We start from the raw sequence: 103,848 nt of genomic DNA on the forward strand, positions 1-103,848 counted from the left end.
CCTGGGGGCCTCTTCTGTGACCCCTCCCACCACAGGCCTTTCCTAGAAATGTGGTAACAGGGGGTGTGGTCATGGTTGCTATGGCAACTTTGGATTATCACAGTGCTGACCCTTGGAGTTGGGGAGTGAGGGGATTCCTGTTAATGAACGGGAGATTGGAAGTTACACAGTCTGAGCATGAGGGGCTGCAAGAGAGGGTGGGGCAGCCACAGAGACTTCAGAGACAGACACACATGGATGTGGAGTTAAGGGATGGACAAAAGGACAAGAGGCCTTGATGCGCAAGAGAGGGAGAGACCATAGGGGCAGATCCAGAGACCCAGGGCAGAGAGAAGGGCAGACACATGAGAGCACCCAAGTGGGCTAAGACACCCAATATGGGTGGGGGAACAAGGCACCTGGCAGAAGCTGGGGACAGGGGAGCATGGCAGGACTTTCCAAGAGTCAGTGTGGGACCTGGGCGTTAAAAAAGAACCTTGGGTTTCACACTCAGGCCTATTTTGGGGCTTGTTCCCACACATTCTCTGTCAGCAGTAGCAGCAGCAGCAGCAGCAGTAGTTCCTGTGAGGTCCAGTCTGGCTCTCCCTGCTGCAGCTGCTACTAGAGCTACAGGGGAGGTTGCTGAGCTAGGGGGAAGAGGCACGCCGTTGCTCAGCAACCAGAGGCTGTGTACCTGGAGGGCATAGGAGGGGTCTCTGGCACTGATTACACCAAGGGGGTGCAGGGAGACAGTGAAGGAGCGGGGTGGACAAAGCTCAAGGCTCCCTCTCCCATCCTCCTCATGACTGTTACAGAGGAGGGATGTACTCCTCACCCAGTCAGCGTGTTAATGAGTGTGTAAGTATGTGATCCTTCTCCAGGATGCTGTGATTGTGTGTGGGTGGGCACCTGTGCCACACTCAGACTATCTCTGAGGGCATGTGGCGGTGGGGCAGGGGCTAGGGGATGAAAGACCAGGTTAAGCATCTTTCACTGGGTGATGGGAGGGGTCGAGGACTTTCCCTGTCTGATGGGAGGGGTCGAGGACTTTCCCTGTCTGCTAAAAGGTAGGAGCCTCTGTGGAAATGCAAAGGCCCAAGGGAGGAAGCTTGGCTGGGGGGGGGGGGGGCATGGAATGGGAGGAGAAGCTGGTTGGAACTTGCGCCCGCCTCCCAGTCAGACAGAGGCCACACAGAGAGGAGGCAGCCTGTCAGCAGGGGTCCCTTACCCATCCTGGAAGTCTCAGTGTTCTTAAAGCTGAAGTTCCCACTGTCTTTTCTTATTTCTATTCTGTTATTTTAAATTTATTTTTAGGTTGACTGGAGTTTGACCGAGGTAACCATCAATAGGAAAGACTCTATTCTTTCTCCTTTGAGCCCTGTCACCCACCCAACCGCATCTCTAACAGGTCTGAGGACTTGTAACTTAAGGAAGCAGCACAGGCTGTCACTCAGTGTTGACACAGGGCCGTCACCACTCTTCCCTCATTGGCTCAGCTCCTATTCAGAAGGAGCGCCTTTGTTCAACAAGTATTTATTGATCACCTATGACAGGTGCTGGGGAAGTGACAAGGGATGGGCACTGGGGTGGAGAAGGAGTTCCTCCTCCAGGGAGCTTAGTGAGGAGAGGCACTGTGCAGGGCCCGGCGGCTTCTTTCACTTGTCTTACATAGTGGGCGTCCAAGTAAGCTTTCCTCTGAAGAGCTGAGCCACAGCTAAAAGATGTTTGAAAGTCCTCTGTGCTCTGTTATGGACTATCTACGCTGGGGATGCCCCACAGCCTTACAAAGCAGGGAGTGGATCTGGGCCCACTGACACACAGCGGTCTCAGAGCCAAATTGTTCAGTGCAGAAAGGAAGTCTCAGAGCAATCTATACAATAGCAGGCCATTTATGCAAATAAGCATGTATGGGTATATGTGTATTAATCAACGATCTAAGCTTAGTGGCTTAAAACAACAAATCATTATATTATTATTGCTGATGGTTTTGGGGAGGGACTGGGTTCAGCTGGGTGGTTTTCACTGAGAGTCTCACGCTGTTGCATTCTGACAGAGTTTGGGGCGAAGTCTGCCTCATATGTCTGGCACCTGGGCTGGGAACACTCAAGCAGGTGGGGTCCGGAAAAGCTATAATCCTTTCTCTCTCTAGGCTCTTTGTGGTCTCTCCAGCATGGGGCTTCAGGGTAGCCAGACTTCTTACAAGGTGGCTTAGGGCCCAGTAGTATGTGTCCTAAGATAGAGATCCAGGGGGAATCCATATTGCTTCTTATGCCCTCGCCTTGGGAGTCACCTAACATCATTCTGTCATACATTAGCGAGGCAGTCACAGAGGCTGCCCGGGTTGTGGGGTAGAGGACAAAGCCTCCATCTCACGGGGCATGGAAAGGTTTTGGAAGAGCATGTGGGATGGGAAATGTCGTGGCCATTTTTGGAAAATACATTCTGCCACAGTATGTTCATATACATGAATGCAAATGTACAGAAAGAAGGCCTGGATCTATACCCACAAGGCTTGCCTCTGGGGAAAATGGGGTGCAGATATGTTTTACCTTACCTTCCTGTGTATTACTTGAATCTTTTACATTGAGGTGGTATATACTTATTTTATTTGTTTAATGAAAAGGAAACAAAAGAGAAGAAAAAGGAAGAGAAAACAAGTAAAACATTGCTGTAAGCCTTTTATGATAAAAGGGTTTACTAGATTAGTATTTCTGGGGAATGTTGCATAATGTATCTGAATTTCATGAAAGCATTTAATTAGGTTGATTATATTTTAAATAAGATGCAGAATTGTGGACAGCATTATTATTATTATTCCAGCTTTATTGAGATATAATTGACATATAACATTGTATAAGTTTAAGGTGTATAATGTGATGATTTGATACATGTATCTGCTGTGAAATTATCATTACACTAGGGTTAGTTTAACCTCCATCGCCTCACAGAATTGCCTTTATGTGTGTGTGTGTGTATGTGGTGGGAACATTTAAGATCTACTGTCTTAGCAACTTTCAAGTATATAATACAGTATTCTTTTTTTTTGGTGAGGAAGATCAGCCCTGAGCTAACATCTATGCCAGTCCTCCTCTTTTTGCTGAGGAAGACTGGCACTGAGGTAACATCCATGCCTATCTTCCTCCACTTTATATGGGACGCCACCACAGCAGGGCCTGACAAGCAGTGCATCGGTGTGCACCCGGGATCCGAACCCGGGCTGCCAGCAGCAGAGCGTGTGCACTTAACCACTACGCCACGCGGCCGGCCCTTACAATACAGTATTCTTAACTATAGTCACCATGAGGCAATAGATGCCCAGAACTTATTCCTGTTATAACTGGAAGTTTGTACCCTTTGACTAACTTCTTCCCATACCCCCCATCCCCACCCCTGCCCCGCTATGGACAGCATTATTCATTCATTTAACAGATAGTTATTTTTTGTGTGTGTGTGAGGAAGATTGGCCCTCAGCTATCATCTGCCAATCCTCCTCTTTTTGCTGAGGAAGACTGGCCCTGGGCTAACATCCATGCCCATCTTCCTCTACTTTATATGGGATGCCGCCACAGCATTGCTTGACAAGCGGTGTGTCGGTGCGTGCCTGGGATCCGAACTGGCAAACCCCAGGCCGCCGATGCGGAGCGCACGCACCTAACCGCTTGCGCCACCGGGCTGGCCCCTAACAGATAGTTATTGAATACCTACAGTGTGTTATTTGAACAGCTATGCTCAGAACATCTTCTTAATGAGCTGAGTCAGCTTTGAGGGGCCTCTCTGGTAGTTTCACCCACTGCCTCATCCTGTTTAGCACTTTTTCTGGAAAGAGAAAAAGCAGGCTTGTCAATCAAGGAGGTGGCATCTTGGTGTAAAAACTCATCAATATATTAGATAAAAACAGTGAAAATGTTCAGCTTCACTCTTCCAGTTGTCTATTGCTATGTAACAAACCCCCTTCACACCTAGTGGCTTAAAACAACATTATTATTATTATTATGGTTCTGTGCTGACTGAGCTTGGCTAGGCGGTTCTCTCCTAGGGTCTCTTGCGTGCTTGTGGGTAGACAGTGGCCAGAGTCATCTCAAAGGCTTCCCTCACGTGTCTGGTTGTCAGCTAGGACCTCAGCTGGGAAGGTCACCTGGAACACCTACACCTGACTTCTCCATGTGACCTCAGCATCCTCATAGCATGGCAATAGGCTTCCAAGAGCAAATGTCCCAACAGGACCAGATGGAAGCCATGTCATTTTTTATGACCTAGCTTCAGAAGTCACATAACCTCACTTTCACTGTAGTTACAGGCCCACCCAGATTCAAGGGGAGGGAACATAGATGCCACCTCTCAATGGGAGGAGTACCAATGCCACGATAAGAAGAGCATGGGGCAGGGGGGATTTTGTTATGACCATTTTAGAAAATACAATCTGCTACATCTACTAATTATCAGAGAAATTAAAACTAAGCAATGATGCTTGCATTTTTCTAAGGAACAACAGTCGACTCAGTTAACACAGTAGAAGCCAAGTCCTTCTGTATCAGGCTAGATGGGCTAAGCTGTGCTGCGTGATAACCACCCCCAAATCTCAGTACCTTAACATAATAAGAGTCTCAGTGCCAGACAGTGGCCATCTCTCCAGGTGCTACCAGTTGGCGACTCAGCAGACACATATCACATACAGGTTAGCAGGGGAGGTTCTGCTCCACATAGTCACTCAGGGACCCAGGCTGATGGAGGCTCTACCATCTTGGAAGCTGTACCATCTGGAACACAGATACCACATCAGGGAAAGAAAGGCCAGAGAATCACATATGGGATTTTGACTGCCTGAACCCAGAAATGACGCGCTACACTTCCACTCGTATTTCAGTGGCCCAAACTTGTCGTGCAGTCCTGCCTAACTGCAAGGGGCTGGGAAATGTAGCAGAGTAAACGGGGATTTTGGTGAGTGATTGCTGGTCTCTGCCACACCTTGTATGGCACCTACAGGGCCATACATGATCTGTCTTCCACCTTACCTCTCAAACCTTTTCTCTGGTTAACCACATGGCTTACCTCTTCACTTCCTTTAGGTCATCACTGAGATGTCTCCTCCTCAATGAAGGTTCTCCTGATCACCCTATTTAAAATTGCAGCCCACCCTTCATTCTTTTCCTTCACCCATGTTGTCTCTTATTCTGTTCTTTCCTTTTTCCACAGCACTTATTACTTCTAACATACTAAAATATCTGTCTCTCCCTGCCGCAGTGTCAGCTCCATGAGGGCGTTGATCTATGTCTGCTTTGTTTAATGATGGCTCCCGAGTACCTAGGATAGTGCCTGGCACACAAAGGGCGCTTAATAAATATTTGTTGAAGGACTGAATTTTTAAAAATACTTGCTGCTGGCAAGGTTGTGGTAAGACTAACACTTCTGTGCCCTCTTAGTGGGACTATAAATTGGTGCAGTACAGTTTTAAATAAACTTTTAATTTTGGAATAGTTTTAAATTTACAGAAAAGTTACAAAAACAGTACAGAGTTCCTGTATACCCCTCACCCAGTTTCCATAAGGTTAACATCTTACATTACCATGGTACATTTGTCAAAACTAAGAAACCAATATTAACATATTACTGTTAACTAAACTCCAGACTTTGATTTCACCAGTTTTCCCGTTAGTGTCCTTTTTTTCTGTCCCAGGATCCAGTCCAGGGTACCACATTGCATTTGGCAATCGTGTTTTTTAAATGTGCGTGTTCCTTGCGGATAAAGGGGCCTTCTTACGCTACACTGGTGGGAAGGCAACTGAGAGGTCTTGCAGGCCTCAGCAAGGGCAGGTTTGTGTTGATTTGCAAGAGTCAGGCTGGGCTTCATTCTGGACCCTGGACCACTGGCCCTTGTAGGGTGTACCAGTTTTCTTTCACCTTCTGTGCCCTCTGTTAATAGATACGGATTTTCTGGAGAACATTAGGACTCATGTAAAAAGGTCCTTTACAAAAATACCCTTTGACACAGCAACTTCCCTTCTAGAAATATAATCCAGGGAAATAAACACAGGCACAAAGGTTTAGGTACAAGGATGAATCAGGAAGGAATCTTTGTAAACAAAACATGTTGCTGAAGCACTTCGGCAATTGGGGAATTTGTTGGGAGATGCTGAGGAGCACTCAGGGTTGTAAGGAGTGAGATGACTTGACCTGGGAAAGATGCCATGCTGACCCCTCTGGGGATCTCAGTGCCAGAAACTGGTGGCTGTCTCTCCAGGGTGCTACCAGCTGGTGACTCAGCTCCAACTGGCTTCCCTTCCTGGGTGGCTCCCTCGGGATTCAGATTCCCACGGCAGAGGGGAAGGGAGTCTGAGTGTCTGCTCCAGAATCCTGAGCCCCAGGTCCTAGTCAGTGGGAGGCAGATTCTGCTAACTGTTAACCCCACCAGACACGTGGAGGGAGGGAGGATTGGCTCCCTAAAGGAACGGACCCAGAGAGAACAATCCCAACAGATGACCACCACAAAGGACTTGCAACACGGCATTCTTTCATATAGCAAAACTTAAACCATCTTGATGGTTATTTTATAGTGGATGGATTAAGTAAATTATAGCCTATCCCATTTGACATGGGGAAATGTTTACAATATAGGCCGAAAAAGTAGGTTACAAAATAAGATGCATAGTGTGTTTCTAATTACAAATATGATTGGAAGAAAATACATCAAAATGTTACAAGTGGTTATCACTTTATGATAGTATCATGAATTATTTTCACTTTTTAAAATTTTTAAATATTTTCTAAGTTTTCTATAATGAATATGTATTATAATCAGGAAAAAAATTTTAAAGTTCATGCTCTTTGATCTAGTAATTTCTGTTCTAGCATTCTGTTCTAAAGAGATCATTAGAAATGTAAATAAAGATCTCATACACAAAGATATCCATTACAGAATTATATACAATAGTGAAAATGGAGAACACCTACTCAATATTGTAGGAATGTTAAATACATTAGACATAGGGGCTATGTTATAAAAATTAATAATGTTTTTGAAGAAATTTTAAAGAAAGGGAAAAATGTTTTCCATGGCTAAATGAATAAAGCAGAATCTAAAAGTATCACACAGTATGATCTCAGCTACTTAGTGTCTGTAGTTTAATTCAACAGTGCTAATGCATTCTTATGTCACATTCCTAAAAGTATGCCCTCATACTCCTGTAGTGAAGAATGACTTTTTAAAATTTCCAACCTGTTATGGACTGATGTTTTTGTGAAATACAATAAAAACTAGTTACTAGAAAAATGAAATAAAAAAGACCTATAAAATACAAACTCAATTTTTTATTATTAGGGTCAGGAGTAAAATGACTGGGCCTGGCTGTAAGTTTCTCAATGCTGGCTCTCCATTTCTACTTGTATCTGGTAGTGGACCAGGAACAGCTGTGGAGCCTACTCCGAGCTGCACTGCTCTAGAACACAGGACACGCCACCCCTCCATGTTGCGCACACCTCAGTTCTAGAGCTAAAGTGCATGTTGGCTTTCCTTTTCGTAAGAGTAATATAAGCTCATTGTAATAACAGCAGAGAAAGATACTTCCCCTCATTCCTATTCCCCAAAGGTGATCACTGCCAAGTTTCTTGTGTATCATTTCAAACAACACATACTATTGACAGCCCTTCACATAAATACACTCAGGTCTAGCTCATCATTTCTCTTGGCTGCATAATGTTCCATTGTGTGGGTGCCCTACTAAGATCACTGCCATTACATTCAATACTGCAACAAATACTCCAGAGCTCTTTACCTCCTATCCAGCTACATCCATAGGAAAAATTCCTTGCAGGGTATGTGCACTTACATTTTTAAAAAATATCAGCTTTATTGAAATATGATTCACATACCATAAAATTCATGGTTTTAAAGCATACAATTGAGTGGTTTTTACTATATTTATGGAGTTGTGCAGCCATCACCACTATTTAATTACATAACATCTTCATCGCCCCTCAAGGAAACCCCATACCCATTAGCAATTAGGCCCTGGTAACCACTAATCTATGTTCTGTTCCTATGGATTTGCCTATTCTGGACATTTCATATAAATGGAGTCATAGCTTATATGACCTTTTGTGTCTGGCTTTCGCTTAGCATATTTTCAGGGTTCTTCCATGTTGTAGCACGTATCAGTGCTTCACTCCTTTTGATGGCTGAATAGTATTCCATTGTATGGATGTTCCACCTTTTGTTTATCCATTCATCAGTTGATGGACATTTGGATTATTTCTACTTTTTGGCTATTATTAATAATGATGCTATGAACACTCGTGTACAGATTTGTGTGGGACTTATGCTTTCAATTTTGTTGGGTTTATGCCTAGGAGTGGAATTACTGAATCATATGGTAATTTCATGTTCAACATTTTGAGGAACTGCCAAATTGTTTTCCAAAGCAGCTCCACCATTTTACAACCTTCCTAGCAATATATGAGACTTGTAATTTCTCCACATCCTCACCAACACTTGTTATTACCTGTTTTACTTTAGCCATCCTAGTAGGGGTGAAGTGGTATCTTCTTATTTTTATTTGCATTTGCTAATGGCTAATGATATTGAGCATCTTTTCATGTGCTTATTGTAGCCATTCATATATCTTCTTTGGAGAAGTGGCTATTCAAATTCTTTGCCCATTTAATTGGGTTCTTTTTATTTTTGAGTTGCCAGTGTTCTTTATACATTCTAGATATAAGTCCTTTATCAGATATATTATTTGCAAATATCTTCTCCCATTCTGTGTATTGTCCTTTTATTTTCTTGAAGGTGTCCTTTGAAGTATAAGTTTTTAACTTTGATGAAGTCCAATTGATCTATTTTTTCTTTTGTCACTTGTGCTTTTGGTGTCCTAAGAAACCATTGCCTAGGGCCGGCCCCGTGGCTTAGCGGTTAAGTGGGCACACCCTGCTGCTGGCGGCCCGGGTTCGGATCCCGGGCGTGCACCGACGCACTGCTTCTCCGGCCATGCTGAGGCCGCGTCCCACATACAGCAACTAGAAGGATGTGCAACTATGACATACAACTATCTACTGGGGCTTTGGCGAAAAAAAAAGGAGGAGGATTGGCAATAAATGTTAGCTCAGAGCTGGTCTTCCTCAGCAAAAAGAGGATTAGCATGGATGTTAGCTCAGGGCTGATCTTCCTCACAAAAAAAAAAAAAAAGAAACCATTGCCTAATCCAAAATCATGCAAATTTATATCTGTTTTCTTCTAAGAGTTTTATAGTTTTAGCTCTTACATTTAGGTCTATGATCCATTTTAATTTTTGTATATGGTATGAGGTAGGGGTCCAACATTCTTTTGTATGTGGATATCCAGTTGTGCCAGCACCATTTGGTGTAAAGACTACTCTTTCCCCACTGAATTGTCCTGGCACCCTGAACTTACACTTTTGATGTTGCCAAATTGTCCTCTAGAGAGGTTGCACTGGTGTATACTCCCACCCATAGGAGTTAAGTGCCTGTATCTCAGTTTGAGCATCGAAGGTTAGGAAAAGACATCGATGAACTGAAGCTCATCAGAGACCATCACTAGGGTGGAGGAGAGAGGTAGACTTGAGAGAGTGGCATGAGGGTGGGTTGAAGGAGGTGGAAATGTTTCTCTCAGAGAATGCAGGGGAATATAAATTCTGAGTTGGTGGGCCTGAGTTTAAAGCCCTGTTCTACCCCTTACCAGCTGTGTAGCCTTGGGCAATTATCCGACCCTACTTACCTCAGTTCCATCATCAGTTAAACAAAGACGGTGACCCCTTACCTTTGTAGAGTTGGTGTGAGGAGTAAATGTATCTAAATATCCTAGCCCATGACAGGCCCTCAATAACAGTAGCTATTGTAATATATCTATATGTGGTATATGCAGCTGAGATCATGTGATTGTGGGGGAGCCTCACAGTGGGACAGTTTTGGAGCCACTGGTGAGTGTGAGATTTTTAATGATGACTGATCATGTGTAGAAACTTGGATCCACTGGTATGTGTCACTGTCACCCAGAGCAAGGCAGTACTTGAAGTCTTTGCTGTGACATGTTAAGAGGGGAAGAGGATGTGACTGAGATTGAATGTGACAGCAAGATAGATCCTGAGTGACAGAATGGAACAGAGTGTGGGGAGGCAGGCTGCACCAGGTGAACTTGTGGGTGCCCAACAGGGGCTGCTTGGGAGTTCAGATGTCAGGGCAGGTATCTGTACTGTCCCCTCCTCCACAGACCTCCCTCCCTGCTTCCTGAAAGCAGGGAGGAAGGGAGGGGGGCTTGCCTCGTGGAAGGGGGATTTTGATCAGAGCGCAGAACCTGCAATACCTACTGAACTGTGGCTCCAGCACCTTTGGAGTTGTCACCCAAGACCCGGAACAGAACCCTGCTGGAAATGTGTGCAAAATGGGTGGAGTAGAACTCGGACTGGTTTCTCCTCCTCTTGGCTTTAGTCTTCAGAGTGGCCGATAAAAGCAGAATCGAAACCTAAGTATTCCTTCCTCCTCTCTGTCCCCTGGGGGCGGGAAGAGAGGAATAAACGCCACATCTCATTAAGCTTTTACAAGGCTGGCAGAGTGGGCCCACATCGGAGGCAGGCAGGGGGCTGGAGAGGTTGCAGGAAGCACTCCCCAGATCTCTCAGGGAAGATCTGTCCCAGAACTTGGAGGCCTGCTCTGCAGGAAATGAAATAAGGGGTTAACAACAGATGTGGGGGTAACAGCCACTTTTATTAAAATGAAATCAGAAGGACAACAGGGACGGGAAGTTGGGTAGATGTGGGGACAAGAGAGAGACCGTGGCAGAGACAAGAGTGCAGATCTATAGGAATTGCCTGGAAGAGTCAGCTCTAAGGTGCGAGAGTCCTGAGGGTGAAGGAGAAAAGGGAAAGACTGCTTTTTGTACCGTATGAAGCTGAAATAATGAGATCTTAAACATGAGTGGAATCTTATTGCCCCTGACCCAAGGTGACTTTATATACAAGGTATAAAAGATCGGCATGAATATCAGTTTAAACAGGGGAAATGAGAACTCTTTCTCTGAGCTCAAAAAGATGAAAAGAATTAAAACCATGACTGAGGATGCACAGTGATCCCGAGTGTAGGGGTGGGAGGGAGAGAGAATAAATACCGTAGTGACCCACATATAAAACACACCATAGACAAGGGAGTGAGATTTGAGGTTAATGAAGGGGCTTCCTGCCTATGTCGCCACAGAGGACAATGGTGCCACAATGCCACGTGGGCATTAACCACACTGCCTGGGTGTGAGGCATCACCGTGGCAGAGCGGTCTGGGCTCCAACAGGGCAGAACATGCACTGCTGAGGAAGTGGGAGTGGGATAGGGAGCCTGGCCCTGGCTTTGGTGTCTGCAGAGAGAAGGAAGGTAGAGAGAAATCAGGCCGCCAGGGCAGTGCTTGTAATACTGGAGTGACCACGGGAAAGCAGCAGCAGACACAAGAGCAATAGCCTTCCCAGGCCAAAGGGCAGGCCCTGGGTTCATACCCTACCAGCTGGCTGGAAAACCATGGGGTTTTGGGCCTTAAAGGCCACATGGCCATACTCCGAGGCAAGGCTCACTTTAGCCAATTAGAGACCCTGCCTGTGGCCAGAAAGACAGACTCCTTCTAGCTGGGGAAGAGGTGAGACTCCTTGAGCCTTGCCCAGTCCTGAGCTCTGGGTGTCTGCAGGGAAGCGGAGAAGTGAGTTAGTCTTAAGAAGAGCATCCAGCGAGGTAAGAAGGGCCTAGGTAGCACCCATTGCCTGTCACTTCCGTAAGAATTTCTTGTTGAGGAGGAAGATGAGAAGGTTGACATTGACCTTGGCCTTGTTGAAGAGTTTCATGACAGCCACACCCTCGTACTGGAGCTGCAGGAGGTCCTAGGAAGGAGGGAAGGGACAGGGAGGGGAGTCTGAGGGTTCCTCACTGCAGCCCAGCCAGCCTATAAAATGCTAACATCTTGGAGGCTTTCACGGTCATCCATGGCACTGGCCACTGAAGTGGGGCACTGAAACCCCACTTCACAGATGAGGAAACCAAGGCCAAGAGAGAGGTACAGTGACTGGACCAAATGTCAATTCAGGCAGAACCAGGGCTTGAAATCAGTTTTCTCATTCGAAAGGCAAAACAGCAGAGCAAAAAGATTTGGATTTAAAATCACTGCTTCCCTGAATACTGGCGTATGACTTAGGCTGGCTTCTTAACCTGTTAGCCTCAAAGCCTGTAAAACAGGGATAATGCCTCAGAGCAGTGGAGAGGATTAAATGAGGCAATGTGTAAAGTCCCTGACATGCGATGGGGCTTCAAATATTAATCCTGCTCCCAACCTCACCAGCCCACTCCACTCTCCTGGTGCTTGGCAGTGGGGCCTGTGTCAGGGCACAGGGACAGAGGGGCTTGGGCTGCACAGACCCTCACCGTTCTCTTCAGGAACAGCTGACACTGACTGGGTAAGGAACAGAGCTGATGTCATTGGAGGCCTTGGGAAGCTAGCCCAGCCTCCCTTCTTCCCGCTAGCACCTAAAGCCCAGCAGGTGTCTTGAGGGCTTGCGGGAGTGTCCCCTCACCTGATAGTGAAGCTGAAATCGCTCCATGTCCACTCCCAGGAACTTGGCATTTACTTCGAACTTTCCCGCCTCATCTCCAGGGGTGATGTCAAAGATCACATTTCTGAAGCTATCAGGAACAGGATTCAAAATGGGGACCCACTGCCTCTGTCAGGGCCTCAGCCCCACTCTGCCACCCACTGCTCTCATCCTGGGCAGTGGTGTGTGTCACCCAGAGCCCAGACTTTCCCTCCATCACTCCTGGGGGCACAGCCCTCTGTCTTCTCCCAGTTTTACTTCTGCTCACCTCCCACATCTCTTTTATCTGCCCGGCCCTAATCAGCTGTTCTCTTCTCCGGGAAGCTTTCCCGGCCTCTTCTGCCTCGGGGTGTGAACTGTGGGAGCATACCCACTGCCCTTAACTTTCTGACTGCAGATGTCCTGTCTTGCCATCATTCTGACAGCTCCTTCAGGCAGGGACCATGCTTCTCCTTCCCTCCCACCGGGTGCACAGCCCAGAGCTCCACCCCCAGGTTAGCGCACAGGAAGGGTCTGACATTCTGCCCTCCAGAGACACATACTGAGAGATGGGAAGATCTTCAATTTCCACCAGGACACCCTTCTCCAGGAGCTGGGCAGCAGTGTAATGCAGAGATGGCTGCTTCCTCCCTTTGCCAGAACTCCTGATTAAAACAAGGCCCCAGAGAATTCATGCAACAAACTGTAACACCAAAGACACTAGTTCTCTCTGTGGCTGGTAGGAAGGAAATTTGACCCCAAGGAAGACTTCTTGCTGGTAGAAGACACAGGAGGGGGGCTGTACTTGAGCCCGAGACTTTGTGAGCGAGCCCCAAAGACCCAAGTCAGGAAGGGACCGTGCCGTGCTGGGGTGAGATGCCCCTTTCAAAGCTGGCAGGGAGTGGGGCAAAGGTTGACATGGGCAGGGGTGAGAGGTCACAGGTCACCTTCAGAGCATGGGAAGGCAGCACCTACTTGGAGCTGGGGGCCAAGTGGCCCAGGCAGGCCCGGATGTACTGGCTGTAGTAGTCGCCCTGTTCCTCATAGAAGGTGGTCTTAGTGCTCAGGCCCTGGAATGTGGCCTGAAGCTTCAGCAGCTCTGCCTTCCGCCGCTGCCGGTGCCTGCGCTGGTTGCGGATGTCCTGGGGTTGGGGGGACCAAGGGAGGGGTGAGTTGGCCCTTCCTGGCAGGAGAACCTCAGGGCCCGACTCAGGCCCAAGAACCACCCACTGTGAGGATCTTCAGCAAAAGCAGGAAGAGGAAGACGTCAAGGCTATTTTTCCTGGGAGGAGGACAATCTCAAGGGTTCCATCCCAAACCCTCAAAGGATGTTTTCGGAGCCTCTCCCCCACTGAGGAGAAACTGTTTCAAGGCTCCTTGTTTTTTAAGAAAAAGAGTTGAAAGAACACCCCCTTCCCTGACTAATTTGAAGAACTTTCCTTCAAAAAGGACCCTCTGGAGGTCTCTTGGCCTTCCCTTGGCTGGTGACAATTTTGGGTGGGCACTTACACAGGGAGAGGCCTGCTCTTGAGGTACCAACAGTATGCACGTGAGTTCACTTACACACACAGTTACACACCCCACCCCAGATCCCAGGCCCAGGGCATTACCTTGGCCAGTTCGTCCACCAGCCCCTGGTAGCTGTCACTGGCACTGACCAACCCCAGGCTCTCGAGTCGGCGCAGGTTCCGCAAGACCCGCCGTTGCTTCTCGGCCAGCGGCAGGAGGGAGTGGGCCGTCAGCGAGCGGTGTCGTCGCAGGGGCGCTGGGGTCTGGGCCTCACAGGCCTGGCGTCGGCACATCAGCCGCTTGTGGGCCGCTTCCTGGGGGACAGAGATGCTGGAGGGATCTACCAGGCTCTACCATTCTGCCCCAAGCCAGGGTAGGCCGCAGGGGCACCAGCAACAAAGGGAAACGTGGGCACTTCAGGTATCATCAGGAGAGTGCCCCCAGAGCCCAGTTTCTGGGGGGCAGGGACGGGGGGTGGGGTGGCCCGTGAGGAACATCAAAGTAGAACATCATAGACATGGCAGGGCCTGATGGATCATCACAGGGGAGGGGTGGCCCAAGGGAGACCCAGCAGAAGCTACAGCATGAAGAATTCCAGACAGACACTGGCTGTAACTTCCCAACAGTGGAGCTTTGTGATGGCTTGAGGGTATTTGGGGGCATTTTCCTCCATGTGTCCTCTGTTTGGGGACATGTCTCTACTGGCCGTCCCCACCTCTTCTCTGGGAAGCCCCTGGCTTAGTCTTCACTCCAGGTGGCCCAAGTTGCCTCTGGCCCCCACCCACTTACCACCTTCTCCTGCCTCCAGGCCTTCAAGTGGCCCACTCCCTCTGCTGAGTGCCCCCTTCGGTGCTCCTCAGGGTAGCTGCCCAGACTGCCTCTTGGCACCCCCCTCAGCGCCCCGGAAACCTGGCACTGACATCAGGTGGTGGCGTCCCTGCAGAGCTCACTCTGTTTCAGTGGGGAGTAGGGAGAGAGGTGTAGTCCCAGGACTCTGCAGCCTGAGGCTCTCCAAGGCTAGGGCTGCTCTCCTCAGCCTGTAGGTCTCTGGGGCTCAAGGGCAGAGGCCTTGGCCCCCTAGAGCTCTCATTACTGGTGAGCACAGGTGGCAGACTGTGGGTGGGGTCCAGGGGAAGGAATCAGCAATACCGGTGAGGTGAGGGAGGGGGTGAATGAGACAGTACCTGTGGGCTAGCCTGGCCACTCACCTGCTCTCTGGGTGCCGAGAGGGACAGGATGTCCTTGAGGGAGTGCCCAGGGTGGAACTGCATGATGTCAGCCAGCATCTGCTTGGTGCTGCAGGAGAAGGGGAGTGATGGGGGACAGGTGAGGGACAGGGGAAGGGTCTGGACATGGGGCTGGCCAGACAGCTGAGGAGAAGTGGACCCTGCCCCGAATCATGGCTGCCAGGGATGCTTGGGAAGTGAGGAGAGAGAGCGAGGATGGAGGAAGTGTTGTGAGGAGAATGCAACCCAAGAGGGAGACCCAGAAGGTGGGCTGATGGGCCTGATGATACAGACCTATCATAGTTCTGAACACACTGTGCTCTCTCACATCTCTGTGTCCTCTGCCCTCCCAGAAATTGTTTTCCTTTGAGTCCTTGGGCTGAACTATGCACTTCATCCTCTGTGAGACCTTTCCCTACCCAGGTGTCCCTTCTCCTGAGCTCTCCTGAGCTAACATCTGTTGCCAATCTTCATTTTTTTGCTGAGGAAGATTTGCCCTGAGCTAACATCTGTGCCAATCTTCCTCTATTTTGTATGTGGGTCGCTGCCACAGCATGGCTACAAACAAGTCATGTAGGTCTGCACTCGGGAACTGAGCCGGGCCTCTGAGTTGGAGTGCGCTGAACTTAAGCACTAGGCCATGGGGCCGGCCCCTCCTTAGCTCTCAATGCACCTGACACCCACCTCTCTCTTGGTGGCTCTCTGGCTGTGTGTTCACCCCTAGCCCCACCCTGCTATAAGGCCTTTGATTGCAGGACCAAGCTGAACACCCAGCTCACTTGCTTGTGGGGTAAATGGATGAGCGGAGGGGGCTGCCTTGTTGGGAGGAAGACCGAGGTGGTGACTCAGCTCCTCTTCTGCGCATATGACCAGCGCAGCACTCTGGGGGTCCTTCCTCACTTTTGCAGAACTGGGGAAGCAAAGCTCATGCCCGTCTCCTGACTATCACTCTACAAGAACGGGGACTTAGAACATGAGCTCACCACCGACCAGCTGTGGGACTCTGAGTAAGTCATTCAGCCTGAGTTTCTCTCCTCAACGGTAAAGCGGGGAAACCATCTGCTACCTCGTAGTTTGTTTCTAAGATTAAATGATAACATATAATATGCAATATGCAAATATCCTTTGTTGCCAATATCCTATCTGTTCCTTTGCCTTCAGCTACAACACAGCAAAAAGCTGAGGTTGCCAGAAGGAAAACAGCTGGGACTGCAGCAAGGGTAATGTCAGTTAGGCTTCAGGGGAACTTTCTGAAGGATAAGAGACCCAGAAAGTAGGTGGAATGGCCACTTCAGAGTAGGGCCATTTTCCCAGCCTGGGCGGGGCTCAAGTCGGCAGGGGGCCGAGCTGCTCTCACCCACCTCAGAAGCAGGCTCCGGGCATCTGCGTCATCAGCATCTGTCTCTAGCCCTTCAAACTTGTTGGTGAGTGTCAGGGACATTTCCAACTTGCTCAGATCTGTGTTCCCATCTGCAGCTATGTTTTCCCCTGCGGTGAGGTGAGGAATGAGAGACAAGCATATACACACGCTCAGATGGGGTCATGGTAAATACGCTGCTCCACACGCCCCTCTTCTGGAAGCTTTCCCACACTGTCCCGTGGCACCACCCTGTGCCCTCAACCCTGAGCAGTGAAGGGCTGTTACCCACAGGGCTTACCCTTGCATTACGGGGGATGTGCCTCCCCGACACCCTTGGCCCAGGTGCTCTGAGGGCAGGGTCTGTGCCTCCCTGAGCCTGGAACTCCTGGCTCTCAATTATCTGTCACCACCTTCATCCTGCCCTTCCACCCCTGTAAGCCAGTTTCCTCCCATTGCATAGCTCCTGAAATCCCTCATCAGAGAAACCTTGTGAGACCCCAAACAGGCCCTAAGCCCTCCACATCTATCTCACATGATTTAACTGGCCATTTATATGATGGTACTGGGTCCCTCTACTGTTTGTCCACTCTCTCCATATCAGTCTGTGTCCCTCTCAGGACCAGAGGGAGGGAGGGAGGGTGTGTAACTAGCTGCCTGGCACACATCCCAGACTAAACAAAACCTCAAGAGAGGGCATGCTCACATGTCCTTCTCACCTGCCTGTCCGCCCCGCCCTGCAGAGCCCCCAGCCCACCCCAGCTGCTAAGGATGGCACGCACCGATGAGGTCAGGGATGGCAGGCAGCTCTCCAAGGTCCTCCAGGAGCTCATGCAGGGGGTCGTGGTGGTCGGGGGCGATCCAGTCCTGGTGCTCCAGCAACAGCTGCAGGATGGAGGGAGAAAATGAGATGCAGGGTCCAGGCCGGGCCTTCCTTCAAAGGCCAGCCCACCACCCCATCAGAGACTTCCACAGCCCTGCCCTCCTACCCAGCGCCCTCTAGGTTGCGGCCCCTTACCCTGTGTGTATTGACAAGCTCCCCCACGGTGATGTACACCATGGGTTTGGCCACAGCCACCATGTCCGAGTATTCGTCCACTGAGAAACGCTCTTCTGGCTCTGGCACCTGGCATGCTCGGCAGATGAACCTCCTATCTCCAGAGGGAGGGCATGTGAGGGGTGGGGCCGGCCAGCACCCCCACACATATTCTGTTCCCATCAGCCCAAGCCAACTCTGGCTTGGGCTGATGGGACTCTCCGGTCTAGGCTCCTGCCCCTCTGTCCAGGCCTACCTCTCTCCCAGTGTCCCCTCAAGCCAACTTCCATCAATAGTCCTCTTTTCTCTCCACTGGGGATCCCTCTGACAATCTATCCTCTAGCTTGCTAACTATACTCTTCACCTCTATGCCTCTCTTCCTCATGGATTCCAGAGAGGGGAAGTGGGACATGAAAGAGAATGAAGAGGGGAGAAAAGGGGAGGAATAGGATGCCAGGACCCAAGACCTGAACTTGAGGTGCGTCTCCTCCAGATAGTCATTCAAGACCCGCAGGTGCTGGCTCTCCCCAGAGAAGGCCTTGCCAGCTGCAGCATGCTGCAGGAGCTGAGCCACAGCCCCCAGGGCGTGGCGTTGGGGAGTGGCCAGGGCGCCGCCTGCTGCCATGGGCACAATGTCGAAGGCGTCTGGGGCCACTACAGCTGGGTTCAGGAAGCGGTAGTACAGGAGGTTCCCTACCACCTGAGGGCAGAGGAGACTGTCTCAGAAGCGGCCTGGGGTCCGCCTTGACAGCCCCAGCCCCTCTCCCAGCTCACTTGGCTGGAACGACCATCTGGGCCAACCCCGTCATTTTCCAGAAAACAGACCCAGAGCTGGCAGGCAACTTGCTCAAGGTCACACAGCAAACTTGAGCAAGAGCTAGGACCAGAACCCAGAACTCCCGACAAGTCCAGGGTTGTCCACTCTGTTAGCTCAGGTCCCAGGTGCCTTCCCATCTGCCACCCTGCTGGTGAGCCAGGGTCAATTTACAGGGTGGGGAATAATATCCTTCTTGGATTTTCATAGCATAGGGTTTTCTGTCCTTTGGTCCCAGTCTGGGGGTTCACAGGCACCAGCAGGGTGAGCTCGGGAGGCTGAGAAGGGGAGACAAAACTTGCCTTATAGACCTCATTCTCCATGGCATCGGGGAACTTCTCTGCCAGAGTTGTCTTCAGGACCTTGGCCACATATCGCATCCCGTAGCTGGGGACAAAGCAACAGGTGCCCTCTGATTCTGCCCATCTCTACCAGAGTTCAGGGCCCGAGTGCCTGCCCATCCCTCCTTCCCCGGGCTCAGCCGACCAGAGCTGAGCTCAAGCACTGGCCCTGCACTATCCAGCAGCTCCCTGCTGCCTTTCTCCAAACATCGCTGGACCTTGTCCCTCCCTCCTGCCCTCGTGTCAGTACCCAGGACCAGGGCCCTGTCATCCACTAAGCCCTCACACAGTCTCCAACCTGGCCCCCTTCAGTGTCCCCTGGGGGACACCCCAGATCCCAGTATCCATCCTGCCTTCCCCCACAGAGGCACCTTTAGCCTGTACCTTGGGTGTCTGACACTCATAGCCAGAACCCTGTCCCAGGACAGCCTGGGAGGATCTGAGGCAGCCAACCTTGTCTGTCATCACGGAGCACGTGTGCGGTGCCTGGTCGGGGCTAGAGGCAGGGCCCGAGGAGAATAGTGAGCTGGAGAAGAAGCCCTAGTCCTGACTCCACCACTAACAAGAGACGTCAGCTGAGGCTGTTTCCTTCCCCTTGTAAGTTTGTTCCCTGGTCTGGAAAATGGGAATGATCATTCCTGCCCTCTCTATCTCATAGGGTTTTTCTGAGGATCAGGTGAAAATATGTCTGTGAAAGTAATTTATAACAGTAGAGTGCTATTCAAATGTGCTAGACTTCATTATTATTATTATTATTCCTATTATGGATGTGCCACCTACAAATTTAATTAAATTCATTTAAAAGCTATTTCCACCTCCTAGGGTACCAAAGACAGAATTTTACAGCTCATTGTGTACTTTCCTTTATTAGCCCTAGGACAATCTTTTCTTTTTTCTTTTTTTTTTTTGTGAGGAAGATCGGCCCTGAGCTAACATCTGCCAATCCTCCTCTTTTTTTGCTGAGGAAGATCCATGCCCATCTTCCTCTACTTTATATGGGACGCTGCCACAGCATGGCTTGCCAAGCAGTGTGTCGGTGCATGCCCAGGATCCGAACCTGCGAACCCCGGGCTGCCGCAGCGGAGCGCATGCACTTAACCTCTTGCGCCACTGGGCCTGCCCCTCGGACAATCTTTTCTGAGTCCTAATTGTACACCCTTAATCCCGTTCTCCAGGTTTGGGGAGCAGGGGCATGAACTCTGTGGGCTCCCCTCTCCAGCACCCCCACCTTGCCAGCACTGAGACCAGGAAGGCTGGCTGGCTGAGTGATGATCTAGATGAGACCCACTTTGTCAACGTTTTCAGTCATTAGCTTTTTTATTATTTTATTTTATTATTTTAATTTTATTTATTTATTTTTGTGTGTGTGAGGAAGATCAGCCCTGAGCTAACATCCATGCCAATCCTCCTCTTTTTGCTGAGGAAGACTGGCCCTGGGCTAACATCCATGCCCATCTTCCTCTACTTTATATGGGACGCCACCACAGCATGGCCTGACAAACGGTGCATCGGTGCACACCCGGGATCCGAACCCGGGCGCCAGCAGCAGAGCGCGTGCACTTAACTGCTATGCCATGGGGCCAGGCCCATTCAGTCATTTGCTTTTTAAAAAACACTTATTGACCAAATTTTAAGAAAGGAGAGAACTATAAAGTGCTTTACTGGTTTGAAGTATTTCTTATTTTTGACTTTGGACTGAAGAGTCCCATTTTTTCCCCATTTGCTCTCAGATAATATGTCCCCACACTCACGTGAAGTTCCCTTCTCTGGCTCCAGTGGTGTCCTGACAGGCCGCACACAGACCTGAATGCTGTATTTCAGCTCAAGTTTCTAGCAGGGGCTCCAAGCACTCTCCACCCACCTCCTGGAAGCCCTTGAGCACCCCGAGCCCCGTTTCTCTTCCTGCCTTCCTCCCGTCAGGACTGCTCTGCTCTCCCACTGTGGCCTGGCCCTCCTGAGACTCCGCACCCAGGCTGGAGTGGGCTTGCACATACGGAATCTGGTCCACAGATGAGATGATGGCCACCAGGAATTTATCAGTCATGGCAAGGAGGTTGCGGAGGGAGATGTCCAGTCGTCTCTGGACCTCAGGGTGGCTCAAGGCTTGCTCTGGGGTGACGTCATAGGGGAGGTGGCTGTGGGCAGAGAGAGACAAGGTATCAGCCAGAGTCCCCTCCCATCGCCTCCCATCCCCGGACCCTACCCCTTAAACTCTTCATCTAACAACAGGATCTCATACACACATGCTAAGGGTAGCCCAGCACGCTTAAGGGGATCAGGCCAGAAGAGGAAAAAGGACTCAAAGAGGACTGGAGCGATGTGGTGGAAGGTGAAGCAGAGTGGGAGTACCCAGAGAGAGGGGGAAGAGTATAGGAGGGAAACCTGGAGTCTGTGGAAAGACTAAGGGGAACTGGAGGAGACCAGGGCTGCCCTGCATCTAGTCTTTGGCAGTTGGGGCAACGGGAAAGACTGGGCCAGGGCCTTGTGGTCTTCCCACCTACAAGCCTGTGTGCCACCTAGAGAAGCCACAAGCACTGCCTGCTCTCCTCAGCAGCTCCATTTCCCTAGTACCTATGCACCTGAGTAATGCCTCCAATCTATAAGGCCAACCTATTTCTCTCACTATCTCATTTGCCTATTCATCTGTAAATCTGAATATTCATCTATACCCCTATCAATAACGAGTCCATGAGTCCATATCCCAACTCCCAGCAAAGCTGACGTATCATTTGCAAGCACTGACACAGCAATTAAACATATTTGCATATTCATCTGTGCTCATTCTATGTTAAGCACACCAGGTCCAGTATCATTTACATGAGTTCCGTGTTAATTACCAGAGGAGGTCTAAAAGGCTACCTTATTTCATCCTAAAGGGCTGGTGTCATATTTGCATAAATCAGCATGCTCATTTATATGCCACCTTCAAAGCACACCAAAGCTTCCCCAGTGAGCAAGACAAAGCAGATCAAAGACAGCTCTCCCTCTACCTGTCTGCTCACCTGCGCTGCCCTGTCTGGGCCTCAGTCTGGTTGATCCAGCTCTTGTAGATGTGGACAGGGTCTGTGTGGACACTGAGCATCTTGTCCTCCAGCACATCCTGGATAACCCTGCCCAGGATCTCCTGCAGGGCACTCTGTCCCCGCCCATTACGGTAGAATCTCACCACCAGCCTCACCACTGTTGGGTTGCCTGTCACCATGTCCTGGGGCTGCTCCACCTTTGACCTGTGGTTGAAGAGGTCATTGAAGCTGGTCTCTGTGTAGGACAAATAGCTGCTTTTCCTTTTTGTGATTTTGGCTCTTCAAAGCCTGCTCTGGTCCCTCCTCTTAAGGAGTGTCCTGATATCTCTGTCTCACCCTTTGTACCAACATGTCAGCCCATGTCCTCAACTGTGCTGTCCTAGGAAATGTCTTATAGTCACCCCATGAGGCAGAGAAAAGAGGTTTTTTTGTGTGTGAGGAAGATTGCCCCTGAGCTAACACCTGTTGCCAATCTTCCACTTTTTGCTGAGGAAGGTTGGCTCTGAGCTAACATCTGTGCCCATCTTCCTCTATTTTTTTTGTATGTGGGACACTGCCACAGCATGGCTTGATGAGCAGTGTGTACGTCTGCGCCCAGGATTCGAACCTGTGAAGCCTGGCCCACTGAAGTGGAGTGTGCAAACTTAACCACTATGCCACCAGGCTGGCCCCAGGAAAGAGGTTTTCTGATTCCATTTCTACCCACAGACCTCAACAAATTGTCACCTTGTGAAGGAGCCAACAGTGGCATCTCTTAACCCATTCTCTTCCCATTCCTTTGCATCTGAAAAACCTACTTGATTTCCTCCTGGAGCGCTGTCTTGAACAGTTGGAGCAGGAGATAGGCCTCGCGGTGGTTGGAGGCATAGTTGTACAGACTGAAAATCACTGATTCCATGAACTTGGTGGTTTTGTTCTGTGGCATCTGAAAGATGAGCTTGGCCAGGTAGATGGGTTGAGTCTGCAAGCAATAGGGAGACAGGAATGGCTGATAATGCACCTTGAGGACTAGTGACTAGGTAAAGAAAGGCTTTCCTGATGGGAACTTGGAATGGAGAAAGCACTGCCACACTTTCCTGGGGGTACTAGAAACATTCCAGACAAACAGGAGGAGGCAGTCTCTTTCTCTGGGGTCAAGGCATTAGGATTATGGGAAAGGACACCTTACACGGAGGCAAAGGCACAGACATGAAGGCCTCAAGGTCTCAGACCCTCAGGGGATGGTGGAGTCATCTCCTTCCAAAGTCCTCTGCTCACCTGGAGCAGGTAGAAGAGGTGCTGGTAAGCTTCTAGTTTCTGCCGTTTCTCTTTGCTCAGCGACTTTAATCCCTTCTGCTTGTCCAGAACCATCATATCTGACAGCTGTTCCTTATTCTTCTTGGTCAGCTTCTTGCAGTGGGAGACCACCTCCTGCAGGGGCGGGGGAGCAGGTGATACAACCAGCCCAGGCCAGCACACAGCACAGAACATATGGTCTAGAATCAGCACCTTGAAAAGCCAGGGCTTTCTGCTGTTCAAGGTATTCAAGGCAGAACCAAGAGAGATAAACGGTCTAAGGTGAGAAAGGGCCCCTCCTACTGCCCAGAGACTCCATCTGGCACCTCTTCTCTCGCAGGGTGAGTTCCCATAGAGCACTGGGTTTCCAGGCTGAGGCATTGTGTCTTGGTTTTGCTATTATTTCTTATTAGGCTGTGGTACAAATTGGAGGTGGAGATATCACTGTATCACTTCTACCCCGTCTCTGCATTTTTGTATGGTCATTTACAGTTTAAGGAGCTTTCATATCTATCTCTACATTTGGCCTGCTAAGGTGGACAATCTCATTATTCCTACTTGATTAATGAGGAAACAGACTTAGAGGTTAAATGAGCAGCCCACAGTCCCATCACCAGGACTCAGCAGAGCCAGGCATCCCAATTCCATGTCTAGGGCTCTTTCTACTAGATTGCGTGCCCCCAACAAATTACTAGGAGGGCAGAGGACCAGGGGAACAAGGACCTGAGCCAGGTGATCAAAACCAGACATTTAGAAAATATTTGATTAGCAACCAGAGAATGACCAGCGTCACCTCTCCAGAAGCAGCTGGATTTGGGGGAGAGGATGGGCCAGGGGGCCCCTCACCTGCAGGGTAATCCGGTTCTTTACCAGCAGGCCGATCTTGATGTCCATGAGGTTGAGGTCCTGCTCCAGCTGCTGATTGGACCGGATCTTCCTGACCACCTCTTCCTGGAGCTTCAGCAGCTCTGCCTCAGCCAAGAAGTCCTGCTGGCTTTGATTCAAGAGGTGGGCAAATCTGCGTACCACGCTGAGAGGGGGATGGGGCGCATGGACTGGCAGGAAGGGAAGAGGCGTCGGGATTAGACAAGCCCTCACCAGAGGCTTCCTCGCCAGCCCCCTGCCCCAGCTACCCCACCGTCAGTCCCCACTGTGCTTGGGCCAGCAGGTCTCCAACCCCTAGTCCTTTTCTAACTGGTTCTGCTTGCAGTTGGAGGGCAGTGGCAGCCTCCCAGCCAGTCCTGGCCCCAGGCTCCTTATCTTATACCCAGGTACGATGTAAGAGCTGTCCTTCCCGCCTCTGGATTCACCCCCAACCTGGGGCTATCCCAGGGACCTCCCACAACAAAGTCGGAGCCCTAGCTCCTTCTGATGACCTGGGCCCCCCATTCCAATTTACTCCTCAGTCTTGCTGGGCCAACTTACTCTCATCCTTCATCCTGAGTTCACTTCCATCTATCAGCCTCCACTCAGCCATGCCTGCCCCTCACACAACCCTCCTCTGTCGAGAGGGTCTGCACAGCGGGGACCACAGGTAGAAGGAATGTTCAGTGGATTTTATAATACAGGGAGGTCAGAGCTAGGTGGTGATTCTCCTTGAATCTCTTTTGGAATGGGTATTTGAGCAAAGAGAAGTCCCTGAGCTAAGCTACAGGGAATAACAACAAAACAACAACTAAGACATATAAAGTTTACTATGGGACAGAAACTGTTCTAAGTGCTTTTGTGTGTGTGTGTGTGTGTGAGGAAGATTGGCCCTGAGCTAACATCTGCCAATCCTCCTCTTTTTGCTGAGGAAGACTGGCTCTGGGCTAACATCCATGCCCATCTTCCTCCACTTTTTTATATGGGACGCCACCATAGCATGGCTTGACAAGCGGTGCATCGGTGTGCGCCCGGGATCTGAACCAGCGAACCCCGGGGCCACCGCAGCAGAGCGCGCGGACTTAACCGCCTGCGCCACCAGGCCGGCCCCTGTTCTTAAGTGCTTTACACACTTAAAACAACCCTGTGAGGTCATGACACTGGAACTTACTGATGAGATCACTGAGGCACAGAGAGGGTAAGCAACTTGCCCTAGGTTACACAGCTAGTAATAAATGAAGGAGTCGGATTTGAGGATGAATAAAACTAGGCCCTGCCCTTAAAGGTAGTCCATAAGGGAACTAGACAAATCAACCACAGTTCACTATAGTGTGGTTTTAGTGCTTTGAGAGGGGCGAGCATGGGGACCTTTGGGAGAACAAAAGTGGGCCACCCAAGCCCACCTGGGGAGTGAAGAAAGGCTTCCCGGAGGAGGTGTGGCCTAACCTATTGTCTGTGTAAAGGAGGTGAGAGTGAGTGAACACAGCTGTTTGCAGAAGTGTTGGAAGTCAGTGGTGTCTGGAGCACAGCGCAGAAGGCGCAGGATGGGAGGGACAGGGCCGGGGGTCAGTAAGGCCAGAGCTGCAGGGAGAGGCTGGATCACAGGGATCCTTGGAATCCGGGGTTAGGAGACTGGACTTATCCCCGGGACAATGGGGAGTCACTGACAGGGATTTTTTTTTTTTGCTGAGGAAGATTTGCCCTGCACTAACATCCATGCCAATCTGCCTCTATTTTTTAGTATGTGGGCCGCCAGCACAGCATGGCGGCTAACAGAGCAGTGTAGGTCTGCCATGGGCCACTGAAGCAGAGCGAGCCAAAGTTAACCACTAGGCCGCCAGGGTTGCCCCCCCCCCTTTTTTTTCCACTGACAAGGCTTAACCAGGAGAGTGACAAGTGCCCAGGGACAGGATTAACAGATGAATCTGGCTACTGTGTGGAGGATGGGTCTTCGAGGAGTGAAGAATGGTGGAATCTAAGACAACTGATGGCATCTTGGATTCGATGAAAACTGAGGTGATGAAGAATTTAAGTAACTTGGCTAGACCCACACGGCTAATAAGTGGCAGTGTCCTGAGAGGAGCTCGGGCTAATGAAATTGGGAGACAGACCTGGGAAAAACAAGTCCTTCCAGAAAAACTATAAACTAAAGAGAAGAAAAAGAAGACAAAGGATGGCCTGGACAGTGGTATTAGCACAATAGCAAGAGAAAAAATAGAAGGGGCGAGGCTGGGGAGAGGTAACGAGGGGAAGCAGCTAGCTGCTCGGAAGCAGATGGGCCAAGTGTCCGAGGCCAGAGAGGGGCAGGCGGCGCCCCTGCAGGCAGGACAGTGGGAAGAGGGACTGAGGAGGTGAAGGAGATGAGTCCTGAACAGTGTATCCAACCTGAAGCCCAGGAGTGTGGCCTCAGGCCCAGAAAGGAAAGGCGCCCACCTCTCTAGGAACCGAAGGGCTGGAGATGACCTCCAGTCCTCTTCAGAAAAAGGAGCGGGACCTCCAAGGCTGGGCTTCTGCACTTTAAGGACAGGAGCCAAGAGCAGCCTAGAGGGACCTCTTTAAGGCTTTAAACGCACTCCCAACTACGGGGAACTACAGGAAGAAGATGGAGCTCCCTCAAGGGCTTCTCCTCAAGTTCCCCAGCACTGCAGAAAGAACTCCACATGCCCCACCTGGCTTCGTGTGTGCTGGGCCACGGAGGGTGGGAGGTAGGAGAGTCATGGGCCAGGGAAGAGGGGAAAGTGGGAGATGGCTGGAACTCTGGTGAGCAGGGAAAGATCCTTTGTTTTTTTTGCTTTGGTGGTAGCAACAGGAAGATAATCTAAGCCTGGTACAGACAGAACCTCGTAAGAGAGGCTGCTATTGGGGTAGGCAGGGGAGTTTTGTTACAACTGCTGTTCGACATTCCCGCACAGACAACTTGTACCTTCCCCTTTTCTGCTGTGCAGCTCCAGGAGGGACATCTAGACCACTCTGACTCTGGGGGGATTCCTATCTCTCCCGTCAAACTGGGGGATCCCCAAAGGCAGGAGCACGTCTCCTTACTCCTCCACCCACCCCAGGTCCTAAGAAATGCTCGAGGTTGGGGACATCAGCTGTCGATGAGAGAAAAGCACTCAAGAAGGACAACTTCTCCAACTTCTCCACAATTAGTAAGATGTGGGATGGTATGACTTTCTGCCTTGCCATGAGACTTGTGCAGACAGACACTCGCACAGACAGAGGGAAACCAGGCAGTTTACCTAACATCCTGTAGTCATCTTGGGCTTTCCTGGCTCGGAAGAATGCCTGGATCTTCACAACAGAGTTAACCTGCCATGAACACAGACGGGAAAAGGGCCGCTGGCTGTGCTTGTCCTAGTCTCATGGGTAAAGGTTGGGTATGGGGACGGGGAGCAGGATGACACTCACATTCTTCTGGAAGTAGCCCAGACGCCTCCGGTATCGCCTCCGAGCTGCCCACATCCGGGCCCACGCCTGGATCTGGAAGGAGAGACACACTGCCTCAGAGCTCCAGGCTTGGGGGCCTGTCCTCAGACCCAGGCCAATTCAACCATCTCCAGAGGTCACAAGGAGGTGAGAGGACTAAAAAATTGTTCTCAGAGGGTCCTTCAAGAGAGACAGGAACCCGCCCAATCATGATAGCTACCTTGATTATGGTGTCTACATTTGCTTTTAAATACTGCAGCCGTTCCAGGTAAATCTTCCGCTGCCTGTAACGCCGCCAGTGAGCCTGCGCATTAGGAGAGAAAAAGAGGTAACCCCAGCTGGTCTCTGTTGACCTAAGAGGCTTGTGGGAAAAGCTTCACCCTGGGCTCTCCAGGGAAGGGCAGGAGCAGACAAGTAGAGGGGGAAGGGGAAACTGGCCCTGTTCTCAAAGAACTTCCAGCTTCACGGGGGAGACCAGATGTCTGCACGTAGCTAACCATGCCCTCTGCCACACTCCCTGGTCCCAGCCTGCACTCGCATGCATGCATCACACAAACACACACCATGCTAACCAACACCTCCTCACAGAAACTCAACTGTAAGATACAAGCTTCAAAGCTATTAATAAAGCATACACCTACTCACCAACTTCACCAAAGCATGTACCATATCCCCCCAAAATACACTCAAACACCCATATAGAGGTCACCTCCACACTATCAGACACTCCATCTCCCTCACATGCACAGTCTGGAGAGGCACACGGTGGCATGGATGGAAAGTGTGTACAGGCACAGAGCGGTGTGCCCACCATCTCTGCCAACAGGCAGCAGGTCACTAAAGCCCTCATAACTCGTGCTTCTCTTTACAACCACACCATCCAGCTCCCGACCCCTATGTAATTCAGTAAGCAATTCAGCTGTCAGTCTCATCAGACTGACTGGTCTGCTGCAAAAGGTCCAAATGACCATCTCCAACCTAAATCACATCCCCTTTGGTCACTCAAACACAAATCTCATGGCTCCCTTCCATTTTGGTCTCTTTCCTAGGGGCTTCTTCCCTTTCACCCCAAGCTTGTGTAAGATGAATTTTCCTAAAGCACCACTTGGACTATGTCTCTCCCAGCCTCAGTTTCCAAGAGTTCTCAACCGCCTGACCCCCTCCCCCCATCTGACTTTCCACTGGTCCTTCTTTCTCAAGGATTCTAGCCACATCAGACATTTCACTTTCTTCTAAACAAGACTTATGATTTCCTGCCCCTGAACCTTTGTTCAGGCACCACCTGCAACAACCCTTTCCCCCATCTCTACCCACCAAAATCCTTCCTGTTTTTCAGGGCCTGTCGAACCTCTCCCAGGCACTCAGGCCCTGGAGGATACTCTACCACTGACGTTGTCACAGTTTGGTGTGTTAAGAGCATCCCCCTTCAGCCAACTGTCCCCCCAGCCCTTCCTAAAGCCAGCTCTCCTGGCCAGGATTTCCCCTCAGGCTTACACTGTCCCCCTGCTGGGACAGGGTGTAAAAGAGGCAGCTTGGCCCCGTGACACCGCTGTCCATCTTGGAGCCTAGAGGCCAGGCCGCCCCACTTCCATGCCTTTCCTCAGCACTTCTTCCTCTCCCACTCCAGGTACTGCCTGAGATACCCTCTGGACAGCTGCTGTAGTGAAAGGTAGAGGGGCCTCCTCTCTGCTCTTACCCCCTACCCACCCCCACGTGGCTCCTCCTTAAAGAAGAGCCCTCCCAATCTGGATTGGTTACAGTTTAGGACGCCGACTGGGGTCCCGGCCAGAGTCAGAGCTTTCCGGAGAGATTTAAAGTCTCAGCACACCTGAGTGGCTTCATTTCTGACTCTCACTTCCCCAGAGCTAGAGGGCAAGCGGCCTGAGGCTCTGCGCCACCTCTCCCTTTCTCTGTCTCCAGGGACCCAGGCCAGGGCCTGCACAGCTCCAGGACTGACAGCAAATGCACCCTCTGACTCTATCCCCTCTCCCACTGTTCGCGTGGCTTTTCAGCTCCTTGGAGTTGGTGTGAAATTCCAGTCTCACTCAGGAGGGAGGACTCCCCATGATTCAGACCACTAAATGCTGATTACTAAGGTTCTGTATTGAGTTCTGGGACCAATGCCCTGAAATTTAACATCTCATAATGGCTATCACCAATGGAGCGCTTACTGCACTAAGTGCTATATGTAATTTTCCTACTTAATCCTTACAGTCAACATATGAGGCAGGTACTGTCATCATGAATGAGGAAACTGAGTGTTGGCGAGGGCTTAAGTAAGGTGCCCAGGGTCATAGTACCTGGAAGTGGTAGGACCCAGAGGCAAACTCCAGTCTCTAACTCCAAAGCTTGAGCTTTCAGTTCCCAAACCCCACACGTCCTAGACCATAATCGAGGGCCATCTGCCAGTCTCAGCCCATGCATCTGTCTCCCTCAGCGTTCTCTGGTTGTCTTTGTGTCCCTACTATCACAACGTCTAACATAACTGTACTCCAGTTCCTGCGAGGGGAGAGACGTGATCCCTTATCTGGTGTCTCATACCCATCTCCCTCCCTTGCCCAGTGCCAAGGGGCAGCCTTTGCAGATACCAGGCATTCAGAGATGTTTATTAAACAAAGCATTTTTACACTGCCAACTTCTCCACGAGGCCCACCAGGTCACATCTACCCGGGGAGGTCTCTGCTCAACTCCCATCTTTCCTGGCTTCTAAAGTACCCAGGCTTGAGGCCTATCTTCCCAGTTGGCCTCGTGTCCCAGTTACTCATGGGTCGGTCTCAGAGGCCACACTGGACCATCCACAGGTTGGAATTATAAAAACAGAAAGGGCTGGCTGGAGAGAAGAGGTAGAAGCTCTGTCCCTAAGGGATCGCAGCCCTTTTCTGTTTAACCACTACCACCTCTTTACCACTCCTATTCCAGTCAGGAAGTCCTCCTGGTGTCTAAACCTGATGTCTTACTAAATCTTATTCCAGTCTCCCCTCAGGGAGCTAAAAGCCACTTTTGTACCCTGAACCCTCTGGATAGTGATGATGATAGTAACTAGCACTTACACCATGTTCTTGCCTATCTGCCAGGCATTGTTTAGAAGCACTTTAGATATTATCTCACTGAATCCTGGTAACAACCCTATAAGGTGCGTGCTACAATTTTCAGGTTCCTATTGTTCACATGAGGAAACTGCGAAAGAGTAAGTAACTTGTCAAGGTCACACAGCTAATAAGTGGTAGAGCTGGGATTCAAACCCAGGGAGTCTGGGCTCCAGAATTCATGCTCTTAGCCACTACCGTTCATAGGCCAAAAGAGCATCCTAACTCTACTGAGCAAAAAGGAAGTAGGAAGGAAATCCTGAAGCTCAGAGGAGGCCAGGCCCTGAAGACTTAGGAAGCCAGAGCCTGCCACCTGGATCTTGATGATTGCTGGGAGCCAGGTCTTCAGAAAGTGGGAATGTTCAGCAAACTTCTGCCGAACCAGGAAGCCGCGGAGGTGGGCCTGGAGCTGGATGACAAAGCTGATGTTGGCCTTCCAGAGCTGTTGGCGGTCATGAGCAGCAGTGACCTTGGTGACGGCTGACTGTGGAGGCAGGAGAGAGAGACTGTGGTGTCCTGGTGGGTAGGAGCCTCTCCCACAGGGAACCTCCATCCATGATCCCCCTCCCTTACAGGGGCCCTGCCAACCTGGATCTCCTCCCGAGTCAGGTGGGAGGTATTGAGACGGCAATCCGGGGGTCGCTCCCAGGTCCCCTGGAAGGTCTGCAGATGGAAGTAGTAGGCGGTGCCATCCTTCATGTCATGTTGAACCCAGTAATCTGTGTCCCCTAAGCAGAAGCCAAGTAAGCAGAGAAGGCTCAGAGGAGGCAAGAGGTGGCTGGGGCAGGCAGAGGAGTGGAGGGTCAGGCTGGGGCCATTACCTGGGCGCTGCTTCTTTGCCATGGCACTTTCCAGGACTCGCTGGTAGCCCGCAGCACAGTCAGGAACCACCCCTCGGAGGGCCACGCTGGGGTTCCTTAACACCCGCTCTGTCTGGGCTGCCTTGCCCTCCTTGATGGCCTGATTGATGGCGGCCACACCAAGAGCCACTGACAGGGGCATCAGGAGGGAGTGGTCAGTCCTTCCCTGAGTCCCTCCCATGGGCCCTGTCCTGTCCACTGGGGAGAGATTCAGAGGAGGAGGACAAAAACACCCCGTCTGATGGAAGTGACAGGGAACATCCCAGGATGGAGGCAGACACAGATGAAAAGAAGCTGCACATAGCTATGCTTGGAGGAAAAGGTAGCAGTCATGGAACGCTTCCTGGAAGGAGGCAGCGCGGGGCAGGGCTGGGGCTTGGTAAAAGCAAAGTCAGCTCGGACAGAAGCTCAAAGGCAGGATATGGGCAGAGAACCTCAGGACAGCTTCTTAGGAGGAGGATAAAGTCCAAGAAGGAGGGGGTGGTTGATGCAGTACCTGCCTTCCAGGCACTCACAGACAGGCAGATGGACAGAGGGACTCCAGGCACTGGGAACTAACACCATCAGCACCCTACACCAGAACACCAGTGTCTCTTTGCACTGATCCTGCCTACTTTTCCTCAAAGCCAACCCCTCTTCTGCACCCTCAAGACTAAACGTTCTCTAGCCAGGGCTGATTGCTGGAACCCAAACTCAAGCTACCAGCAGAAAATGGGATGGATTTTTGGCCACCACCTGATTTCACATGCTCACATTGCAGGGAGAAGTGCCCACAGGAAGGCATAGAAGAAGGCAGCAGATGGGCTACGGGCTCTTAACTCCTGAGGGTTTCCTGCCCAGCTGACTGCTAGGAAATCCATCCTGCGGTCCAAGCAGCAATCCTCCTGTTCTGACTCTGGCCCACCTCCCCAGTGAGGGGAAAGGGATAGGGAGGTGACTGGGGAGGCTACCTGATTATCTGGGCTCCTGCTGAGTCCGCATCTCCTTCCCTCCCCTCCACTCCCACTGCTACGCCACTACCCCGGCCCATTTACTTCTCTGAGCTGTGTTTGTGTCCTGGTTGGCTCTAACCACTTCCTGGCGGATTTCTTCCAGCCACAGCACAGCTCCAGGATCCCCTGTCACCTGGTAAATTGAGGCAGATGGGAAAAGATGAGAACCCAGGCTGGTCTCCCCAGGTTCCCAGGCCTAGCTGCCTAGTGGAACCAAACTGTAGCCCTTGGTATCCACCACCCTCTCAACAGCTCACTTCCCTGCCCTTGTGCCTCAGCCACGTCAGGGAGAGCACACACTGGAGGCTCCACCTCCCTGCCCCTACTCCCCCTTCCCCTCTGCCTCAATTCACACCTTCTCAGGCTGATCCTGACCCTGAGCTCCACCTTCTCCTTCCCATTCCTGCTCCACACTCCTCTACCACACAAGGTGTTGGGTAGATTACATGCGACCACAGGTCAAGTGAGCCTGTGCCTGCCACGTTGTCAGGCTTGTTAGCTCCCTGGCCTCACCCAACCCCAACCCCAGACACTTCTCCCTCCCAACTCTGCTCATTAATAGAGTGGACTTTCTAAACTAGCATTTTAATAAGCACTATGTGCCAGGCAGTATTCTAAAGCACTTTGTTAGGAACGTTTATAAGGCACGTAAAACAATGCTTGGCACAGAGTGAGGACACTATCAATGTCAGCTAGTTCTACTCTCATATTATCTCAGTTAAACCCCATAACTCTGAGATAAGTTCACCATTATCATATTGTAGGCAAGGAAACTACGGCAGAGAGGGTAAGTAACACGTGCAGGGTTCAGCCTGCCAGGATGCAAACTCTGGGCCAGGAGTCTTAGCCCTGAACCACTCTCTACACGGCCACATACTCAGGGTGTTACAGGTTCAAAACCCTGCCACATTCTTCAACTCATCTGATTTTTACCCCCACTCCAGGAGGTAGGTAGGACCAGGGCAGGTAGTATTCTATGGATGAATAAGTAGAGCTCAGAGACATTAGGGATTTGCTCAAGGTCACATGATCACTAAGTGTCAGAGCAGAAAATTCAGCCCAGGTTCTCTGGCTTCCATGCCTGTGCTCTTCCTGTGTACAAGGCCTCCACCATTCTCTCTGTGCTGCCAACTAGAGCTCTGTCCAGTGCTGGCAATGCGGGCCATCTCTCCTCATTAGATTGGAACCCCTCCTGCCCCCTACCCCCAGAAGGGACTGTGTCCCTCAGCCTGGGGCTCTCCTGGGGTGCATACTGGGCACAGCTCTACCCACAGGGGATGTTCTTCCTGTTCCAGTGATCAACCCGGCCCACCCAAACCTCACCTGGGCCTTCTGTCTTTTGGCCGCCACAAGGAGGAGATGGTACCGAGGGGCAACAGGAAGGCTGACATCGTCCAGGCCAGCCGCAGGAAGCAGCAGGGCAGACAGGGTCTTCTCAGGGCTGCCCTGGTCCAGGGCCTCATTGATGAGGCTGAGCGCAAGGACCTCTGGGAAAGAGAGATCTAGGTAGGCAGAGGCCCAGACTTATGGCTAAGGGATGGGGCTGCCTGCATTGGGCCGTCTTCCCCCAGTCCCGGACTCCACTCACGATCAGTCTCTTCCTGGACCTGGGCATTGACCTGGCTCACAGTGGCCTGCAGGTCATTCCAGCTCAAGAAGGTCCCATCAACTCCGCCCACCTGTCGCAGCTTCACCAGAGCATCGAAGTAACTGGCAGGAGGGTGAGAGAGGGAAGTGAGGAGTGTATCATCAGCTAGAAGTCAGGGGAAACTTTTGAACTACTTTCCTCGCTTGGCCTCCAGGACATCACATTCTCCTGCTTCTCTTCTCACCACACAGGTTGCTCTTTCTAAGCCTCCTTTGCTGGTTCCTCTCTGACCTCTAAACATCGGAGCATCCCAAGGCCCAGTTTTCAGACCTCTTCTCCCTCCATATTCATATCCTAGGTGATCTCACCTAATCTCACGGCTTCAAACACAATATTACAAGAACTCCCCAAAGCACCCCTCTAGCCCCTTTATCAGTCCCAGCTGCCTCCTCAGCATCTCCACGGGAATGCCTGATAAGCAGCTCAAACCCAACAGCTCACATCTGAACTCCTGATTCCCCCACTCAACCTGCATCTCACACTGTCTTTCCTCTCTTGGTAAAAATTCATTCCAACCTCTCAGGCCAAAAATCTTGGAGTTATAGCCAACTGCACTCTCTCTCACGCGCCATATCCACTATATCACCGAATCCTGCCTGTTCAGCTTTCAGAACATATCTGAAATCTGACTCCTCTGCACCACCTCCACTGCTACCGCCCTAGGCCAAGCCTCTGTCCCCTCTTGCCTGGATTCCTCCACAGACGTCTAACAGGTCTCCCTGCTTCTCCCCTTCTAACCCTGCAGTCGATTCTCAGCACAGCAGCCGGAGTGATCCTGTTAAAAGTAGGTCAGCTCATCTCCCTCCTCACTCAGAACCCTCCCGTGGCTTCCTTCCTCACTCGGAGTGAAAGCCAGAGGCCTACACGGTCTGGCCTCTGCTACTTCATCTCCTGCTGTTCCCCCTTCCTCACTCTGCTCTGCCACACTGGCTTCCTGGTGTTCTTTGAACACACCAAGCACGCTTCCTTCTCAGGATCTATGCCGTAGACAGCCTCGTGGCAATCACTTCTGCCCTTTAGGTCTCTCTCAAAATGACCCCCTTACAAAGAGGCCTTCCACAACCATGCTCTGTAAAATAGACAAACCGCCCCACCACGTCCCCACCCTCTCTCCCCTCTGCCTTGTTTTATTTTTCACCAGAGCTCTTCTCCTCTTCTAATCATCTGACACGTTTGTTCTTTGTCTGTCTCCCTCCACTAGCATGTGAGTGTGATGAGAGCAGGAACTTTTTTTGTTCACTGTTGTTTCCCAGCACCCAGAATAGTGTCTGACATGAGTGGGTACTCAAACCTTTGCGATGAAAGAATGAACAAATGGAGGAAAGGGGCAAGACTGTGAACTCACCCACTCCCAGGAGGAAACACAGGCCAAGGCACCATGAACAGACTCAGAGGGTGGGCCTGGGCCCCAGAACAGGGCATCACACAGAAGGCTAATCTCCAAGCGGAAGAACTCAGAGTCTTGGCTACATTCCCTCTATCCCCTCACTCTCAACATGTGGCTAAACCTGTCTCACCGCTGAGCATTCTCTCCTTCCACCTCGGCCAGGCCTGTGGTGGGGTTCACCAGATTGTTCCAGAAGCTGCTGGCATCCCTGGCCTCCAGGGCCTGGTTAATCAGGACCACAGCTGAGAGCATCTCCACGGCCACGAAGAGCTCCTCCTGGCCAAGTTCCTACAACAGAGGGGAAGGCTGATTCCCAAGTGGGCTGGTGAAGGGTCTGGGGGCCTACCTGCCATCCTGCCCCCAAGACTTTCCTACATCCCAGAGTCTCTATCCCAAAACCCTAATGGCCTGACTCATTCACTAACAATTAATCATACTTAATACTTGAGAATACTTACTGTGCTCAGTGTATAAGTACTTCACACACATTATCATTTAATTTTCATAACAAGCCAATGAGGTAGGTATTAATATCCCCATTTCACAGATGAGCCCATAGTCAAGTAATGTGAGTGAAACCAAGCTGCCTGATTCCAGAGCCTACACTCAACCAGCGAGCTCTCTCAGCTCCTCTCTGGTCCCTACCACTCATCAAGAACTGCACTAGGCCCCTGGCACACAGAGAGGAAGATAAAGCGTGCAGAGCACCTTCATGCTGCACCATACACCCCAGAGGCCCTGGACGTGTTTCCCTGCTCAGGCTTCTCCTTTTCAAACACCTGCTTATGCTATTCCCTCTGTCTGGAGCACCCTTCCTGTCCTCTACAAACAGAATAATAAGTTGTGAATAATAATAATAATAATAATAATAATAATAATAATAACAACAACAATAGTAGCAGCTAAAACTTACATGCCAGGCTGGTTTCTAAGCACATATGTTAACTTGTTTAATCCTCACAACAATCCCATGAGGTAAACATACTATTGTTCACATTTTATACCTGAATTGAGGGGCAGAGAAGATAAATAACTTGCCCACGGTCACATTCCTTAGAAGGAGCAGAGCCGGAATTTAACTCAGGCCGTCTGGCTCTCAAGTCCACAACCTCAGTCACTGTGCTTTACTCTTAGCATTGATTTTATGCTCCCTGTACTATAGTCTCCTGTGTTGAGACTGAGCCCTTCCTGAGGGTCGTGCCTGGAGTCGATGCTCTATAAATGCCTGCTGTGGGTATGATTCTCTATTGAGTCTCCTCTCTTCCAAGAAGCCTTCCCAGCCTTACCCCTAGCTCTGCTCCCTCCATTTCCCTGGTCTGAAGTCATCTTCCACTTACATCATCTATTCTTCCCTCCCTGTCTCTGTCTGGACCCTCAAGTATATTCTAACTCCTCCAACAGACTGGGTAGTCCCTAAGGGGAACCCTATCATCTCACTGTCAGAGAAGCTGAAGGACTGGGGTGAGGTGGGACATCAGAGTGGTTAAAAGCACGGGCTTCAAGTGCATTCACTCCGCACTGCCAGTTACAGCTGAGTTGGACGAGTTACTTAACCTCTGCATCTCAGTTTACTCGTCTCTAAAGTGGAAATGATACTACTTACCTTATAGGGTTCTTTTCAGGATTAAATGAGTGTGTAAAGCAGGGTTTGCTCAAGGGTATTGGCGATTATAATATGCTCAGGGTAGCAAGGATAGTAGCTCTCCTCCTTCCCCTTATCTTTTGCCAGCATCTAAGAGCGCCCTCGGACAGTCCTCTGGACTGACTGCCCTGATCCCTCCAGCTGCTTGGGAACCCGGGAGCTGGACCCTTATTTCTGGGGCTTACCCCCTGCTGCTGCCGCTGGAGCACTGCCAGCTCCTGCTGGTACACAGCCGAGGCAAAGGGGTACACTGGAGGCAGCTGGGCTTCAGGGCACATCAGCTCCTTCACAGTGTCAGCTGGCACTCCCCTCTGGATGGCTTTGTTGATCCTTCCCACAGCTTGGAGCACTGCAGGGGAGGAAGGAGAGAGGCTGCACGGGCTGGGCATTCAGTGCCATTTCTACTGTCCGGGCTAACTAGGCTCCACTGGGCATCTCTGAGTGGAAATGGCTTTGTAGCTGCTCTTGAAAACTATTCTGCTAGGTTCAAAATGTGTTTCTAAATGTTCAGGAGGAAAAGGGGTTGGGTCGCTTTAAGAAGAGGCTCTGGAAGAAGCAATTTGTCAGGCCTAGAAGTTGAGCAGCTCAGCAGGTAACATGGAGTGGCTGTCATGGCAGAAGTGAGATCCTAAGGTGGTGAGCACAAGATTGACAGGAGGCTATGGAGCATAACTAAGATGAGGTTAGTAAGGGGCTCCAGGGACCAAATCTTGACGACAGCACAGAGGAACAAGGAACCAGCTCTGAGGTGGAGCCATTTGGGCTGCAGAGGACAGGAGTAAACTAAAAAAGGGCCATGGTACATTGATGTAGTTTTAGCATTCAAACGCTGGGGCTTATACAATGCCAAGCAGATATGGGCATTGGCATCAAGGAGTGCACCATCTACTGGGGAGAAATAATGATACGAAGATACAGCGCATTGCTGTCAATGCCATGTTGGGGGACTTCCCTTCCCCCAGAATGCTATGGCATGAAGGGAGGGGGGATTCTGGTGGGAGAGAGTAGGAAGACTTCCCAGAGGAGGACGCATCTGAGGCTGCTCTGGAGGATCTTTTCATCTGCTTTCAACAGGTGAAAATGTGGGAGAAATGTAATCCAGAGGCCTGCCAGTGGGAGAGGCTGGGGCAATCAAGGAAGAACAGGTTTTCTGGCTCAGCTGGGCTGGGTGGAATGTGAAGAGAAGGGATGGGGATAACTCGAAAGGTCTTACCTGCCACACTGAGGAGATGGGACTAAAGTCTAGGATATACAGTGGAAGAACCCATGAAGGTCTGAAGATACTCAACGAGGAAAATAAGATCAGATCTGTGCTCGAGGGATTACTCTGGCAACAGGAATGAACTGAGTGATAAGCAAGCAGTTAGCCAGCAGTGGCCGGGGGCTGTGCGAGCTAGCATCTGAGAGCTCTGTTGGACAAAGGTGAATGGTTGGGGCACAACCTCAAAACCCAACAGCAAGTCAAGACAGAGTCAAGCACTTGTAACAGGTCTAGTGTCCACAGGCTGCCGCGTGGTCCCACGGCACTCTAATTCTCTTCATTCCTGTGATCCAGATTGATCCTCTTGGAGGGAGACAATTACTAACTCGCATTCTTTTAATAAAGACTTGTATTTTTATATAATTTTTTTTTTTTTTGTGAGAGAGATCAGCCCTGAGCTAACATCCATGCTAATCCTCCTCTTTTTGCTGAGGAAGACTGGCTTTGAGCTAACATCTATTGCTAATCCTCCTCCTTTTTTTCTTCCCCAAAGCCCCAGTAGATAGTTGTATGTCATAGTTGCACATCCTTCTAGTTGCTGTATGTGGGATGCAGCCTCAGCATGGCCAGAGAAGCAGTGCATCGGTGCGCGCCCGGGATCTGAACCCTGGCCGTCAGTAGCGGAGTGTGCACACCCAACCGCCAAGCCGCCGGGCCAGCCCTATATGATGTTTTTAAGGGAAACTGCATTGTATCATGAGTTTCTCTCTTATCTGGGAAACCACTACATTTCAGAAGCCAAAGGAACTCAAGGTTGAAACTGTCAAAATACAGGGAAGAACCTAGAAGGAAACTGCCTGTTCCAGGAGTCCAGCTCAGTGAAGTCCTGACTGCCATTATCTCTAAAGCCTGAATGAACTTATCCGCAGTGTCCCTGCAGGCAGCAGGAATAGGGCACACTAGATGAGGGGAGAAGTCCCTTGCCAGGCTTGAAAATTGGGCAGCAGTTTGCATTGCCCTACACAGAAGCCAGCACAGGGGTTAGATGCTCTTCCAAGAGCCAGCGATACACCTAGGCCAGGCCTCAGCCTGGAGATGACTTACTGGCTTGTTCCTGATCACCCTTCATGTTGGCTGCAGCCACACCAGCTTGGACCTCCTCCTTTTCCAGACGCTCCACCAGGCCCAGATCCTGGAAGAGGGAAGGGATGCAGAAGAGAGTCCTCCTGGGGCCGTGAATATGCTTTAGGAGCTGCCAGCCTGCACTCTCAGGTCTACCTGGTCACCCACCCTCAATCCTGCCTCTCCCCTTTAGGCAGACTAGCCTGGCCCACCCATCCCTATTAACCCATCTCTAACCTCTGGCTCTTTACTACCAGCAAGTGTCTGAAATGACAACAGAAGCAGCACAAATATAAATAGTGTCAGGGAGACAGTCAACAGTATTGAAAATAAGATTGCTAAGTTGAGGACCCAGTTCAGCAATGGGGGAGCATATCACTCCCTATTGGACTACCCCTGGGTCTCCCCAGTCAGTCTGAGAGACTCTCAGAGGTAGAAGCGATCAGTCTAGTCCATTAGGCTTTGGGGTGATTTAACCATTTAAACGTAGTCAGCACTTACTGAATACAAAGAATTGACAGTGCTGATGCTTAAGAGGCCCTCCCCCATCCCACAGTCAGAGGGGAGGTAGCAGGCGATAGACAGAGCCCGACCTGTGCTTTCTGCTCTCTGTCCGAGCTCAGCTGGTCCAGGTACCAATCTGCAAAGTCTCTCCTCACTCCTCGCAGGGCCAGGGCCGGGTCTTGAAGAGCCTCGAGCAAGGCCTCAGGGCTCTGTCTCTCCAGGGCGTCATCAACAACTTCGAGAGCCCCATGGACTGAAAAAGACCAAGCCTCCATAATGCACAGTGTGAGAAAGCCCACCCCTCACCATGCCCAGCCCAGCCCTAGGAATCTGCCCTCTTCCTGCCTGCCCAGAGTTACTCATACCCCTGCCGCCTGGATTCCGAGGGCCCAATTGGCCCAGCCCAAATTCTCCAGCTTGATCCTCACAGCTCTCCCATCTCACCACACCAGACCCTGAGGATATCCTGACCCAAAGAGGCAGAGGCCCATCCATCCTGAGCCTTCAAGCAGCCCCTCCTGCCCTGATCTCTCCCTTCCCCATCCATTCTCCACATCCCCTTCTCGAAGGACCCCAGTTCAACTGCCCCCAGTAGCAAGAGCTGACAGGCCTGCCCATTTGCCTCTGTCCTCCCCATGGATCTCCATTCAAACAGAAGCCTCCTTGACAGGGACCACTTCTCCAGACACTGATAGCCGTAAAGCAGAGCACACACTGCCTTGACTCTGAGATAAGGGTTGGCCCAAGTGAGACCATAGGGCCTTCTGGGCTGAGAGCCTTCCCCAAACCTCCCCGTGCAGGAGCTTACCCTGAGAGCACCCCCAAACCCCTCCTGGCCTCTCTCTCACCATTGACGTGGTTGACGTTGCCTTGGATCTCAGCCTGAGTAAGGTAGCAGTCATAAACGTCCTGGCTTTCTCCATCATCCTGCAAAAACTGCATTGAGAGGGGAACCTAGGAAACCAACCCAATCTTCTCCTACTCCTCCCTCCCTGCCTATTCCTATTTCTCCTTCTGGAGGCCTTCCCAAGGCCAAAGGTCAGTCTGATGGGAAGGAATCTGGAGAAATCGTGGAGTCCAACCCCTGGCACTGAAACAGTTAAGTCAAACACCAACCTTTGGAATCTCCAGTCCAATCTCATCCAGTTCTACATTCCAGAGTCTCTCTCAGCCACTCTGAAGAACCATACCCCCAGAACCTCTTCTCCTGTCTTGTCTTCTGAAATCTCATTATTCTCCTGAGTTCCCCTCCTATTTCTCTAAAATAACTGACAAGTTATAATTTCTCTAAGCAACTTTGGAATCTAGAGACAGGACAGGCAGGAGTCTTGGTTTCACTAGAGACTTTCCAGGCCACTCAGCTCTTCAGCCCCTGCACTCCAAGGCTCCTCCTTACGTGGTTCCTGGCATTGGCAGTCTTCTCCATCTTGGCCTGGGCCAGCAGCTCCTGGTAGATGGCTGCCAGAGGCTCTCGAAGATTCTCCAGCAGAGCACTGGGATTCTGCAAGGCAGCCAGGGTATCCTCGACTACCCCTCGCTCCACGGCCTCATTGATGGCAAGCACAGCTGCATGGACTGGGAGGGGGCATGGAAACAAGGTCAGGAGGCCAGAACAAATCCAGACCAGCTGCAGCACAACAAGCTGCAGGCCACTCTGACATCATCCCCTTTTTCCATCCACAGGGGCCAGGCAAACCAGGTAGCCTGATGGCCCTGCCTGTGGATGAGAGGTAGCCAGAATCCATCCCAGGGCTGTGAGGCTCAGAGTCCTCCTTTTCTCGGTGAGCCTACCCCTAGCAGGGCAGAGCCCAGGCCCTACCTGCAGCCTCATCCACCGAGAGCTCATTGGCCAGGATGCCCCCGATCTTGCTGAAGGCAGGCAGCTGGAGGCCATATTTGGCCAGTTCAGAGGCCATATTGCTGAGTTCCTCGGCTGCAATGATACCACAGGTGCCCTTCATCAGGCCCAGGACCCCCAAGACCTGCCCTGACTGTGGTGGTTGAGGAAGGAGCTGGGCTTACCTGTGAATTTCACTTTCCCGTATAGATCATGAATCTGAGGGGCCAATCCCAGCTGGAAGAGGAAGAGACTGGGAAAGAACAGAAGGCATTGGGGCCTATTCACTTTGACATGCTGCCCATAATGGGTTTGCAAGAGATACTATGGGGACCTGGAGATGAAGACCACACAGCACCTGCCCTGATCCACAGGGAGAGATGTTATTGTAAGTCAGCCCGAGGCAAGTGTTATAGAAGGTAAAGAAGATGCTGTGGGAGGCCTAGGGAAATTGGGGGGCTTCACAGAGAAAGGCACATGGCAGTAGCAGGTCATTGGATGGAGACGGAGGGTGGGAAGGGCATAGCAAGCAGAGACCCGCTGAGCCAAGGCACAGAGGCTTGAAAGGCCATGGGAAATGAAGCCAGGAAGAAATGACATGGTGGACACAGGAACTGGTCAATCACTTTCTGACTTGGCCAACTGGTTGCAGGTAGCTGGCTGTGAGTAAGAGCAAACAGCCTTCACCATTCACACGAAGTGACTGCCATGTGACACTTGATGGGTCTCATTCTGATTCTTTTGTACCCCAGTCACAAGCTGAAGACCCTTTCCTGCCTGCCCTTTTCCTTCACCCACACAGGTCACACATAAATGTGCCCACAAACATACACATAAATCCAAACACAACTACAGAAATCTAAAACCTCACTCTCCTGAGAAGTGCTCCCTATGGTCTACCTCCATCCTTCCTGCTGCAATGCTTGTGCTGTCAATCATTGGTTGCATCCACCTAGAGGAACCTAGATGACGAAAGTTTGGGGCTCTCACCTGAGTGCATGGATGCAGTAGACCACTCGGGGCATGTTCTTCTTGTCATAGATGTCTGTGGTCTCTGGGAAGAAGGTCTGGAGGGGAAACATCCAGTTACTGCCTTTGCAGATCTTTAAGCAGCATGAGATATGGAGAGAGGGGCTGAGGAATGGATCTTCCTCTCCAACCTGGAGAGGAAGGAGCCTCAGCTCCTTTGTTGTCTGGGGCTTCTAGGTCAGTCTCCCCAGCCACTTATAGCCAGCCTGCTATAAAAGAAAAGCACTGGGGGGGCCAGCCTGGTTGTGCAGCCGTTAAGCGCATGTGCTCTGCTTTGGTGGCCCGTGGTTTGCAGGTTCAGATCCCGGGCACACGCTGACGCACTGCTTGTCAAGCCATCTGTGGCAGCGTCCCATATAAAGTAGAGGAAGACGGGCACGGATGTTAGCCCAGGGCCAATCTTCCTCAGCAAAAAAGAGGAGGGTTGGCATCAGATGTTAGCTCAGGGCTGATCTTCCTCACAAAAAAATTAAAAAAAAAGAAAAGCACCAGGGACACATACTAAGCCAAGACCCAGCCATAGACACATAGCCCCAGATTAACCAAACACTAAGACAAGTCTATCAAGACTATGCAGGCAGGGCCGGCCCCGTGGCTTAGCAGTTAAGTGTGCGCGCTCCGCTGCTGGCGGCCCGGGTTCGGATATCGGGCGCACACCGACGCACCGCTTCTCTGGCCATGCTGAGGCCACGTCCCACATACAGCAACTAGAAGGACGTGCAACTATGACATACAACTATCTACTGGGGCTTTGGGGAAAAATAAATAAATAAATAAAAAGTAAAAAAAAAAAAAGACTATGCAGGCATATTCTCCAGGAGAAACAGGCCCCTATTCTTCCTAGACACAGCAAGCCTGTGCCCCTCACTTTGGACTCTCGACAGAAAGGTGGCATGCTGGGGAGCTGGCCATACTCCCACAGAGGGCCCAATGAGGCATACATTGCCAAGGTCCACAAAGGGGTCAGAGCATGTTATCTTGTCTCCAAGCCAGAGGCCTCTCATCAGTGGGGGCACTTCTAAGAATTGAGTCACTCCAGGTATGGCTTCCCATGCCACTTGGCAACTATAATGAGGTCTAACCTCAATCCCTCTTGGTTACTTTAGATTCATAAGAAAGGACCAAATCTGAAGACTTAAAAGTATTCCAGCCCCACTGAGGACTCATGGCCTCTAGTGCTCCTGCCTCCCACCACAGGATCTGTCTTTACTGCTATTCCCTTGTCTTGTAATTCTCTTCTATAGAGAAGAAAAACAAAACAGAAAGAAATCATACATTGTAGAATCCTATCATGCCTTAATTTGTATAGTTCTTTACCATTCACAAAGGGAATTCACACAGATCATGTGATCCTCCTGACAACCTCATAAGGTAGGCAGGGCAGGGATTACTTTCCCCATGTTACAATTGAGAAACCAATTGAGATTCAAAGAGTGAGAGCAGGGCCGGCCCGGTGGCTTGGTGGTTAAGTGCGCGCGCTCCGATGCTGGCGGCCTGGGTTCGGATCCCGGGCGCGCACCGAGGCACCACTTCTCCGTCCATCCTGAGGCTGAGTCCCACATACAGCAACTAGAAGAATGTGCAGCTATGACATACAACTATCTACTGGGGCTTTGGGGGAAAAAATAAATAAAACAAAACAAAACAAAAAACAAAAAAAAAAACAAAGAGTGAGAGCACATGCAACATGTGTCCAATTGGGGTCTTGGGCCTACGCTTCCAAGTCTACCACTCAGGCATGAATTTCAAGCTATGAAATTCTGGTGGAAAGATGGCTGGCTAATGTAAGCCCCGTCTCCTATATAACATAGGGGCCTCACTGCCTAATGGGAACACCGCAGGCTAGGCCAGGGAGCCTTCACCTCCTTTTACCCACAGGAAAGTGGAAACAGAGACCAAGTAACTGGCTCAAAGACACACAGTCCCAAGGAACTTAAACTCTTAGATTCAGTTAGTTTAGAAGACACATGGAGATGGGGGCTAAAGGGTCCCAGAGAGATAGTGTGTGTGTGTGGGGGGGGGGCGCTGGTGAAGAGTAAAGATGAACCCCGATCTTGAGGCCCAGTGTTACCGAAGGCAGACCGATGTGGGCTATTGCAGACAGCCAAAAGTTGATGTTGTCTGTGTGACGGAAATGCAAGCCAGTTGCCTGAAAGGGAAGGAAAGAGAAGAGAACTCGTTTCCACAGTTCTCCAGGTTCCTCATGGGCAGAGCCCAGACCACAGCTTGGAGATTCCAGGGGTGGGGGGAGCTAGAGGACCTACAAATTTCCCATCCCTCCAGGACAAACACACAGACAGACAGAAAGCATCAGGAAAGGATGACCTAGTGGGACATCTGGGAAGCATGGCACAGGGTGGGATTAATAATTTAGTAAGCCTTCCTAGAAAAGGGGAGTCCAGAGCTGGGAGGGGAAGGAAAGGAGGGTGGAGCTGGCTAGAGCACAGGGAAGGGGCAGTGTGCCCAGGAAGTGCTTCTGGGTGGCACAGCCCACAAGCCTCTGAGTGTAGACTGTGGGTAGAAAAGTCTGCTTGGAGGTTCTCACATCAGCGGCATCTCGAGGCCCACCTAGCAAGTGTCCCTTGCTGGAAAGGATGGTACACACCGCCTGGCGGGAGACACCAATTGATACCTGCTGTCTCCGAGCAATGATTAATAGCACCCCTTTCATCCTCAAAAGTATCCAGGTTTGGACAATAAATTACATGGTCCCCCTACCTCACAGCTTTGAGGACGAGGGGTAGTTTGAGAGGAAGAAAGTGGAAAGTAGAGACCACTATTCCCCACCTGGTACCGCAGCTGCTCCACGTCATAGATCTTCTTCAAGGGAACCACGGAGGGTGCAAAACAGTGGCCCAGCTTGGCCAGCAGCACCCCGTTTCGGAGGCTCTCCTCCAGCTCCACGGGGGAAGGAAGCTCCTCCTTCAGGCAGGCCTCCATCCAGCTGAAAGCATGAGAGCACCTTCTCACCCACACTGGCAGCACAGCAGCTCATTCTAACCACAGTACCTTCCCTCCCTCTCTCCACCTAAGCAGCCTCTGCCTCTCTCCTGCCTCCTGTTCCTGCCCTATGCACAACTCCCCTCTCTGCCCTTCGTCTGGCTATTCCCACCTTCTCCTAAGTGGCCCCAAACACCTGGATTGGCCAATCCTCAGCCCCGACCCACCCCAGGAAATCTTCCCTGACAGATCCGGAACCTGTCCATCTTCAGTGAGGCTTAAAAAGGCTCTTATCTGTTATGTGATATAACCTCACTCAGTCTGGTTATGCATTTATTTGACTGTTGAACCACACTGAATCTGCTCCCTTCTCTCATTCTGCATCTTCCTCCTAATTTTGCTGTGAACCTAAAACTGCTCTAAAAAAATAAAGTCTTGGGGCCGGCCTGGTGGCGCAAGCGGTTGGGTGCGTGCGCTCCGCTGCCGCGGCCCGGGGCTCGCCAGTTGGGATCCCGGGCGCGCACCGACGCACCGCTAGTCAAGCCATGCTGCGGCGGCATCCCATGTAAAGTGGAGGAAGATGGGCATGGATGTTAGCCCAGGGCAAATTTTCCTCAGCAAAAAAGAGGAGGATTGGCAGACGTTAGCTCAGGGCTGATCTTCCTCACACACACACAAATAAATAAAAAAATAAAGTCCTAAAAAAAAAGATGCTATTTCATCTCCCTTTTCCCACAGAATGGACTCTTGTCCTTTTGCATTTGCTTTGGGGGCAGGTGCCTCGGGTGTGCAGGGGGCAAAGGGGGATCAGAAAGAGGCGGTCCCTCTGCTTACCGCTTAGCTTCCTCCAGCCGGCACAGGTACTGATAGGCAACGTTCTGCCGCCTCTGCTCATCCATTTCCTCAGCTGTGAGGCGTTCATCTGAGGAGTAAATAGGAGAAGGTCAATGAAGGGAGCGTTAGATAGAGGGCCAGGCCGCAGCAATGAAGCTTCTTCTTAACAGACTTAGGCAACTCCGCTCAGAAACCGGAAGCATCTCCCATATGTCCATCCTGCTCTTCCCAGGACACCCCTGGCTCCAATCTTCTGCTCCCATCCAGTAAAGCTATCCTAGTCAGCACCTTGTTAAAGGATGGCCTCTCCACCCTTTAACAGGGGGATCCTTCCTGTACCAGAGGCGTCCCTTCCCTTTCCTCTCCAGCCATCTTCCTGACATCCTCCTCCCCAAATATACTTCATGATCCTTCACTCAGTGCCTCCCGGCAGGGATGTCCAGATCCCTCCTTGCCTGGGAACTTAGCTCCTTATTTTATCCCTAGTTAGACTCTGAGTTCTCCAAGAACTGGACTTGTGTCATCCTCCTCAGGTACTGTCACAGAGGCTCAGCTTAACAGAACCAGCCATTCATTCATTCAATACCTCCTCTATGTCAGGCACTGGGCTAGTGGACCCCTACTCTCAAGAAATACAGAGATTATTATTAGAAAAGAAAAACATGTAACTAAAAAACTCCAACCTAATGTGATAAATGTGATTATAGCCCATGAATAGTCTATGGAAGCGGCAGAGGAAGCAAAGGGCTCTATCTATAAGTAGAATCTTAAGGAATGAATAGGCAGAAAGGGGGACAAGGCAGTTCAACAGAGGGAACCACGGGACAAAGGCCACTCACTTGGGATTAAGAGGAAGGACAGAGAAGTTTAAAAGATCACAAAGGTATCTTTACTTTCCTTTTTTGGTATAGGTCACCTGAGGAGGAAAATAATCTCCAAGCTAAATAAAATATAGACAATACTCTGACTCCCAAACTCAAGAATAGGGAATCCCTTAAATGAGATATTCTGCCTTAGCCATAGCCTCCCTTTATCCTTCCTCCTCTCCCCATCTCTCTTGTCTCCTTAGGGAAGACAACACAAAATCAGAGGATGAGAGAAAGCTACACTAAGAAAATAAACTCAGAGGGCTTGAAAGGAGACATAGCTTAGTCAATCTTTGATTCAGCACTTAATGTCATTCCCACTCTTTATCTTATTTCCCTATATTGCATACCCTGCAATATGATTTGAGGGAGGGGCAGGGCTTATTTGAATTGGCAGTTAAGCAAGTTAAAGCACGCACACATGTACACATACACACACACACCCCCCTCCACGTTTAGATTTGAAATCTCTGGCCAATAGCAGGAAATCCATCAGTTCTTCCGAAGGAGTATACAAGGAACAAGTGTTGGTTGCTGAGCACAGAAAATAAACCAGTAAGTCAATGACATCATCTCAGAGTTATGAATTGAGGACTGTGAGAGATGGGCGGGACTTTGTTCGTACACACACAGAGTCTTAAAAAAAAAAAAATCAGTCTTCCTGCCCTTCTCAGGTCTGGAACTAGTTTTCCTTCAACTGATCAGTAAACATGGACTCTGCTTTTTGAATCCTAGTGGAGAGCAAGGGAATGGGGTGGAAGTAAGAGCAGGTTTTGCCTTTCATTCAGAAGGTCACATGGAAACCTTTCTGCCTTCCCATCCTTCTGACCCCAGTCTCTCCAAAACAGTGTTTTTGAAAGTGTGGTTCATGGACTACCTGTATCACAGTTACCTGGGGTGAGGAGGAAGCAAGCAGCGCTTGTTATAAATGCAGATTATGGGCCCCCATCCAGACCTACTGGAGCTGAAGCTCCGGGACATGGCTCAGGAACCTGCACTTTAAACAAGCTTCCTAGGTAATTACGACAATTTAAAGTTGGAGAGGCACTGTCTCAAAGAGGTATCAAAAAGTGAAGGAGCCCCCCACATCTCTTTAGGCGTCCTGTCCCCTGGTAGCGCTTGACAAGTATGGTAGCCATCGTAACTGCTGAATTTTAAGAGGCCATCCAGACCGTCTACATTCTCCCAGCTCCGGAGCCTTAGAATTTGGGAATAAGGGAGGAAACTCTTTGTACGCTTTGAAGCGCAGCACAGAAGTCGGGGGCGGGGGCGGCGTTTCGCTGCTCACAGCTTTACTCCGGCCCGCAGGAGTCCGGGCTGCTCCCTCCCCACTGAGCACAGTCCCGCCGCCCTTGCCTGGCAGGCCCCGCGCCCAGCCCCCGCCCCAACCTCTCCCTGGACCGCCGAGCCCACGAGCAGGGCACCACCGCTGGACCCTCCTCGGCCCGTTCTGGCACTCACAGACCGCCCTGCCCGGGCCCGCTGCTCTCCCCTCCATGTTCCTCCTTCTTCGAGGTTTGAATCTCCCGCCGCTGGGCCACCGCCCCTCACCGTAGCCGCAGTAGGACAGGACACTGCCGGTCTGTGCCGCAAGGGCCACTGGGATTTGTAGTTCCAGGCTGCAGAGGCCCGTCGCCAGGTGGGAAGGAGAAAGGTAACACCGAGGGGAAAAGAGGCGCTCCCATCAGGCGGTACCTTGGATTGCTGTTCCTCCAGGGCTCCTTTGCTGCTAAACGGTCTTATTTCAAGTAGCCCCTGCCCCTGCTCTTGCCTCTATCATTTCAATATCCCCGTTCTGCTTCCTATAATATTCTTGGGTCCTGCTATCTTGAGGGCCTACTTGGTGCTATGCGCTAAATTAGGTGGTGCGGATGCAGGGATAAATAAGCACAGTTAATGCCCTAAAGCAGCCTCTGTTCTGGAATAAGTGATAAACATAGTCAAATAAATCAGAGGTCAATGATTCACAGAGGGAGGAGGTAATTGCTGTGATTAAGAGCAGTGACGGACAGGAAGACTTCCTAAGGGAGGGGACAGCTGATCTGGGTTGAAAAGTTAACCAGAATTCATCAGATTGGAGGAGAGAATTTCAGTCTGTGGAAACAGCATGTGCAAGAGCAAGGAGACGAGTTCAGGAAATTAAAGTCGGTTCAGTTTTATAGGAGAACAAAGCTCAACCAGGGAGAGGCAGGAAGTAAGCCTGGAGCGGCACAGGGCCAGATCCTGCAGGCCCTTGGGCACCACGCTACAGTGCTGGGATGTGGTCTGGGGAGCAATCATGAGCCAAAGAACACTTTAGACATAGGTCAGAGCCAGATTTATATTTTAGGAAGATTCCTTTTGCAGCAGAGGCTCGGAGTGGGGTGAGGCTAGGGACAGAAACCAATTGGGAGTTTATTGCAGTAGCACAGGTGAGAGATAGTAAGGGTCTGAACTAATAAAAAATAATTGTAACAACTATGCTGAAAAAATATTTTTTGGTATATTACCTAATAGGCTTTCCCCATCTGGTATTTCTCCTTTTGCCCTTCCCCCCAGAACCCCATTCAAGCAGCTAGGCAGCCTAGGCTCATAGCCTCAGGGGAGAGATGTGAAGAGGCAGAAAACAGAAAATATCCAAACCTTCAGAGGAACAGAGGAGACTCAGGGCTGGAACAAAACTGTTTGGGAGACCTGAGTTTGAAGAGAGTGGGTGTTCCCTGAGATCAGAAGGGACTCCCCTTTGACCCCCACCAGGGGGGAAGTAGAGAGAAGCTAGATGTTGGTGGCCCCAGGTGATAGAGGTCCCACTTCCTGCTTCCTGGGAAGGACCCTGGGAGTACAGGACCCTGAGAAGGATCAGTTGCATAGTGAGCTAGGCAGTATGCCCTTAGACAGTTGCGCAGAAATTGCCCAATTCAGCCAGAAAGGAAGTATCTGGATGAGATACCCGCTCTTCTTCTTGGGAGAGGGTCCCTGGGGCTGAAAGGGCCAGGTGGATGAGAAGAAAGGTAGTGTCAGTGGATAGTAAATGGGTGGCCAAGGACCAGATGGGCTTCTCGCTCAAGTCTTAGCATCCAACACCTCCCCCAACTTGGACTCCACCTGGCAGAAAAGAGGAGACAAACCAAGCTGAGTCACATTGTTTCCACCTTCCCAGTGGAATAGGGGCTTGAAACAGGAACTTAGTAGAGATGTATTTCTCAAATACCGGAGTTATGGACCAACACAACGTCAATATGCATTGAGTGCTTACTATATGCTGGTACTATATTCAGTATCATCTTATAAGGACCATCTTATTTAATCTTCACAATACAGATCAGGAAACTGAAGCTTAGAAATGTCACACAGGTAAAAAATGGTAGAGCCAAGATTCAAACTCAGATAGTCCAACTCCAAGCTTGAGTTCTTAACCACTAGATACTATACCACCTCCAAGACCATGGCCATGAGACTGCAGAAGAAAGGGTACACTGGAGAGAGGTTTCAGAGGTAGAACCAACAGGACAGAGAGCCAGAGGAGAGGGGGGAGTCATGGATGTCTCCAAGGTTTCTAGCTTAGAGACTGGGTTGGTGGTTTACCAACTAACACTGGGAACATAGGATAGGTAGATGTGAGGAAACAGGAATTTTTCTTGGACAGCCTAAGTCTAGAGGTATACATTTAGAAATTATTGGCTTATTTGTGGTGTTAAAATCAGAAGAGTGGATCCACATAAAAGGGAAAAAAAATCAGAGGGGTGGGTGAAATGTTAATGGAAAAGTATGTAAAGTAAGAAGAGAAAGGAGCAAAGGGCAGAGTGTTGGAGAAGACTAGCATTTAAGAAGTGGACAGAAGGCCCAGCAAAGGAGACAGACAGGAGTTGTCAGAGCAGAAGAAAGACTCAGGACACAATGGGTCATGAAAGCCAAGTGAGGAGAGAGTTGCAAGGATGCGTCAGATACAGTAGGAATCAAACAAGAAAATGATTCAGAAATCATCAGTAGATCATTGAGAGGTCATTGGAACCTTGATGAGAGCAGTTTCAGTCCCTGTCCCCTCCACAAATCATCCTCTCCTCCTCTTAAGGGAAGCCTGTTGAGTGAACAGTAGATTGAGCTGCCTGTTTGGTCCTGGCTGGGCTGTGGTAGCGTCCTGAAGGCCCAGCCCATGGGCAGAAGCTGCAGGCGGCTGGGAGAGCCTGCTTCAGGTGTGGGCACCATCTGTGGCACACAGCACCATGCCGGCACACAGCAGGCACTCAGCAAAGGCTGCCCAGCAAATGTAGTGGGGCCCAACTATTTCCTTATAATTTTGTTTCTGGCAAAGGCCTCTCTACTTAAAAGAGGCCTTTTGCCCAGGTAAATGAGGACATTTGCTTTCTGATGCAGGCCACCTTTGGTGAGCTAGGGCAGTAGGTGCCCATTGTTCTGGGGCCTGCTGTCCTCCCATTAAGCAGAACTTGGAGGTTGCAGATCAGTGGAACTGGGAAAAGGAATCCAGGGGCAGGGAGGCTCTTCTGATCTCCAAGCCTTTCATGACCATCAACGTTTCACCCTGTTCCCAAATGTGAAACTACCACACAGAAGCACAGTGTGTAAGTGTGTGTGTGTTCATGTGTGTAAATGTGAAAGGGTTCACTTCTGGGACAGCCCAAGCCTCATTAAAGCTTGCAATCACAGTGTAGTGGAAGGGACCCCAGGCTTGTTAGCCCAGAATCAGAAAACCTGGGGTCTAATCCCAGCTACAGGACTGCTCTGTGACCTCGGGCTACTCACACCTGCTCTCTGAGCTTGGTTCCTTCCTCTGTGAAATGAGGGTATGGGATAGATGATCTTTGAGGTTGTAGCTAGTAACAAGCCCATGATGCTTTGATTCATTTCTTTAAGTGAGGGACTTGAGGGGTGTGTCTGCAGGGGTGGGGAGCAGTGGGGCAGGAAGAGCAATGGAATCCAGGTATCTGTGCCCAAGCACCAACAGGGTTCAGCACTGAGATAGGGCACCTGAGCTGTCAATCAAAGAATTCCCTAGGAATGGAGGGCGGTACCTGGTTGCCTGGTAACCCCAGGGGCTCTGAGCTAAGATCTAGGGGAGGTAACCCGAGCCAGAGGGCCCATTCCAGAAAGGCAGCTGCAGAGAAGATCCAAGGAGGTAAGGTGTCCTGCGGCTGGGGCCCCAAGACCTGGTGGAGGTAGCCAGAACTGCCCCAGGGATGAGGACTTTGAAGAGGCAGGATTCCTGAGTGTTCTTAGGAGCAGGGGGAATTTCTTTAAAAAGAGAATCACTTCTGCCTGCCTCTCCTAAAAAAGGAAAAAAAACGGACGAAGAAAATGGGAGGGGCTGAGAGCCCAGTGCCTGGGTCTTTTCCACTCCTTTTCCTGTTTCCTGGGAGGAGAGTTCATGAAAGGGCTTTGCCTTTCAAGGGGAAAGATAGTAACGAGAAACACATGCTGATGAGACAAATGTATTTGAGTTTAAGAGGGTTCTGGAGACCAGAGTCAGATGTTGGAGACCAAAACCAGCAGCAGACAGAAAGCCAAGGAGATAGGGAAGAAAGAGTTTCCCCTTGAAATAGGGAGTGAGCAGTAAATGGAGAGACAGAATCCTTGCTCCTGGAAGTTGGCTCCTTGCCAATTCAATAGCCTATTCAGCTTTGTGCCCCCAATGCCTTGTATGGCTCCTGGCACATAGCAGGAGCTCACTGAGTATTTGTTAAACTGACTTGAAATATATCTTGACATTAAACAGCAGGAGTACCTACATTATGAATGGAGAGATGTATGTGGAGGCACAGTGTGACGATGATGGAGGAAAGGCCCTGTTCATTCATCCATTCATTTATTCATTCAACAAACATTTTTTATTGTGGTAAAATATATATAACATAAAAGTAACCATTTTAAATCATTGTTAAGTCTACAGTTTAGTGGCACTAAGTTTACTCACATTGTTTAGAACCATCACTACCATCCATCTCCAGAAATTTTTCATCCTAATCGATAAACATTTATTGAGAATCTATGTGCCAGACTCTTCAAGGTGCCACAGATCTAGTAGGGGAGATAGACACAAAAATCAGCAATTCTAACCCAGTGTGATAAATACCATAAAAGACACAGGCTGGTGCCAGTCCCGTGGCATAGTGGTTAAGTGCGTGCGCTCCGCTGCTGGCGGCCCGGGTTCGGATCCCCAGGCGCACACCGATGCACCGCTTGTCAAGCCATGCTGTGGCGGCATCCCATATAAAGTAGAGGAAGATGGGCACAGATGTTAGCCCAGGGCCAGTCTTCCTCAGCAAAAAGAGGAGGATTGGCATGGATGTTAGCTCAGAGCTGATCTTCCTCACCAAAAAAAAAAAAGACACAGGCATAAGGTGCTATGGGAGTAGAGAAGAAGGACTCAGTTGGTTGAGGGGAGGGGCTTTCTGAAGGAGCTGTTAGCCAAACTGAGTCTTGAAGGAGAACTAAGAACTCGTTGGGACATTAGAGAGAGAGCTGATATGGTGCACAACGGAGTGGATGAAGCAAAGTGAGATGGCAGAATGAAATCCTTGAAACCCTGAGGGTCACACCAGGCATGGGTAGAGCTGAATTGCCCTTGAGGGATCCTGCTTTGGAGGAAGCCAAAGGTGACATACTGACCCCTCTGCTCCCCATTGTCAGCATTATGTCTTCCCCCAACCCTGAGGACACCCCCCAAGAGCCTGAGCCCTCAAGCTCCAAGAAAAAAAAGAAGAAAAGAAAGTGGCCACAGCAAGAGGCCAGCATCCAAACCCTCACTAAAGCTGGCCACAGGGCCCTACTGGCTGGCCGGAACCATGAGGCCTTGATCAGCTTCCAGAGGGCCTTCCTCTTGGCCTCCGAGGCCCCCCGAGAAAGGAACACCCCTGTTCTCCGGGCCTGTGCCTTCAACCTGGGGGCTGCCTATGTGGAGACTGGGGACCCAGCCAGAGGCCTTGAGCTGCTCCTGCAAGCCCAGCCTGAAGAGAAGGCACAGGGCGGGTGTCATGGCGACCAGTGTTTCAATGTGGCTTTGGCCTACCATGCCCTGGGCGACCTGCCTCAAGCTTTGGCCTGGTACCACAGGGCCCTGGGCCACTACCGGCCACTCGGTGACCAGGGGCAAGCCCAGGCAAAAATGGGAGCCTGCTACCAGGCTCTGGGACAGCCTGAGCTAGCAGCCCACTGCCTGCAGGAAGCAAGCCGGGCTTATGCCCAAGCAGGGCAGCCCCGGGCTGCAGCCCTGGCACTGGGGGCTGCGGCGGGGTGTATGCTGAAGAGCGGGCAGCATAGGGTGGGGGAAGTGGTGCAGGTACTGGAGGAGAGCCGGAGGCTTGCTGAGAGGAGTACCGAGCAGGGCCCACTGGGTAAGGCCTTTGGGCAGAGAAGGTGTGGGATGTGGGGAGATTCAGACCTGGTGATAGTCTCAGAGGGGGTGGAAGCAGAGGTATTTCTGAGGGCTGGGGGGCCCTGGGAGAGTGGGACAGGGCTGCACCAGTACAGCCTCACCTGCATCTGACCTGGCTACCTGTGACCCTGGTCATGCCCTCTAGGGCAACTCTATAATGACCTAGGCCTGGGCTACTCCCAGCTCCAGCTATTCCCGCTAGCAGCAGAGGCCTTCCTGCAGGCCCTGCCCCTGTGCCGGGGGCCAGGAGAGGAGGCCACGGTGCTAAGAAACCTTGGGATGGCCCACAACGCCCTCGGCAACTATCAGGAAGCTTGGGAGCTTCACCAGAGGGCTGCCGACCTGCACGGTGGGTACCAGGGGCTGGGGAATGGGATGGGGTCCAGGGGTCTAGGAGGGAGGTTTCCCAAGGCTGAATTGTAGATGGACCTTTAGGACTAGTTATGAGGCCAGGAAACCCAGTACCAGGGGGGTGAGAGCTGGGCATGCAGGAGATGGGATAGCCAGACAGGACAGATGGTTGTGGGCCCAGAGGCTGAGGCCTGGGGTTGGGAAGGCAGCAATGGGCCCAGGGAAGAGCATTGGCTGGGATAAGGGGCCTGAAATGGAGCCCAGCACCTCCTCTGACTGAATGACTGTGTGATACTCAACCAGTCATTTTCGCTTTCTGAGCTTTAGTTTCCACACACGTAAAAATGGAGCTGTTAATACCTGCCTTGCCTGCCTCACAGTGTTGCTGCATGGCTAAACGAGCCAGGGGGAGGCATTCAGGCCAAAACTCTGGACTGAGGAGAGGCTGGGTATGGAGAGTTCAGGGCTCTGTGGAGCATCTGGAGGTGTGCTGGGGCTCAGCTCCAGGACTCCTGGGACCTCCTGTAGTGGTTAGGCGGTAGGGTCCTGATGCCCCAGCGGCCAGGGTCCACTCTTAGGATGGGGCGGGCTCTGTTATCAGGCTCTGTGGGGCAGCGGTGGGAGCAGGGCCGGAGCTTTGGCAGCCTGGCCTTTGCACTGAGCCAGCTGGGGGACCACAAGGCCGCCAGAGACAACTATCTGCACGCTCTGCAGGCTGCCCGGGACACTGGTGAGGGTGAGGGGGGTAGCAAGTGCCTTGTGTGTCGGGGGGGGGTGCAGGGCAAAGGCCAAAGGTGCTTGGGGCTGGTGGGGAGGCAGATGGGGAACTTGGGGGTGGGGAATACCTTTGGAGGGGAGGGTCAGTGGGGTAGGCAGCCATGAGAGGACCTCTCAGGCTCTCTTCCCCAGGAGACATGAAGGGGCAATGGCAGGCCTGTGAGGGTCTGGGGGCTGCTGCAGCCAGACTGGGGCAGCATGATCAGGCCTTGAAGTACTATAAGGAAGCACTGGCCCGGTGTCAGGTGAGACCCTCTGTCCCGAAATCTAACTCTTCCCTGCTATCCTTCCAGCTGACATTCCTGCCTTCACTCCTTGTCTTCTCCGCACCATTCATTCACTCATCAGACATGCATTGGGCACACTGTGTGCTAGGTCCCAGGACACTATTGTGAGGAAGAGTCCATCTCCGTCTACAATTCTGGGCAGGCCGTGGCAGGACCCTGGCAGAGGCACGGGGATGGGGCAGAAGAAGGGGAGAAAAAGCTCTCTTCCCTCCTCCTTTTCCTGTTTCTTTCTTTCCCAATCCCCAGAGGACCGCAAAGCACAGGCCTTCCCCTTTACCCATTATCCACCCTCTCCCCAGAAGGAGCCAGATTCTGTGCGAGAGCGGCTGGTGGCCAAGCTGGCAGACGCCCTGAGGACCTACTTGGCCCGGGGTGGGCTGATCCCCACTCACACCCTGGTGAGAGGACACCTAAGACAAGGAGCAGGGGTGGGAGAGGTCCCCAGAGAAGGGGGTGGTGGTAAGCGGAGCCGACGTCCTCAGGGATGCTGTGCTTGCCTGCTCATCTGTGTTTACCTGCTGCGGGGCCTGCTTATGGGACATGTATCACTTTCCCAAGGCCACCTGGGGGTGGGGAGGTGGGCCGGGGATCGTGGCATGTCTCCAACACCAGGGCTGTGCCAGGACTTTGGCTGAGTGGCTGAGTGGTGACTAGCCCAGTGGGTGGAGGCCACGGGGTGCAATCCAGGATCCTGAGCCGTACTTGGGAGGTGGAAAGTTTTAAGTCCTTGGCTGCAGTTCTCAAAAGGGCCACAGGATGGGGACAGTGCTCCAAGGAAATGCCTCTCCTGTTTTCTGGGGGGCAGTTCTCTGTGTGTCTCCACTATGACCCTCCCTCTCGGCTCCATCTCACCCTCTCTCTACCACCCAGCCTCTCTCAACGGGTCATGTCTCTCCAGCTGCCTCCTCCCTCACACTTTGAGATAACCTCAGGCAGCCTCCCACCCCAAGAATTGAAATTATACTTTAAATTTATTATATTTATTTCACAGGTTTTATGTCTTCTCCTATTTTATAGACTAGAATACTACAATTATAATATGCAAGTGAAATTCAATTAGCCTGGTACAAGCAGAGGACTGTATGGGAGTCAGAAGGCCTGGGTTCCATCAGAAGTCAGCCACTAACTTTCTGTGACTTTGCCCCTGGAGGCCCAGGCAGGAAGGGGTGGTGGTCTGGCTCTGGCCAGGTCTGCTAGTCCTTGAGCCTGAGTTCTAACTTGAGAGTTGCTAGTGGGGACCTTAACAGAACAAAGGGTCTCACCCTGGAATTTCACTCTCAGACAAACGGCAGGCCCCAGTTTGTCTCTGGCACTTCTCTGTCTCTCTGGGGCCACCATGTCTGGAGGGAACATACATGCTAACACACATGCACAGCTGGGATGGCTGTTTTTCTCAAACGGATTCCCGTTACTCCCCTTCATCCTCAGACCTCAGCTCCACGGAGGCCCCAGGCTCCAGGTGGGGCCTGCCTGTCAGCAGGCACCCCAGCCAGGGTGGGAAGGGACACAGCAGAAGCGCAGCACAGGTAAGTGGGATGGGGACAGAGCTTCGGGATGGATGTGGCCTCCGGAGGGTGTTGGGAGGTGTCAAAGCCAGGTGGAGGGGGAGGACCTGTAGGTACCCCAGGGAGGAAGGGACCTGGCTGAGGTCCACTCTGCCCCCTCTTCTCTGCCCCTACAGATCTTTGGGTGGGTGTGAAGACGAAGAGTTAGAAGAGGGCCATGAGGAGAAAGAGGAAAAGGGGTCGGTAAATGTTCCTGTACAGTCCTCTTGGGCGTGGAGACCGGAGCGTGAGTCGAAGTAGGCTGTCCCCAGCTGTGCTCCTCCTCCCTGAAAATGGGAGCACTCTCCCCAGCCCCGTTTCCCTTACCGCCCCCACCTCCTCAGGTCTGATGCTGAGGCCTGCCCCCTCAGCTCTCCAGGTTCCCAACCCCCAGACCAGCTCTTCCCCATTTCTGCTCCTCTCAAGGCCCTGGCCCATTTTCCCTGAACCCTTTCTGGAATCGCATCTTCTTCTCTGCTTCCATGACTTTCCTAACTTCTAGAACTTTGCATCATAGAGCATCAAGGTTTGTTGAAAGCCTACTACGTGCCTGGTACTGGGCGGTTTGCCTCTCCTAGCTCACTGTTTACTAGTCTCTTCCTCCAAAGGCCTTGGACTCTGGGGGCATAGTTCCTTGTTACTTGTTGACTTGAATTCACTGATGTCTTCTTTTCAGTGTGTTTTCTTCCAGGCACCGGTGATTCATTCCCAGTCTCGCCAATAGTCAGCCCAGGTTTGCCAGGCACCTGCCCTGTACAGGGCACAGTCCTTGGTGTACCCTCCGTGTACAGTGACCAACGCATCCCCTGACATCCATCCTCTTTGTTCTCCCAAAGCTTCCTCTTTTCCACTGTGATGGTTCTTGGTGCAGAGAGGCCTGTGATAAACGTGTCTGTCCCTCTCCATCCAGGTCCAGGACCCAGGGCCCATGTCCCATTTGGAGGCCAAGGCCCCCTCAGGATGGAGTACTCTGGCATTCTGGTACCCAATGGTCCCCAAGCCAATAGGTGGGTCCCTGGTGGAGGGGAGGAGGCCTGGAGAATTAATAAAAGAAGTAGGAGAGGATGTGGCTTTGGACAATTTTAATGGAACATGATTACTGTTAAAGTTGGGGGAAGATGTGGTCTGGTCCTTGCAGATGTAGTGCTCTGAGCCTCTCTGTCTTTGCCCGTTAGCAATCTGAACAACCTTCACCCAGCTCTGGAGGCCCAGGGTGTCCCCTGCCTCCTACACGACCTGACTGTGGGCCTCAGAGAAAAGGGGAGTCCTGCTGAATGGGGGGACATGCAGCTTAAGCCCACTCCCTCTTGCCCTGGAGCCCACCAGCAGAGGTAAGGGCCAGAGAGGGCAACAGAAGCTAGGGCCAGGGCAGGCTGCCTGCTGCTCTTTCCCCAGTCACTCCCATGGCGAGCCCCCTCTGCCTCCTTCAGGTCATCCGAAGGGCCCAGGAAAACCTCCAGCAGGAACCCTCAGAGGAGACCCACCGAGTCTGGCTTCTGCACGATCATGTGACCCTACCCTGCTGGCCATGGCCCTGGCCGCTGTGCTGCCTCCCCAACACACACACATTCGCAGTTTCTGGGACCGATCCTCTTCCCAGTTGTTCAGCGCTGCATGGACATAGAACACAACACGGTCAGCTCTGTAGTGGGCTCTGCAGTCTCAGCACTGAGGCATTCAGTTTGCTCCTCACTGGGATTTTTGGACTCAATATGCACAAGATAAAAGGGAAATGGATGCTGAATTTCCCCCTTTTCTTTCTGGATCCAGACATCATGACTGCTAGGGCCCTTGCCAGTTCGAAAAACTATGACTTCTTGGTCAAGAGGCTTTGGAGTCACTAACTCTCTCCAGACCTCCATTTTCTCATATGGGAAATGGGGCTATAATACTACAGAAGACCCATCCTAACGAACCAAGGCACTCCGCTTCTTCCATGAGACCCAGGGGATGCTGGATGCAGGCCCCTCAGGCCCGTAGCCTGGAGGACAACTGCTGCCAGCAGCCACAACGATACTTTGTAATATTTATTGATCACTTAGTACCTGCCACAGGCTGTTCTAAGTGCTTCACAGATGTTTCTCCTTTAATCCTCACAACAAGCCCATGAGGCCCTATTATTACCCTCTTTCATAGACTAGAAGAAGGCATGAAGGTTAAGCAGTCTGTCCTCCCAGGTGACACCGCTAGTAAGTGGAGAAGCCAGGATTCAAACGAGGCAACGAGCCCTTTCCAGAATGTGCAGTTCCACTCCCCCAGTTAAGCTATTGCTTACCAAGAGTTGGTTATGTTTGATACCAAATGTGTTTATGCTGGTTGTGTGTGTTAATTATAATTTGTAATTTAATTAAATATTATATAAATTGGTGAACTAAGTATGTGAAAACAAGCACTGTTTCTACGAAAACTAAGTTGAATCCTTAGAAGACTTGATTAAGGTGAGTCACTTTAAAAAGTGCTGTTGAGAGGCCGGCCCTGTGGCTTAGCGGTTAAGTGCGCGCGCTCTGCTGCTGGTGGCCCGGGTTCGCATCCCGGGCGCGCACCGACGCACCACTTCTCTGGCCATGCTGAGGCTGCGTCCCACATACAGCAACTAGAAGGATGTGCAACTATGACATACAACCATCTACTGGGGCTTTGGGGGAAAAAAAAAGGAGCAATAGATGTTAGCTCAGGGCCGGTCTTCCTCAGCAAAAAGAGGAGGATTAGCATGGATGTTAGCTCAGGGCTGATCTTCCTCACACACACACAAAAAAAGTGCTGTTGAATTACATGTGAGCAAGAAGATTATTTAAGATTTAAGGGAAAATAATAAAAATCTAGGTGAATTTTACACTCAGATTGCTTCAAACATGCCATTGTTCCACCTTAAGGAAGTAAATTGGAAATTGCAGCTGATATGTAACTGGTGAGGTTCACACAAGAAAGATGGAGAAGTACAATCATTGGCCCCATCCTGAAAGAAAAGACCCTGGCCACACTTGGATAGATGGCAAATAAATGTACTTTTTGTTTTAAGTTAAAATACCATAATCCACTACTGATCATGTCAGATAAGAGGGCTCCTACTGTACTGTGAACTACTTCACGAGATTTTGAAGACTCGTTAAAACATTTATAGAGGACCTACTATGTGCCAAGCATGGAACTAGGTGCTGGGGACACAGCTGTTAATCTTCCTTATCTAAATGGAGCTTATTTTGTCAGGCATTCAAGATGTCTTGATTTGGATGCAAGTTCACTAGCTGTAAGAAAGACCAATATAACAGTGCCTTTAAACAGAGAGAACTTTATTCTTTTCTCATATAAGCAGCCCAGGGCTGACACAGTGGCTCCATGGAGCTTGGGGAGTCAGGCAGGATGCTCTGCCAGCCTCAATACAGGATTGCCATCTCATTGTTTAAAACGGCTGTCCAGCTCCAGCATATCTTTTTTTTTTAAAGATTTTATTTATTTATGTTTTCCCCCCAAAGTCCCAGTAGATAGTTGTATGTCATAGCTGCACATCCTTCTAGTTGCTGTATGTGGGACGCGGCCTCAGCATGGCTGGAGAAGCGGTGCGTCGGTGCGCGCCCGGGATCCGAACCCAGGCCGCCAGCAGCGGAGCGCGCGCACTTAACCGCTAAGCCACGGGGCCGGCCCGCAGCTCCCGCATATCTTCATTCCAGCCAGTAAGAAGAAAAGAGGAAGTGGAGGAAAACATTCATTTTTTTAAGGTATGACCTGACAGTTGGATACATCACTTCTGCTCACATCTAACCGGTCAGAGTTTAGTCGTGGGTGCATGCCTAGCTGCTGCAAGGGAGACTGGAAATGTAGTGTTCAGCTGGGCAGCAGTGTGGCCAGATAAAACTCAGGGGTTCTGTCACCAAAGAAAGAAAGGAGAATGGATTTTGAGGGACAAGTAGCAGCGTCTGCCACACATGAGTATTGCTACTGGGTCAGGCCAACCCAATATCAACCATTACTGGCTCTACCATTTAATAGCTGTATTATCTTAGGAAAATTAATTGACTTCTCTCTGCTATTTAATTTCCTCATCTATAACATGAGGATAAAAATACATCATAGGACTGACAAGATTAAATTAGATAATATATGTAAAGCATCTGGAACTCAGCAGGTGCTCCAACCATGTGCCCTTCCTAAATTGGTTTCAAGGCATTTCCTAAAGAAAACTCCACAAGTCTGAAAGGCAGCAACAAGGTGGACTAGATCTTGGGCACCACCTTCCTGGGAACAGCCCTCATTTGGTTGTTTTATAAATTCCGGGTGTGTGTGGTGGGATATGTTTTGTTTCACTATTTTATAGCTACATCTCATCAGAATGTAAGCAGCAACAACCCTTTAATTACACATTTCTGCATTTGGGGAGGGCAGTTCAGTATAAAATAATGCTTCAGAGTGCAGCCTCTACCTCAAGCTGCTTGGATCCTAGCTCCACCTACAGCTATCACTGTATCATTGGGCATGTCATTCAACATCTTTGAGCCTCAGTTTTCTCATCTGTAAAATGGAAATAACAACAGGGTTGCTGTGAGGATAAAATGAGATGATTCATGTTAGCACTTGGTACATATAAGTATTCAAAATGTTATTTATGTCAAAAAAACATGCTTCACATTGCGTTTTACAAATGAATCTTCATAATCACCAAACTTATTTTCTCAAATAGGCCTGTAGGGCATCTTGACTTGACTAATATATAAAAGTGAAGCTGCTTATGTAGTGGTGAGGTTATAAAATAAAGGAGGTCTTGGATAAGATTATCCAATTGTACACTATACTTTACAATTTAGATGACTAAATTTCCAACCACAAACACAGTCTAACAAAAACAATTTTCCACCACAATCACAGTCTGATAAATTCAATTTCTCACAAGGAACATGTAAAACAAGATTGCTGGAGGCCCAGGGTATATCCCATAAGAAATGATAAACCTCTTATAATTAAAAAGACTATCAGAGGAATAGTTAAAAGCAGGAGTTGTTCTTGCCTTTCTCAGTGAACTAGCCAGGAATGCACTCCATGAGACAGAAAAAGAATAAATATAGCATAAAAACAGGACCTTCATTCCACCTGGATAATTATCTTCATTTTAGTGCCTTGATGGTAAGTGGTTTGTTATTCGGCAAACTTCTCCCTTAACCCTGCAAGAGTGTGTTTCCATTCTTAAAAGCCCCTGGATAAAAAATTTAAGGCTTCCTCTCCAGGTTTATCTTGAAATATTATCGTGACCTGGTGTCTATGGCTTCAACTACATTTTTAACCATGGCATACTCAACTTATTTAAGGTCAACCTATTTAAGGTTTACAATTTTCTATTTCCTTAACTATTATCTTGATAATGAGGAACAAATATTATGTATGATTAGGGAAATACAGCGTGCTATCCTGGTAAACAGGGGAAGCTAATGTAGTGGGGAGAGGGGTCCGAAGTTATACACAATGCTCAGTAGTGTAAATAAGAACATTAGCTTAACTTATTGTGCCCTATGTACTAGGCCCTTTCGACGGCTTTGCATGCATTACTACCCTATGAAGTATGTACTAGTATCCCCGGTTCACAGGAAGCTGAAACCAGGAGTGCCCAAACTCACCCAGCTAGTAAGTGGTAGGGCAGGAACCAGGGTTAACTGCTATGCTAAACATGAATTATTATCATCAGAGGGCGGTTGGGAGCAAGGCACTTCGGTCCACCTGGAAATGTGAGGCAATACGCAAACGCTCTCGGGAAGGGCTGGCTGGGATCCAGACTGCAAGGGAAGGTGCTCGCACGACGTCCCGCCAGGGCGGAAAGCCGTCCCAGGACCGCTTCCGGCAGAGGCGCGTGCGGGCCCAGCCTCTCGGGGGCGGGGCGAGAAGTCGCGCATGCGCCGGGGCGCGCGGGTGGGCCGGGGGCGCGCGCTCCGCAAGCTGCATGTCCGGGCTGCGGGCGCTGCTGGGGCTCGGGCTGCTGGTTGTGGGCTCGCGCCTGCCGCGCGTCAGAGTCCAGGCCGGCGCCTGTCGCGCGGGACCCACCTGGTGGGGGCCGCAGCGGCTGAACTTGGGTGGCCCCCGGGACGCAGGGATCATGGCGAGCACAGCGGTGAAGTACCTGAGGTAGGCGAGGCTGCAGGCGGGCGCGCGGGACGCAGGTCTAGCTTGGACTGCTCTCCGTCCCGGGGGCGGGGCCTGGGGCGGCCGCGCCGCCTGCGCGACGGAGCACCGAGGGGCGGGGACTCAGGCTGTGGGTTTCCTCAGCCAGGAGGAGGCCCAGGCCGTGGACGAGGAGCTGTTTAACGAGTACCAGTTCAGCGTGGACCAACTTATGGAGCTGGCTGGGCTGAGCTGTGCCACAGCCATTGCCAAAGTAAGTGGCGCAGATCTCGACCTTTGGGACGAGTCACTGTGCATGCCCCCTGGCCTAGGCACAACGGAGTGGGAGGGCAGCTGGGCCAAGCCTGGACTGTTATATTGCCCAAAGTCCCTCTGAATCCCCTTTGACTCTGCCTTTAGGCATATCCCCCCACGTCCATGTCCAGGAGCCCCCCTACTGTCCTGGTTATCTGTGGCCCTGGGAATAATGGAGGAGATGGCCTGGTCTGTGCTCGACACCTCAAACTCTTTGTAAGTATCTGGGGAAGGGCTGTGGAGGAGGGTGGGAGGTTTCTGGGATCTGGGCTTGAATCACCCCTTTCCTTTCCTTCTAGGGCTACCAGCCAACCATCTATTATCCCAAAAGGCCTAACAAGCCGCTCTTCACTGCACTGGTGACCCAGTGTCAGAAAATGGACATCCCTTTCCTTGGTGAAATGCCCCCAGAGGTAGGTGTCTCGAGTTTAATACCCTCCTCCACAACACTGCCTGTGTTCTGCTCTTCCCTCATGTTTCCAGGCTGAGCTCATTTGCTTATCTTCCTCTCCAGATGATAAACACTTAGAGGGTAGGGAGAGTGCCTGGCACAGGTGCCTAGAGTATGTTATTTGAATAGAAGCCGTGTAAAAGCCTTCTCCTCCTCTGTAAGGTGTGCTCCCTGAGTCCCCACACCACCTGCTCTAAAGCTTCCTTCCACCTTCATCTCCCCTGGTCACTCTTTTCCCTCTGTAGTCAGTTCCTCTTCCCCCAGCATGCAGTAAACACATTATCTGCCCCTTTCAGGGGCTGAAGTGACCACCTCATCCTCAACCCCTTCTGCAGATGCATGGATTTAGAGGTGGGAAATTGAAAACTTGGTTTTTTTCTCTTTAAATTTCTTAACACATTTTACAGATGAAGAGACTGAAGTGCAGAGAAGTGCTTTGTCCAAAGTCACAGAATGAGATCATGGCCCTCCTGACTCCCACTCTCAGGCTGTCTCACACTGTAGCATCCCCAATGGCTGGCAGGCACTCAGAACAGAAAACATGTCTGGTCTCAGCTTGGCCTGGATCAATGACCAACTTGCACTTAACTCTAGGCCTCAGAATGCCATCTGAATGAGATAAAATTACAGGTGTGCCTCTGTGAATGGTCTGTGGGTGCAAAGAACAGCCCTCTCCTGTTAAGGACTCTTTGTGCAGCTGCTGGCTCTGCATCCTTTCCTTTTTATGTTCTGCCACAGCCCATGCTGATTGATGAACTATATGAGCTGGTGGTAGATGCCATTTTTGGCTTCAGTTTCAAGGGTGACGTTCGGGAGCCATTCCGCAGCATCCTGAGTGTCCTGAATGGACTCACTGTGCCCATTGCCAGCATCGACATTCCCTCAGGTGCTGGGTCCAAGGAGGTTGGGGGGATTGGGGCCCTGCCCTGTCTTGAGGTAGGTATCTAGGAGTCCTGATTCTTGACCCAAGGCTCAGACTAAGTCTAAAATAAGCTGAGTCTGGAGGGGCAGAACAAGCCTTATGGACCCCACAACAGGGCTGGGGAACAAAGAGTTCAGGAGTGCCCTTTGCATGTTAGCTCCAAGAGACCAAAGCCCAGGGGTACGTGGAGCTGCAAGGATGTGAGTTCCTCAGGTGGGAACACAGGGGGGATTCCCACTTCTTAGGACTAGGGTAGAGCAAGGTGTGGAAGGGGACTTGTCATCTGGCCTCTTCTGCTCTTCCTGAATACCACCCCCTTTTCAGGATGGGATGTGGAGAAGGGAAACTCTGGAGGGATCCAGCCAGACATGCTCATCTCCCTGACGGCACCTAAAAAGTCTGCAACCCACTTTACTGGTCGCTACCACTACCTGGGGGGTCGTTTCGTGCCACCTGCTCTGGAAAAGAAGTACCAGCTGAATCTGCCACCGTACCCTGACACTGAGTGTGTCCTTCGTCTGCAGTGAGGGAAGGTGGGTGGGCATTCTTCCCAATAAAGACTTAGTGCCTCTCTCTCCCAGAACTGTGGAGTCCTGGGAGCTCTGCTGGCAATAAAGGTTAATGGGTGGCCGGAGCCAGAGAGCAACTCTGGAGGTATGGTGCCATCTCTCTCGGGGCAGAACAGGCAAGAGACGTTGCTCTGGCAATTAGGGGCAATGAAAACTGACTTTCAAATGCTGAAAAAGGCTCCCAAGTGAGGTGGTTGTCCTTCACACACACATGATTCTTATCCATTAGGGAAACGGGGAGCTGGATGAGGTTCTCTAAGCTTTCTCCTTCCACTTAACAGTGTAGCAAGACTACAGGAGGTTCACAGAAGGAATTTCTTCAAAGGAGTCCAAGAAAACTCTAATTTGTATTCAGGACATTCCCAGGCTGGGAATGGAGATGGCAGTCAGGACTTTATTGTAGACTAGGAGCCCACGCTGATGTTTATTCAATCATTCGGTATAGTGCCAGCCCACTGGCAACCTATGGGCTGAATTCAGCCTATAGACCTAAATCTGTATGTTTTTCTTAGGTTTCACAATATTTAGATTTCATTACATTTCACATAAGTCTACATTTCCAGCTTCTTTTGGCAAGGATGCTCCTTCAAAGGGTATCTGCACTCCTTGTCCCTCGGCTGCCGGGCTCCTGTAGGCACTTGAGTTCATGGTCTCTGGGTTAGAAGCTGCAGAGGGGACCGTGCCCGCTCCAACTAAGGCATGGTGCTACCGCTCTCCTCTCGGCAGACTGCTATTCCTGAGCTCAGTTTCCTCCCTGGGAGGGACTCCTCCCTCAGAGGGTGCAGAAGCGCTGCACGGACTCAGGTCTCTGAGGCTTCAACTCCTGAAAAGGAATCAATTTAGCCCCATTTTGACCTGCCTGTCACTCTCTCTTCTGTTTCTTTTTTGCTCTCTGGTCAGTGTTGAGTCTAGCTCTTTCCTCTGGTTGCTCCTGCCTCCTCCTCTTACTTCTGCTGCTTGAGCCAGTGCTCCCTGCTTCCCTAGTCCTGCCACCCTCCTCATCTCCTTCATCCCTTACATCCAAGATGTCCTCCTCCTCTTGATGCCGCTGTCTTTTCTTCCTGCTTCTCCTGCTCTCCCTACTGCCGCGTGCTCTGCTTTCTGCTTCCCTGGTCCCACCATCGACAACAGCCTGCTCAACTTCCTCCTCCTCACGCTGCCGCCTCTTCTTGCCTTTCCCACATGGGTCAGTGTATGCTCTGGTCTCCTCCTCTGCAGCCTCCTTGCCTTCTTCTCCTTTATCTAAGACCCCCTCCTTCTCCTCCTCCTCTTCATGGCGCTGCCTCTTCTTCTTCCTTTTCCTGAGGGACTGACAGGTTTGTTCTCTGTTCTTCGATTCCCCAAGCCTACTTGTTCCTGCGGCCTGTTCTTCCTCATTCCCTATGGCTGTTCCCTCTCTCTCGTCTGTGACCTTTTCTTCTTGATGTCGTCTTTTCTTCTTGCTTTTCCTGATGCTCTGGTCCGTGTATTCTGGGTACTCCTCTTCTGCATTCCCTTCAGTGGCTGTAGCCTCTTCCTCCTCTTTCTGCTTCCTTTTCTTTTTCTTTTTTTTCGGGCGCTTGCTCTCACACTGCAGTTGAGGGGTCTCAGGGTGCTGGCCTTTGAGATGAGCCAGGAAGGCCTGTTCCTGGGCCTCTAACCGAGCAAGCTTAGCCTTCATTGTGATCCCAAGACGGGCAGCCCTGAAATAGATGGGGCCCAGGTCAGAGCGAGGTATTAGGGAAAACAGGCCTAATCCTTGAGACTGTAGGGAAAGTTGGCAGGGGAGGAGCTGCCTGTCTTCAGGCAGCTTCAGCGATGGGCAGACAGTAGGAATCATTTCCCTGGGCATAGGCCATCCTCAAGGGTGGGCTTGGGATGGGAAGAAAAGGGAACCCAAGGAGCTAACGGCTACTTACTTGTGTGCTGTTCGCCCCTCACAGGCCTGGAGCAGCATCTCATCAGTCAGACTGTTGGGAAAGCGGGGAGATCAGGAATTACAAACAGATCTGGTGGAAAGGCTGGACCTTTCCTCCCCTCTAAAACATTCCTTTTACACTGAGTTCCTGTTCAGGACCCGCCACTTTTCTAGGTGTGGGGGATACAAAGATTAGTACAACACGGTTCCACCCTGAAGAAGCCCACAGTCAAGCATTACACTTGGTCCTTTCTCCTGAGATTTGACAGTGTCTCCTCCCACATGCCCCCAGCGCTGAAATGAAGTCTCACATCTTTGAAGGCTCGGGCCCCTGGTTGTCATCATCACTGCAGCTCTCCAAGTCCTTCTCTGGCTTCTCCCCACCTGAAGTCAGTGTGGCGGTCTAGAAGGAGGGATTATGGGGATGGACAAGGCCCACTCAACACCACTGCCATCCCTCTTCCCTCCTGGAAGCCCCCCAGGAATTCACAGCCGGAGACACAAATTTGTCAGCCCCCAACATCACTCCTTGCAGACCCACAGGGAGGTGTGCCAAACTGCATACTTCAACTTGGGCAGGAGGCAGCTGCAGTTGCTTAGGGGGTGGGGCCTCCTTGGCTCACAGCCAGCTAGTGGGCAGAACAAGAGGGAAGAAGAAATGCTCTGGGTCATCAGGTCTTCACAGTGGGACAAGTGCCCCCTGGTGGCCATCCTGTGGTACCAGTAACTGACAATAAAGATGGCATTTCTCACCTCCCCATACCTATGCACAGTACTTTATTTAACCAGATTAACTGAGAACCTACTATGGGCCAAGGGGTTAGAGGTGCAGAGTGGAACAGGAATGAGAGTGGTCCAGCCCAGATGGAATCGACATGAGGAGGGGGGAAGGAGGATGGCAGAACAGAGGCAATTGTGATGAAAGTGTTGCCTGTGTTAGAGGAAGGGTACCCAAGTTGGACGTCCGGGTTTGGGGAATAGTCTCTAGAAGTAGCTGAGCTCTGGCAGCAGGTAAAGGGGGAAAAGGAGCAGAATGTCCCGGGCAGGGGAAATAGCATGTGCCAAAACCTGAAGGTGAAAGAAAATGGTACCTTCAAAGAAAAGAATCAGATTCCATCTGGCTGAAGTGTGGAGGTCCTGAGAGAAGTGGCAAGAGACAAGGCATGAAGGGCCAGAGGAGCCAGTCTGATAAATCTAGATGGTGTCATCCTAGGTCAAAGAGGAGCCAGTGACACAATGAAACGTGTGTTTAGAGAGAACATGCTTTGTGGAGGATGGACTTATTGGGGTGGGGAGTGAGACTAGAGGTGAGGAGTCTGGTTATGAGGCTGTGAAAGAAATTAGGAGATGATGATGGTCTGATCTGGAATAGGAGATGGCCAGAGAGATGCAGAGAAATGAGCAATATTTGCTAGATAACATGTAGAGCGCTTAGCACATAATGGATGATCATTAAATGTTAGCTCCCTTTCATTGGTATGCTAGAAAGCAGGAGTCTGAAAACCTGGATTCTAGTCTTGTCTGCCATTACTAGCCAGCTGTGGGCTCTTCAGCAAGACACCTTCCCCTCTTTTGGCCACATCTGCAAAATAAGGAGGATGGGCCAGATAATCTCTCAGGTCTCCTCTGGCTTCTAAGTCCTCTGAAATAGACACCCCCTCCCTGCCCTGCCCTGGCAGCTCCTGGCTGTGTCCCACCTCCCACTCCCTACTGCTGCCCCCTCAGCAGATGGTAGGGATCCACGCAACCTGAAGATCTCCATTTTTGCCAAGGGCCTGGGCAGTCTAAGGAAGCAACAGCAAGGTTGATCACAAGATTCCACTATGTTAGGAGAGTCCTGAGAATAGGTAGGGCATACAAGGTAATTGTTCAGGCCCCAGGGGAGACCAGGGAAGGAGAAAAGAATGGACCCTCTCACCCGCAGCCTCTAATACCTTCACAAACTTCTGATACAGCAAGTTGGGCTTGGGATGATTATGACGGGTGGTCTCCTTAGAAAGGCGCCTTATCTGTACTCCATCCTGTGGGAAGTATCAGTGAGTGGGTGACATGCCGTGTCTCCCTCACCCCCACATGTCCCAAGCCCTCATGTTTCATGTGCCCATCTCTTAGAGCTCATACCTCCTTAGTTTCCACTACCAAACTGGCCGCAGTCCTGTTGAAGAGCTCATTCCACCAGTGGTTTGTGAACTCCTTGGCAGGGTCATGTCCCACCTGCCAGGGGAAGAAGTATGAACTCTGAGGACCTGTCCCCTTTCCCCTCATCTTCAACGGTTCCTTTCTCCCATCCACACTGACCTCCCTCAGCCTGCCCAGTCTTACCCCATGAGTGTCCTGCTTCAGGGTCACCCTGAGGGCCTGGGTGATGCCATTCTCCTTCCGGCCCAGGCCTTTGCCTGCGGAAGACAATGAGTAACTCAGCTTATTCTGCTGCCTGCCCCAAGCCCTCAAAAGGCACCCCCAGCACATGCCATTCCTTGCCGTTCAGCACACCGAGCATTGGGCACTCCGTCCCTCTTAGAAGCCCTCCTAGTTCCATTCTTTCTAGCACATCTCCATGCAGTCCCCCTGCCTTCGTCTGAGCCCAAACTATCTTTTTCTTCATAATTCTTTCAGGACAGAGGTCATGTCTCTTCCTGCCTCTTCCAGTCCTCCCAACCACTTCTTTCTCACTATTCACTGTCAAATTTCTTCCATTCTTCCCTTTTCTGGAAAAGTCAGAAATTTTCTTCTGCAAATTTCTCTTTAAACCAGCTTTTCCTCCTCTAATTGAATGGACTACCTGGGGGTAATCCAGGATGATGCCTCTACCTTGGGCAGAGCAGGGAGCTGGGGGATGGGGAAGGGGCCCCATGGGGATCACCTTGAGTCCATCCATGCTTTAGCAGCTGCTCCTCAGCAAACTTCATCCCACGACACTTGACCTCTGGGGTGACACTCATGGTGAGAAGAGAGTCACTGACCTCAGTCCCTCATTAGAGAAGAGGAGGTCACTATCATCCCTTTAGGAGGAAAGGAGAAAGTGCCCAAGTCATCCATCAACTCCATCGTGACTGCTCTAGTAAGAATTCTTTCCTGAACCTGGGGCAGAGACAGAGGAAGGAGGCCTATTCCCTGAGGAGCTCCCTGTCTGACCCCAGAGAGGCCAATATCAACAGGTCGAAAAGTCAAGGAGGACTGATGTTAATAATAATACCGGGGCTGGCCAGTGCCGTAGTGGTTAAGTTCACACACTCTACTTCAGTGGCCCAGGGTTTGCAGGTTGGGATCCCGGGCGCGGACCTGTGTACCACTCATCAAGCCATGCTGTGGCGGCATCCCATATACAAAATAGAGGACGGACGATGGGCACGGATATTAGCTCAGGGCCGATCTTCCTCAGCAAAAAGAGGACGATTGGCAATGGATGTTAGCTCAAGGCTGATCTTCCTCACCAAAAAATAAAATAATAATAATAATAATGATACCCAAATTTATGGAGAGCTCACCACATGCTAGGCTGTGCTAAAGCTTTACATGGATTATTTCTTGTAATCTTTCCAGTCCAGGAAGATTTCCTGAACTTCATGTTCACAAAAGTACTATTATTTCTATTTTACAAATGAGAAAACTAAGGCCTAAAGAGATGAGGTGACTTAGTCAAGGTCACACAGCTGATGTGTGCAGAAGTCAAACCCAGGCAGCCTGTCTGCAGAGTCCCCACTCTTTACCACTACATGATGGTATCTCCTGCGATATATTACCATGATAAAAGAAAGCAACGAGGTGCTTGTTAACCTGAGTTATAAGATAATGGTACTGGGGCCGGCCGGGTGGTGCAAGCGGTTAAGTGCACGTGCTCCGCTTTGGCAGCCCAGGGTTTGCAGGTTTGGATCCCAGGCGCGCACCGATGCACCGTTTGTCAAGCCATGCTGTGGTGGTGTCCCATATAAAGTAGAGGAAGATGGGCATGGATGTTAGCTCAGGGCCCATCTGCCTCAGCAAAAAAAAAAAAAGAAGAGAGAGGAGGATTGGCATCCGATGTTAGCTCAGAGCTGATCTTCCTCACAACAACAGCAAAAAAAGATAATGGTACTTAACAGAACCCATATCCCACACCCACGCCCAGCATTTACACTGTCCTCTCGGAGTGGGGGCTACACACCTCTTCCCCACTGTTGCTGTCTTTCAGTCTTTTTGGAGCACCCTTTTGAAACTGTCAGCTTAGGAAAGGCACTTTTCTTGAGTATTTAATGCATAACAGGTGGATTGCAAATAATGTCATTGTCTCATTTAATCCTGACAGCCCTGTGAGATAGGTATTATCGTTATTTACAAAGGAGGAAAACAGCCTGGGTTTCTTGCCCGGATTACACAGCTAGTAAGAGATGGAGCTGGAATATGATCCCAGGTTGCCCAACTCCGAAGTGGCCCTGTTTCTATCACATCACCAACTAGGTACAGTTCTTTATAGTCGCTCACTCAGGTGTTCCTTCTCTTGGACTCCAGAATGGCAATATCTAACTTATTTATATGCCAAATTTGCCCCTGAAATGGTTAAGATGGCTTATCACACAAGACACTCCAAACCAAGACGACCACTGCTGACTTAACTCACTAAAGTTAACTTGTATTAAGATCATTTATTACAGGCATTGCAAACCATTTTTAAAGCTGATTAATGACACTACTGGAGTAATCCTGTAGCCTCCCGAAGCGACAGCTCTGAAGGGTACATCTTTCATTTGTGTTTAAGTAAGTATGCTTTAAAAAAATCAGGCACATCATTAAGTCACCCCTCCTAAACATTATATATTAGGCTTAAGAATGATGACCAGTCTGGTTAGGTGTTCAGAGTAGCAAATTCAGAATGCCTCACATTTCTGTTCACCTTTCTACTGTGAAGGACGATTACCTGAAAACATAACTGATACCTTGCAAGTCCCAACAGAAAAGCATTGAGTGCAGAAATGGCCCTATCTTGCTTCTTGATACTGTAAGAGAAGTAGAATTCAAACACTGAGGCCTTTAAGGCTACCTCAAAACTCTGCCTCTTCTCAGAAGTTATCTCTGATCTATCAGCCCCAGATTTTAATAACAACAATAACATCTAACACTTATGCTTTACTCAATGCCAGTCTGTTGCTAATTGCTTCACACAGATTATCTCCTTTAATCCTCCCAAAAACTCTATTAAGGAGGTGTTATTACTGTAATTTACAAATGAAGAAATGGCACTGAGTTATTTGCCCAAATCAAATAACTGGCGAGTGGTGGATCCAGGAACTCAGGCATTCCAGAACTGGTGTTCATAATCACTACACTCCTCAGTCTCTCACAAGCTCTTTATGCTTTCTGCTGTAAGTCTTACCACAGCCTATCTTTTGTCGCGGTAATTTGAAACTATATGCCCGGGAAGTCAGAGACGGGCTTTATTCCTCAACCCTAGGGCACTTAATACAGCGCCAGGAATCGAGAATGCGTTCAGTCGTTATTTGTTGGACTGAATGACACAGGTGGGAACTGCTTTAACGGACTTACAATGGATAACTGTGAACAGAAACAACTAGGTCCCAGGCTGTGCGCCGCAGTCTTTGTGAAGGCTGCGAGCACACTTTCAAGAACTGTCTCCTCTCCAGTCACCCTGAGTTTTCTGAAAGCTGTCTGGAGAAGTGGCCCAGGACCACTCCTCCGGCTACCCCTTCCCTTGGCCTCCTTCCTCTTGAGGTCCAAAATCCAGCCCTCCCGCCGCAGTTTCACTTGGGTAAATCTACTCTCCTGCTCTCACATCTGCTCCTGAGCCCCAGCTCAGACTGCCACCACTCAGGAGACAGGAGCCCCTTACCGTCATTGCAGGGTCTTCTCCGCGGAAACACGTGCCAGATCTAACTTGGGCGCCGCCATCTTCCCGGAAGTGTCGTTTCGGTCTTTCTAGGCTGTCGAAACCATAGAGACGCCAGCGGAAGCAAAGTCCTGGTCAGCCCGGGAGAAACTATTGAGGAGGCCTCCTTGCCTGTATGGTTGCCATAGCAACTTGGCCCCTCTCAGCGTGCCCATTTCCGGAGGTTCGGGAGGTGTTCTACATCCTCTCTGCAGGCCCTGAGCGACAAAGAGACTTCAGTGCTGACGTGCTGTCTGTGGATGCTGAGAACCGCTTTGGGTCCGACACTGAGCTAGTCTCGGGCACAAATATGAGAAAGGAGAACTCTAGGGAGTATCGAGAGTGGCCTGAGATATTCATTGAGGCGGAGAAGGAGGTAGCACCTCCGAAGTGATTTTGCGGGGACGGATACTCAGCCTGGGGGACAGTTATTTATAACAGCCTAGAGATTAGAGGTTTCAGTAGGTTCATTAAACACTTTTTAACTCGCCACTGTGTGGCAGGACCTGCCCTTTTGGTGCTGGTGATACAAAGATGCGTAAGACACGAACCCTGCCTTTGGGGAGCACCCAGTCTAGCCAGGGAAATTTGGGACCTTGAGTAGGACTGGAGGAGATGGGGTCTGGGCATGGGGAGATGCAGGATCCTGGAATTCATGCCACACTGAGTTTGGACTTGCCTTTTAAGTATGAGGATCCATTCAGCAGTGGGGGGAAGAAGATATTGTAAAGAAGTCAGCAAGAGGGGTTGTGCATGACCCCCTCCCCACAAACTCTTTCTAGGCTTCACTGAGCCACCCAAGAACTAAAAACCTAAAAAAAGTCTCCCTCATCCTTCCTCACTGTATCAGTATTTCCAGTAACTTAGTGGCCCCTAGGAAATTCCGAGGAGAAAAATCACCATTTCACAGTAAAGCCTTGTCATGACTGCTCAGTATGTCATACTTCCTCATCTTTATAAGTTTTTTTCCATAAAATTATTTTTACATTTATTTATTTATTTATTTATTTATGAGGAAGATCAGCCCTGAGCTAACATCCATGCCAATCCTCCTCTTTTTGCTGAGGAAGACTGGCCCTGAGCTAACATCTATTGCCAATCCTCCTCCTTTTTTTCCCTTTTTCTCCCCAAAACCCCAGCAGATAGCTGCACGTCATAGTTGCACATCCTTCTAGTTGCTGTATGTGAGATGCCGCCTCAGCATGGCCTGACGAGCGGTGTTTCGGTGTGCGCCAGGGATCTGAACCTGGGCTGCCAGTGGCGGAGCGCTTAACTGCTAAGCCATGGGACCAGCCCCAGGGCTAATCTTTCAGCAAAAAAAAAAAAGATTCCTAATCTGGCCTAGGACCTTGAGCTTCTTGTTTTACCAGACTCACTCATTCAATTAAGGGTCTCCTGTAGACCAAGGGCTAGAGGTATAAAAATATCCAGCTCTTATCCTATTGGGTCTCATGATCTTGGGGTGTAACAAGTTACCAGGCATTTATATCGCTGAGTGATGAGAGCTATGGCAAGGTCAGGACACAGTGCTGTGAGGTGAGATGAGAAGCACCTGACCTGGTCCAGGACCCCTGAGAGCTTCCTGAAGGAGCCTCCCTTGAGGCTGCAGGCCTGTCCCTGAGGACTATGTGGGTTTGCAAAAGAAGAGAAATGGGCTTCAAGTTCAAAGTTTCATGGGGTCTCACACCTCCTCACAAGAGTAGAAATAAAGGCCATTAAGAGAGAACAAGAATACATGAATACTTATAAGGTAATAATCTGAAATACAGACATAGCAGGATGCATAGAAACATTTATTACAGTAATATTTATAAAATGGAAAAATTGTAAAGAACCTAAATAGCCCACAACAGGAGGATGGCTGAATAAATTAGTGTAACCATACAAGGACTAATATGTAGCCTTAAAAATAATGTTGAAGAAGGAGTCTTAATAACTTGAGGGAGGGGCCGGCCCGGTGGCGCAAGCGGTTAAGTATACACGTTCTGCTGTGGCGGCCCGGGGTTCTCCGGTTCGGATCCCGGGTGTGCACCGACGCACCGCTTGTTAAGCCATGCTGTGGCGGTGTCCCATATAAAGTGGAGGAAGATGGGCATGGATGTTAGCCCAGGGCCAGTCTTCCTCAGCAAAAAAAGAGGAGGATTGGCATTGGATGTTAGCTCAGGGCTGGTCCTCCTCACAAAAAAAAAAAAAAAGAAAAAAAAAAAAACTTGAGGGAAATGTCTATGATATAATCGAAATGAAAAGAGCCAATACAAAATGGTACCCATAGTAAGAGCCCATCTATGTTAAAAGCCTATAGGCAATAGCATCGAAAGGAATAAAACACCTAGGAATTTAACAAAATATAACAGAAGAAGTGCAACACTTGTACGTTGAAAACTACAAAATATCATTGAAAGAAATTAAAGAAGATCTAAATAAATGGAAAGATACCTGAGTTCATGAATTGGAAGAATTAATTTTGTTAAGATCACAATACTCTCTAAACTGGTCTACAGATTCAATACAATCTCTATTAAAATTCCACCTGACTTTTTTGCATAAATTGACAAGCTGATCCTAAAATTCATATGGAAATGCAAGGGGCCCAGAATAGCCAAAACAATCATGAAAAAGAACAAAATTGAAGGACTAACACTTCCCAATTTCAAAACTTATTACAAAGCTACAGTTCTGGCATAGGATAGCTATGTAGATCAATGGAATAGAATTGAGAATCCAGAAATAAACCCATACATTTATGGGCAATTGATTTTCAACAAGAATGCCAAGACAATTCAATGGAGAGAGAGTAGTCTTTTCAACTAATGGTGCTAGGACAACTGGATAGCCACCTGCAAAGAAATGAAGTTGGACCCCTACCAAACATCATATGCAAAAATTAACTCAAAATGGATCAAAGACTTAAATGTAACAGCTAAACCTACAAAACTCTTAAAAGAAAACATAGATGTAAATTTTCATGACCTTGGATTAAGCAATAGTTTCTTTTTTTTGGGGGGGGCAGTGGTGAGGAAGATTGGCCCTGAGCTAATATCTGTTGCCAATCTTCCTCTTTTTGCTTGAGGAAGATTGTCTCTGAGCTAACATCTGTGCCAATCTTTCTCTATTTTCTATGTGGGATGCCACCACAGCATGGGTTAATGAGCAGTGTGCACGTCCCAGCCTGGGATCCAAACCTGTGAACCCCAGGCTGCCAAAGCAGAGAGCACGAACTTAACCACTACACCACCAGGCCAGCCCCTAAGCAATAGTTTTTTAGATATGACTCCAAGTGTACAAATAACCAAAGAAAAAAATAGATAAATTGGACTTCATCAAAATTAAAAACTTTTGTACTCCAAGGGACACCATCAAGAAAGAAAAGACAATCCACAGAATGGGAGAAAATATTTGCAAATCATATGTCTGATCAGGTTCTAATATCCAAAATATATAAAGAACTCTTACAACTCAACAATGAAAAGACAACACAATTTAAAAATGGACAGAAGATTTGGATAGACATTTTTCCAAAGAAGATATACATATGGCTAGTAATCACATGAAAAGATGCCCAATATCATTGGTCATTAGAGAAATGCAAATGAAAACCATGAGATACTATTTCACAGCTACTAGGATAACTATAATTTTAAAAATGGACAATAACAAGTATTGGTGAGGATGTGGAGAAATTGGAACCCTTGTACATTGCTGGTGGAATGTAAAATGGTACAGCCACCTTGGAAAACAGTTTGTAAGTTCCTCAAAAAGTTGAACATAGAATTACTATATGACCCAGCAAGTCTACTCCTAGGTATATACCCAAGAGAACTGAAAACATATCTATACAAAAACTTGTACACAAATGTTCATATAGGCATTATTTATAATAGTTAAAAGGTGGAAACAAGCCAAATGTCCATCAACTGATGAATGGATAAACAAAATATGGTAGATCCACACAATGGAATATTATTCAGCCATCAGAAGGAATGGAGTACTGATACATGCTACAACATGAATGAACCTTGAAAACATGTTAAATGAAAGAAACCAGACATGAAAGGCTACATATTGTATGATTCCATTTACATGCAATGTCCAGAATAGGCAAATCCATTGACACAGATCAATGGAGAGTGACTACTAATGGAAACAGGGTTTCTTTTTGGGTTGATGACATGCTCTGGAATTAGATAATGGTGATGGGTAAATATGTGAACATACTGAAACCTACTGAATTGTACACTTTAAAAGGGTGAATTTTATGGTATGTGAATTACATCTCAAAAAAAAAAAAAATCCACAGGCACGCTATAATAACCAGGGAAGAGCACTAACATGTCGTCAGCAGTCATTCTTGGTGAAGTGATTATGCGTAAGTTTTCCCCATATTTATATCTTTTCTCTGATTTTCATTTTTTCTACAATTAATATATTTTATAAAAAAAAATAATTTTATTTTATTTATTTCTTTTTTGTGAGGAGATCAGCCCTGTGCTAACATCTGCCAATCCTCTTTTTTTGCCGAGGAAGACTAGCCCTGGGCTAACATCCGTGCCCATCTTCCTCCACTTTATATGGGACACCGCCACAGTATGGCTTGCCAAGCAGTGCATCAGTGCGCACCCAGGATCCGAGCCAGTGAACCCCGGGCCGCCGCAGTGGAGCACGCACACTTAACCGCTTGCGCCACCAGGCCGGCCCCATGAACAATAATTTTAAAAGAGCAAAAGAGTACAACTCAGAGTTCCTCGGTGCTGAGGGACTGGCGCAGAGATGAGGGGACGTATGATGGCCACAGGGGAGACCTTCAGGAGGAAGTGAGTGTGGCCCTGGGATTACCAACTCTGAATTCCTTCCAAGTTCCTGGAGCAGAATTAAATCCTAAAAATTAAGATATTGGGTTATTGTTCTATACTGGGTTTAAGTCCATGCCCAATGTTATAAAAATCCCAGTACGCCAGCAAATTCCGCTAGCTCATAAACTCGTGTGTCACTTCTCTCCCTCTACCCCTCCTCAGTCACTTTTCTCTGTTAGTGAAATCTGCAACTGGGGGAAGAGAAAATAGCTTGTGGTAGCAACTACAATGTGAGATTTTGAAAAGCCTATATCACAAATACTGATTATGTTTACCTAATAGATTGTTACTTACTTTTCTTTCTGTTGGGGGAAAAAAAAAGGTGCGCCTCTGTCTCACAGAGTTTTTCTTAGACGGATATTATTTACCTAATCCTCAGCCTAGGCAGTTTCTATTTTCCTACTGCATTAACTGTTTGAGTTCATGATAATAAAAATATTACAATCCCTGGTGTATGGTGCTCTGCTATTTAAAATTAGTGGGTTTTATTTAAAACAGTGGTTTACAGTTTAAAATATCGTTTTCACAAACATTATCATACTTGATTCTCACCATAATCTAATGTTGTATGTAACTGTCCCTACCGTAGGTAAGTAACCTGAGGGCCACACAGCACAGAGAAAGGAAATAGAATGAGAAGACCGTGGTCTCAGCCACAGACTGCTCTTCTCAGATGCTATCTAGCGTGGGGTCTGCTTGACAAACATTTATTTCTCTTTGAAGCACCATTGCCACCTGCCCCTTGGTACCAACCTTCTCTCCAGTTGGGGTCAAGACCTGTCTCTGAGTCCTGCATCACTGTCCCTCTGGTTCGTGTCTCTGCCTTTCCTTGGTGAATCCGGTGAATCCTCTTTGAAGGGGCTTGAACACCCCAGTGTGTGTACATGCTGGTTGTGTGTGTGTGTGTGTGGAAATGGATGGTGGGGGCGGGGGGGGGTGCATAACGGGGCCCCCCTTTGTAGTGCGTGCTGCCACTTCTAGGGTCCTTTTAGGGGAGTGCAGTTTTCAAGGCAGCCGACACATCCATATCGTTTTTTTAAAAAATATTTTTAAAAATAAAATATTTCCAGATACATCAGTAAAAATATTATGAAAAAATTTCTGAAAGGGGCAGCATAAAACACCAACACGAGTGGGAGCAGAGGTGGAAAAGCGGACCACGCTGGAGAGAAAAACAGCAAGGAATCCCAGCCTCATTCTTTCTCTGAGCACTGCTGCCGTAACTACGAAGAAAATGCTTTGAGAAATTGAGACTCCCTCTCTCTGAACTAGAGCTTGGCTAAGCACACGAGCTTTGAGGTCTCTGCTGTAGTATTTGCATCTCTGAACATCCTCCGCCTCAGACATGCGATGATCCCCCAACAGTGCACAGGACACGAGCTGGGTGCCGAGCCCTGCACTCTGCAGGGCCCGTCAGCGCCGGTAACGCAGTCTTCTTGTGCCACCTTCTGGCTATCTGATGTAATGCACGTTGCCATTTAAATCATGCCTGAAAAAATTCATACACGTATGTAAATATGTATGTCTTGAAAGTTTGGAAGGACAGATAAGAAGTTGTTAAAAAGTTATTTCCTGTGTGGTAGGATTAAGGAGATTTTCATGTTTTTGTTTGTTACATTGTCCTCAATTAAGTATCATTGTGTAATCAGTTTTTAAAAAAGCAATAGAAGTTGCCTTCTGGTTTAAAAAATTATTATTCTATGATTCATTCTGGATTCATTTTTACATTTAAATCTTTGAGCTTCCTGGAATTTATTTAGTTTAAGGAATGAGTTTTAGATTTTATTTTTTTTCCGGATGGCTGACTAGTTGTCTTAACCTCTAACAACCCAAAAGTCCATCAATAGGCATCTCCTTAAATAAATTATTCTACAGCCACCCACTGGAATACCATGCAGACATGAAAAATGAGGGAGTTTTATGTTATGTGCTGATGGGACAGGTGCTCAAAACATATTACTAGGTGAAAAAAGCAATGTAGGGAACAGTTTGTGTAATATAATCTCAATGAGATTTTAAAAATATGTGCCTGATGTATGTTTCTTTTTATCTGTAATCTTGTAGATTCTTAAAAACTTTCTGGACAAATACAGAAGCATCTTAACAATGGTTTAATTGTTCCAGGAGGAAGAGAGAAGAAAGAAGAAAGGAAGGAAGGAAAGAATGTAGGAAGGAGGAAGGAAGGAAGGAAGGGAGAATGTTACTTTTCATTGTATCCCTTTGATAGTGGTTGAATTCTTTTTCATTATGTGCATGTATTACTTTTGTTTTGTTTTGTAATAAATAAAAATAATTAATTGGGACATTGACTTTTATGTGTGTGGCTTTTATATCCTTTTAAAAATCAGGTGATTTCTGGGGCCGGCCTGGTGTTGTAGGGGTTACGTTCATGCACTCTGCTTCAGTGGCCTGGGGTTCACAGGTTCGGATCCTGGGTGCTGACCTACACACTGCTCATCTAAGCCATGCTGTGGCGGCATCCCACATACAAAAATAGAGGAAGATGGGCACAGATGTTAGCTCAGAGCTAATCTTCCTCAAGTAAAAAGAGGAAGATTGGCAACAGACGTTAGCTCAGGGCCAATCTTCCTCACACACACACACACACACACACACACACACACACAAAATCAGGTGATTCCTTACAATCAATCAGTATCTGTATTTTAATTGATTCTGTTCCCTTTGATAGTTCTTCCCCCCACCAATAACAAAGTCTAAAATGTATTGAGTGCTTGCTATGAGTCAGGCACTCTTCTAATTATTGATGTTGTCATTGCTGTTGTTATCCTCATTTTCAGATGAAAACAATGAAGCAAAGAGAAGCTAGGTAAGTTGCCTAACGTGATCCAGTTAGAAGGTAGCAGGGCTGCGATTTATTCCCAGACACTCAAATTCCAGAGCCAGTGGAACTTAACCACTATACCATACTGCCTTTTTGTTAAGCTTACAGAAATTAGAAGAAAACCTCAATTTTATTTATTTATGCAGTAAACATTTTCTGAATGCTTAGTATATGCCAAGTGGGAAAGCTGTTAAATGGTTTCTTGCTTTTGTTAAGGAAGGCTTCCTGGAGGAAGCACAATTGGTGCGTCATAAAGTCTCCAATGTTGCTCATGGGGTTGAGTGGCTGTAACGATGGTGGCCCCAGCAGAGCAGCAGCCAGCGAGTGTCCTTAACTGCCGGAAGGCACCGTGGAGGACTCCTGCTGAGAACGGCCACTTGCTCTCAGTGCCCCTTGCTGGTCCACTGGGGGCTGGAGTTACAAAGCCTCCTACCCTCCAGGAGGTTCAGTCTCAGGGGAACTCGCGGGCCAGTTCCGCCAGTGGATCTGCTATTTGAGGGAAGCAGAGAACGCTAGTGTGTTGTCTTCAATATAGGGAAGCGGAGACGTGGAAAAACACAATTCTTAAAGTTATTTGTTAACTCATGTCAAAGATTTACTTAACTCATTAATGAGGGAACCAGGAAGAAGACAAAAGAGTTGCTTTGAAGAGCATTTGAGAAACAGGGATTTATACGGTCAATAAGAAAAGGAAAGCCAAAATAAGATTGCTAATTTAGATACGAGACTGGTCAACATTCTAGGACAATAAAACCAAAATACCTTTGTGGTTAGCCTCTCTATTGGGCAATAAAACCTTATTGTTTTATCAACTTCTGCCAGTTAACCACTAACCCCACAGGACTGTGTCTACATCTTTGTCTGTTGTAGATTATTTATCAAATACACTGTGACAATCAAGTTACCTTCTCTGGGAAAGTCAGATGAGCGTCAAGCAGGCTTCTTAGACAATCTCTAGAATGATACCGAAAAAACAAGCAATCCGCATTTTACCTTGTCCAAGTTTGGAGGAATTCTCCTTTCACAGAAAGGACGAACTCCTCTGGCTTTGGGGATAAGCTACCTGGACAACTTAGTAGCCAAACAACCTTGAACAAGCCACTAGCCTTCTCTGGACATCAGGTTCCTTGTCCATAAAATGGGAATGATAATGCTATGATAGTACTTATTTCTCCCATGTGAAGGAATGTAGAGCTATAAGATGGGGCTCATTTTTTAAAATTATTCAAATTCTGCCTGAGAATTGTTAGTTAATACTTGCAAATTGTCTTACTTCTGGGTTTATGCTTGACCAGCGTGAGACTGGGAGTGAGGGTCGGTACCAACGAGAGTCAGACACAGCCCAGACGGCTAGCTCGAGGAGAGAAGCAGAGACTTGAGAGCGAGTCTTGGGGCCTGGGAGAAGGAGAAGGGCTGAGGAAGTGAGGAGGCAAGATCTTGAGGTATTAGCCAGGGTGGGTGAACAAAGACAGTTTAAATGGTCCACTTGGATATAGCAGTGAACCGACTGTTACAGACAGAATGATAGGTGACGTGATTATTAATACGTAAAATATAATCGTTAAATCTTAGTAACCATGAAAATAGCTTCTAGACATTTGTCTTTTGTTGTTCTCTGCACTTTCTGTCATTTTGCTTTACCCTCATTCACCTCTGAGGTAGACAGAACAGGTGTTATCCCACGAGACTGAGAGCTTCACATGGTCATCTACTTCTGTCCCTCACACAGTTCTCTGCACACCAAGGCCCTTCGGAAAAGGACTTGAGAGAAGCATGACCTCGCCCCCTGTCCCCCACCACGCCCTCGGAATAGATGTGGTTGATGAACCTGAACATCTACCATATTGAGATGATGACAACATGACACCCCTGTTCCATTACTTTGAGACTTTTCAGAGCCAGGAAGAAGCTGCCCATGAAGCCAGCCAACTCCTCCCTCTGGACATCTTCAGTGTTAGTTTTTAGGTTCTGATCGGTACTGAAGCATGCACCATGAGGCCCACTTCTCAAGAGCCCCAAATAAAGGGGCGGGTGTGATGAACAGGTGACTGAGCTCTGCCCAGTACTTCCAGGCCAGGCAGGGCAGCCCGAGATGAGGCACCGTCTCCTGTCAGGGCTCCATGTGGCATCTGAGGCACAGCAGTGACATCCTCATGCCCTCCTTAGAGGTGGAAATACGGAGAGTAAGAGGGAGAGGTCTCCTTGGCCCTCTATGACTGTTTGCCTCTCCTTCCTTCCTCCCTTCCTCTTTCCTTCTCTGCTGCTGTCTCAGGCTTCCAGGGATCCCAAACTGGGACACCCCACTGGTTACCCTCACTGTGTAGAAGGAGCCCCCAGCCCCAACAGGGGCCCCAGCTGTTCTTAGAGGGTGTAGCTAGTGCAAGGATGAGTGGGTGGAATAGGTCTCATCTCTGTCCCATCTCGTTCTCCCCATCTCTAGCCTTTTTCCAATTTGAACCAACCCTCTAACAATGAACCTTATTCATAATGTGCTTCTCGCTTGGTAGAACGCTGTTCCATCTCCCTCACACCAACAAGTCTCGTTGGGCAGATGTGGCGCCCGTTTGATAATTAGAGACCGAAGCTCCAGGAGGTTGCTATAGAGTCTCACATGAGGTTAGCATCTGGCTGCAACAGGATTCCTCTCATTCCAGTGTTCCTTCCAGAGCCCTCCAGATTGGCAGCCCCTGCCCCAGGGACATGGACTCCATCTCCCCCTTCCTTCCCACTCTTGACTCTATCCACAATACAAAGGCTGTTTGGGGTACAATGAGGCCTCCTGAGTGGAAAACGGGTCTTTCCTCAAGGCTGACTCCCCAGGCTCCCCCACCACATCATCTTGCTGCACAGCCAGGATCCAGCCCCACAGGAGGCCTGAGCCTGGGCTGGAGAGAGGCTCCCAGGGAGGAGGAGAAAGGTGAGAGCCAGCAGAGGAGGAGTGTGAGGCTGCCCTGCGGCACTGCAGAGAACTTGGCAGCTGCGTGTGAACACGAACTTTGCTGGAAGGAGAGGGAAGCCCTGCCAGTCACACCAAACCCCTCCCTGCTCTCCCACTAAGGTGCCATTTTGCCAACTCTCCCAGTCCTTCATGCAACAATCCCAGCAGTGGGGCTGGGACTGTGTTTGCCATCACTCGGGGTCAACAAAATTGGTCAGCTGATGTGCCTGGGGGGGGTCGAGCTGAATCTGGGATGTTAGGGAAAGAGGTGTCAGGACTCCACACTTGTCCTAGAGGATTCTACCTCACCCTGGTCAGTAGGTAGCAGGAGAAGCAAAGGCCGCTCCACAGAAGATGCTGGTTCAGTGAAAACACGCCGGTTCAGTGAAAAGACGCCAACTGACGCCTGAGCCGTGTCACCCCGTTCCTGTTTCACAGTGTCCTGGGGAAAACTGGGAATGAGCGTGAGTAAACCAAGCACAGTTTGGTTCTTCACTCCTTATTCATTTCTGGTCTGCTCCTTTCTCACTCCATCCTCAACGGGCTCTTTCTGCATCTGTCAAATAGCTCTAGGCCTTCCTCCCTGCCAAACTCAGTCTTTTATGGATGTACATACCAGAGACTTCCAAACCACAGTTTAGAAGTGATCTGGGGAGAAAGGAGCTGTGAGGAGTGAGCCTGGGAATGGTGGCAGCGACGGGCTGCCCCCCCTTTACCCTGTCCCGCTCTCTGCGGGAGGCTGTTTGTTTGAGTTGGGCGGAAGCCAATCAGATGCGCTGGATCAGGGTGTCCTGGCTGAGGAGATAGGCAGCTGTTTGTCTTCTCTCCTCGGTCTTTCTCTCTGGGAGGGAGAGGGAAGGGCTTAGGAACAAGGATGGAGCGGACAGGGAAAAGACAGTCAATCAAATCCTTAAAGAGTACCAGTGAGGTGGGCTCCCTGTTATTAGAAACAGCCCCAGCGAAAACCCGGCAGCCTATCTGACTTGGAGAGTCGAGGAGAGCAGCGGAAGAGGAGTTAGCAGAAGCAGCAGCAAGTTCTAAGCTTGACTCAGCAACTGTGTCTGTGTGGGCAAGTCGCCTTCTCCTCCATGTCCTCTTCTTCGTCTGGTAGCTGAGGAAGCTAAGCATCCTGAGGTCCCCTCCAGTTCTGAAAGCGGATGATTCTAATAATACGAAGCTACTCACGTGAGCCCAGAGAGAAAAGAAGGCTGAGAGGCAATCTGACGCTGGGAATGTTTCTAAATGGCTATTTACAGAGGGAGTCCTCCCTCGGCACTGATAGCAAACAAAAGGAAATGGGCTTATTCTGAGTATTGGAAATGTTCGACATCTTGATCCGGGGGTGTTAGTTCCATGGTGTGCACACATGTAAAAATGTATTGAGCTATATTAAGATCTCTGCTCTTTGTTGTATGTAAATTTTACCTCATTAGAAAGCTTTAAAAGTGAGCTTAAACTCCAGCAGGAGTTCAGACTTCAGAAAGAACTTCTTAAAAATGGGGACTTCAGAGAAGTGAATTTACACCCCAGTTGGTTAAGGATCTCCCTTCTCTTGAGAACTTTAAGATTATCCATCTGTTCTGAAGGAGGAAGTGGGGAACTAGGGAACAAATAAGATGACCTCTTTCTTGGAGAGCTTTCCAAAGTCCCTCCATCCCCGGAAATTACCACGTCCCTTCCTATGGACAGAAAAATCCTGCTTGCTGTCTAATTTCCATCTCTTCTATTGCAATTCTAACCGCTCACTCTGCCCTCCCTGGAGCCCAGCCATCCCCTTAGCCTCACACAAAATCTCTTTACAGCATTGAAGCTTGGGCTATTGAGAGGGAACCCCATTTCAACCTTCTCACCAACCCTTCTCTCTCCCTCATCCCATTCCCTACTCCTCAGGATGTCAGTTCCTGTTCTGAGCCCGCCCCCATCCAGGCCCTTTTTCCGGTGGTATGTGCCAGCCGGTCCTGCATCCCACATCCCCAGCTGTTGACATTTCGTACCCGCAGGATAAAGAAAGGGCCCCTGTTATTCAACAATAGGGGAAAAGACGGAGACAATGGGAAATTGTGCTTCCGACGGGGTGGGGACAGAGAAGGAAAGGACAGACAGACGGACAGACAGTGGGGCTGGGTAGAAGGGCTCAGGTTTCTCGAAGCAGCTGGAGGTCCTGGAAGTCTGGTTCCCACCTTGAGAGCCTCTTCCCATAGGCAATGCGCACCCAGGCACGGGAGGGCAGAGGTGAGGACTTTGTCAGGGGAGGGGAAGGGGCGCTGCTTAGATGAGGCCCATATGGAAAAATGGAGGCGGATGGAGACTGACAGCTTTGGATCTTTAAGCCTTATTTGCAATTCATCCCCACATCCATAGGTCCAACATCCTCATACCCGCCAATCAATCCACCCCTTCTCTGGTCCAAGAGCATCTAGAGGAAACGAGGCCCTCTTCCAGGTAATTATTCCTGGGTTGCCTTCTTTACTCCATCCCCCTTCATGGGTCCCCACTCCTCATCCCGAGCCCAGCGTCCTCCCCTGGGAGCAGGACAGAGGGCGCCACAGATAAAGTGCCGGGTCACAGGGCTGGACACTGGTCACTTAGCCCAGCCTAGTGGAGTGACGGGTGGGAGAGTTCTTGGCACTTTGGCATCTTCTATGAGCTCAGGACAGAAGCCTTTCCTCAAGGGTGCAAAAGGAGCCACCAACTGATCAGATGCTCAAGTCCCTGAGCTCTAAGGTGCTTGGACCTCCCAGGGACCCAGGTGACTCCTTCACCCGGAACCTCTTCCTCCAGCAGAACGACCAGCTGCCAATCACTGCTTCCTCCATCTCTGTGAAGAGACTGGCTTCTAACAGGTAAGACTGGAGCTGTTGGCCACTCTCATTCTCTGTAAGGGGTATGAAGAAGATACGTGTGCACCTGCTTTGATGCTTTGAAATAGAGAAATATAGATCAGTGATTAAGAGCTTGAGCCTCACTATCAAATCCGGATTCAAATCCCAGCAAACCTCGCCTCTTACTAGCCGTGTGACCTCACTCATGTTTCCTAAAGTCTGCACACCTCTGAGCAGGTAGAGAATGGAATTCATAATCGTTCCTACTTCACAGGATTGCTGAGAGGAGTAAATATAAAAGTATACATGTAAAGTGCTCAGAGCAGTTTCAGGCATACTAAACTCTAAACTTGTGAGTGCTGGCTGTCATTGCTGCTGGTCCCTCAGTCAATCTTGGTTCCCGCCATTACCCTGCTTACCAGGTTCTCCCGAACAGAAGTGGTTCTCTCGCTCACGTCCCTGTCCCAGATACTTTCCCTTTTAACCATTGGGAAGTCCTTTCTGTGCCTAACCCCCATTTCTCCCACTGCAAGCTCCTCTTCGGCCTTCACTTGTGGGAAGACAGAACTCAGCTCCTTAGCTTTCTGACTCCCCATCAGTGTTTCCTCCCTTTCCCCATGTCCCAGCTCTCCTTCCCAGAAGCCCTTAATGTGAACTAATTTGTTAACTCACACACATTTAACACCTACTGTGTACCAGAAACTATGCTAGGAGCTGCAAATAATACCTAACACATACCCAGCACTTACTACACAGCAGACACTATTTTAAGATTATTTCATCTAATCCTCACAACTGCCCAGTGAGGTAGGTGTGTATTATTATCCACATTTTACTGATGAAGACACTGAGGCAGAGAGAGGTTAAATAACTCATTCAGTCATGCAATTAAGAAGTGGAGGAATCAGATTTAGAAAATGACTAAAGCTGGGTTAAGGGGACCTCAGTCCAATTTTTTTTAATTGCCAAAGTGATAAAGAACAGATACAATGAAGAAGCAGGAAAAATCAACTACTGAAATAGACAATTGTGTTTGAAATCATTTTTTTAACTCTATAATTTTATATTTCATAACTTTATAATTACTAGAAACCTCATTGATATAATCTACATATACATATTTTCTACTTTCAAATTCACGCTGTTAATTTAGCTGCTAATAAAAGTACTTCTAAGAATAAAAAGTCCCCAGTCCAGTGCAGTAGGAGAACCAGATGAGCAGATCACAGTACACTGCAATGTGGCGGAGTCGGGGGAGAGGAAAGGTTTCCAGAGGAGGTGAGGCCCAAGGTGATGCCCGTGAGGAGGAGATAAGAGCGAACTTGGACTGTGGAGCCAGAAGTCCAACATGTCTGGAGCACAGTGCAGGGGCACAGGGGGTGGGGGCGATGTTGGAGATGCAGGGGGAGGCTGGATCGCAGAGAGCCTTGGAAGCCGTCGTTGAGAGACTGGACTATATCCTCAGGGCAACAGGGAGCTGCTGTTTTAGGCAGGAGAGTAACAAGATCAGATTTACTCTGGCTTCAGATGGAGAATGGGTGCTGGGAGATGATAGAGATCGGAGCTGGAGATCCAATGGCAGGACTTGGGAAGTAGCTCTTGTGAGGAGAAGGGGACAGAGAGAGGAGGTGCTAAATCAGGACCAGCTGCCTGAAGGGATGTGTGAGAGGAAGAGGGATGGGCCCAGGAGGTCTGGGGGGGGGAGGGTTTGTTACTGCCCCTCCCCTTAGCATCTTCCTTTTGCCACCAACATCAGCCCCTTTCTCTGCCCCCATGGCTTCCAGCTGGACAGTCCCCTCTGAGGAACTCCTGATGGGATTTCATCTCCAACCCTGTCCCCCCATTCCCTTAGTCCTAAGGAGTCCCCACCCTTTGTGCCCTGCAGACGGTGCTGGGCTGACTCCCCATCATGCCAGGCTGGCTCACTCTCCCCACGCTCTGCCACTTCCTTCTCCCTTGGGCCTTCACCATCTTCCAGGGAGTCCTGGGGGACCCAGGTAAGACCTCAGCCCAGCCCGAAATCTGGGGAACAGTGGGGCAGGGGCTCCAGGTGTGGGAAAGGCAGCTGTCAGAGGGACACAGGGAGTGAGAGGCATTGCTGAGTGGGCAATGGAGGAGAGGGTGGGGGAGCCTGGGGAACAGGGTCTGGATGGGCAGTGAGGGTCAGGGGGTTCCTGCCACTGTGGCCCCCTCTGCTCAGCACCCCACCCTGGCCCCCACTACCTCCTGCCCCCCATCCACGAGGTCATTCACTCTCGTCGTGGGGCCACGACCACGCTGCCCTGCGTTCTGGGCACCCCGCCTCCCAGCTACAAGGTCCGCTGGAGCAAAGTGGAGCCAGGGGAGCTCCAGGAAACGCCGATCCTCATCACCAACGGGCCGCTCGCGCGGGGTTACGGGCCCCTCGGGGGGCGCGCCAGGATGCGGAGGGGGCATCGGCTAGACGCCTCCCTGGTCATCGCGGGCGTGCGCCTGGAGGACGAGGGCAGGTACCGCTGTGAGCTCATCAACGGCATCGAGGACGAGAGCGTGGCGCTGACCCTGAGCCTGGAGGGTGAGGCCCTTCGGTTCCCGCCCCGCGCCTCTCCTGCCGCCTCATCTCGGGTCTCCCAGGGCTTCTCCCGCAGCATCTGCCCCGCCCGCTCCCGGGGTCCCCCCAGCCCTCTCTCTTTGGCTGCGCGGTTCCCTCCCCTCCCCGTCTGCCGGCCCTCCCCAGGCTGTCCGCCACTCCCCAGGTGTGGTGTTTCCGTACCAGCCCAGCCGGGGCCGGTACCAGTTCAATTACTACGAGGCGAAGCAGGCGTGCGAGGAGCAGGACGGACGCCTGGCCACCTACGCCCAGCTGTACCAGGGTGAGCCGAACCCGGGCACCGCCCAGGCCCTCTCCGGGCTATCACAAGGGCCCCAGCGGAGGTGAGCTCGGGGTCTGGCTCCCGCCTGTGACGCCTCTAATCCCCCCGACACTCCCCCCTCCGCCATCTCCCGCCAGCGTGGACCGAGGGTCTGGACTGGTGTAACGCGGGCTGGCTGCTCGAGGGCTCCGTGCGCTACCCTGTGCTCACGGCGCGCGCTCCGTGCGGCGGCCAAGGTCGGCCCGGGATCCGCAGCTACGGGCCCCGCGACCGGAAGCGCGACCGCTACGACGCCTTCTGCTTCACCTCGGCACTGGCAGGTGAGGGGCGCGGCGAGCGACCCCGGACGGGGCGCAGCCTGAGGGCTGCGAAGGAGGGGGACCCAGCGTGCGAACGAGGCGGGGCGGGGCGAGCGAGGCTACGACGGGAACTTGGGGCGGGGTCTGAAGAATGGGGCGGGGAAAGTAGAACGCATGAGGCTTGAGATCAGGGGCCGCTTCCCAGTCTCGCCGAAGCACCGCTCCCTCCATCACTGCGCCCACCCAGGCTCCAGCCCGCCTCCCGCAACCCCGCTCACACTCCCTGCCTCCATACTCCCACTCCTCCTGCGCAATCTCGGTCCCGCCCCTCCACAGCCTACCCCCCGACTCGGCTCCCTGGGAATCTGAATCCCCGCCGCACCCTGCCCTGCCCGGCTGTTGGCCAGTCGGTGACCCGCTCTGGTCCCCAGGCCACGTGTTCTTCGTGCCCGGGCGGCTGACGCTGTCTGAAGCCCACGCGGCGTGCCGGCGGCGCGGGGCCGTGGTGGCCAAGGTCGGGCACCTCTACGCCGCCTGGAAGTTCTCGGGGCTGGACCAGTGCGACGGCGGCTGGCTGGCGGACGGCAGCGTGCGCTTCCCCATCACCACGCCGCGGCCGCGCTGCGGGGGCCTCCCGGATCCCGGAGTGCGCAGCTTCGGCTTCCCCAGACCCCAGCAGGCGGCCTACGGGACCTACTGCTACTCCGAGTAGCCGCCCACCGCACCCCCTCCAGCGCACGGGACAAAGCCTGGGAGTCGTGGCGAGGTCTTTCGCCGCCCCTTTCCCACGAGCCTCCCTTCCCGCCAGACAAGGAGCAGCCCCTTCTGACCCGCGTTCCCGGCCGAGGGCTGCGGGCAGCGGATCCCGGCTGGCCGGCCTTAGGGGAGGGAGTTGGTGGCGCCCCCGGTGGTGGGGTGTGCGGGTACTACACTCGGACCCGCGCATCGAGGACCCGCGGCGGTTCTCGTGCCGCCAGCAGACCAAGCAGCCACTGCTAGGGGGCAGAATGGGCGCCCAGGGGCCATTAACTGACCTCTGTATACTGCAATAAAATAACTCGGGGACTTTTTGTGTTGGGTGAAGCTGTAAGCGCAGAGAGGCATGGGGAGTGAGGGGGATGATCTTGGACCCAGAGTGCTGACTGCCCGGCTAGGAAGACAGAGTAAGAGGAGGGGTTACTGCCGCTGAGGAGTGAGCCAGCAGGAGAGTGGAGATTAAGCGGAGAGGGCACCAAAAGGCCGAAGGAGGGTTGGCGACACCGTGGGCGGCCTGGCCCCAGACAGACGAGGGAGAACCCAGCGGTGTTGTTTCGCCAGGCACCACGCGGGGGCGCCACACGCTCACCTAAGATTACTCTAGATCAAATCCGCCAGGAGCGCTCCAAACCCCCAGGCCTACCCTCTGGGCACCACAGAACAAATGTAAGACGGACCTAAACATATTTCAAAAGGTGTTTGTATCCTGCCAGTCTCCCAGAAGGGTTTGCAGGACTGCTAGAAAAGTAAAACCATTGCTACAATTGACAGGAAATTAACCCTGCGGAAGGAGGAGGAGGCGAACACCAATACCAACAAGGTCACAGCAGAGTTGATACTTCAGGCTGACTGTGCATTCGGTTTAACGTTCACCACCACCATGGCCGCCAAGGCAAAAGGGGAAACTGGACCAGGAACATTTTAACATCGGGCTAGAGGAAACATACAAGTAATTCGAGACAAACTGTAGTGTCATTAATCCGTTTTTCTTTACAATATATATATTCTATTCAAGCAATCTACACCACAAAAAACCTGGGCTGGAGAGTAGTAATGACTGGAGCGAAGGGTATGAACATTCCAATGGCCCTTGATACGTGTTGTAAAATTGCTTTCCAAGAGGGTTCTTGCTGTAATTGCTAAAGAGAATTCATCCCGTGGGACTTTATGTAAGGACAGAGAATGATTGAATGAGCACCATCTTCAATAACCCTTATACAGCAAATGAAATCTTTGTGCCATTTCCTAAGCTTTGGTTTTCTCATCTTGGTCATGGGATAGTAATATCTGCCTCCTGAGTTTTTTGTGGGGAGTAACTGATACAATGCAGGTACTGGGTGGTACATGCCTGGTACACATAGAAGGCACTCAGTAAGTGGTACCTATAGTAATTAATGATTATTATTATAACAATAATAACAGAACAACAATAATAATTATTATTCAGGTTCTTACCAGGTAGCCCATAGGATTGATTGCTGTATGGCACTATTTTAGTCAAGATGAGCTAAATTATACTGTGATAACAAATGACTTCCAAATCTCAGTGGCTTAGAATGACAAAGGTTTATTTCTCACTCAGGCTACATATGTATTGTGCTCAACAAGTGGGCTCTTCTCATTCCAGTTATTCAGGGACGCAGGCTGATAGAGCAGCCACCATGTCCAATGCCATCAATCACCATGCCAGAATGGAAAAATAAAAAGAGCTCTGGAGGGTCTTACACAAGCAATTAATAGCTACAGCCCAGAAGGGACACCTGTCCCTTGTGTTCACAATTCATTCTCCAGAACTAATCACATGGCTCTGCTCAACCACAAGGGGGCAGGAAAGAGCAATCCTGCTCAAGCCTACAAGTGGAACTGGAAATGTTTGATGAACAGCATCAGCACCAACATCTACACAAGCATCACTCTAGAGGACAGTCTAGATTCTGAGATATACTGGTAGTCACCCACTCCCGCACTGCTCTTCTGGGTTTTCTAAGTTCTGACCTACTCTGGAGCCAGAGACTCAGAAAGCCAAGATCCTGGGCCCAGCAGCTCAGCCTGCAGGAAGATGGCTTCTCTTCTCTTCAGTACGATGCCTCAGCCTTTGTCAAGAGACCATATGAGAAATGGCCATGGGAGGAGCTTTCCATTTGCTACAAAGCTCTATTTCTTCACCCATAAAGACACATGACCACTAATTCTTACAACTACTCCCCATATGGCTATTCCTGCTTTGCGGGGTTTTTTTGTGTGTGTGTGTGAGGAAGATTAGCTCTGAGCTGACATCTGTTGCCAATCCTACTCTTTTTACTGAGGAAGATTGGCCCTGGGCTAACATCCAATGCCCATCTTCCTGTACTTTATATGTGGGACACCTGCCACAGCATGGCTTGATAAGCGGTGAGTAGGCCCGCACCTGGGATCCAAACCCGTGAACCCTGGGCTGCCAAAGCAGAGCACGTGAACTTAACTACTATGCCACCGGGTCAGCCCCTACTATTTTTTTTTTTCATCAAACGTACACAAAAATAGAGAGACTGGTATAATGAACCACTTCATCCAGCTTGAACACTTCAGAATTCTATCCATCTTATTTTATAAATCCCTTCACTTGTGTTTGTTTTTGCTACAGTATTTTAAAGTAAATCCCAGACAGCCTATCATTTCACCTGTAATTTCTCAGTATGTATTTCTAATATATAGTGACTTTTAAAAATAACCATAATTCCATCATCACATTCCCCCAACAAAATTAAATTAATTTTATCTAATATTTAGTTCATGATCAATTTCCCCTGAATGTCTGAAAAATACAATTTTATAGTCAATTTGCTCAAGCCAGGGTCCAACTAAGGTCTATAGATTGCATTTGATTAATTTTTTGGTTAATTTTTTAAAGTATCTTTTAAGCTATAATACTTCTTCCTCTTTCATTTTACCTATGCCATTTTGTTTGTTTGTTCAAGAAACTGGGTCATTTTCTTGTCAATTTTCTCACATTCTAGATTTGGCTGAGTGGATCCTTGCAGTGTTATTTAACATATTCCTCTGCCCCCTGTAATTATATTTAGAAGTTTGATTAAATTTGCATTTACTTTTTTTCCAGGAATATTTTATACATGACACTGTACACTTCCTCTTTCATCACATCAGGAGGCACATGGTGGCTGGTTGTTGTACTAAAATGGTGATGCTGAGGTTTATCAGTAAATTCAGGTAGTGTCAGTCTGACTCATTCATTATAAAGTTCCTCACTGTATTTTCCTATGGCTGCTGTAACAAATTACCACAAACTTGGTGGCTTAAGACAACAGAAATTTATTCTTTTACCGTTCTGCAGGCCAGAAGTCCAAACTCAAGGTGTCGGCAGTGTCACACTCCTTCTGGAGACTCTAAGGAGAATTTTTTCTTGCCTCTTCCATCTTCTGGTGGCTGGTGGCATTCCTTGGCTTCTTTGGCTGCATCACTCCAATCTCTGCCTCTGTGGTCCCGTTGCCTCCTCCTCTTCACATATCTGTGTCTTCTCCTCTTCTCTCATAAGGACACCTGTCACTGGATTTACCCCACCTGGCTAATTCAGAATGATCTTATCTCAAAACGATTAACTGAATTTAGGGAATGAATTCAGGTAATGAATTACTGCAAAGACACTTTTTCCAAACAAGTTAACATTCACAGATTTTGGGGATTAGAACACGGATATATTTATTTGCAGCCACCATTCAACCCACTACACCCAAGAACTTTTTATCTAATGGCTACTGATGATCATTGTCTAGAGCCATTATTTCATTATCTCATTAGCAAAATGGAGATTTTCTAATTTTGTCATTCCTCCTTCATTTATTAGCTGTGAATCATCTATAAAGAAAAATTTCCCTCATCAACTGTGTTGTTATTCTGATATATAACCCCTTCGAGAAAGATAGGATTAATGCTTGATTCTCTTCCATTTGTCTTAGATGGGTGCTATGGAATGAATGTTTGTGTCCCCCCAGAATTCATATGTTAAAACCCTAATCCCTAATGTGATGGTTTTTGGAGATGGGGCCTTTGGGAGGTAATTAGGTCATGCGAGTGGAGCCCTCATGATGGGATTAGTGCCCTTAGAAGAGACTCGGGAGAGCTTCTTCCTCTCTGCTCTCCACCATGTGAGAATACAATGAGAAGACAGCCATCTGCAAACCAGGAAGCGGGTTCTCTCCAGACACCAGATCTGCCGGCCTCTAGCACTGTGAGAAATAAACGTTTGTTGTTTAAGTCACCCAGTCCATGGTAATTTGTTATAGTGACCTAAACTGACTAAGACAACGGGGTTCCCTACGAGCAGATGTGAGTCAAGACTTCTGGTACAAGTAGTTTATTTGGAAGGTCATGCTAAGAGGCACTGCTAGAGGAGTGAAGAAGTGGAGACAGGAAAGGGAAGGAAGCCCATGAGAGCTGTGTCATAGAGCAGGTGGAGCAACTAGGCTCAGTCCTGCTGGGGCACTCTGGAAGACAGTGTAGAACCTGTCTCAGAGAATCCCACTCCAGGGGCAAAGAAACTGGGGAGGTATGGGCCAGCTTCCTGCCTGTTGCTTGAGGGCTGCTCTTGGGAGCATAAACCCTCTAGCACTCCTGCCCAGCCCTGAGCACAAGCACGCTCCCACAGCCAGAAAGAAAGCCCAGGCAGAGGCACAGATGTTCACCAAGAAGCCTTCTCCTTGTAGGTAGAGGCGAATGCTGAAGGACATGGGTCACAGCTACAAACCACCCTTTGCACTGCTCAGATCCATTTGTGCCCCCGTGTTAAGTTCACTTTGTCCCATCACTGATTCTTCAAGGTGTTGGCTGATCGCAATTTCTAATTCTTTAAAAAGGAAGTCTTAGAACAGGAGGGTTAGTGGGACAAACTACAGTAACTGTTGCTGCAGTTGGTTCCGAGGCTGTAATCAGTGTTCAACATCTCCCTCCTCTACAATTCATTCTGTTGGTCTCTGGGGCTTTCACAATGGAAAAACCCAGACCTTCATCCCTGATGGCCTCAGCCTTTCATTACCATGTCCTTGATAGTTCAACATTGCTGCAACTGCCTGTTCATGGTTACCAGTGGACGTGGGATAATCAAGACCAAATATCTTTGCCAGTATAGGTCTTTTCTTTGTCGACTAGTCAATCGGCATGAGGTGCCCAAAATGACCCAGCGGCTGCTGTAGCCTTGGGTTTAGTGGTACCCTTACTGTGACCCCTGGTAGATGCATCTCCCACCCCAGGAACTAGGGCATCTAATCCTGCAGATCCTAAATTTATAGGGACAAGAAGCACAAATTTCCCAAGTGGGTCACTGGGACTGAGGGTGAGAGGGTTATTGCTACTTCCATACCCTGGTTCCTGTACCCGTGATTTCTAGCTGTCTGGGATACAGCACCATATAGTGACCATTGGTTCAAAATATATACTGCATTTTGAAGGCCAGTATCCCCGTCTCAGAAGATGTTTTCCCGAAGCTGGTGTTTAGATGTGCTATAAGGAGGCCATACTAATGTACTATCAGGCTGGCAGTTTTGAGGTGATGTGGTATATTGTAGGGCCAATGGATCCTGTGGTCGTGTCCCCATTGTCACATTTCCTTCACTGTGAAGTGGGTCGCCTTGGTTAGAGGTGATACTATATGAGATCTGACAAGGATAAATCACTTACTTCGTATCCTTGGACATGGGTGCTGGCGAAGGCACTTGGGCAGGGAAGGCCAATCCGTATCCAGAATATGCATTAATCCCAGTAAGCAGATATTGTTCCCTCCTCCAGATTGAAAGAGGTACATTGTAATCAACATACTTCCTGGTGGCTGGTTGGTCTCCTTGAGGGATGGTACCATGTTGAGGGTTCAGGGTCTGTCTCTGCTGCTGACAGGCGAACATCCAGCAGTGGCAGTAGCTAGATCAGCCTCGGTGAGAGGGTGGTGGGCCCTTGCATAGTCTCCATATCTACTGCCACAACTACTCCATTCACGGGCCCATTGTGCAAGTCCTGGGGTGGCAGAGGACAAAGGCTGGCTGTTACCCACTGGAGCCCTTCTGTCCCCTTGGCTGTTCAGTGCCTCCTCTGCAGTGAATGTTCTTTAAGGGGACTGCCACAAGACACAATGCCCACTCCTGAAAGTCCATCCGTGTGGCTCTTCCCTGGACTTCCTTATCTCCAACCTTCCAGTCTTGCCCTTTCTTGGCCTGAACAACCAACCAAGCCATTTGCCACTGCTCAACAGTCCACGTATATACTTCCCTCAAGTCACCTCTCTCGCTGCAAAGTCAGTGGCTGGTGTACTGCTTGAAACCTCTTCCTGGGAGGATCTTCGCTGGCCACCGTCTCTCAGGGCCACTCCTGGGCGGGGCTGCAGTGTGGCAGCAGTCCATGTTTACCTCCTGTCAACACATCCAGGTGGCCCATCCATGACCTAGGTCCGGGTTTCTTCCTCCCCTGAAGCCTGATCACAGAGAAGCCCCACAAGGCCACAGGGCGAGCTGAGAGAGAGGCATGGGTGCAAGAGAAACGGGTAAGGTGGGAGTCTGGGCCTCCTGCCCGCGTAGCCGACTTGTGCCCTCCGAACGTGCTCACACCCAATTACAAATGTACCATTTTGGATTCTGCTGTGCCCACCCACGTGTGCTCATAACTTGGTGGGTGTGAACAGTCCCAGATCTTAATAGGAAAGTCAGACAAGGAAGGGAAGGAATCCAGTAAGTAATTGAGTAAATAACCCAAATAGTTGAGCAGGTGCTCTCTGTGGGCAGCTGGAGCTCACAGCTGCTGGGAGCTCTGGGAGACCGTGGCACTTGGCTCGCAGTGTTCCCATCTGAGAGGTGCATCACCTCTCGGGCCCTTCTGACTCGCCACGCCCTTAGGCCGAGCGTACCTCCCCATCAGAAACAAAACCTCCAAAACCTTGGGCGGTCAGCAGCCTTTGGCTTGTCAAGGCGACTGCTGAGGGAGATGGGTGGGGCACCAACAGGATCTGCTATACCCTGTGCATTTTCAAAATCGTGAGTTGGTGCCCTATAAGCATCCAAAGGGTGACAGGCGATTTTATTTTTTAGAGTCATTACGAACTCATGGACTTTTTATATATTTGATGTGCTTCAATTTCTTACAGTCCTTATTCATCTTATTGCTAAAGGTGTTTCCTCTTTGGCCAACTTTTCTCAAGTTGGCTACTGGGTTCTTTTGACACGAACTTGACCTGAGTCTCATAAGTCCCCTATTCTCAAATATGACAAGCTATCCTGCCCCAGACCTGGAATTTCTCCAAGGTCCTGGTTCCTTTTAGTGGAGTATTATTTAGAGACCACGGTCTAGACACAAGGGGCATTCATTGTTACCAAGTTGTCACTGCCTCCAAGCCTTTTCAGTCGACAGGAGATATATACACAAATCATGAGTTCATGCTCTTATCTCCAACTGGGATTCAAGATTAATAGTTTTTGCTTAACATTCCTTTTCTGACACTGAAAATCTTAGTTCCTAACACCATTACTATAATTACTTCTTTGCTTTATGGCAATAAATAGTGCTTTTCAAAATTATAATGCTAGCGTTAAGATTTCTCCATGGTTCTTTTTGTTCTCAGGGATGTATAGTCAAAATGCTGAGTTTTGTAATCACTTGAAAGAAAATTCTCTGTGGCTTTGCCTCCAACTTCGGACACAATTAGGTGCATTTGCTTCCGTTTGTTTTAGATTTTTAGGGATCACAACACTTTCCTTCTTTTGAATTGAATCTCAAATTAATTTAATTCTTTCAAATTTAATTTTATGTTTTAATTATATAAAACATTTACATAGTTCCAACATCAAAACCATAAAGCAAGGTGTTATTACCGTCTTACAGGTGAAGAAACTGAGGCTCAGAGAGGTTAGAAGCTGCCCAGCATCATAGAAGAGGACCTTTCCCCATCTGGAGACAGGGAGAGGGGCCGCAGGGAGCCCGCAGATGGACAGACTTTTTCTCAAGAAGTAGGTTTGGAGGGAGTCAGGGTTGAGCCTTCCAGGTCCTTCAGCGGTTCTTTTGGGAGAGGCTGGTGGTCTCTTCTGAACACAAGAGTTTGGACCCCTCAAAGCGAGAGTCTGTTGGCTCGGGGGACGGCTGGCTCCTGCTCCTGCAGCAGGGGTTCCCCCAAAATGTCGGTCAGCCTGCAGGCCCCACCGCTGCCTCCCCATCACCCCACTTCCCCTCCCCCCCTGCACCCGTGTTCAGCTGCAGGAGCCCCCAGCGATACACCCAGCCATTCCCTCGTCTGGGCCGGGGTCCCGTGCTTCCTGGCCCCTTTCAGAAGCTATGAAAGCCCTCATTCTCTGAACACAGCTGTGCCAGTGCACAGTGCCCTGTCCACCCCCCTCTTCAGCCCCACTCTCACGTCCCCATGGCATAGGACCCAGGTGCCTGTGCGACGTGCTGGGCCTCAGAGAGGAATGGGCCTGGGCCCCCATCCCCAAGTCTGGGAAAGTGGGGGCAGGTGTTCAAGGGGACAGGCTGTCCCCGTGACCACTGTGGGTGGGAATCCAGTGAGGAAGGCCCAGGGTGCACACTGGAGGTAGGGGGAGCTTGGGATGCTAGAACTTAGGGGGGAGATTGTTTCCTCAACTTGGGTCATGGCCTCAGCTTTAGCGTGGATGGGGGCGGGGGTGGGGCTGGGGGTCAGGAGATTGATTGTCCTCATCCAGAGAGACTGGAAAACTCCCCAGGGCCCAGGAGGCTGGGAGATGAGCCAGCTGGGCTGCACATGGAACATGGAGGAGAGCTGCCCCCACTCTCCCTCCTCTTTCTTCTCTTCTCCTTCCCCACTCTCTCTCCCCTGAGAGAGACAGCCGGGGGCCCTGGCGAGAACCCTGGCCTGGGAGTCAGGAGACTGGCTTTCTGGTCACGGTCAGTTAATTACATGCTGTGTGACACTAGATAGTCGCTTCGCCTCTTTGGGTCTCAGTTTCCTTGTGCAGAAGATCCCTAAGGTTACCTGAGACATCCTCCTCCTGTTACTGGGGCAGGAGGTCCTACTTGAAATCTGACTTGCATTCTTCCTGCTTCCATTGATCCTGTTTGCTTTCAGCCAGTTCCTGACGATCCCTTTCTGAGATAGAGGGGAAGGGCTTGGTTCTTGCCTCTTCTCAGAAAAGGACTAGAAATGGTGGGGGGTGGGGGGGTGTCACATGGCCATAGGTCAAGATGCAAGTAAAGACAGTAAAGGAAGTCTTTGATCAGCAACTGACAGTTCAAAATGCAGGTTAGATTTCAGCATGGACTTTCACAGCTGGAAATGTTGGAAAAGTCTTGGGGAGGTGTTCATTTCCTCCCCTGGAAAATCCTCAGGAAGAGACTCCTCCCTCAAATAATGAGCCCTCCCTCCCATTCACAGGGGAGAGACCCACTGACCTCCTGGCCAGGAGATCTGGTGCAGATTAGGGTGTGTGTGTGTGTGTGACTAGCAAAGGAAAAGAATTTTCCTGAGCCCAATTTTGCTGAGCCCAAGCCATGGGCCAGGTGATTCCCTGACCCAGCCCGGGTGCAGTAGATCTCACCCAGTGCAGTGGTTGCTATTCAGCTCGTTGTACAGAAGAGGAAACAGTTTCGGAGAAACTAAGACCTTCCCAAGGTTTGGTCACTGCAAATGGCAAAACAGGATTTTGACCTCAGTGCCCATGACCCCAGAGTTCTGGCTCTCCCCAAGATCTTCACTGCAGCAGCTGTCTGCTCTGTCACCATGTCTGGTGTCCCACCAGGGGTCTGCCTCTTGGAACAGACTGTCTGGTACCAGCCCGTGTCCAGACCCACCAAGGTTGGCCTTCCCCAGGGCACCAAAATGTGTGCCCACACTTCTAGTCATGAGGGGAGGTGGCGAGGAAGGTCACTTTCTCTGTCTTCTCTGGTCACAGCCAGGTTTCCCCAAGGCAAGAACTGTGGTTACATGTGAGCCACCACTGGGATTGAATTTCAGCCTCTTGGTTGCCTGGCCCCGCCTGGCTGGGCTCCAGCCCCATGGAACCCATGTGGAGAGGAGCCCTCGTGTGGCAGCAGGCTGGATGTAGGCACCCCTGCTGAGACTGTCCTGGGGGAAGGGGGTTCTCTTTCAGCTCAGAGATCTCAGCGATACAAGGTCTGAGGGGAGCAAAGGGAAGTCCTGGGACTACCCAGACACTGCTCAGATCTGTCCCCAAAGGCCTTCTCAGATACCCCCTCTCCGCTAGAGGACTTGGAACAGCATTCCCAAAGCCTAAACTAGTGCCTGGTCCATAGCAGACATTCAGTTGATGTTTAGTAAAATGAATCAACTGAGGTCTCTTCCTCCCCCGACTCTCCCAAGCACCTTGCTCTGTCCCCTTCAGTCTCACATCCCTTCCTGGGGCATTTCTCATACTGAGGGACCGCACCACCCACCACCGTCAGGTCTTCCTGTCCTGTCTCTACAGTAGATGGGTCTCTGGGGAAGGGCCAGAATTCTACCTTTAGATCCCCAAGGATGTGAGGAGGAGTCTTTTTGTGAGCTTCCCAAAGCCCTTTGGAAGCAAGTCCACAGCACTGGGAGTGGAAGCCCGGGCAGTAGAGAGTGGGGCAGCTGGGGCACCCAGTAGAGGGCATTCTAGAATTCCTATACAGGAGGGACTTGGGTGCAGTCTCCATGGAAGGACAGGAACCTGTCCTGAGGCTGCATTTGCATTTCAGGCACCCCACTTTACTTGGGATGTTTGGGGGTGGTCCTGGGGACTATGGAGATCAAAGGCCCCGACAAGCTATCCTTGATGCCACCTCTGGTGTCCAGGGGAAAGTGTCCAGGCGTCTGGCTGTCCTGCCCACAGTCTGTGCCAGGGGCTTTGCCTGGAGTCCCAGGAGGGAGGAGGGAAGGAGGAGGAGAGAGGGGGGAAAGAGCCTGGGAAAGCAGAGGGAAGTGGAGGCCCTGGAGCTGGGGAGGGGGTGTCATTGGTATTCTGGGCACTGAGGAGTCCCCAAAGGCTGGACAGTACTCAAGGCCCACCCCCTGGCACCAGGCTGCACATTCATCTGTGCCCTGGCCACTGGGCCCTCTGGGTTCCCAGCAACGCCTGCGTTTTGCACATTGGTTTGCATGACCAGTAATGTCCATTCACAGTGCCACCCCACCCCCCATGTCTAGAGAGTTCCTGACTCGCTTTGCTTAACCCATGAATCTGTTGTCTAACCTCCATCACTCCAGCTGCAAAGTCAGCTCCTCCTCTGTGCAGGGAGTGGGAGCACCACAGGAGACAAATCCAATCAGAGCTTCCTCCAGGGAGGTGCCTAGAGGACATCTGCACCTCATCCTGCCTCCAAAAAAGAGCTCCCCTCCCCCATTTTTATGTATGTGTGGAATCTCTCTCCAGGAGCAAAGCCTCCCAGTTCTCCCTTCATCCTTTTCCCTACTAAGTGTGAGTCCCTCCTCCTCTCCCCTTGACCAATGGGAAGTCCCTCCTGCTGTCTAACTTCCATCCCTCCAGCTGCAACATCATCATCTAGCTCGGCAAGCGCTCCCGGCCCGCCCCTCCCGCCCTCCCTCCCTACTCCAAGTCCTCGGCTTCTCAACCCCAGAACGATGTCCTACTTCGCTCGTCCTTGCTCTCGCTGCTGCCGCCGGGAACCGACGCAGAGAAGGCAGCGGGTCCCGTGACCTTCCTGAGCCCCCCGCGTTCCCGGCCAGGGGGCGGGGGCGGCGCCGGGTAAGGGCGGGGAGAGGGCGGGGGGAAGAAAGGGGTTTTGTGCGGCGCCCGGCGGCCCGGCGCCCTCTTCCGAGCGTCCTGTGGGCCCAGCCTCTCCTTGCGCCCGCGCAGTCTCCGCCGCAGTCTCGGCCGCAGCTGCAGGACCGAGCCGTGGACCCGGAGGAGACCCCCGGAGGAGGCAGCAAACTTCGCGGCGCCGCACCCCCATCCCGGTCCTCGGTCGCCTGCCGGTAGGTGAGTGCGACCGCAGCCCGGCCGCCCGGACCTGGGAGGGAGAGAGAGAAGGGAGCGCCCACTGGCCGCCCTGGGGTCCGCGCCACTCCCCCCCCCCCCCCCCGCGAAGCCCTTGCATCCCGAGGCTCCGGCGCACCCACCCTCCGACCCCTGACACCTCGGCGAGGTCCGCTGTGGGCCTGCAGGGAGAGCCTACGGCGCCCTTGCCATCTCCAGCTCTGCTGCCCGGCTCTGCCGCTGCCACCCCCACTGCTGCTTGCAGTCTGACCAGCAGCCCCCTCGAGTCCGCGGGCAAGTGGGAACGCCCCTCTGGGTCCTCGCGTCCTCCTCGCTGCGCGCGCCAGTCCCAGCGCCGCCGCCGAGGTTCCGACCTTGTCCCGGGCGGGGCGGCGGCGGTCCGAGCCAGCCCCCAACTCCGCTGCCGCCGTGCAGGCGGCACCGCGGGAGGAGCCGTGGCGAGCAAGCCTTCTTCTGGGGCCACCTCCCCGCGGCCCGCAGGACAGCGGATAGGAGCCGCTGTGGCGGGTGGTCCCGCCACCAACGGGAGCTGGAATCCCAACTCTGCCACTTACTTGCTGTGTGACCTTGGGCAAGTTAGTTGACCTCCCTGGACCTCGAATTCTTCCTCATCGGTGTAATGAGAACACGTAAACAGTATTCTCAAAGTTGAGGTTATGCGTGGGAAGCGTTTAGCGAGAGGACTGGCTCAGATGGATGGTCAGTACCTGTTAGCTGGAATTCCAGGTACCACTCCTGCTTTCCTTCCTAGCACTGCTGGGGGGCTGGGAACTCCCTCC

The 103,848-nt window shown here is 50.3% G+C and overlaps 5 protein-coding genes across 18 annotated transcripts; 3 read left to right on the forward strand and 2 right to left on the reverse strand.

Annotated features, from left to right (window-relative positions):
• Nucleotides 1–10,673: 10,673 nt before the first annotated feature.
• IQGAP3 (IQ motif containing GTPase activating protein 3) lies at nucleotides 10,674–48,916 on the reverse strand. Of its 4 annotated transcripts, none has more exons than XM_058539460.1 (38): nucleotides 48,807–48,915; nucleotides 46,480–46,567; nucleotides 45,493–45,649; nucleotides 44,777–44,854; nucleotides 42,667–42,743; nucleotides 41,862–41,929; nucleotides 41,659–41,772; nucleotides 41,236–41,414; nucleotides 40,688–40,775; nucleotides 39,929–40,092; nucleotides 39,318–39,405; nucleotides 37,198–37,361; nucleotides 35,501–35,658; nucleotides 33,924–34,045; nucleotides 33,659–33,822; nucleotides 32,378–32,468; nucleotides 31,305–31,472; nucleotides 31,072–31,211; nucleotides 30,797–30,967; nucleotides 27,618–27,701; nucleotides 27,380–27,451; nucleotides 27,211–27,280; nucleotides 23,954–24,162; nucleotides 23,090–23,242; nucleotides 22,630–22,793; nucleotides 21,812–22,036; nucleotides 20,804–20,944; nucleotides 18,771–18,855; nucleotides 18,122–18,354; nucleotides 17,637–17,769; nucleotides 17,401–17,503; nucleotides 16,623–16,749; nucleotides 15,244–15,331; nucleotides 14,137–14,349; nucleotides 13,502–13,668; nucleotides 13,090–13,191; nucleotides 12,530–12,638; nucleotides 10,674–11,842 (listed from the first exon to the last, which is right to left on the reverse strand). In XM_058539460.1, exons 1-38 carry the CDS (start codon nucleotides 48,841–48,843, stop codon nucleotides 11,729–11,731), a joined length of 4,908 nt encoding a protein of 1,635 aa, XP_058395443.1. In that variant the 5' UTR covers nucleotides 48,844–48,915; the 3' UTR covers nucleotides 10,674–11,728. The 4 variants fall into 4 exon arrangements, with proteins under 4 accessions (XP_058395443.1, XP_058395444.1, XP_058395445.1 ...); XM_058539461.1 differs by having other exon boundaries at nucleotides 40,688–40,766; nucleotides 48,807–48,914; XM_058539462.1 differs by lacking the exon at nucleotides 48,807–48,915 and adding an exon at nucleotides 48,735–48,752.
• A 3,538-nt stretch (nucleotides 48,917–52,454) lies between these two features.
• On the forward strand, nucleotides 52,455–60,321 carry TTC24 (tetratricopeptide repeat domain 24). Of its 9 annotated transcripts, none has more exons than XM_058539464.1 (10): nucleotides 52,455–54,673; nucleotides 54,860–55,063; nucleotides 55,667–55,795; nucleotides 55,975–56,087; nucleotides 56,429–56,527; nucleotides 57,558–57,655; nucleotides 57,811–57,920; nucleotides 58,584–58,680; nucleotides 58,849–59,004; nucleotides 59,104–60,321. In XM_058539464.1, exons 1-10 carry the CDS (start codon nucleotides 53,884–53,886, stop codon nucleotides 59,183–59,185), a joined length of 1,878 nt encoding a protein of 625 aa, XP_058395447.1. In that variant the 5' UTR covers nucleotides 52,455–53,883; the 3' UTR covers nucleotides 59,186–60,321. The 9 variants fall into 9 exon arrangements, with proteins under 9 accessions (XP_058395447.1, XP_058395448.1, XP_058395452.1 ...); XM_058539465.1 differs by having other exon boundaries at nucleotides 56,432–56,527; XM_058539469.1 differs by lacking the exon at nucleotides 58,849–59,004.
• A 3,260-nt stretch (nucleotides 60,322–63,581) lies between these two features.
• On the forward strand, nucleotides 63,582–66,088 carry NAXE (NAD(P)HX epimerase). 2 transcript variants are annotated; one of them, XM_058539476.1, is made up of 6 exons: nucleotides 63,582–63,778; nucleotides 63,920–64,028; nucleotides 64,175–64,285; nucleotides 64,369–64,482; nucleotides 65,259–65,406; nucleotides 65,767–66,088. In XM_058539476.1, exons 1-6 carry the CDS (start codon nucleotides 63,597–63,599, stop codon nucleotides 65,967–65,969), a joined length of 867 nt encoding a protein of 288 aa, XP_058395459.1. In that variant the 5' UTR covers nucleotides 63,582–63,596; the 3' UTR covers nucleotides 65,970–66,088. The 2 variants fall into 2 exon arrangements, with proteins under 2 accessions (XP_058395459.1, XP_058395461.1); XM_058539478.1 differs by lacking the exons at nucleotides 65,259–65,406; nucleotides 65,767–66,088 and adding an exon at nucleotides 64,928–65,249.
• Nucleotides 66,089–66,751: 663 nt separating this feature from the next.
• On the reverse strand, nucleotides 66,752–73,799 carry LOC131404592 (G patch domain-containing protein 4). 2 transcript variants are annotated; one of them, XM_058539475.1, is made up of 8 exons: nucleotides 73,733–73,799; nucleotides 70,772–70,910; nucleotides 70,231–70,304; nucleotides 70,030–70,122; nucleotides 69,843–69,929; nucleotides 68,220–68,311; nucleotides 67,910–67,960; nucleotides 66,752–67,693 (listed from the first exon to the last, which is right to left on the reverse strand). In XM_058539475.1, the coding sequence occupies exons 2-8, from the start codon at nucleotides 70,848–70,850 to the stop codon at nucleotides 66,874–66,876; spliced, it is 1,296 nt and encodes a 431-aa protein (XP_058395458.1). In that variant the 5' UTR covers nucleotides 70,851–70,910; nucleotides 73,733–73,799; the 3' UTR covers nucleotides 66,752–66,873. The 2 variants fall into 2 exon arrangements, with proteins under 2 accessions (XP_058395458.1, XP_058395457.1); XM_058539474.1 differs by having other exon boundaries at nucleotides 70,207–70,304.
• A 15,309-nt stretch (nucleotides 73,800–89,108) lies between these two features.
• HAPLN2 (hyaluronan and proteoglycan link protein 2) lies at nucleotides 89,109–91,086 on the forward strand. The gene is made up of 5 exons (XM_058537489.1): nucleotides 89,109–89,220; nucleotides 89,424–89,777; nucleotides 89,959–90,075; nucleotides 90,213–90,395; nucleotides 90,806–91,086. Exons 1-5 carry the CDS (start codon nucleotides 89,133–89,135, stop codon nucleotides 91,084–91,086), a joined length of 1,023 nt encoding a protein of 340 aa, XP_058393472.1. The 5' UTR covers nucleotides 89,109–89,132.
• Nucleotides 91,087–103,848: the final 12,762 nt, after the last annotated feature.

This window comes from Diceros bicornis, chromosome 4, assembly GCF_020826845.1.
Source record: "Diceros bicornis minor isolate mBicDic1 chromosome 4, mDicBic1.mat.cur, whole genome shotgun sequence".
In the NCBI taxonomy this organism is placed as follows: domain Eukaryota; kingdom Metazoa; phylum Chordata; class Mammalia; order Perissodactyla; family Rhinocerotidae; genus Diceros; species Diceros bicornis.

What these genes read in the sequence shown, in the direction of transcription:
- IQGAP3 (XM_058539460.1), bottom strand. Translation starts at nt 48,843, where the DNA reads ATGGAGGGGAGAGCAGCGGGCCCGGGCAGGGCGGTCT. An exon ending in CTCGGTGGATGAGGCTGCAG is followed by an intron (nt 41,415 to 41,658) that starts GTAGGGCCTGGG and finishes GCCCCCTCCCAG; the next exon opens with TCCATGCAGCTGTGCTTGCC. An exon ending in GAAGGAGAGAATGCTCAGCG is followed by an intron (nt 34,046 to 35,500) that starts GTGAGACAGGTT and finishes CCCTCCTGCCAG; the next exon opens with TTACTTCGATGCTCTGGTGA.
- TTC24 (XM_058539464.1), top strand. Translation starts at nt 53,884, where the DNA reads ATGGGTAGAGCTGAATTGCCCTTGAGGGATCCTGCTTTGGAGGAAGCC. An exon ending in GAGGGCTGCCGACCTGCACG is followed by an intron (nt 55,064 to 55,666) that starts GTGGGTACCAGG and finishes CTCTGTTATCAG; the next exon opens with GCTCTGTGGGGCAGCGGTGG. An exon ending in ACAGCAGAAGCGCAGCACAG is followed by an intron (nt 57,656 to 57,810) that starts GTAAGTGGGATG and finishes CTGCCCCTACAG; the next exon opens with ATCTTTGGGTGGGTGTGAAG.
- NAXE (XM_058539476.1), top strand. Translation starts at nt 63,597, where the DNA reads ATGTCCGGGCTGCGGGCGCTGCTGGGGCTCGGGCTGCTGGTTGTGGGC. An exon ending in ACAGCGGTGAAGTACCTGAG is followed by an intron (nt 63,779 to 63,919) that starts GTAGGCGAGGCT and finishes GGGTTTCCTCAG; the next exon opens with CCAGGAGGAGGCCCAGGCCG. An exon ending in CAGCATCGACATTCCCTCAG is followed by an intron (nt 65,407 to 65,766) that starts GTGCTGGGTCCA and finishes CCCCCTTTTCAG; the next exon opens with GATGGGATGTGGAGAAGGGA.
- LOC131404592 (XM_058539474.1), bottom strand. Translation starts at nt 70,850, where the DNA reads ATGAGTGTCACCCCAGAGGTCAAGTGTCGTGGGATGAAGTTTGCTGAG. An exon ending in GACTGGGCAGGCTGAGGGAG is followed by an intron (nt 70,123 to 70,206) that starts GTCAGTGTGGAT and finishes TTCCCCTGGCAG; the next exon opens with GTGGGACATGACCCTGCCAA. An exon ending in GAGGGGCGAACAGCACACAA is followed by an intron (nt 67,694 to 67,909) that starts GTAAGTAGCCGT and finishes CATCTATTTCAG; the next exon opens with GGCTGCCCGTCTTGGGATCA.
- HAPLN2 (XM_058537489.1), top strand. Translation starts at nt 89,133, where the DNA reads ATGCCAGGCTGGCTCACTCTCCCCACGCTCTGCCACTTCCTTCTCCCT. An exon ending in GGGAGTCCTGGGGGACCCAG is followed by an intron (nt 89,221 to 89,423) that starts GTAAGACCTCAG and finishes CCCTCTGCTCAG; the next exon opens with CACCCCACCCTGGCCCCCAC. An exon ending in GCTGACCCTGAGCCTGGAGG is followed by an intron (nt 89,778 to 89,958) that starts GTGAGGCCCTTC and finishes GCCACTCCCCAG; the next exon opens with GTGTGGTGTTTCCGTACCAG.